General features: G+C 42.5%; 1 protein-coding gene across 1 annotated transcript; it reads left to right on the plus strand.

The window, feature by feature from the left end:
* Positions 1-32,244: 32,244 nt before the first annotated feature.
* Positions 32,245-116,121, plus strand: UBE2L3 (ubiquitin conjugating enzyme E2 L3). The gene is made up of 4 exons (XM_044068734.1): positions 32,245-32,383; positions 65,516-65,611; positions 78,298-78,484; positions 115,373-116,121. The coding sequence occupies exons 1-4, from the start codon at positions 32,357-32,359 to the stop codon at positions 115,525-115,527; spliced, it is 465 nt and encodes a 154-aa protein (XP_043924669.1). The 5' UTR covers positions 32,245-32,356; the 3' UTR covers positions 115,528-116,121.
* Positions 116,122-144,179: the final 28,058 nt, after the last annotated feature.

The following is a 144,179-nucleotide window of genomic DNA, read 5'->3' on the forward strand; positions in this document are numbered from 1 at the left end:
AGAGAGGCACTTATATAGCCAAACTGGAAGCAAAGCTCTCTTCACCCAAGACTGGACTACACAGTCAAGGGGAGAAGGTAAACACGTGCACCACACCACACTCATCACATAGTCCCTCAAAACCTACACCACCAAAACACACACCTACATTCGTGGAGGCTCTCAATAAAAATCTGCTCAAGAAACAGACACCTCCAAAGCAGAAACACATGCAACCTCCACCCCCCAACACAACCCAAATGACGCATAGCCCTCAAACTCAGTGTGCCACTCAACCACAGCCCATAAGGCATAACAACATACCCAACACTCTAGTCATAGGTGACTCTACAGTCAGGCATACTGATGTTCCACTCACCAGGCTAAACAAGGAGAAAGTTACTGTCAGCTGCCTGTCGGGTGCCAGGATCCGCCACATAACGCACGCACTCAGGTCACTCTACAAGTACAAATATGACTCTGTCATTGTCCATGTTGGTGTGAATGACCTGAGACATACCTCCCTGGACTACATGAAAAGAGACATGGAGGAGCTCGCCAATTTTGTAGCCCATGTAGGTATGACCCTAGCCCTGGGTAGCATCCTGCCATCACCCAGAATAATACCACAGTACAAGGACAAAATGATTGACATCAACAACTGGCTAACCTTCTGGTGTCATTCTAAGGGGATCCAGTATCTGTCTGCCTGGAATGACATGATCGACAAACCACAATGCTTTGCTAGAGAGATGGCCTGCAGCTGTCGCCCTTGGCATTCCGGATACTGGCTAAGGCTCTTGCCACCCCTATAGTGCCTTTTTTAGACAAGGTTCAAATGACAAATTCACCACTGTAAAAGGTACAAGCAAGCAAAATCTGAGGGTAATGCTACTCAATGCTAGAAGTCTAAACCTCAAAATGCATTCACTTGAGGCACTCCTTAAAATGGAGAACATAGACATCTGTGCAATGACAGAGACCTGCTTCAAGGCTCCAGAGAGCACCCCTGCATTACCAGGCTATAATTCATACCACACCTTTCGGCCACCTAACCTGGACCAAAACACTAAAGGTGGAGGCGTGTCCATATTCATTAAGGATATCCACATCTCCAGGTTAGTTGCTCAGCATAATGCATCCGAGATTATCCAAGTGCAACTAACTCTGGGCAAGACCGCAATCCAAATTGTAACTTGCTACAGATCCCCCACCATGCCCCAGGATTCCCACTCCTCATTTCTTGATACACTGGAAAATATTAGGGTACAACCCAACACCCTAATAAGGGGAGATTTCAACCACCCCACCATTAACTGGGAAAACTACTCATGTACCAACTCTTTTGCGCAACGTTTTCTGGAATTCATAAATTCCAATGCCTTGGATCAACTTATCCATACCCCCACCAGGGGCAGCAATATCCTAGACCTGGTCATTACCAACATGGGTTACCGGTGTTCCACACCAAAGGTCAATTCCTCATTGGTCAGATCTGACCACAAGCTAATCAGCCTAGACATCCACATCCCACCCCCACCCCCCACCCCCATTAGGGAAACTACCATAAAAAATTTCTCGAAAGCCAACTTCACACTTCTTAAGACAGAAGTGGGAAACTTCACAACTCCCATCCAGACAGACAGTAGAGGTACGACTGCTAAATCCTACACAAATGCACTTTATAAGCACTTACATGAGTGCATGGACCGTGCTATCCCTAACAGAACCAAGACGCTATCCTCCAAAAAAAGGAAGCCAATCTGGTGGTCCCCTGCCATAAACAAACTCTACAACAGAAGAAAGAAACAGTTGCAAAAAAGAGTAAAATCCCATGACTGGAAGAACTCCCTGTTCAGCCTCAGTAAGAAGCTGAGATCCCTCATAAAATCCTCCAAAGCTAGTTATTAAAACAAAATTGCCACTGATTCTAAAGACAACCACAAAGCATTCTATAGCTATATCAAGAATCTCAACGGCAACACTCAGATCTGCTCTGAGTTACAGCACAATGGCACTAAATATACAGAACCAACTGATATTGCCAACATCCTGGCAGATAGGTTCAGTGCTAACTTTACTACCCCCTCACCCCCTAAAGGGCCCATCTCTATACCGGAAGAATGCAAAGTTCCTGTAATCACAGCTGCACAGGTAAAAAACAAACTCTCCAAAGCCAAGAACACAGCATCCATGGGACCTGGCAAAATCCCAGGCTGCGTTCTGCATGAACTGCAGAATGAACTGGCACCTCACCTAAGCACCATGTTCAATCATAGCCTTACCTCAGGCTTTGTGCCCACTGAATGGCACACAGCAATGGTTATCCCACTCCACAAAAGGGGAGCCACCCCGGACCCCGGGAACTACTGCCCCAGTAGCATAACGAGCCTGGTCTGCATGGCTATGGAATGTATCATCATGGGACTTATAAACAAAGACATTGGGAATCTCCAAACTCTGGACCCCACCCAGTTTAGGTTTGTAAAAGGCAGATCATGTCTCCTAAACCTGATAGACTTCTTTGAAGCAGTCACCAAAGCCGTAGATGAGGGTAAGGTGGGTCACACAGCCTATCTAGATCTCGCCAAGGCTTTTGACACCATCCCCCACTCTGAAATTATAGATAAACTCACTAAACTATGTATAAATCCCTATGTCACAAGATGTGTTGCCAACTGGCTCACTGACAGAACCCACACTGTGAAAGTAGCAGACTCCAAATCCGACTTCAGACCTGTGACAAGTGGAGTACCACGGGGCTCATTCCTCAGTCCTCTCCTGTTTGGTATCTACTTTTCTGAAGTACAGGCTAACACAGAAGGTCCTTAGCTAATGAAGTTTGCAGATGACTGCAAACTAAGAGCCATAACTGAAACTCCCAACGATTTGGACATCCTACAAAAGGGCCTCACTGAGACAGATGCCTGGTGTCAAAGCCATGGCCTCAAGTTCAATGGCAAAAAGTGCACTCATCCCCTTTGGTAAAAACTCTGTACCCATGAGCTACCACATAGGTGGTAGTGTACTTAACACCGAAAGTGTGATAAGAGACTTTGGGACACAGGTGGATAGTAGTCTCTCCTTTGATAACCACATTGCCACAGTAGTCAGGAAATCCTTCTATGTGGCACACCTCATCACAAAAGTTTCTCATCCAGGAAAAAAGAGGTCATTGTTCCCCTCTACTCGTCACACATTAGACCCATTCTACAGTACAACGCCCCTTTTGGTATGTACCTCACAAGACATCTACAACAACTGGAAAGGCCGCAGAAATACCTCACAAAGAGGATTATCAGCCTCAAACAGATGCCCTACACAGACTGCCTCAAAAAACTCCAGCTTTACTCCATTGCATATCGCCTACTCAGAAGCGATCTCTGCCTAACATACAAAGCTATGTCAAACCCAGAGCTGTTGGACATGCTCCACTTAAAGAAATCCCAATCTCTCTGAGCTACATGTTCTAGGGACCTAAACCTTGTCACCACAATAAACAGAACATGCTGGAGGGACAGATTCCTGTCCCAGAGACTTCTCATACTCTGGAACAAACTACCTATCTATATCAAACAAAGCTCCTCATTAGCACTCTTCAAGAAAATCTTGATGATTGGATGGGAAATTGGAAATTCAGGGATCACCTCTGTGGCTCTGTTCAACAGGGGCACAGGAAAATAATTTTCTTGGGTGGCGAAAGCCAGTGTACCTTTTTGGCTAGGCTTGTATAGGCCCTAGGGCTGATAGGTTCATAGTTTCATAGGTAGGTACTAGGCTATTACTCCTATCATTTGCTATACCATTGCAATACTGCATGGATGGGCCAGATTCATGAGCGCCTACACTATGTGTACACCAGTCTGAGTGAATAGACAATTTAAGCATAACTCCCACCTTCTGTCCTCCTAATTTCATTTTTCCTACTGATTTTCTTACAACCTTAAATATCTAGGGGGATTAATAAATGTTAACACAATGTGTAGACTATATGTACACTTAGTGTAATCTTCCTGTAAGTGGTTCATCTCCCAGGCCCATGCTTATACTTATCAAGTGTATCGAAACTTGTCAGAGATTTAGGATGCATGGCTAGGCTTAAAAAGGCCCTTGTGGTCATTAGCCTAATAAACATCTATGAACCTTGTGTTTACTATAACTATGATATTATACAGGCATAAAAACGCAGTGAAGAGCTTTTGACTGAGCAACATAAGGTATGGTTATGCAACTCCATATGATAAGAGCATTGAGGGTAAAAGTTAACATAATAACTTTAAAAAAGACTTATGGTTTTGTTCACAATTACATTAAAATCAAAAAGCAGGAAGTAAATAAATTCAGGATTATTCTCAGTTAGTTAGGGTTGCCACCTTTTCAAATGCCCAAATTGGGACATTTTTTTGTAGAAATTTGAAATTTTGTAGTACAACACATATCCACAGCCAATGTAAAGGACAGAATTTCACTTTTTTGCCAAAATAAAAACTTATTTGTGTAGTATTTAAGTTGCTTACACTATTTCTTATAGCATTTAGGTGTTTCAAATACAAAACGACTGATTTATGCAACTATTAAAGAAAACTTAGGAAATATGTTTTGTCCTAAAATCTCAGGACATTTGCCATTTTTTAGTTTTTTTTTTTTTTTTTTTTAGCAGGACACAACTGCCCAAACAGGGAATGTCCCTCGCAAAGAGGGACAGTTGGTAACCCTACAGTTAATGAAGATGCCTAGTTTAATTAAAGATGGAGGAGCAAGTGGGATTCAAAAAAGTGCAAGTCATGTTGTTAAAAAGTTAGTCTGACATGGTAGACATTTATAATATGCAGTGTGTGTAGATCCTCAGTATTTTGAAGTGGAATTCAGAATTTTGTCTATGCTCTTGGCACTGATAATGTAACAAACATAATTTATTCTTCAAGGGCAGCAGGCACTGAATTTATGGATGAAACACTGAAATATAAAGTTGTTTGTTAGCAGTAACCTTTTCATTAGTTACAGATCTCTTTAATGTGGAATTATTTAGATGACTTTTACTTCTGCAAAGATTGTGCATATTGACTAATTTGAAAACATCCCAAAGGTAAACTTAATCTGCCACTGGCCAGATGCATTTTCTTTGAATGTGCGTTTCAATGCTGTTTAAATGAATGTGAGTTTCAAAGACAAAGAAGTTTTAATGCTGTCTGTTTTCATTGTGAGACTGTATTGCTTTGTTTAGCAAATATCTATTTGTATTTGTGCTATAATATTTTAAATTAAAGTTTTAAATTAATTCCAAATATTTGTAGTCATTGTAGAAGTAAACAGTATGCACACGGAAGGTTTTGAACAGTGTTATGGCAACTGGGGAGAAATGAGGAAATAACTAAGTAATCCGACAATGGAATGGCTGGGGGGGGGGGCAAAATTACACACAGTTTACTTTCATGTATACGTCTAGAATTTTTGACATAAAAAGTTGAGAACCCTTGTTTTTCCCGATCTTGTTAACGTACATTAATTTTTATCATTTAAATTTAATATTAAAATTAATTTCTTAATTCATTTATTACCAGATATTCTGATATGGACAACTGGCTGAGACCTGGCACAAGAAAAGAGTTGAAGCATGATATGGAAAGTGATCACTTGCCAAGTATTTCTCGAGACACTTCTAACATTTTGGTGCAAAACCCTAAACAGGCACAGTCCTTAGTTTCTCAAAGAGGGAAAAAGAGAAAATACTGTGATGAATACATGAAATATGGATTTTCATATGTGAGAAAAGAAGACTGTCCTAAACCCCAATGTGTGGTGTGTGGAGAAGTGCTGTCACATAGCAGCATGAAACCTTCCGTACTTATACAACATTTAGAAATGAAACATGCTAATTATAAAAACAAGGAATATAGTTTATTCAAACGCTTAGAGGAAAATAAAGATCAAATTCGACATTGTACATCCTGTTAAGTAACAAAGATTACGAAAATGAGTTAGAAGCTAGTTACCATATTAGTTACTGTATTGCTAAATTTGGTAAAAATCATATTATAGCTAAGAATTTAATATCTCCCTGTATAACAGATTCTGTTCAATGTATGCTTGGAGAAGAACATGTGCAGAAAATGAACACCATCCCTCTTGAACAATACAATATCTTGAAGAATTGAAGATATGTCTGGTAATGTTGACATGACAGTAATAGGTAGAAGTAAAAAAATAGTACAATTTTCATTATTCAAGTTGATGAAAGCACAGATGTTGCTAATTGTGCTATTTTACTTGTTATTGCAAGGTATTTGAAAGATAATAAAACTGAAGGAAACCTTTTGCTTTGTCATCCTCTGTCAGAATGCACAAGAGGTGAGGATATATTTAATGTTATTGATTGTTATTTTAAAAAAAAAGAAGAAGACATTAACTGGTCTAATTGTTGTGGATTACCAATGGCAACAAGTCTATGTCAGGTATTTACTGCGGTCTTATCGTGACCAATATAAGTTGGAACCGCTGATGCTTTTCCACAGACAAAGTCTGGCATGTAAGAACCTGCTTGGTGAATTAAAACTCATTTTGGATGAAGCTATAAAAGTGGTGAATTTTCTAAAGTCAAAGTTCACAAACTCAAGAATTTTCAAAGCTCTGCTCCTTCATATAGAATAAGGTGGCTTTCTTGTGGTGAAGTACTTACCCGGCTGTTTGAAATTAGACATGCAGTCCAGGTGTTTTTTGAAGATCATCCTTTCCTCCTTGTTTCCAAGTTACACGACTGTAACTGGCTTCAGGCACTTGCGTATTTATCAGATATTTTCCAAAATATAAAAAATTAAATTTGACAACAGAATAGCTCAATAATGATCTTCAGTGTCTCAGCCAAAACTGAATCTATGATTAAAAAATAGATTTTTGGAGTTCATGTCTTTAAAATGGACAACCTGAGGTATTTGAAGCTCTGCATAATTTCTTATCTGAAAACAAGCTTCATCTCTCGTGGGATATAAGTGAGAAAATAACTGAACACTTGAAAGGGCTAAAATCAGATATCAAGAAGTACTTCCCCAAACCTGAAGAAGAAAACTACTGGATTTCAAATCTTTTTGAAGAACAATACATCTGGGCAGCTAAATTATCAGTCAAGGAGAAAGACAAGTTGATTGAACTTTCAACTGATAACAATTTCTTATTAACTTTTGTGCAAACATCAGCAGAGAATACAAGCAGCTTTCTGACAAGGCTCTTAAGTTTCTGTTGCCGTTTATAAGTACAGAGCTGGTGTAGAGAGCTTTATCTTCTTATATCTTTATTAAAAACAAATATCATAAGCTGAATGCAGTTCCAGATTTAGTTTGAAATGTTTAATATGTTTGAAATGTTTAATTTTATGATAATGTTATAGCTTATTGATATTTATCTTTTGAGTTTTAGAAATACACACACACACACACATATATATATATATATATATATATATATATATATATATATATATATATATACACACACACACATACACACACACGCACCCACACACACACACACACACACACACACACACACACACACACACACACACACACACACACACACACACACACACACACACACACACACACACACACACACACTCTCTCTGTTCACTTTATTAGATTGTGTTTTAATATTTATTATGTACAACACATACATTGGACATAACAGCAACTATATAAATTACAAAAATATGAGGGGTAGAGTTTAGGGAAATGGACTGCCAAGGGGTATGTAAGTCAAAAAAGGTTGGAAACTGCTGCTGTATGTGAATAATTCATCTGCATTCATTTTTGCACCATTTATAATATTGTAAAAAAACTCTTTTGTATGTAAAATGAATTCTAGTTGCTCTCTTCAAGTACAGTCAGGGCTAAAAGGAAACAGCTAATCCATCTACCCATTTAACAAATTAGGTAGATAAGTAAGCAAATAAACCTAGTAAGTAAATAAATAAATAAAATACAAATAATGACACCAGGTTGTTTTTCTCTATATTTGCTCATTATGACAATCAGATAACCTTTGTCATTTAAAATTCTCATTCCTGGAAGTAATTTTTTTCATTTCCTGCGATTTATCTTTAACCACCAAATCCAAAGGTGCAGTATACCTCAAAAGATGTCTCTTGAGTGTTGTATCCAAATTTTTGACATCCTTGTAAATACATGGTTTGATGGATGTAGGTGAAATCCCAAGGTCAAAATACTTTTAGACGCTGGTAAAATCCTATGGCAAAGTCTCCATTTTTCCCATCTGTTATTAAATTACTAACTCACTACATGCCATCAACAAACGTACTGTCTGCAAAACAACCCAGTACATGATCATTTCAAATTCAACCAGCCCTCATCTCTGCACTATACCATTCACATTCCTGCTGTCATTTTATTCCACTTCTCTCCTGTGCCACTGCCAAAAGACTGGCATGCAAGAGAGGACTTCTGGTATGGCACTAAGGATAAATGTGTCCCTCAGGTTGCTTCCATAAAAGGTTTGAGCAGACTGGCTACAAGCTGTTTACATCACAGAAATCAATGGAACAGTTTCTGAACAGTAACTTACTTGGCATACATGAAAATAAGCAAAATAAAGGGGGGGGTGGCAAGTAATGTGACTGCAGGTTACAGAATTCTCAGGAATGGAGGTTAATCTCAAGGTGGATGGAGAAGAGTAAGCAGCTATCCTTGATGAAAGTTAGAGATTACTTGAGACCAGTGATGCTATAAAACTATCATTACAGACAATCTTACATGGAATTCCAAAGGTCAATAATGAACCAAATTATTTCATAGACAAAGCATTCAAACGAGACACTAAAGTTGGCAAGATGCTGAACTACTACTATGATGCCATTTGAGTTTTGCAGTAGGAGAATTAGACACTGAAATGGCAATTTTTTTTTTAATTTTTATTTGTTGTTGCCCCACTGTTTGCTTCCCATCAGCTGCCCATTATCTACTGGCCTATTTATTCCTCATGATGCAAGAATCCTTCCCAGCCCATTAATTCCGTGTCAGATGAGAACCAATCATGCAGCCTTTTAATTTGCTTACTGAACTCACATTGGACCATTTTATTTATGCAGTCTAACTTCATTCTTTATAGGTGATGTGGGCTCTGGATCATTGCAAAGGGACCTAATATACCCTTGATACATGTGTGCTTGCTCCATGACACACTCCCACAAAGGTTTCCATACTGGCTTGGGCAGATCCACCCGTCTCCCAACCAGACTACCTGCCACTCCCCTGCAATGCCAGGTCAACACAGGGAAAGGAGACTACAGCTCTCTGCCCCAGGTAAGTGTACTGACATAAGTCACTTATCTCTTATCCAACCCCCCCCCCCCCCCGCTCTTCCAGCTTCCTGAGCTACTAATCAATCTAGGGTCATCTGGGCAACACAGGACCAGGGCTAGCTATTTGCTAGTTTGGAAGTGAAGTTACAAATGCTTGAAAATAAACTAACCAAAAAGGGCAGAAATTATAAAAGACTGGCGTACTTGAGAAAAGGATGAACTGGGTTGCATTTATGTAGGATGAACTGGCAGTATGGACTAGTTTACAAGTAAAGTAAATTCATATTGAGAGAGCACATAAGATGCTCTGGCTACGGCTAGTGTTGGCAGCCAAAAACATATATTAGTGTGATTTAAGACTTTCTTTCTAAAGAACCAAACTTTTTTTTTCTCTGGAAGCCTGAAAAAATCTGCAAAATAAAAGGAAAAGCAGTCTTTTTTGGAACTGGCTTTTTGGATCATATCAAAAATGAGCTCATTTCTTGGTAGCTATGCACACATGGGAGATTAAGAAGCAGATACTCAGGATGATATAGCGATCTTCTTTCAAAATGTTCTTTCCCATGCAAGCTAAAATCTTTACTAGCATGTAAGAAGCCTTAAACTGTGGGCAGGAGTATAAGTTAAAGGAGTTGAGTAGAGAACATGTCAGTGAGTCTGAAAAGGTAAATACTGGTGATGTGCAGGAGTCTGAAGAAGTCGAAGGTGACTCTGTGTATGAGTCTGAGGAGGTCAATAGTGGCCCTGTGCATAGTCTGAGGAGGTCAATGGTGGCTCTGTGTATGACTCTGAAGAGTTCAATGATGGCTCTTTGCATGAGTTTGAGGAGATGAATATCATCTCTGTGCATGAATCTGAAGAGGTTGATGGTGGCACTGTGCATGAGTCTGAGGTTGATGGTGGCACTGTACATGAGTCTGAGGAGGTTGATGGTGGCTCTGTGCATGAGTCTGAAGAGGATAATGGTGGCTCTGTGCATGCATCTGAAGAGGTCAATGGTAAATCTGTACATGAGTCTAAAGAGGTCGATGGTGGTTATGTGCATAAGTCTGAGGAGGCCAATGGTGACTCTGTGCAAGAGTCTGAGGAAGTCAATGATGGCTCTATGCATGAGTCTGAAGAGGTCGATGGTGGCTCTGTGTATGCTTCTGAGGAGGTCAATGGTGGCTCTGTGCATGAGTTGAGGAGATGAATATCATTTCTGTGCATGAGTCTATGGAGGTCAATGGTGGCTCTGTGCACGAGTTTGAGGAGATGAATATCATTTCTGTGCATGAGACTGAGGATGTCAATAGTGGCTCTGTGCATGAGTTTGAGGAGATGAATATCATATCTGTGCACGAGTCTGAAGAGGTCAATGGTGGCTCTGTGCATGTGTCTGAAGAGGTCGATGGTGGATCTATAGACAAGTCTAAGGAGGTCAATGGTGGCTCTGTGCATGAGTCTGAGGAGGTCAATGATGGCTCTGTGCATGAGTTTGAGGAGATGAATATCATCTCTGTGCATAAGTCTTGAGAATGTCAATGGTGGCTCTATGCACCAGGCTGAGGGGCTGAATAATGTCCTTGTGTATGAATGTGTGAAGGTGAATCATGAGATGATAATACAAAATAATCAAAATGCTGTGTATGATAAAAAATAAACAGAAAAAAAAACACAGAGAAGGTTGGCAGGGCCAAAAAAAATAAAAGTTTGTCATCTCTAAATATAGAACACAAGAAAGGTAGAAGGGAGGTCTAGTAACAGAAAAATGTTGAGTCTTTAATTTAGGACTAAAGTTTACATTCTTTATGTATTATGCCTTTTAGGAAACAAAGCATCATGTCTTTCTTTTTATTTTTTTACATCTTGCTGACCAGGGTGGAGCACTGCTCACAGCAAAACACCTTACAGGCTCATTCTGTTTGCTTAAGCTATACGATAATACAGAATTCTATAAGTGACACGGATGCAGCAGAAGGCTATAGATGTTTTTATTTACTTATTGCACCACCTCAATTTTTCTTTTCTTTTTTTTTTTTTACTTTAGGGATCATATATGCAGGTCTGATGCAAGATAATGGGGGGGGGTGAAAGTAAAGTAGGATAAGGCTGCTTAAAAGTTATAAGCAATGGTACATTGTGTAATAAGCTGCCCAAATGGGGAGTCACTGCAAGTGGAGTTAATCCTTTGGGGAGGGGGCATATGACCAATTACACTTATGAAGATGCATGTACTGAGGACATGTGATAATTATGCTTATTGTATAGTTAATACATGTGTGACAAAAGGAGGTACTGCCAGCATAGCTAGCTGAAATTTTGTAAGTAATCATATGTCATTTGTGAATATCAACATGATTCATATGATTCTGTTATAAATGTATTAGAACTGTATGTTATCTGTATATCAAACTGCTGGTACAGAAGTGTGTATTAAAAGGGTATGTAGAGTACTAAGCTTAAAGATGTATCCATATTGTACCCTACAACATATATACACTACTGTAACTGTATAACTGTAAATGTTTTAACAATAGAAACTGGAACATAGAAGACTAACTTGCAAAATTTCAGAAAAATGGTTGAAATTAAATTATTTTATAACTGTGCCATAAAAGATGGTTTCAATACAGCAAGGAGACAGTATGCCTAAAACTAGGGAGCGTTCTGCATTGTCTTTTAAGTGTTTTATTGTTTTATGTCTTCCAGCAGCTACAAAGATCTAAGGGCTATATATTTTTCACAAGTAGATGTTAAAGGCTGGCAGTTTCTAGCAATGGGGTTTAGCTTGGGAACTAAAGTCAGATGACAAGAAGTGATGTCATCCTGCAAGCTAACCCAGCAGTAATATTTGAGATATTAATTTGAGGAGTCCCTGAGAGAGACAAAGTATTTTGTATTTTGTCTGACCTGGCAGCATCAGCTGGTAAACCCACTCACCACATCTGCCTTGCTTTGCTCTGGAATAAGTTAACTAGGGTACTGTAATTTCTCTTAGATTCAGACAGGAATACAGTGAAGTACAGCCTAGATGTTTTCTTTATTTATGTGAGACTGTTTTGCAATGTTGTTTAAATATTTTCTGTGATTTTGAACTCTGATGTAACTGTGATTATTCACTATTTTCTTGTTCTTTTATTATTAAATATATTTAAACATTTCATTGTGGCTGATATTTCTGAGATATATTTAAGCTTTGGGAGTATTTGCATATTTATTTGATGACACTGTGGTCCACTCCTAATAGTCTTACTCTTGGTCAAACTACCATTTGGATTAATAGTAACATTATACATTAAGATTGGACACCCTTTGTTAAGGGTCTTAAAGTAGTAGATAAAGAGTTGGCTGGTGGCAGTAATAACTACCTTATAGTCTGGGCAAAAGGGTCATATGAGTAAATCTGTGCCAGCCTTTCCCAGGAGTGAGTGTGTGTGTGTGTGTGTGTGTGTGTGTGTGTGTGTGTGTGTGTGTGTGTGTGTGTGTGTGTGTGTGTGTGAATCAAATCTCAAAAAGTGTGTGTGTGTCAGCTACTTATGCAGGGACATGAAGCACTGGTTGGACATAGAGGGGGCTGGAGGTCTTGGCTTGGCCACTCATCTGAGATCTCAACTCTATAGCTGTGCCAGTGGAAGGTCTTACTGGGGATCTGGAAAAAGAGGGAGAATCCAGCCCCAAACTGACTGTGGTCTCTGTGTGCTCTTAAGCAAAATTGCACTTGATGCAGAGAGCTGCATCTGGAAATACTGTGTGTGGAACTTGCCATCCTCCCAGTGTGCACATCCCCCACTGTTGCCAGTGGTGAGGATTGAGGCTCATTGATTACTGGGTCAGTGGTAGGGCATCACATATTACTTAGTTGGCAGTGGTGGGATATCCACATATTAAGATTCAGTATTGTGGATACTGAACTCCTGTAGCCTGTAAACAGTGGCAAGGAAGGTGTTTGTGCTCTCAATCTGCCACACAGCGAACATTCAGAGTTTTATATCACAATAGTTTTATTTATTTTTTGTTAGCTTAGTCAGGGAGTGCAAGCAAGGATATTAGCAGAGGAGTATGGCAAGCTGACAAGGAGCCAGTTGTCTGAGATGTGCCAGGCCAAAGGACTGGTGCATGCCAACCTGATTAAAGCAGAAATTATTGCATCCTTGGGCACAGCTGTATCACATACCAGCAACCAGGAGGACAATCAGGCCAGCCTTGGAGATGTACAACTCTCACAAAATGGACAGTTTAACCTTTCCACAGAGGACTTAAACATCCGTCTAGAGTTAAAGAGACTTGAACTGGAGGACAAATGTTTGGAAATAGAAGCAGCACAGAGACGAGACATTGGAAGGCTGAGGAAAATGAGAAACTGTGACATTTGGAAGCTCAGGAGAATGAGAGGCAGAGGCAACCTGAGAAGGAGATGCTGACTCTTTGCCAAGGTCATGGAGTAATGGGGAACAGAGCAACTAAACCCCAGAAGCAACAAAGGTCAGTACATTTCTTTCACAATTTACAGAGGTGAACAATGTTGATAGTTTCATTCATATGTTTGAAAGGGTATGTAAACAGTATAATGTTGACCAAGGGCTCTGGGTATGGTTCTTGACCCCCTTACTCCATAGTAAAGCTGTGACTGCTATTTCTAAATTGTCTCATACTGATTGCTTAAATTATAATATCGTTACGAATTGTCTGTTAGAGTGTTTTAAGCTAACACCTGAAGCTTACAGGAAAACGTTTTATGAGCATAGATGCAAGGCAGATGTAAGTGTGTGTGAATATATTGCTGAGTTAAGCACTCATTTTCACAGGTGGGTGAGTGGGTGTCAGGTCACCACTTCTGAAGGGCTGTCAGACCTTTTGGTGAGGGAACAAGCCTTTAGAACTTTGCCTGATGACATGAGAATCTGGTTAGCAGATAGGGAATGAAATACAGCAAAGGAGTTGGGGAAAAAGGGAGACCTATACCTAGCAAGCAGGGCATCATTACACAGGAAAGGGATACCCAGTGATGTACATGGGTCTAAAGAAACCTATCGTGGGCAGCCTAAACTACCCCCAACAGAGTCTGCAAGTAGCATGGGAAGCCACTAGTCCAGGTACACGTCCAGGACCAAGGGTTAAATGTTTTAAATGCAACCAGTGGGGCCATGTAGTATAGAGATGTCCACAGAGGCAAGGTGGGGAACAAAAGGTGGGAGAGCCAGTAAGTGGGAATGACAGAATGCCAGCAGTACATGATCTGGAGATGACAAGGGTACCAAACTACCACAAGAGGTTATATCCTATCTTAGTAAATAGGAAACAGGCCACTGCTGAGACAGACACAGTCTCTGACCTAACCATTGTGAAGCCTGCAATAGTTAAAGAGGAGCACTACTTGCTTGGGCAGTCTACTCCAGTCAGAGCTTTACATACATACATACATACGTTTCAAGCATGGGCATTAATGCCCTTCTAGCTTGCCATTATACCAAAACACTTGTTCTCATAATAAATGTCCAGGCTGTTCTTAAAAATATCTAAACTAGTACTTAGTTTAATGTAATTTGGTAGTTTGTTCCAAGCATCATCTACTCTGTCAGAGAACCAATTAGTACACTTCTCATTCCTACAGAATCTTCTACATAGGTTATCTGATGATTCTCTAGTACTTTTTGATAACCCCAAACATTCCCAGAGGTAGTTGTCCCTAAATGCCCTTTATACCTGAATAAGATCTCCTCTTAAATATCTGTAAGAGACACTGTACAAATTCAGATATTTTAGTCTTTCATAATAATTTAAATTTTCACATCCATGGATGCCCTTGCTATATTTCCGCTGTACTCTTTCCAGTTTATTCATGCTTGCTTTCCTATAAGGTTTCCATATTGTTATTCCATACTCAAGTTTGGGTCTAATGTAACTAACAAACAATGACTTCATTATTTTTGATTTCCTAGACTTTATAAATCTTTTTATACAACCTATAGTTCTATAACTATGATTAGCCAATTGGTTGATATGATTAAAAAAACTCATAGCTGAATCTACCCATATACCCAGGTCCTTAAATGAGTCTACAGTTTCAATCACCATGTGCTGTATTAAATATTCACCTTTCAGTTTATGTCTCCCAAATCTCATATGCTTAGTTTTTGATGTATTTATCAACATATTATTCTCCTGTGCCCAAATAGTCAATTTAGTCAAATTATTTTGCAGACATGCCTTATCTGTAACATGTGTAATCAGTTTACCCAAATTCGGGTCATCAGCATATAGACTGTAGATCACCTCAGATGAAAACATAAGGTCCGAAAGACACAATCTAAACAAGTAAGGGCCTAGGACAGAGCCCTGTGGGACACCTTGACTGTAACCAAGGATTTCACCTGTCCAGTTGGTGTGTGATACTTGCCATGTCCTATTTGTAAGCCATGCAGCTATCCATCTTATCAACAGTACGGCAATACCTAGTTGTACTAATTTATTGATTAGTGTTCTGTGTGTGACTCTGTGAAATGCTGAAATTAAATCTATATAAATCACATCACAGCATAATTGTTCATTCATAGCTGTTATTATATTGCTACAGAACATCATGTTACAGATGATAATCGATCTATTTTTAACATATGCATGCTGATATATGGCTTCAAGTTCCAGCCTATCCGCTTCTGACAATAACTTACCCAGTATTATCTTCTCCATTATTTTTCCTCAACATGAAAGTAGACTTAAGGGTCTAAGTGATTCTGGGTTTGTCCTACTCGACTTTTCCTTAAAGACAGGTTTAATAAGTGCATGCTGAAGTATTCTCAGATCAGTGTTACTTATTCCGTCTCCTCCCTGTGCTTTGTTTGGCTCCAGTTTGCACAGTTCTTTTTCAATATAATCTAATTTGATTCCAGTATCTGGGGTTACCTGGATGTCACTAGGACAACTTACTACCCCTTTTGTGGAGCCAAACTGTTTTGCATAAGATTTTGTAAAAATATCTATAATCTGTTGCATCTGAGAATAAATTTTAGAATCTGCACACAGTTCAATTTGTGTAGCTTTACTCCTTCCACATCTTATATATCTATAATAAGGTTTCCTATTATGCTCAATATCTTTATATAAATTTTCTTCAATTTTTTCTTGATCTTTGATCTTGTCTAACACTATGCTTGATATGTTTGTCCAGCTTATTTATTTCAGTTTTCAAATTTGTAGTTCGACCTCTCTTCCATTTCTTATATTTTTTGTCTCTCACCTTAATCGGGTATCTTGTTCTTATGGAAATATACCCCCCTGATGTTGCGTGGCTAGATCCTGACGTTAAACATTTTTTTTTATTTTTTGCACTCAAACAATTTCTCTTAGAAAACTTTCCACATTCCATCTGCAGTTTTGCCACTGAATACCTCACTCCAGTTAGTTTTATATAGTAACTGTTTTGCTTCCCTATAATCTGTAATTAACCTACTGTGCATTGACTTTAGATTTTAGTTTAGCAGAATTGTCTAGCAACAAATTAACCTTAATAACCCCATGATCACTGCACATCAATGGTGGTAAAACTTGACTTGAAGTCACAGTAATTTCTTTGGGAACACAAACAATATGTAGTATATTCCGTCCTCTGGTAGTTTTTTTACAATCTGAAGCATTTGTTGTTCCTGAATATACTCTGTGAATAATTTCTTTACTAACATTGTTGAATCAATATTATTCCAGTCCGTTTCTGGTAAATTTAAGTCCCCAGCAAAAATTATTCTTCTCTCCTGTGTTTCATGTAAGAAATGTATGAATTCCTCTAGGTCATCTGCACTTGACTTTGGTGGTCTATACACTGCAACAATTGTTATATGTTCCAGGGTTGTCTTTATTGTCACAGTTACATAGTGTGTAGTATTGGTGATATAATTGAACATGTAATAATTACAGGTCTCATAGCTATCTTTAATCCCTATCATAACACCTCCACCTGATTTTTTTGTTAGAATGTCTGTTACAGTAAAAACATTCATACCCTGTCAGAATTAGTTTCCAGTCATTGTTCTTTAACCATGCTTCACAAACAATAACATCAATCTTGTGGGAACGTAGCAAATTTTCTAATAAAAAAACTTTATTATTAATGCTCCTAGCATTAACAACCATCAGAGATGCATCAAATGTTGCTATCTGTGAAATGTTACATTTTTGACATGGCAAAAATCCTGGCTAGTGTTTGTCACATATTGCAAAATATCTGCTGCAAAACTATCTTCCCTGATCTAGACAAATGCGCACCACCCTGTCTGAACACGTGTGCCCAAAAGAAGGCTTGGATGCTCTACACATTTCCATTTTTTAAAACAGGACATTTTTTCCATGTAGGTGTTTATCCAAAAAAATATTTTCATTCACAGTGACCTAACTATCCTTTCTATAGGTTGTTGTTGTTGTTGTGTCTTTCGGCTTAACCCGGTTAGGGGTCGCCACAGCGGAACTCCGGTCAGCTAATGTTTGGTAGTGGATTTTTACATGCCGAGTTACCAGCCCTGACGCACAACCTTCAACGAAGGCACGCCCATTCACGCATGCCTCCACACAGAAGACGCTCTAGCTGAGAATCGAATGGGACAACGTCTTGCTGTGAGGCGACAATGCTACCGCAGCACCACTACCGCGTGTAACTATCCTTTCTATAGGTGATTTGTGAAAAATATGTCCTAACACCAGTACAAGCTATACTATGTAGGAGGGCTGTTAGTTCCCAACTAACAGTCAGAGAATCTTTGTTGGTAACAGCATTTGTTTGTACCAACATGAATAAAAACAGATCCATAGTTCCTTACATTAAGGCGTTCCAAGGCTTGTTTTACATCTTCTATTTTTGCTCATGGCAAGCATAACACTACTCGATGTTCATTATAATCTCTGCAAATATAAGTATCAGTTCCTCTAATAACTGAATCTCCAATTACAAGAATATCTTTGCTGACCATCTCTGAAGAATCTTCAGCTTCTAATACAGTCATTTCTGCTCTATCAATTGTTATAAAGGATAGATCTTCATCACCATTAGTCTTATTAATCCCACTGTTTTCATTGTGTATTAAATTCTCATCCAGCTGGCATTGTACATCCACAGCTTGAGCCATGTAGTCAACATACATCTTTCTCTTCTTTTTTCTTACAGTAATGTTCATCAGTCCTCCCATGTTCAGTTTTGATTTCTTTCTTTTCACCTGCCCATTGTCTCTTTTTTCTACCTTTTCCATTGGAAAGGTGATGCCTTTTTCTGTAGACTGAGGGTTTTCTGATAGACAGATATCTTCATTCCCTGTCACCAGTGTGTTACATAAAGCAGAATCCTTTTTACTACGTATTCTCTTTCCTTTACAGTCGTCAGTTTATTTTTCTACCTTATTTGTTGAGAACTTCTTCCTTTCTTTCTTTTTTGTTTCCTTCTAAACAAACTGGATCCTCAGATTGCTGAGTACTTGCATCCACAATTCCATAGTTCTCAGGGGCATCATCATGTTTCATAGGGGTTGAATGTTCTTTGCAGAAAATAGATGCATCATTTCCTAAATCCATTCTATTTGTTCTGTGCCTAACATTATTTAGTTCAACAGTCCAGTCGTCAATATATGATACAACAGTTTTCTAAGCCATGCCAATTGCACATGTGCAATCACCAAGTCGAGATTTGCTTCTAACAATGGTAAGCAAATCATCCAACTTTTGACACGAGGAACAAAGATCACCAGCGTTATCAGCTGTTACCTTTAAATATGCATAGCATTTATTACACTGTACAAGATACCTGTGCATTAGCAAATCATTAATTGCATACTCATTTAAAGAATCCATATTCAGCTTTAAATGAATAAAATATTGCAAAGGAAAAAAATTACACAAAGTCAGTAGCAAAGAATTCAAAGGAACTTAAATCAACTTCTATGACAAAAATTAGACCAGCAATATCCAACTAAATAATAAAACACAATAAAGTTGTTTTGACCATACAAGTTCTACCAGCCAGACAGAAGTTGTAATTTCTTTATGTCACATGCTCACTATAGAGTGCAGTTGCACCTCCTTTTAACAGTAAAAATAAATAAAACTTCTCTTACCAGTCAACTCCACAACAAATCACAAACCAAGACAGGATTGTGTAGATATTCTCAGAATTTTCCTCTCTGTAGTCTGTGTAACTTTATAGCTGTCTAGGCCCCTTGGGGTGGCTAGAGCTTGCCTGTCTAAAACCCATCACATTCTCACAAACAGCAGCGAAACTAAAGGTAAAAAAACAAAATATGAATCAAAGTTTTAGGAGGGCCCCATTCCAAATATCTTTTGCTAGGGTTCACCTGAGAGGGTGGAAAAGCAAGCCAGCAAGTAGATGTGTTTGACGATATCCCTGCAGATGTCCTGATAGGGAATGATTTTGATAATGCAGTACGTTGTGTGCATGCACAGTGACATGCGGTCAGGCACGGAGACAAGCATGTGGGTCTGTTAGCCTGGGGGGGACCCAGACAGACCACAGACTTGAAGCCAGGACTGGTGTGTTGGTTACTTCAGGAAGGCAGCTACCCTATAGCAATGAAACTGAAGGTGAGCCACAGCTGCTTGTTTTTACTGATGTTCCTTTGGACAGAGTGACTGCAAGGGCAGAGGTGAGTAGTAGTACCCAGGCTGACAGTAAGGCACCTCTGTCAGAGGATACCAGACTTCCTGTAGAAGGGGAGCTGGGAAGGGTTACAAAGAGAGAGTTGAGGCAGGCTCAGCTCTCAGACCCTACATTACAAGGCCTGAGGGAGGAAGCCAGTGAGACACCGGATTCTCAAGGGAAGGGGGAATCGGTACGCTGGGATAAAGGATTACTGTATAGTGAGTGGACCCCTGAGGGAGGGCTGGAGGATGAGAGAATACAGCAGTTGGTAATGCCCACAGCCTACCATCTGGCACTGTTAGCCATAGCCCATGACATTCCCTTTGTGGGTCATATGGGAATAAAGCATACAAACAGATGTATTATGCAGAACTTTTATTGGCCTGGGATTTCCAGAGATGCAGCAGGGTACTGCAGAACCTATGAGCAGTGCCAAAAAGTAGGCAAGGCAGGGGATAAGATCAAAGCTCCTTTGATGCCTATGCCTGTGATTGAGGAGCCATTTCAGAGCATAGCTGTGGATATTGTGGGGCCTCTGAATACCCCATGTTCCACAGGGAAGAAGTATATCCTAGTGGTAGTAGATTATGCTACTGGATACCCTGAGACAGTGGCACTGTCCTCCATTGAGGTAGAAAAGATGACAAATGTTTTGTCAAAGATTTTCAGCAGGGTGGGTTTCCCAAAAGAAATATTGACTGACAGAGGTGCCAATTTGATGTCAGACCTGCTGGCTTGTCTGTGGAAGCACTGTGAGGTGAAGCACCAAAAAGCCACCCCCTATCATCCCCAGACTAATGGTCTTGTTGAGAGGTTAAACTCTACACTGAAGATGATGCTACGGGCATTTGCAGACCAGTTTAAGAGGGAGTGGGACAAATATTTTCCCCATCTGTTGTTTGCTTACAAGGAGGTGCTCCAGGAATCCACAGTTTTTTCACCCTTTGAGTTACCCTATGGGCACAGGGTAAGGGGACCTCTAGATTTGATTCGAGATGAGTGGGAGGGTGAGTGCGAATCCCACAAGGACTCTGTCATGGCATATGTCCTATATCTCAGGACAAGGTTCAGGGAACTCATTGGCTTGGCCCAAGAGAACCTGGCAGAAGCCCAATAGCAGAAAAAGGTCTGGTATGACAGGAATGCTTACACTAGAGAGTATGCTGTAGGGCAGCAGCTAATGGTTCTCATTCCTGTCAGACACAACAAGCTGTGGGCAGCTTAGGAGGGACCATTCAAAGTGGTAAGGAAAGTCAGTGATGTTAACTACATGGTAGAACTGCTAGGCAGGAAGCAGGGGCACAAATTGTACCATGTTAACCTAATGAAACATTACCATGACAGGGAGATCCTTCTGCTAAGTACTGGCAATAGGAGACAGGAGGAGTCTGAAGGGGGATCTTTGGCTACAGGGAGCTAGCCAGCCAAATCACAAATTACTATGGTGGAACCTAGAGTTGCAGGCATATGATGGGACAGTGCAGCACTGTACTGGGGTCAGCAATGCCAAGGCAGCTGGAATCTCAAGACAGGGAATGGGGTAATGTATTCCAAGATAATCATCCCTCTAAAGCAGCGTTTCTCAAGGGTCACTTGAAAAAACTAGCTTGAGTCTTTGAGGGGGCGAATAGTATGACAAAATGAGCTACTGCCAGCACAGCTAGCAGGAATTTTGTAAATAATCATATGTCATTTGTGATTGTGAATATCAACACAATTCATATGCTTGTATTACAAATGTATTAGAACTGTATGTGTTGAAAGGGTTTGTAAAGTACTAAGTTTAAAGATGCATCCACAGTGCACCCTACTGGAAAAGAACAGAAATGTATTTACACTATCATAACTGTGTAAATGTATATATTTTAAGAGTAGAAACTGGAATATAGAATGTTAACTTGCAAAACTTCAGAGAAATAGTTGAAATTAAATTATTTTATAACTGCGCCATAAAAGATGGTTTCAATGCAGCAAGGAGACGAGATGTCTAAAACTAGGAAGCCTTCTGCATTGTCTTGTGTTTTATGTCTTCCAGCAGCTGCAAATATCTAAGGGCTATGTATTTTTCACAAGTAGATGCTAAAGGCTGGCAGTTTCTGGCAATGGGGGTTTAGCTTGGGAACTAATGTCAGATGACAAGAAGTGATGTCATCCTGCAAGCTAACCCAGCAGTAATATTTGAGATATTAATTTGAGAAGTTTCTGAGAGACACAGATTTGCTTTGTTCTGGAAGTAAGTTAACTGGGGTACTGTAATTTATCTTAGATTCAGACAGGAATATAGTGAAGTATAACCTAGATGTTTTATTTATTTATTTGATACTGTCCTGCAATATTGTTTTAAATATTTCCTGTGATTTTGAACTCTGGTGTAACTGTGATTATTTACTGAGTAGTTTCTTTTTCTTTTTTTATTTATTATTAAATGTATTTAAACCTTTCTTTGTGGCTGATATTTGTGAGACATATTTAAGCTCTGAGAATACTTGCATATTCATCTGATGACACTGTGGGCCACTCTTAATAGCCTTGCTCTTGGTCAAACTACCACTTGGATTAATAGTAACATTACACAGTAAGATTGGACACCCTTTGCTAAGGGCCTTAAAGCAGCTGATAAAGAGTTGGCTGGTGGCAGTAATAACTACCTTATACTCTGGGCAGTAGGGGGGCATAGCTAGTAAACCTGTGCCAGCCTTTCCCAGGAGTGAGTGAGTGAGTGAGTGAGTGTGTGTGTGTGTGTGTGTGTGTGTGTGTGTGTGTGTGTGTGTGTGTGTGTGTGTGAGTGTGTGTGTGTGTAAATCAAATCTCAAAGAGTGTGTGTCTCAGCTACTTGGGCAGGGACACGAAGAACTGGTTGGACAGAGAGGGTGCTGGTGGTCTTGGCTTTTCCACTCAGCTGAGATCTCAACTCTATAGCTGTACCAGTGGGGAGTCTTATTGGGAATCTGGTGAAAGAGGGAGAAACTAGCCCCAGATTGACTATGATCTATGTCTGCTCTTGACGGAAATTGCAGTTGATGCAGAGAGCTGCACCTGGAAACACTGTGTTTGTAACTTGTCATCCTCCCAGTGTGTACATCTCCCACTGTTGCCAGTGGTGAGGATTGAGGCTCACTGATTACTGAGCCAGTAGTGGGGTGTCACAACATGGTTCTATATTAGCCATCTTTTGGAACAATTTAAAAAAAATTGTATGTCATAAAAAACGTCTGTGTTGCACAGTTGTTGGCAATGTTGTACAGTTACCCAGGACCACAAGTAATTAAATTGCTCCAGACAGTAAGGAGTTTCAAAGAAAGATTCATAGAGAAATATACATGGGTGCCTCCTACTAGTTATGGCCCTTTGTTTCAGGTGTGTATGGCTTCCCATTGGTACTATAAGGAACACTCTGTAACTAATACAAAAATCAAGAGCTAGCAACATTACAGCTCAGGAGAATCATCACAGTCTGGGAAGAAACACAGAAAAAGTAGTAGAATGTCAGCATTTTTCTTTCATTTTCTCTCTCTCGCTATACTTTCCTGAGATTTCTTCAGAAATGAAAAACTTGTGCAAATCCAGAACCCATAGAGCTATATGAAACATGAAATCTATTTATTTTGTGTATGAATAAACCAATATGGGCTTCCTAACTCTGCAAATAAATTGGAAAGATGTAAAAGTAGAATTGTTTTAGTTGTCAACAACTTATCTTCTTATTGGTCTACTGGAGCCAACATAACCTCCTTCAGGCTCAACCTGACTCACACCCGGGGCCAGTGAGGATTCCAGTGCAGCATCATACTGCTGCCAAGATGTGAGGCCTTGAATTCTGCCAACCTGCAGCAGCTTTGTGGGCTCTGCAACCCCTGACTTCAGAGCTGCATGTAAGCTTCCACACATGCTCCTCCTGATGACCGTGTCAATGAGATGGTTAAAAATATTTACTGACTAAAACCAAGATACTTTGGCCCAACTTATACAACAGATAAATACAAAGATGAAAATGAAGACAAAAGTTGTACTTTCCATGAATCATTTAAAAGGAATTTGTTCTGCTGTGACATGACTGAAAAGAAATAAGTTCTAAGAAAAGTGAGTTAAATGCACTTAGTCAGGATCTGGAAGAAAAATGTAAAATGAATGAATGACGTACAGGAGGAAAAGAAATGACGTCATGCAGGATGGATGAACTGACCACTAAGCACTCAGCCTCTGACTTTTACAAGGGAATCAGAGTTCTCAAGAAACATTAGCCCAGCTAGTCAGTGAAGCAGTGAGAGAGAAGAGGAAAGTAAGAAAAATACCAAGTTTCTCTCCAACTAGATGACCGCTGATATAAAGAACAGCAGAAACAGTCATGGTGCACTTAAATGCAATAAAAAAGCTGAACGGGACAATACCATGATACCAAATGATGAATCCAATGTCAGTATGGAAAGAACACCTCACTTATAGTTCCTGAAGCTGCAGAAATAGACTGCAGACCTTTTCAGCTGAGCAGAACTTCCAAATCTCAGAGAACCACATATGCACCTAATGTTGAACCTAGTTTGGTCATCACAGGACTAACACTGGATGCATGATCATTTCATTTTAGAAGAGTTTACAGGCCATGAAATACAAAAATAGTATTACTCAATTAAAAATACTCAAAGGAACACAAAGTCAAAGGACTGTCATTGTTGCACCCGTTTGCAAGAGGTACAAAAGACTTTGTCTGTGAAAGAAATGTCAGTAAGTACGCCCGAAGCTGAAAAAGACTTGGCTGAGGTGCCACCTGGAAGGAAAGGTGAACATCAGTTCAAAACAAACTATCTACTCTACACCCAGCTCACATTAAACATACAGACAGTGCTAACGTTTTGCACTCCACTGAAGGAAATCTAAAGTTCAATTCCGAACTGAACAGTGAAAAGCCAAACGTGACCTACTTTACGGAGGCACAGTAGACTAATCTATTAGGGAGGCAGAAGCCAAATACACTCTGGCTAGGCTTATAAATGCCCTAGGGCAGATAGCCTAGTATCTACCTATGAACTGGCCAGGGTATCCCCAACTTGATACCTGCTGAGGGCCTCCTGAAATGCTAACACTGGCCCTGATTAACCTATAGTTTTATGAACATTTCATCCACAGATATATTATAAAAACGTTCTGATTATGAAGTAAATTAGTTATGGGAACCATCTTCAGCTGTAACAGGGCTGCATATAGGAAAGAGTTTCTTAACTACTGAACGATGAACAACGGTTTCAGTACGGCTGCTGTTTTGTATCGAAGTTTGGCTTTCTTATTAGTCATTAAATCTTTTTTTTTTACAATCTCTGGATTTTCTAGCAGTATATAAACTGCAGTAACATGCACATTAAAAGGTATAGAAAAGAAATCTGACAGAGAGCTCAGTCCAACCGAGTCATACACATGCATGAAAACGAAGGAGGCATCAGAGAACAAAACCTGCTACTGTAGGCATGTCGCAAAAGGAGCAACATGAACATTTTCTTTTCCCAAGACAAGTAGGATCAAGACATTTCTAATGACCATTAGATGAATAAACAAACAACACAGCAATTTGGTAAATTTGAAACATAGACAATCTGTGCTGAGAATGAACTTCACCAAGATACACTTTCTCTAACACAGAAACAAGAACCAGAAAGCATTATCAACAAGGGTGAAGTTCAAATCATATGGGTTCATCCAGTACCAAGAGTTAGGAATACATATGCAAGAAAACCAAATATTGTGTCCAAGAAAAAAGCCAAATGAAGCATTAGTCACTGAAATAGCTATACCCAGTGATTATAATTTATGTATTGAGAGACACAAAGTTTTAAAGTACCGGGATTTGCAAGCAGAATCTAGGGCAGTGTGGAAGAAAGAGACAGTTTAAATAGTATTAGGAGCAGTCTTACTTATAAAAAGAATGTTCAAGCATACTTAAATATGCTACCAATGCATATACCCTCAAACTGCAGAAGGAAGCAATTCAGAGCACATTACAGGTGTAATTTCACAAATGTTAATTGTAACCTGACTCAGGAATGGAATTCATTCTGTCATGGTATTAGAAACCATTTATTTATTTATTTATTTTGAAAGTGATCAAAGAAATCATAGCCCATGATGGCTAGAAAATGTGTTGCTGTCAGAGAAAGACCAAACGAGTGGCCGTATTGTTCAAGTATCACTGCAAGACAACTTAAATATTCAGAACGATAAAATGCTGCTGGGCCACTCTGGTAGAAGCCAAGAATAAGGAAATTAACAAAGAAAGGCCAGTCTATTGAGACAACTACAGCAGGTGTTTGCTGGTACTTTTAAGATACTTTTAATACATAGTGACCTAGATGAAGAAAAGATGCACCTGCAAATGAAAGGCAGCAGAAAATGCAGAAACTGGAGGCCATAGTTAAAGATTATGAACAGCAGTTGTCACCTTGTCCTCAAAAAACGATTTTAATTGGGAGGAGGATGAAATAATCAAACATGTGAAACAGAAAGAAACTTTTAGACAGGAGAAAGATGAATTGAACAAAGTTGTGAAACAGAAAAAAAAGCTGTAAAGGAAGAGAATGTTAAGTAAACTTCTTATTTGTAGGAGGCTTATGAAAAGGTCACAAAGGACAGAAAATACAGCGTACAGCAGTCTTATGAGTTTGAGAGAAGCAAAGTGAGTTAAAGGCACCAAGTGAACAAATCAACATGATGAAAGATGATATCGGCACTAATAGCTCTGCTTACACATCAGTGTAGAAGGATTTTTTTCCACCATGGAAAGAGTGGCTATACCTGGACTTCTTGGGCTTGACAGAACACATGCAAACATCAAAAAAGGATTTGCAGTCATGTCATTTCAACAAAACTTTGAAATGCAAACAATGATGAATGAAGGATGTGTGATGACAGTAGAGCTGTCACATGGCATATCAGAAAAGGAAAGTGAAGTGAATATTTCAAGGAGGGATAGTAAATATATATATAATATATATATATATATATATATATATATATATATATATATATATATATATATATTTTTTTTTTTTTTTTTGCGGGGGGGGTGTATAACTTAGAAGCAGTTATATAAAAACTATAAAGACTATGCAAAAGAATGGCCTGTTCATAAACTAGACTGTCAAAATTGTTGTCAGCTTGGGCATCTAGCTCAAAGCTGTCCTACATGACCTGTATCTATTTTCAACTTAAGATTTCTGTTCTGCAAGGTAAAGTATGTGATACTGTTAACAGAAAGTTTCAGTCTGTGCTCAGCAGTGTTGTAGATTTAACCTATGATAATTCTATGTACAAGGACAGGCAACAGGGATTCTACAGGGGAAGAAAGAAAAAGTAGCTAAAAATTTTAACAGAACTCAATTGAAAAGACAGAACAGCAGATTCATAAAGGATAAACAGACTGTGTTAAGGCAAAGCTCCTCGCTAACACTCTTCAAAAGAAACCTTGACGAGTGGATGGGAAACAGAAAGTTTACCCCAGGGATCACTTCAGTGGCTCTGCTGGACAGAGGCACAGGGAACTAATCTAAGAGTGCGGCGAAAGCCAACACATTCTGGCTAGGCTTATAAATGCCTTCGGACAGATAGCCTAGTACCTACCTATGAACCTATGAACCAAAACACATAGGGTTACATCTCATGAAAATAGGGTTTCCAACTAATTTGGCTGCATGGCCAGAGGGTTCCAAGGGTTCATATCAGTTCAGATATCTGGATTCATGAAGATGCCATAAGTGTAATTGTGATTCTGTACGCACAAGGGATTACAGTAAACTTTGAGATATCTATTTACGCATCCAGATGAACAGAGATTGTTACAAGATTGGTTAGGAATATAATAGATCTAGGTGCTCTGTGGATGACCTTTCCAAAGACCAGACATAAGGTAACTGACTGTAGGACGGAAAGAACCAGCCAGTATTTATTTTGTAGAGGAAGTAGATGGAGAAAGGTCTTTGGTATAAATAAGATAGAGCCTAGGCGTTAGGTCCAAAAAAAGATGCCCATAGACATGCCCATTGTGGTAGACTGGCCAGACCTGGTGGGGAGGCTTTGGCCAGTTATTTCTCTCAGCCTCAGCTACATATGTGTGTGTCAAGGGATCATGCAGTGAGGTAACTGAACTTGAAACTGAAAAGATTAATGAGAAAAGTCAGTTCTGCAGGTAGCAGGCTTTATGATCATAAGAGATTACTAGACTAGCGACCCATAAGTAATTTTAAGCCTAGCCGTTTTATCCCAATGTAATAAAATGATAGTCAATACCCAAGACTACATTTAGTGATGACTGCTCATGTCCAGGATGGTTGTGGGTGCTATCCATGGTAAGAATTTATGGTGCCCCATCCACTCATCCAGGTTCCTCTTGAACAGTGTCATAGAGGTGCTTTGCTTCACATGAATTGGTAGCCTGTTCCAAAGATATGGCAGTCACTGGGAGATATATCTGTCCCTCCAGCATGTCCTGTTTAAGTCACATGCCATATTTAGGACCCTGGAACGAATATCCCTAGTCCTGTTTGATTTAGTGATATGCAGCAAGTTCCTTAGGTTTGGGTCTTGGATTGCTCTGTAGGCCAGGCATAAGTCTCCCCTAATAAGTCTATATGATACAGAGTATAGTGACAGGGACTTTAGTCAGTCTGTGTAACGCACGCGTTGGAGTCCCTTGATCTTCTTTGTTAGAAACCTCTGAGGTCTCTCCAGTTGCTGCAGGTGCTTTGTAGGGTACATGCTGAATAGGGCATTCAAGAATTCTGGTGAGCCATATTGGAGGGCTGTGTTACCCCCTCTCAAACTGTTTTGGCACAAATGTTGAGGTAAGGGGGCCACTGGTACATGTTGGGAGGGGCAGGGTCTGCTGTAAAGTTAAGCCTTTGGGGCTAAAAGAGATTAAAGTTTTGTTTCTTCTACTGGTATTAAACTAGATCGTGACACAATTATTTTGCTTTATATTTCTACTGATCAAGCACTCCATTTAAAGAGAGGAAGTTCCACCACCCCGGCTATAAATTGGTTATTTCTGGACATCTGGAATCATGGTAAAGGTCAATGACTTTCCACTGACAAAGTGGCAGTTTTCAGACTATCTTAATTTTGAAAATACTGCAATATGAAGGCCACTGTGGAAGGGGTAAAATTAGGGTAGGGTATTTCAATTATATTTACATCTGCATGTTTAGGTGATATCTGGATTATGATTTCACATCTGGTCATGTTGACTTGTATTAAAAATAAAGATGATTAAATAGTTTCTCTTTTTTTTATCTATGCTCATATTTACTTGCATTAAAAACAAATAAATATGATAAATAAGACAAGAAAAATAACAGTAAAGTTGTATGAGGAACTCGTTGTTTGTTTATTTATCCTTTGCTGACCAGGTTAGTTCCAGTAGGCTAGCAGCCTCTTTTCAGGGGAGATCCTAAGTGGTATTTGTAGTGCTAGGGGAAATTTGGCCTGGGCATAGCAGAACTGCCCTTACTGTTTGACAGGTGCCATGGGATTTTTTTTACATCCAGCGTAGCTACCGCCAACTCAAAACAAATGAGGCATTGGTTTAACATCTCATTGAAAGGCTGGCACATGCAGGAGTGCAGCCCCCCCCCCCCTTATGATGTACTTTAGTGGCAGCAGCTGATCTACTTGATGTAGGAATAGAATTCACAACCTTCTGCACCACAGGCAAGTGTGTTACCCCTGTTGCAACACTGACACTTCATCTCTGTAACAGTTGATGACTGAACCACCCTTATCCTCACAATCTATAAACCTCATACAACTCCTCATTATTACAGGTTAGATTTGCAAGATTTTAGTATTCCTGTTGTTGCCTTCTAACATTATGCTGCAGTGTATATGCTTGTTTTGTTGCTTGAATGATGGCCAAAACCACTGTTAGCCCTGAGCAGACTGCTGTATAGTGTTTAGCTAAGACTATCATATTAATATATTTAAAAGCTGCAGCGACTGCACTTGTATCCTACATGGCTGCTCAAAAGTGACTACTAAATCATTAAATAAAACTAAATTTGTTTATATGCCCTTTTGGCACATGTGATCCTCATAAAAAATTGTTTTTTTTTTTTTGCCAAATCCCTGAGGATCAAAGTCACTAAATAATAACATACATTTGGGTTTAAGAATTCAAAGTCCTCAGAATATGCATGCCAACACAAATACTGTTATTCTAGCTACTTACTAAGTTTATAAGAGGAATATTTAAATCAAAATCATTCCCAAGTTTATCAGAGCAATATTTAAATCAAAATCATTACCAAGAAGAGCAATATTTAAAATCTATCCCTATTTTGGGGCCTTTGCCACCCCCCCCCCATTATTTTATTCTTTGCTCAGATTTTTTGCACTAAGAGGCTGAGAAGTAAGCTTTACATACTACTCCTCAAACGCAGTATGCTAAAATGTTATTTAGAAGAGATGGCAATGACAGGGTAATATTTAGTCTGGAATATCACATACCCCTATATCACAAGATGGGTTGCAAACTGGCTCAGAATCGCAGGTGCCATGTCCGAATCCAAACCAGTTACAAGTGGCGTCCCACAGGGCTCAGTTCTGGGACCTCTATTGTTCGGTATATACTTCTCTGAGGTTCAGGCTAACACTGAGGGATTATGGCTGACAAAGTTCGCAGATGACTGCAAACTGGGGGCCATAATCAAATCTCCAGCTGACACAAGCATCCTCCAAAAGGGTCTCACAGAGACAGATGCTTGGTGCCAGAGCCACAGCCTCAAGCTAAATGCTAAAAAGTGCATAGTCATCCCCTTTGGGAAAAACAAGGTACCCACAAATTAGCCACATAGGTGGTAATCCATTAACTACGGAAGAAGTAATTAGAGATTTGGGGACCAACGTAGATAGTAATCTCTCCTTTGATAATCACGTTGCCAAAGTGGTTAGAAAGACCTTCTATATAGCCCACCTTATCACGAAACGGTTCGCATCTAGATCAAGAGAGGTCATTGTGCCCCTCTACTCGTCACTCATCAGGCCCATAATTGAATACAATGCCCCTTTTGGGATGTACCTTACCCGACACCTGCAGCAACTGGAGAGACCCCAAAAGTACCTCACCAACAGGATCATGGGCTACAAACAGATGTCCTATGCAACTCAACTAAAGAAACTCCAGCTCTACTCAGTTGCTTACCGCCTACTCAGAGGCGATCTATGCCTGACGTACAAAGCCATGTCAAACCCAGAATTAATGGACATGCTCCACCTCAAAAAATCCAAGTCCCTTAGAGCTACACGCTCCAGGGACCTACACCTCAGCACAAAAATAAATAGGACATGCTGGAGGGACAGATTCATTTCCCAGAAGCTCCCCTCACTCTGGAATAGAATCCCAATTCATGTTAGACATAGCCCCTTGCTGACCCTCTTCAAGCTAAATCTGGACGCGTGGATGGGAAATCGCAAATTCACCCCTGGGATCTCTTCTGTGGGCCTGCTAGACAGAGGCACAGTAAACTAATCTTAAAAGGGTACCTTCTGTGACCTACTTTACGGAGGCACAGTAGGCTAATCTAATAGGGAGGCAGAAGTCAAATACGCTCTAGCTAGGCTTATAAATGCCCTAGGGCAGATAGCCTAGTATCTACCTATGAACTGGTCAGGGTATCCCCAACTTGATACTTGCTGAGGGCCTCCTGAAATGCTAACACTGGCCCTGATTAACCTATAGTTTTATGAACATTTCATCCACAGATATATTATAAAAACGTTCTGATTATGAAGTAAATTAGTTATGGGAACCATCTTCAGCTGTAACAGGGCTGCATCTAGGAAAGAGTTTCTTAACTACTGAACGATGAACAACGGTTTCAGTACGGCTGCTGTTTTGTATCTAAGTTTGGCTTTCTTATTAAAGTCATTAAATCTTTTTTTTTTACAATCTCTGGATTTTCTAGCAGCATATAAACTGCAGTAACATGCACATTAAAAGGCATAGAAAAGCCCCGCCGTTGTTCAGTGAGCAAAGTTTGTACACAATCACTAACGTATATATAAAGGTTAATCATGGTTACACATTAGTACCGTAAAAACAAAGTAGCAAGCCAGACGCATAAAAGTCAACGACATTCACCAAGAAAACACAAGACGATAATACACCTGTTTTACAAAACAGATTATGGAAATCTTGGATTAAACGTCTCTTAGGATCTATACAATACATCATTGCAAACTAAAAAGATTTAATACGCAACACAGTATATACTGACAGAATAAATGGGCGTGAACTGTGCTAGTAGATGACTTACAGATCACGCCCTCTTATTTGCCTGAACCACACCTTCTGTTAGCAAGTTCATTCTGTTCGCTTCTCGCTGATCCTTTTCTCTCCATCCCCTCACCAGGAAGTGCAGCAGCTTTAGCCGCCCTGCTGGCCGCTGAGTATTCTGGGAGTTCTGCAGATCAAGATGGCGGCCAGCAGGAGGCTGATGAAGGTAAATTCTTTCTCTCATTTAGATTGAGTTTTGCAGGCGTAAGAAAATGGTCCACCTGAGTACTTAATATATTTTGAGTCCGTTTAGTCCATGCTTTCTTGTGGCTTGGTGGTAGTTTTTTTCACCGTTAATTGTGTTGACAGGGCTCACCGGACACTTTCTCCAGTGAGCTTGTCGGTACTGATTTTTGCCGGCATCTAGGCCCAGATTTTTTCACAAGCTCATTGGTTTGGCGCACGCCGATCGCCAAGTAGCACATTTAGTGGGGATTGTACTTGTGTATTGCCGGGGAAGTGTTTGGACTTTAAACGGAAAGTATGAACTGGTGGTTGTGTGGATGTAGTGCCTCAGTTGTACAGGCAAATGTTCTGTCGCTTGTATAAGTCTGTCGTAGTATGATGTTTTATTGCTTGATATATTTAATGTTTGTTTTTGAACAGTGCTGCTTGAATTTTGAAGTTATCTAAACTGTATGGTGGTTGTAGCCCGGGGATCCGTTAGGGCGGATTGTGATTTACCTGTATTCTGGTGTACTTCACGGATTTGGGAGTTACAGCAGTCATTTAATCTTTATTTCCACTGAAAAGTGTGTTGAATTTCCGTAGTGGTTGGTATTTGTTCCGTATCCCCTGTTTTCGTAAACATAGACACTTCAGACTTCACAGCATGTGACGGGGACTTTGGACTATATTCGGGAAGGTCTTCCGTGTTCTGTAGGTGTTTTGCTTTCCGTGCTGCGGAACCTTCACCCACCCCTCCCGATACTCTCTACTAATAAGAGTATAACGTAGCTGTGCGGGGTTCATTTCTAGATTGCGTGAAGGCTGGCAGTTGCACAACACACTTTCAGATGCGTTTCATGGATGTCTCGGATTGTGTTGCTTTAGATAACTTTATTTAATGTTATCGTTGGAAATATTTAAGTTGACAATGTAGAGAAGATGTCAGAACTGTTTAGTGTAGCCGGAATGCATTTGCCAACAAAGTAACTAGATATTCAGATTTGCAGGGTCATAAAAAAACCTTAGTCGGTGGTCTATATTGCTACATGCTATATTGCTACATGCTATATTGGAACAAAATTACCGTAATTAAAAAAGAAAATAGTTTGGTAGTTCTATTGAAGGTATAGACTTTAAAAATGGCAAAATGTCAGATCTAAAACACTGGGGCATTCCTAATTGTGTAGGTGTCCGTGGCGTGACTACATTGCGATTGTTCGGTGCTCTTTGATATAACTGAATTTGGTTGCCTTCTTGAGCGGACTAGTAAGTACTTCAGTGTCTTGTTCATATGATGTAAACATGGCTTACAGCTCATATAGCGCGGTATGTAAACACATGTAATGTCTTGCATAACAACCAAGTAATGTAAGCTTGTTGAAAAGGGAAACGTATCTTTACAGCAGTGGTATTGTTGCATTTTTCAAAGGCATCGAGATGCTAAAGATCTGTCCGTATAAATCCTTTAAAACGAGGAGTGGAGGGGTTTTGGTTTTGTGGCAATGGTGAAATGGTATTGAACAACGTTAGTATTTGTTTATGTATATTTTAGCACAAGTTTATTAGATACTCACTTTGGGGTTTCGCTTTTTTTTTTAGTTTTCTGCTACTTGTAGATTTGCAAGTGGGATTTACACCCCCGTGTTTGGGTAAGAACATATTTAACTAAAGTATATCTTTTTCTGGAAATGTCAGGCAGCCGCTGCCCCCCCCCAAAAAAAAAAAACAATCCCTTGAGTAAGTTTTGGAGCTTGGACACTGGTTATGTTGACATATTACAACCAATTGTTATTGGGCTGTGACTATTTGAGTAATTTTGCTATGTGAAGGATTTCCAAGAGTTGGCGATGCTTGAGTATACAACGGGTCAGAAGTTCAATTGTGTTAGAAATTATCTTAATATTTGAGATGGGGATAGGTGAGATTATTTGTACTGAGAGGCTTCATGGGAGCAGTAAATGAATTGGTGCATGTGTGCAAGGCCAGTTAATTTAGTATACACAACACAGCAGGGAATTGGCTGCGTTTTTCTATTGGAGAGGTGCTGAAGTCGGGCTAGTGCTGGGGGTCGGGACCTTTTAAAGTATAAGAATGGGTAACACTTGTAATTATTTTGGGTTTTTCTTTGAGAAAAGGTGTTACAGCATTGGTTATGTTGGTTACATTGATTAAATGAAAGCAACTGAATATTGGGAGAGCACATGCTTTAGAATATTTTAACATTGTGTTTCACAAATATAGATGCACAAATTGAGAGAAACTGGACTTTACGTTGTAGGAAGTGTCAGTATACTTGGTAATGGTTTATATAGGTTCATACTAGACTATCTGCCCTAGGGCATTTATAAGCCTAGCCAGAGTGTGTGTGGCTTTCGCCACCCATTTTAAATTAATTTTGCTATGCCCTTTTTCGAGGTTAGTATACTGTGCCTCCGTGTAACAGTGATACCCGGGGTAAACCTACGATCTCCCATCCACTCATCAAGATTCCTCTTGAAGACGGTCAATGAGGGACTCTTGTCTAACCTGGACTGGGATTTTATTCCAGAGTGAAGGGAGCCTCTGGGTTATGAATCTGTCCCTCTAGTATGTCCTGGACTGGGATTTTATTCCAGAGTGAAGGGAGCCTCTGGGTTATGAATCTGTCCCTCTAGTATGTCCTATTTATTTCAGTGCTGAGGTTCAAGTATCTCGAGCGCGTAACTCTATGGGGATTTGGATTTTCTGAGGTGCAGCATGTCCATTAATTCCGGGTTGGACGTGGCTTTATACATCAGGCACAGATCGCCTCTGAGCAGGCGGTATGCCACTGAGTAGAGCTGGAGTTTCTTTAACCGGGCAGCATATGGCATCTGTTGGAGCCCTTTGATTCTCTTGGTGAGGTACTTTTGGGGTCTTTCCAGTTGCTGCAGGTGTCTAGTAAGGTACATCCCAAAAGGGGCATTGTACTCAATTATGGGCCTGATGAGGGATGAGTAAAGAGGAATGATGACCTCCCCTGATCTAGATTTGAATCCCTTCATGATTAGGTGGGCTATATAAAATGTTCTTCTAACCACTTTGGCCACGTGGTTGTCAAATGAGAGATTGCTGTCAACTTGGGTCCCCATGTCCCTAATTACTTCTGTACTATGTGGTAATTTGTGGGCACTTTGTTTTTGCCAAAGGGGATGACTATACACTTTTTGGCGTTTTAGCCAGTTGTCTGTTTGAGGCCCTTTTGGAGGATGCTTGTGTCGGCTGGAGAGTCTATTATGGCACCCAGTTTGCAGTCATCTGTGAACTTGGTCAGCCACAGTCCTTCCGTGTTGGCCTGTACCTCCGAGAAATATATACCGAACAAGAGAGGGTCCCAGGACTGAGCCTTGTGGAACGCCACTTGTAACTGGTTTGGAGTCTGACATGGTTCCCGCAGTAACCATGTGGGTTCTGTCCTTGAGCCAGTTTGCAACCCATCTAGTGACATAAGGGTTTATATTTAAGTTGGTGAGCTTATCTATAATGCCCGAGTGGGGTATTGTATCGAAGGCTTTTGCGAGGTCCAGGTAGGTTGTGTGGACCACCTTCCCCTCGTCAATGGCCTTGGTGACTGTTTCAAAGAAATCAACCAGGTTTAAGAGGCAGGATCTGCCCTTAAAGCCGAACTGGGTAGGATCCAGTGTCTGTAGGTCCCCAATATCTTTATTATGAGGTCCATGATGATCCTTTCCATAGCTTTGCAGACCAAGCTAGTCAGGCTTTCCGTTGAAGCACCACCTTTGTGGAGAGGGACCACTGTTGCTGTACGCCACTCTTTGGGTACATATCCTGTAGTAAAGCTGAGATTGAACAGTAGTTTTATGTTTGGGTTTAGCTCTTCTTGGAGTTCATGTAGGACGCAGCCCGGGACACCATCTGGTCCCATTGATGCTGTGTTTTTTGCTTTGGAGAGGGCGGCTCTTACCTTAGCATCTGAGATGTCAGGGGGGCAGCACTCTGCTGGGAAAGATATTTGCCCTTTTGGTGGGGGGGGGGGGTTGCGCTGAACCTGTCTGCTAGGATGTTGGCAATGTCTGTGGGTTCGGTGTATATTTTTTTTTTGTCATCTCAGATTAATTCTGAGCATATCTGGGAATTCCCACCCAGGTTCCTAACATAACTAAAGAAAGCTTTGTGATTATCCTTAGTGTCCTGTGCAATTTTTCTCTCTAAGCTGGCCTTATCATGTAGTAGCTTCCTTCTTCTGTTGTGTAGGTTTATGGCTGGGGTCCACCAGACAGGACGTCTGTCTTTGGAGGGTTGGGTTTTGGTTTTATTTGGGATTGCATGATCCATGTATTCCTAAAGGTGTTCATAGTGTGTTTATAAAAGATTCTGCGGTCTGGGCCGTAACTTCCGGGGGCTTTAAAGGATTCCACCTCAGTTTTTGAGCAGTGTGAAATTTGCTTTAGAGAGGTTTTTCACTGTGGTTTTCTGGGCAGGGGGTGGGGTCGGGATGTGAATATCCAGTGAGATTTGTTTATGGTTTGATCTTACCAGTGAGGGATACACTTCTGGTCTGGAGCATAGAGTCCCCATGTTGGTGATCAGGTCCAGTATTTTTTCCCCTCTTGTGGGAGTGGTAACAGTTGTTCCATAACATTTGAGTTTATAAATTCTAGGAACCTTTGGGCTAGGGTGTTGGAGCTAGAGTAAAGCTCCCAGTCTGTTTGGGTAGTTGAAGTCGCCCAATATAATGGTGTTTGGAGAGACCTTCATATTTGCCAGTGTTCTCAGGAAGGCCGAGTGGGGTTCCTGGGTTTGGGAGGGTGGTCTGTAGCCGGCTATAAACTGGAAGGCAGTTTTACCCACTGTTTGTTGCACATGGATGGTCTCTGATGCTTCGTACTGTGCCACCAACCTGGAGGTGTGGGTATCTTTGACGAATATTGATACTCCCCCTCCTTTTGTGGTTCGGTCAAGTTTTGTGGCCAAAAAGCATGGTATGAGGTATAACCTGGTAGTGCTGGGGTGCTCTCGGGAGCCTTGAACCAGGTTTCTATTACTGCACAGATATCTATGTTCTCCATGCTAAGGAGAGTTTCAAGTGCGTGCATCTTTTGGCATTGAGTAGCATTACTCTTAGTTTCTTATCCCTTGTGATACCTATGGAGGTGGGTTTATCATTTGAGCCTTGCCTAAAAAAGGCACTATGGTGAGACTGGAATTGTAGTGAGTGTGGTTTCCTTCTCCTCCTGACTGGTTATGCCAGTACTGAGTTGAGAGAGCTTAGCCTCCAGTTTGGCTATATGGTTGCATCTCTCACATGGGTTGGAATTTGTTGGGAGGAGGAGAGGGTTGTCTGTGTACATGAGGCAGTTGTAACATTGCCTCAAGATTCCCAGATTCACCAGCTGGACCGGAGAGGAGATTGACAACTGACCTTTGGACATGCTAGAATAGTATTGGGAATTCATTTATAATTGAAAGAAAGGGGAACAAGGTACTCGAGGGGAGTTTGTGAGGGTGTAGTGCTTTTAATTTTTTAATGCTAACTTAGTGAGCAAGTGCCAGGTAACTTAAATGCAATGTGTTACAGGTAACTTAAATGCAAAAACGACCAACAGTAACTTTCTTTCAAGTGAAACGAGGGAATAAGTACGGTAAGCAATGCAGATATCACTAGGGATCCACAGAAGTTCTGAAAAGCCGCGTTTTAGGTGAATACCGTTGAAGCCGTGGTTAGGTTACTTTATTTTTTGGCTTTCTGCAGGGGGGATGGTGGTAGTCCAACTGCCTCCCCAGGTGCTAGAATCCCATCATCTAGGCTATTGGATCCTCACCCCCAAGCAAGAGTACAGATTGGTCATTACACATGTGGGACTTTACTTTCACTCCTGCTTGGATGTGATGAAAAGCAAGATATGGCTGAGACAGTGGTAATGAAGAACACTGGACTGCACTAGTACATTTGCTTATTGTTTAGAATGGCATACAGTTGTACACTGCTGCATTGAACATTCTGTGCCTTTATTAGAGGTGCAGTGTGGTGCTTGGGAGTCTTATGCCGCTGTACTGGAATATGTAAATTTACAGCAGTGCTAGAGTGTGGTAACAATAGAACCCCCACCCCACCCCAGTAAATGATTTAATGCCAGTTTCTGCTGTGAAGCCTTTAATGTGTAGTGATCAAGTGAAACTGGTAACTATTCTTGACCGTGTGTTAAGCAAGGACCATTGTTCTCCATACCACCACTGACTGTTGATCATTTAGTCTGGAGAAAGTAATTTTGTATTGTGTGATGCCACAATGAGATCAAATTCTAAAATATTTGACTAGTGTAGTAAGTGCCGTGGAGATGGATTCAGATGTCACCTTGGATGGGATGTGGTTGAATATCCTACCTGCTTATCTAGGAATGACTTGTAGTTCCATCTCCTGGGCTCTTATACCCTGGCGAAGATGTCTTCTGCCCCATGGTGTTTTGTTAGTCTGCTAGTAACAGTTTCAGATAAGGCCTATGTTGAGGCACTTCATGGTGCTATACGCTTGCTTGTCAGAGGTCATCTTAACAAGAACGCAATAGTTTTCTGTCAGTTTCAACGCTAATTTAACAAGTTGGTGCCATCCCTTATTTGGGACTTTAAAAACTGGTAAACTGACCCCTCAGTCAGGGTCCCCTCCTAAGATCCCTTTTAAGTACAATCAAAAGATAATTTATTGCATAGGTGGGTCCAGAGAGTATCCCTGGAGGCATCATGCATAGCATGAAGAACTATTTAGCCACCCCTTAACATTGTTCAACCTCAGCCTCCATTGCAGGTTTTGTACCAACGAATGTAGGGCATCTGCACGTATTCCTCTGCATAAGGGGGGACCTTCCACAAGTATGATCAGCCCTCTTGTACAGAGTCCTGGAGAGACTTGTCACAGTTATGGAACTAGTTTTTAAAGATGAGGAATTTCTGGACACTTGACCCTTCTCACTTCAAGGGCAGGGCATGCGTACTCAGCTTGGTGGACCTCGCAAAAGAAAATTGTCACCAAAGCAATGCGGGCAAAGGTAAAATTGTACACAACATGAACCTTGAACCATCAAATCTTTGATACTTTCAGACACATTAGAAAACCTCTGTGAACTAATGAATCTCTACGGTAGCTGCAAGCTTGCCAACTGGCTTACTGGGTGTAAATGAGAATAGGGGAAGCTGGCTCCACAGACTCCATTCCCCAGTGGAGTCTACCAGAGCTCAGTGCCAAGATCTCATCTTCTACTCTGGTGTGGGGTCTGAGGGGGCTCTGGCTGTTCAAATGCAGATTACTTCTACTAGGAGTATTCATACCCAAGGTTTGTCCCAAACAATTTACTGGTGCCAAAATCAAGCATTGAATTTTTAAATGCATTATTATTTAACTTGGGAAGTCATCTGCCCTGGAAAACCCACATTGATAATACACATCCAAGAGCTGCCCCAGTTTTTTGTGATTTGGGTGCTTATGTGGGCAGTGACTTTTGACTGATTTGGCCACTATCCTAAAAGTACTAGCTTGCATAGTTTTAAGTAAAGGGATTGTCTACATTTAAGATATGTTGTGGGTCGTGCCCCCCCCAATTATTTGGCCTTCATTAGGCCAGTCCTGGAGTATCCTGTCTCCTTTGCCATGCATCTGTCTAGACACATGCAGCAATTTTTAAGACCCACTGAGGTACTTTACTAAAAGATTACATGCCATAAATGTCTTCCAACACAGACCAAATAAAAGCCATATAGCTACACTTGGTATCCCACAGATTACGATGTGACCTGTGTCTGACATAAGGCATGCTTTGACTCAGTAGTGGTGGACCTACTGCACATAGTTAAATGGCGTCGGAAATGCTTGGATTAGGGAACTAAGCCTTTTTTGTAACCTCAACAAAACAGTTTGGAGATGTGTGTGTACTTTGTATAGGATGCAGTAACACTGCTGTAGAGCAGACTAGACCCACGTGTGAAAAGAAATTTCATTTCTGTAAGTTCAAGCACAACTTGGGAGTTATTGACCATGGGATAAGTAATTCCAAGCCAGCCCAAGTTGGAATTTACCCAGAAATTACTTATCTTGCATAGCTTAGATATTCAGTAGTTCAGTGGCTGATTTTTAATTTTTCATTTCTGTAAATGTTGCATGCATCAGGCTCTGTGGAAGTGTGTATATGTAAATAAACGGACATCTGTATTTGTAACCTGTGTATGCGAGGTCCTTGGATGGTTAGAAGTTGCATCTTTGTAATGCAAGTTTGTATGGTGATACAAAATAATTGTGCCGTATACACATACATTTTTTATTTAACTGGGCAAGTCCGACTTGGAACGAAGCCAGTTTTCAGCAGAGGCCCGCAGAGAGGCTCCAGATCATGCATAGTTAATTGCTGTTATGGTCTCTGTTGTAACCGGAAAGGGTTTGTAGACATGCCCAACTGCGAGGTAAGCAAATGGAAAAGGATAAAGAAAAATGTTGCGCTCCAGCTTTTCTCTGATCTGCATCCACCTCTTCAGTTTTTGGTTCTTAAAGTTTTACATACACATGCAACTGAAATTGACCACCCAAAAACCTTTAAAATAGCTCTAAAAATATGTTGCCTAAATAGTCCTGCACCTGCCTCAAACAGACCTCCTTTTAAAAAGCATTTACCATTCATTTGGGTTGGCATATCTGTGTAAACTCAGTCTTTTTAATAATAACTTTTGTATATTTGTCTCCATACAGTATACTATATTCTTAACATAGAAGCAAATTTGTTACTTGCGGTGTGCTTTTTCTCTTGTGAAGACTTGTAGACATTTCTCTGAATTATTTTTTTTTTTACATGCAATACTTTTCTGTCAAACTTATCACTTTAATGTATTGTGGAGTTTTTCTCCCCGGGCCTCCACTGAAAATGGGTTTCTGACCCAGTGGACTTTCCCAGTCAGCAAATGTTAATTGTGTGTGAGGATCATAGGGGGTTAACTAGGCTAATGGCCCCAAGTCCCTTCTAACTCTAGCCAAGAGTTTATCCCCAAAAAAGAAACCACTCAGCACCTGTCTACCCTTTCAGTGAGGGACACGGGAGGAACCCCTGGTACAAATTTGTGGTTTCCTATCCACTCGTCAAGGTTGAACTTGAGGGTTGGCAAGCTGCTCTGTTTGACGTGTATGGGAAGTCTATTCCAGAGACTGGGCAGCCTGTGGGAGACTAACCTGTCTCTCCAGCAGATTTTGTTGATGTCTCCTACTAGATGTAGGCCTTTTGAGAGGGTAATGCGCAAGGAGTTAGACTTGCGGATATGGAGCATCTCCAGTAGGGCATGGTCAGAAATTTCCTTGTAGGTGAGAGACTGATCACTCTAGGTGATGGTGATTGAGCTTGTCTGCATAGGACAAGTGCTGGAGGTGATGGTGCTTGAGCTTGTCTGCATAGGACAAGTGTTGGAGGCCATGGATTCTCTTTGTAGGGTGTTTCTGTGGCTTTAACAGTTGGTGCAGATGTTTGGAGAGGTACATATCAAATGGGGTGTTGTACTCCATTGTTGGTCTAATGAGGGAGGAGTACAGAAAGGTCCCCCCCCCTTGGGTGCAGTCCCTCTACTTATGAGATGTAAAAGGCTTTTCTGACCACATTACTTTTGTGCACAGTACATTTTTTCAGGTGTTCTGTATCCTGCCTCCTTCATTTAGTAGTTGGTTACTAATGCAGACAGTATACAACTCCTACTAACACCATTCTTCATTTGTACCTCTTGGCTTAACCAGCTGATTTCAAGTGCTGTGGGTGGTTGATGGTTTTTCACTTTCTGTTCATATCAACAATTTCTCTCATTCTTGCCAACTCTTCTGCTTTATTCTCTGTATGGTGTATTCTATAGTCTTTCTATTTTAGTTTCAAATGTTTTGTATTTTCATAGATATTACTTAGTGCTATTGGTCTTCAGTTTTTGTTTTCTAACTTCCTTATGAATTTAAGTATTCACTCCATAATTTATTCATACATAAAACCCTCATTTATCCATTCATTTAGATTTTTTTGCCGATCCTTTTTAAAATTGTTTGTCAATCTTTACTTGACCTACTCATTTAGCGATGTTCTTTTCCAACATTTCTTGTACATATTGTACTATACTATATTCTTTTCTGAGTAGTTTCTCTCTCCTTTACTTGTTTTTTCCTCCACTCTACATATTTTCTTTTTAAAAGGGTATATATTTGTTGTGTAATTGTATTTGTATTTTTCATATAATTTGTCATGGTCAAAGTATTTTGCACCATGTTCTAAACCTTCCTATGCATCGTATATAATTTTTTTTCTCTACTTTCATCTGCAAAAAATTATATATATATATATATATATATATATATATATATATATATATATATATATATATATATATTATCCACAATTCAGACCACATTTAATAAAATGTTCACATAGTATGATTTTTCTGTAACTCAATCTTTCCTTTGTCAGTCCATGCTTTATTTATCCATATTTCTTTATCGCTGGCAGTGTTGCAAGATTATCAGGAACTTGTTTCGGCTACCTTGCCGTCTCGTATAACTAAATCTTCTGATTCTATTAAACATGAACTTTTGTAAGGCCATGAATTTTTTTCACACACTTAACTTGCCACATTTTATAACTTGTTTTTTTTTTTTTTTTCTTGTAGCGTTTTGTTTATTACTACATGCTGTAAACATGTTTATGCTTTATTCTGATTGTATACAAATGTTAGAATTGTAGGTACAGGGCCTTTTTTCTATTTTATAATTACAGTGGTTAACTTTCCATTTTGTCAAATTATCCTTTTCCCCAAATAAAAGGTTTTGGGTTTTCCCCAATATATTTTACAGCACACCCTATTCCCATCTACATTTATCATGCTTTGTGTATTATATATATTTTTTTCCTGTTTAACACTGAATTCTAAAAATTATTGCAGTTGCAGTTCCAGCCATTATTCATAAACTTTTGCAGTGTCCAGTATTTAGTTTTCAAATGCCCTTTTCAAAGTCAGTCCCTCTCTCTCAATCACAGTTTGAAATTGTACATGGAAGTGTTTAAATGCTTTTATCACACATTCCATAGGATGCACTCTTAAAAAGTTGTAAATATAAAATCACAATGTCTGCTAATATGAAAAAATATCTTGCCACGTGCCCTTGCACCCAAAGGAGCTATTAAATTATACTTTTCCACTTGTTTGTTTTTTACTTTACCATGTACTTTCATTCATTTTCTTCTACTTTTCTGTTACTCCCTTTCCATATCGCCACTATTTAGGATTCTCTGCCGGCTCCTTTTGTATTTTCTTCATAATGTTCCCCCAGGAAACTTCTCCTTCATTTTGTGACTCCCTTTGAACTACCATTTCAAATGTATTGTCCCGTAACCCTCTCTGTTTGGGGGTTGTAATTGTACATCCATCAGTTCTTGACTCATTTCCACCAGTTTTCTTTGGAACATTTCCTCAGAATCCTGTGCACTTTCTCCATTTCTTTCACCACTGCATTTCTTTCTCAATCTGGCTCACTTTCTCCAGGTTGCTTCTGTGCCTGGAATGAAAACAAAGTGCTCCTCTAAAATGGGTACTACTGACCCCTGTGAGGAAGCTCCATTTTTGCCCTAGCCAAGTGTCCTGTAATCTCAGGTCGTGCCATAAGACTGCTGGTCTATTGGGACTAACCTGGCCAGCAGTATTTGAGAATTCTCTTGGTGAGACGGAGCATTCTGGTTTGGACCTTACAATTAGAAGATCCATTCACCACATCTGCCTTGCTGTATTAGCAATTTCTTAGTTTATAGTAATTCTCTTCGCAATATAGTGACATTTTTTAGGTATTTTTCTTGCAAAGTTCAATTTCCTGTGGTATTGAACTCTGTCGGTGTTGTACGTGAAGTATTCTTTATTAATATTCTCTATTTTATGATTTGTGTTAGAGTACTTGCGTATTTAATTGCCAATGTGTGGGCCACTCCTAATACCCTTGCTGTTGGTCAAACTGCAGTATGTGTGTAAATCAAAGCTCTGTGCGTTGGCTACTTGGGCAGGGACATGAAGCACTGCTTGGACAGAGTGTGTTTGGGGTCTTGTCTTGGTCACTCAGCTGCTGTGATATCAACTGTTTAGCTGTGCCAATGAGGGTTTCTTACTGGGGAACTGGAGGAAGTGAGAAACCATCCCCAGACTCGCAGTGGTCTCTGTGCTCTTGAGGGAAATTTCACTTGATCCAGAGCGCTGCATCTGGAAATACTGTCTACTACTCATCCTCTCAGTGAACGTCCCCCACTGTTGCCTGTGGTGAGGACTGGGGTATATGTCAATCATTTGAACAGGTTTTTAAAAAGGGTCTTCAGAGCAACATCTGCCTTACAAGCAGGTGTTACTTGTTTAGTAAGAACAATGCAGTAGATGTGCCACAAAAATGATGGGTGGAACTCCTTGGTGTCCCCCTGTTTGGACTTCTGCAGGCCTGTGATTCATTGATGTCCCATATTACAAACTGTTTGCCTGTAATTTGCATTCCTGGCTCCTTGCCTTTATTTACAAAAACTGATTGCATGAGTATTGCCATTTGGGGTATATACAAAGTAGTGTTGGAGATACGAGACTGGCGTGATCTCTGTGCACACAAGAAAAAAACTATTTCTGAAGTCCCATAATGCAACACTATTTATTAGATGTTTGAGCATCTTGCACATGTGTATCGCTGCACACTTCTCTTTGAAGGTACTTTTTGTTTTTGCCCATGGTTTTCCTAGAAGTCGGTTATTTTGTTCTCTATCTTTGGTGCTCAAGAGTTTCATTGATGAAACATGGATGTGCACTGACTGATGGTAGTGGTTCCATTGCCATTCAGCATACCACTCATTTTAACATCAAGTGGGTTTACCTAGCTTTTCCTTTCAGAGGCAACCCAGGATCATAGTCTTAAGTCACTTGCTCAAAGCTGCACAGTAGGTATATGGGGTGGGAGGAATCTAACCCAGTATGCTTGGCTAAAGGAAGTTGCTTATTATTGGCTCCAAGCCATTTTGATGGGGAAGTGGATCTTTGGTGGGAAGTGCTTGGAAATGTAATAAGGTACTGTATGTGGCTTTGCTTTTATGCACTTGTGTACAGATAGACATTTCTTTTTTTACAGTAACCTGCATCATAGTCCCCTTAAGTCTTAAAGGTGAATGTTGTGTCAGGGCTGGCACGTCCTAATCTTGAATGTGCATTTGCAAGCACCACCCCTTCTCACCCATTCAATGAGGGGAGCTCCAACAAAACACCCAGGAAGGGAAACTGCTTGCAGAGCTGGTACTGAGAACCACACCAGCAGACAGAAAAGGGTTTTACATGTGTTGGTTTCCTGCATTTTAACACATTTTTTTGACTCCTTTTTAAATGTAATTCCAGAGTCTGCCCACATGGCATCCAGATATCTTGATTTAAGTTTACTCTAGGTATCCCACATTGCAATGTTTGGCTTTAAAATTATAGCATCGTAGCCCCTGAGCTGATGTCAGTGCATTGACTTTGCATGTGTTTTCACATATACTCTGCTTTCTTTGTCAGGTTTAATTGCCGTTTTCACACATTCTCAGTGCCTGAGTTTTTTGTTTTTTTTTTTTTTTCCTAAAGTGGACACTTTTTTTTTTTTTTTTTTTTTTGTTAATGCCTGAATTGTAGCGTTTAAACTCCTCTTCCTTCACTCTAAACACCTCCACTTTGTATCTGTCAAAGTGGCAAATTTGAGCTGGCTGCTGTGATGGTTAACAGCAGCAGATGGAGCTCATTTACTGAGAATACTGTTCTGTGTGATTATCTGTTTAAGTACTCTTTGAATACCCTACCCAGAAAGGGTAATTGAACCTGATTTTACTAAAAGCAGGGTATATGTGAAAATGCATGTAAAGTTAATGCATTGACAGGAGCTTGGGGGCTATGATGTATTTTAAAGCCAAACGCTGCATTGTGGTCTGCCTAGAGGTACACTAAAAACGAATCAATATGCTGGACCCGATATGGGCAGACTTTGGAATTGCTTTTAAAAATGTAAAAAGTCTAAAAATAGTGTTAAAATGTAGGAAATGTCACGACTTGATGAAAATGCATTTCTCCGAGGAAAGGAGCGTCTTGTGTCTAGTCCTGACTCCTTATCTGCCTTGGCCTTTGGCTTCAGCAAAGTTTCATGTCCTACAAGTTCTTGATCTGTTCATCCAGTTTCTCTTTACTCTTTTGTTTCTCTAAGTTGCCAAGAGCACCACATTCTGAAAAAGCCACTTGTAGGCCTGCATCGACAAGGGGAGAACCACTTTTGCTATGACTGGAGTGGGGGGCTGTTAAACCCTGCAGAACAGGACTGGAATAGGATTCTCAAGGAAGTGTCCTGATATTGGAGCTCTTTCTATAGAGAAGTTCTGGAAAGGGATAGTTCTACTTTTCACCCATTGTCTTTTACAGTTGTCTAAAGAAAAGCTTCCCTAGCCCCTTCAGATTCAGAATCTGATGTGCTGTATGTAGACTTGTTTCAGTTTGATGACCGAGGGGCTCCACTGGGTTCAGCCCATTTTCAGTGGAGGCCCGGTGACAAAAGCTCCACATTACATAGTAAACATTAAATTTTTCAGATTATAGTTACAATTCAAGATGCAGATACACTACGATAAGCAAGTTGATATTAAGGATGCGGGTACATTATAAAAACACATGAACTGGTACATTGGTTACTTAGCATATGAGCCATGTTGAGATGAATTTTTCAGTGGTTACAAAGAATGAGTCTTGGCAGTTATGGCAGAGCAAGTACAAATTATAGGGAGGTGGAAAGGGAGAGCAAACTATTTACGGTATATAAATGTTGTTGTCTTCGGCTTTTCCCGGTTAGGGGTCGCCACAACAGAACTCCGGTCCGCTAATGATTGGCAGTTGATTTTTACTTGCAGAGTTGCCAGCCCTGACGCACAATCTTCAATGAAGGTACGCCCTTTCACACATCTCCACGCAGAAGACGCTCTAGCTGAGAATCAAACTGGACAGCGTCTTACTGTGAGGCAAAAACGCTACCGCGGCACCACCACTGCTGACTTTACGGTATATAAATAATGTACACAGTATAAACTCTGAAGAATGAGTGAGTCGTTTCCAGGGGAGTTGAGTAGTAAGGAAAATACAATTGAGTGGAGAGAGAGAGGTGCACTTCATTTAGAGAAAAAGTAGGAATGGAGATGAGTTTAGAGAAAAAGTAGGAATGGAGATGAGTTTTGAAGTTATTTTTTTATAGCTCGTAGATAAGGAAGGGGAGTTCCATTCTTTTTTTTTTTTTTTTTTCGCTAAGGAAAAGAACAAGGTACTGCCCAGCAGGGCGGTATAGTTTGTAGACTGATTAGGTTTAGGTGAGCAGATCTAAGTGGCCTGTTAGGAGTGTATGGTTGTAGGACATTGGAAAGAGCAGGGCATATAGTGGGGTTAAATAGCCTATGGGGAGTAGTAAGTTGGAGGTAGTAGAGATGGTTGGAAAGTTCTAGCCAGTTAAGTGGAGGGCAGAGCAATGGTGGGAGGGATATTTGACTTATGGCAAATTTAGGGGTTTTATTGTCACTGCTTTACATTTTTGGGGCACCATACAATAGAGGGATTTGCCTAGTAGGGGAGAGTGTGGATGTTTCTGTCTAGCCGGTCAAGTTTTTGATTGATTTTTTTTTTCTTGATGCATATGGGTGTCAAATTTTGGGTGTTCATCTATGGTAACCCCAAGTAGTTTGGCATAGGGAACAGTCTCTATAGCAGAATTGTGACTTCTAATTTTGTATCGAGGGGAGAATTTTGAGCGTGGGAAGAGTAGTATTTTGGATTTGTTAGCATTTAGGGAGACATTTATTTTGGCGCATCCAGTTCTCAGTGGTGGAGAAGGCAGTTTGAAGTTCTGGGAGGTTGGTGGCACAACAGATTAAAGTGGAGTAGTCAGCATATTGTACTTTTTGAAAGTGCCTTTCCTCCATTTTACAGCTTGAGATCTGTCTGATGGGTAACTTGAAAACCAGGACAGGGTGTTGTGAGAAAGATTAACAAGGTGGCTGAGGAGATGGGATTTGTATCGAAAGCCTTGGAGATGTCTAATAGAACTGTAGAAACTATTTTTCCAGAGTCATGGCCGTGGTTGACTATATCTAGGAAAGAGAGAAGGGCAGTCTTAGTGCTATGGCCAGGGCAGAAGCCATGTTGGTGGAATGTGACTGGTTGGGTAACTGGATTTAGGATACTACCTCTTGTGATGTAAGTAGGATAAGTGAAATTTTATGGGGAGTTTTTGACATCTAGTGGCAGAAATGGGGTAGTAGCTCGTTGCTGAAAAGTGGAATACACCTGTGGGATACAGGGAGCTTTACAGGAGGGGAGCAAGGGATAAATAGTTGCGGAAGGCTGCAAGCACACACTGGAGGTCAGGTTTTCAAGGAGACAACTGTCACAGTTCTAGGTTTATTTAATCTACCTACACAGTGGATTGCTGACTTGAGTTTCCAAAAGCCAGGTAGGTCACAGTATAACAAAACGAGCAGTTCAGGGTGGCCTTTTGGAGATGGCAGGAGAACTTAGTTTGCAGTTTAGTAGCAGAGAGGGGCACCTAAGGAGAATGGCTGTAATTAGAGAGAATAATTCTCACCAGTGTTGGTGAGATTGAAACCACTGCAGTAATGTCCAGGTAAGCTTTCTTGGGACTGTCATATGCTTTCTCCAAGTCTGGGAATGCCCAGCTGGACACTGTCCTTATATCTACAGTGACTATAAAAAGTTTACACACCCCTGTTAAAATGCCAGTTTTTTGTGATATAAGAGAGAGACCACAATGAATCCTTTCAAAACTTTCCCACCTTTAATGTGACCTGTAACCTGTACAATTCAATTGAAAAATATAAAAAACAAGACCTACAATACTGGTTGCATAAGTGTGCACACCCGTTAATACTTTGAAGCACCTTTTGATTTAATTACAGCATTCCGTCATCTTGGGTATACGCCTGCCAGCAGTTAAACAGACTGGTTAACCTCAAAGTTCAGATGTCCTAGTAGGAGTTTCCTGACATTTACTCAGTTGCCTGCAACACCAAAGGCCATGGTTCGCAGAGACCTTACAAACCATCAAAGGGATCTCATTGTTGAATGGTATCAGTCAGGAGAAGGGTACAAAAAAATTTCCACAGTATTGACTATACCATGGAACATAGTGGAGAAAATATGGGACAACTGTGACATTGCAAAGAACTGGACATCCTCCAACATTGGTGAAAAGACTAGACAAAAACTGGTCATGGAGGCTGCCAAGAGACCTATAGCAAAACTGAAGGAGCTGCAGGAATTTCTGGGAAGTATTGATTGTGTACTACGTGACAAGTCTCCCATATTCTCCATATGTCTGTGCTATGATGTAGGTTTGCAAGATGGAAGCAAAAGCATGTGGGAAAATTATTTCTGGTCTGAGACCCAGGTTGAACTTTTTGACCACAATTCCAAAAGGTACGTTTGGCACAAAAACCAAAAGTACACCACCCCCACTGTGAAGCATGGTGGTGGCACTGTCATGCCTTTGGGGTTGCTTTTTCAGCTGGAACTGGGGCTTAGTCAAGGTGGCGGGAATTATGAACAGTTCCAAGTCGGTCACTTTATGCCCAAAACCTTCTGGCGTCTGTTAGAAAGCTGAAGAGGAATTTCACCTTTCAAAAAGATAATGACCCCAAACATACACACGTGCTATATTCTGGTTCATTTGTTAGTAAATGGGTTGGTATAGGAAGTAGAAGTCAAATGGCCGGTTGTGTGTGGTGGTGGTCTAATCCTGGGTTAAACTGTTTTAATACTGGTGGAGATTTGAGTATTAGTACTGTCTCCTTTTTGCAACCTGACAGAAGGAGCCATCACCCACTTAGTCTTGCTTTGCTTTCTGTACCAAGTAATCCGGGTATAAGTTTAGGTCCGTGAGAAAAAACATACTTAACTAATCCTCACTATCTGTGCTAATCTATTGATCAGTGTTTTTAATATTTCCTGTGATTGAAGTTCTGCTGTTTTATTGTAAATATATATTTAGTATGTTTTAATTATTTAAATGTATTTAAACGTTTTATTGTGGCTGGTCCTTTTGGAGAATATTTTAATTTGACACTGCCCCCTCCTGAAAGCCTTACTGTATTGGTCAAAACACTATTTGTATTTAATTCCACTCGTTATAATTTGGTATCCTTGTTAAGGGCCTTAGAATAGCTGGTTTTGGAGTGTCTGGTGGCAGTAGCTGCCTTCTAGTCTGGGCAGAGGGGCATAGCTAGTAAATCTGTGTCTGCCTTCCCCAGGTCTATGTGTGTACCAGCTACTTGAGTAGGGACATGGAGCACTGGATTCACAAGTGTTGGAGGACTTGTTGGAAACGGTGCTAAGGACTCAAAACGCTACAGCTGTGCCAGTGGTGCCTTTGCACCCTGTGTCCTGAATGGGGATCACCTATGTGATGTGTGGTGCATACAAGATTTTTGGTATACTGGCCAGACATTGACCTATTGACAGGAGATCCCAAAGGTGAATAATGCAGCAGTGATAATGGGACATCTTCAAAAGTTTTTCCAATTTCAGCCAAATTCTTTGGCTGTCTAGCCTCTACAATGTTTCTTGAAGTGGATGAGAGCTATGTAGGTAGTCTGTCTCTATTGGATTCCTCTGCCAGGACCACAGTGTGCCATCCAACAGCCCCTAAGGCAAGACAATGTACCAAACACTTTAGTCATAGGTGACTCTATAGTCAGGCACACTGATGTCCCACTCACCAGGCTGAACAAGGAGGTTAGTCGGCTGCCTGTCAGGTGCCAGGATCTGTCACAACGCATGCACTCGGGTCACTGCAAGTACAAATATGACTGTCATTGTCCATGTTGGAGTGTGACTTGAGACGTACCTCCCCGGACTATATGAAGAGGCGTGGAAGAGCTCTTGGATCATGTGGCCCAGACAAGTATGATCCTAGCCCTGAGTAGCATCCTGCCTTCGCCCAGAATAACACAGTACAAGGACAAAATGATTGACTTCAACAATTGGCTAAGCTTCTGGTGTCATTCACAGGGGATCCCGGTATCTGGCTGCCTGGGAAGACATGATCGACAAACCACTATCCTTTGGCAGAGGTGGTCTGCACTGGTCACCCCTGGGATTCAGGTTACTGGCTAAAGCTCTTGCCACCCCTATAGTGCCTTTTTTAGGCAAGGTTCAAAGGACAAAACCATCACTGTAACAGATACAAGCATGCAAAATCTGAAGGTAATGCTAGAAGTCTAAACCTCAGAATTCACTCTCTCGAGGCACTCCTACAAATGGAGAACATCGACATCTGTGCAGTAACCTAGGCCTGGTTCAAGGCTCCAGAGAGCACCCCTGCAATACCAGGCTACAACTCTTGCCACCAAACCAAGACCAAAACACTAAAGGTGGAGTGTCCATATTCACACCTCCAGGCTAGTTGCCCCACACAATGCATCTGAAATTCTCCAGGTGCAAATTTAACACTAGGTAAGACTGCAATCCAAATTGTAACTTGCTACAGATCCCCCACCCTGCCCCAAGATTCTTGCTACACCTTTCTAAACATACTGGAAAATATACTAAGATACAAACACCCCTAATACTGGGTGATTTTTCAACTACCCTGCTATTAACTGGGAAAACTACTTGGGTACCAACACCTTTTCCCAACGGTTCTTGGAATTCATAAATTCCAACACCCTGGATCAACTAATCCATTGTCCCACGAGGGGCTCCAATATCCTAGACCTGGTCATTACCAGCATGCGAGATAGATGCTCCACACTAGTGGTCACACCCTTATTGGTCAGGTTTGACCATAAGCAAATCACCCTTGACATCCACATCCCACCCCTAGTAAGGAAACCTCTGTAAAACTTCTCCAAAGCCAACTTCATGCTACTCAAGTTAAGTGACAAACGTCATGGCACCCATGCAGACGGGATCGGAAAGTTCGACTGCTGAATCCTACACCGACACACTGCGAGCACATCCACTTGTGCATGAGTTTGTGGCATCCAAAATAGAACCAAAATGCTCTCTCCCAAAAAAGGAAGCTAATCTGGTGGTCCCCTGCCATAAACTATACAACAGAAGGAAGAAAGAGCTGCAGAAAAGAGGAAAATCCCAGGATTCAAAACCTCCATAAGAAGCTGCGATCCCCTCTCAAAATCCTCAAAAGCTAGTTAACGAAAGTAAAATTGCCAAAGATTCCAAAAACAACCACAAGGCATTCTATAGTTATGTCAAGAATCTAAATGGCAATGCTCAGATATGCTTTGAGCTACAACAGAATGGCATTAAATATACTGATCCCAAGGATATTGCCAATATCCTGGCAGATAAATTTAGTGCCAACCTCACCCCCTAAAGAGCCCATCTCAATACCAAAAGATTGCCAAATTCCGGTCATCACAGCCACACACACACTGCACTTTCCAAAGCTAAGAATACAGCATCCATGGGACCAGATGACATCCCGGGCTGTGTACTACATGAACTACAAAATGAACTGGCATCTCACCTGAGTATGTTTAATCATAGCCTCACCTCAGGCTTCGTGCCCACTGAGCGGCACACTGCTACAGTTATGCCACTCCACAAGGGGGGATCCACAGTGGATCCCAGGAACTACCGTCCCATCAGTCTGAGGAGCTGATCTGCAAGGACATGGAATGCATTATCATGGAACTTGTAAGCAAAGACATTGGCAACCTTCAAACACTGGACCCAACCTAGTTTGGATTCATGAAGGGCCGATCTTGTCTTCTGAACCTGAGTGACTTCTTCGAATCTGTCTCCAGTGCTGTGGACTAGGGTAAGGCAGTCCACGCAGTCTTATCTGGGCCTCGCCACGGCCTTCGACACTGTCCCCCACTCTGGAATCCTAGATAAACTTATTAAGCTGGGCATAAATCCCTACATCACTCGATGGGTTACTTGACAGAACCCAGACTGTAAAAGTAGCAGACTCCAAATCCAGCTCTAGGCAAGTGGAGTACCTCTGGGTTCAGTCCTGGGACAGCTCTTGTTTGGCATCTACTTCTCTGAAGTACATGTCAACACTAAGAGACTCAGGCTAACTAAGTTTGCAGATGATTGCAAACTGGGAGCCATTATTGAATCCCCAAATGATGTGGATATTCTACAAAAGGGCCTTACAGAAACAGATGCTTGCTGCCAGAGCCATGGGCTCAAGCTTAATGCCAAGAAATGTATAGTTATCCCCTTTGGGGAAAAAACATGTACCCATGAATTACCACAAGTGGCCGTACACTGAACACGGTGTGATGAGACTTGTGGACAATGGTCTCACCTTCGTGATGAGACTTGTGGACAATGGTCTCACCTTCGATAACCACATCGCCACAACAGTCAGGAAATCCAATGTGGCACCATCACCAAGGGCTTTTCATCCAGAGAAAAGGTCATTGTCCCACTGTACTCGTCCCTCATTAGACCAGTTAGTGTAATGCCCTGTTTGGTATGTACCTCACAAGACATCTGCAACAGCTGGAAAGGCCGCAGAAATACCTCGCTAAAAGAATCGCAGGCCTAAAGCAGATGCCATATGCTGACCATCAAACTCCTCCAGCTGTACTATGGCATATCTTCTACTCTGAGGCGATCTCTCTGCTTAACATACAAGGCCATGTCAAACCCTGAGCTGTTGGACATGCTCCACTTAAATCCCAATCCCTCCGAGCCACACACTCCAGGGATCTAAACCTTATCACAATGAACAATACATGCTGGAGGGATAGGTTCCTGACCCAGAGACTCCCCATACTCTAGAATAGACTGCCCATACATGTCAAGCAGAGCACCTCCTTGGCCATCTTCAAAAGGAAACTTGATTGGTGGGAGATAGGAAATTCACCCCAGGGATCATGTCAGTCACCCTGCTAGACAGGGGTCCAGGGAAGTAAATATTGTGGGAAGAAATATCCAGGCAATTGTTATGGCTAGGCTTGTATAGGCCCTAGGGCCTAATACCAACATATGAAACCTGTAGGGCCTGGTTTTCCAAATCGCACACTTTTTCCATAGGACCTGGTTTTCCTTGGCCGCACACTGGACACAGTGCATGTCTTCAGTTTCTACAAAGTTTTCTCCTCTACACCATGTTGCTCAGCAAGGGACATATGGGAGATAAGAACTTTGTACTTCATGGCTGCCACCATCACTAAGCTTCTGCCTCTGAGGTGTGAGCCATGAACAGGATCCCACCAAATGCAGGGTAGATGAGAACCTGTGTTCCTTCAGTAACTGAAAGCTAAAGGGAATGAGGGCCCATTGCAAGCACTACAGACCTTCCAGCTGTAGAAACTCAGAGCAATCTTAATGTATATGTGGTACATAAACAGGGAGGCACCAGTTCAGTTGTGCATTTCAGCATAGAACTCGGCCACCCAGATGTAAATCACCCTCGCAGCGACATTACTTCTCAAGACAGTGTGCTGGCAGACTCTCAAGATCCTCTTTGAAGGGCAATGGACATTAAACAAACAAGTAGGTTTTCCAGGCAGTAGGGCACTTAGAACTCTGCATCACAAACGTTATCAGCTCCCCCAATTCTGCACCAGGGAATTTTGTCCCACACCAAACCAGTCAGTTCAATGAACCAGGATAATGCATATACAACTACAGAAAAACTAGCAAAATCCACAGGATTATTGACAAATGTTTTTTCTAGCGCCAAGGAGTTGTCCCACAGTCTGGTAGTAGTTTCTTCTCCTTCCAGTGCACTGGGGAGTTTTACTCTTTACTTTTTTCTCCACTGCCTCTTCCTTTTGTGCTTTCAGGGCACCCTTTTGGGTAAGGCAAATTGGTTCCCCCTTGCTGTTTCACCTGATCAGGTCTGGTTGCAGAAGTATTTTCTTGCAATTTCCCCTGATCACTCTACAAGAAGTCTCCCCCTCTCAGCTTGACCCTATGGGTGATAAGATTTTAACCCCTTGGATACCTTTTTTTCTGAATAGGTTGTTAAAGTCCAAGCCTGGAGACGCCATTTATCTGTGTTTTCTAGTAGTGGAAGTTTTTCATGTTGCCACAATTGGAACCCACTTATCACAGGTCCCTGCTATACTGCAATACGTTTGAACTACCTGAAGCCTCTTCTTATTACTAGAATGGACGTTAAGCTTTTCCTCTGGAAGCTCTGTATCTTAACCCACCAAGGAAACGAGTCTGTTCACCCTTTGGGATCTCAAGTTTTGTTAGAAAATCTCACATTTCCCTGTCTTTCAACCAGCATCTTTTGCTTCTTTAAAGTTCTGCCCTTGGGAAGACTATCCTACTCTTCATCTCCCTCTCCCCTCCACAAAAACAGGTGGTTTTCAGGGCTAATCCATCTTTTATGCCTAAGGTAGTGAACAAGCTGTCCCTCAGTGTAATGACCCACCCATTTTCCTTCCCAATCCCCTGACCCACCCATTTTCCTTCCCAATCCCCAAAATAGAGGAAAACTTGCATTCTGAGAACATTCACATGCAACTCATTTTTATCTAGACAAAACCAAATCCTGCAGAAGATGGGCCAGCTGTTTGGCAGACCCAACTTGGTGTCAAGATGCAGTCTTCATACACAGCTTGGATCTCTGAATGCTACCTCGTTGTACTCCTCATGCTGTGGTAAGCCCTTGGCTAAAATCTTGTTCCATTAGGGCAGTAGCTTCCGCAGGGGGTTTCTACAAGGGAGTAGATGCCAGGTCTGTCTTGGAAGCTAAAATTGATGCCTTCTCCAGGTTTATGGCTGCCTTTGCTGGATAAGTTCTGGACTACTAGATAACTCGTTTACTCAGTGGCCAACCCCCTTCTGTCTACTTCAGCTCTGGGAATCTTCCGTATGTCAGAGTAGTGCAACAGTGATTTTGAGGCAAGACATGGTACAGCTGTGTAAGAACTTAATAGGTGTTCTACTGATCACTTGCAGTACTCCCTCCCACCCTCCATCTACTCTGCTCTAGCTTGCTTCAGCCTTCTTTCTGCTTTTAAGCCATGCTTTTTCCCCCCATTTGAACAGGTGAGTTTAGTTATCTGTTCAAGCTACACCTCTCAGCTGACCAGTCTCCCTGTCTGTCTTCAGGCCGCTGACTTGGAGGTAGTGTGAGGATCCATGCTCATATGTCATGCCTACTTTTTTTTTTTTCTCCAGCTGGGGTCTAGGGTGAACATGTGACCATGGGAAGGCAAAGCTTGGTTACCTAGCCGGACATCTGTGCTGATAACCCATGTCAAAAATATTGCAGCTGATCAGTAGGACATTTATTAAGGTAGATTTGTTTTTGGAAGGTAATGGGGGGGGGGGGGTCTGAAGTGTTGCCACACAGTTGTGGACTCCACTTGTCTTTAATACCAAAATGCTGCTAATGGAGGGAAAACCCAGGCATTACTGGATGTTTAATGAAAATATTCCATGAGGGTGCCTTCCTATGAAATGTGAATCACAAGGAGCTGGGTGTGTATGTGGGGGGAGTGGTACAGTTTCTTGTGGAATGCAGCATGTTCTCATGGGGTGGGGTATATAGTTCTAGAGATCCCGCAAGTGTTAGACACTTGTAAATGGCAAGTAGCCTTTACTGTAGTTGTACTCCGTCAGTTCTAATGTATTTTGTAAACCATGGTTTATCTCTCTGGCCATTCAAGCAACGCGTACTGCCAACAGCATTTTCTTCATTCCTCCATGAGCTATTATACGAGGCTGAGCGGTGCTGTCATGATTTTGAGATATGAAAATTATTACAGTACTAGTCAGTGGACTGCACTAGACATGTCAGTACAGTTTGGTATCCTGAAAGCATTAATATGACGTCTAATTGTTGCAGGGGTTTGGAATTAATGTAAAGTGAACAAGCAATATTTGATGCCCAGCGGTGTCGTACAGTAGCTGCAGAAAGGTCTGCATATGATAAAATGTCTGGCTTCTAAATGTAACTGTAGTGTGGCATCCTCATGGATGCAGCGGTTTAAGTGGTTTAGAGATTCTGGACTTTACTTCCTTGCTGAAATTGAAGACAAATGGAGACTATATATAGATGCTTGGTAGATTAGACAGCAAAGCAACATGACTGGGTAATGGTGTAAGAGTGTGTGTGAAGGTAAGGGAAAGCGAGGGGGAAGCTTAGGAGATGTCCTATCTGAAAGTTATGCAAGTGACCTTGCAGAACAGACTGCCAAAAATGAACCCTAGCTGCTTACTTGCCCAGGTCAGCACTGGTGCTCAGGCTTGGCACAGAGCAAGGGACAAACCTGGAATCTCTCTGCACATCTATCTACAAGCTCAGAGCAAGGGGTCTGTCACCCATTCCAGTCCGAATTCGCAAGCCTGATGGCTGATTTTTCAGAAACAAGCATTTGTATTGAGATTGCATTACAGTGGGGATCAGGGAATTTACCCCACTGTGTGATCTGAGTTGATGGATATGATTAATGTGGGGGAGCCAAACCACTACAAAAAAATGGATTTAGACCCCTACAAAACATCTTTTTTGTTAGCGGTCTGAAACTGACATGTAGTCTACCATGTGAAGCTTGAGTTTCCGAGAACTTTATCTGACATAAATCTGATAGCTTGAAGGATTGATTTCAATTCTAGCCCGGCAGTCCTCTTCACAAGATGTGCTAGTCATACCTAGATAAGTGAAGATCTCTGGTGCCACAAAGTGTAACCTGCCCACACAAGCTTATCTTGGCACATATATTAGAATACTTAATTGTATTACAAAACAAAGGATGTTATGTGATCCTATCTCGCCTACATTCTGAATGATGGGTTCGGAGCCGATCCATGCCAAAGAGAAGTCTCTTATTGGCTGAGCTTACTATATCCCAGGATGCACCACTACCAGTCCCCAGATCTCGTTTGCCGCTTCCGGTCTCGAGCTGGCTGGGCTGAGTAGTTTTATTAACTAACTTTTCTGTCAGTTTTTGCTGTTTTGCGCTGTTTTAACGGCTATCGCTAACTTTGTGTACGATTTGGATGTAAAATTGATTGTTGTGTGTGATTGGGTTGAGTTTGTTTTATCTCCATCCAGGGCCTTCCCGGACTATCAACCTTAATTACTTACAGGGTCTCTAGTAAATTTATAGTTGGTTTAGAGTTCCCTGTTCTTTTTTTTTTACAGGAAGTGTGTGCATTAAGCTATTACTGTAAGCTTAGCTTTATCATCAGTAAGACTTTAGTGATTTACTTTCCTGTCAGTGACTAAATTTGTGTAACATCATGTCTCAAACCCCTAGGCCTTCGGGCTTTAAAAAATGTTAAATGCGGTTTAAAATGTCTATCACAGACGATCATTCGCTCTGTGTATATTGTCTCGGGGCAAAGCACTTGCAGGAGTCATGCAGTGTATGTCACGCTTTTTCCTCAAGGGTCCTCCAGGAGAGGAAAAATAAATTGATTCTTAAGGGGTTAGTTAAACCTTCCTTTGAAGAAGCCTTGGCATCCTCTCCTGCTCCGGCCAAGAAGAAAGTTCCGACCAGTCCGTCGGATCCGACTGCCAAGAAACTTAGGCAGGCCTCTCCTTCGGCTCCAAAGACTTGAGCCGAGGTTCTGCCTCGATGCCACCAGTATCGACTCCTCTGGCTTCGAGCCGATGGCTGGGGCATCGAGGCGGGTCACCTTCGGCTCCACTGCTCTCGGAGCTGACAAGGGTCGCCCGCTCAGACACTTCCTCCCACCGATGGAATCTGCTGTGAGTATTCCTCGGGCGCCGAGAGTCGCCGGTCCCCTAGCCCTTTGGGGCCGATGGAGAGGCCTTCAACTTCTGTTTCGAGGATGTCGGATTCTGATATAGACAGGGTGCTCCAAAGACTGTTCCAGTCCCCAGTCTTCAAAATTTGTTTGGTTCCGACCCAGCTGGTTTCGGAGCCGATGACCTTGGCCCACCCATTGCCATTCCTCCTCGAGCAGGTGCTGTTGGAGCCGGTGGAGATCTCAGGGTCGGCTCCGACCCTTACTCCAACCCGAGCCTTCGGGTCGGACTTCTTCGGCTGGACCCGGGGTGATGTTTGGGACCTATGCTTTGGTTCTGAGCCTCCCCTCGGTGGGACTTCCGTCGGCTATCACGGCTCGAGTCCGGACACTCCCAGGATTCTGGGGTCCGGCTTTCAGGGCCATGAGGAGTGCCTTGGCCAAGTCCTCTTCGCCATCTCTCCGGTTTTACCAGCACCTTCCTGGGCGTGGAGACTGGGTCTTTGGCAGTTCCCCTGTCCGTAGCCAGCGGAGCCCGAGGCCTGAGGTTACCCCAGTGGGGTTCCCTCCTCCTGAGGGTTCTTCGGAGTTGTCTTCAGAGGAACCCCAAGGAAGAGATCCAAGAGGAAGCACGTGGACTCCCAGTCTATTACATCGGACACTGATATGGATGATGCAGAGGGGTCCGTCGCCCTCGGATGATGTCTCATTTGCAGACATCTTAGAGATCCTCAAACAGGCTGGATATCCAAACCCCCTCTGCTGACGAGTCAGTGCTCCTCAAGGCCTTTGGGGCTCAGCCCTCCGCCTCCTGGGTGTCTCGAGCTTCTGGATTTAGTTTGGGAACATCCAGATACCATGGAACCAGTCCCTTCTCGTCCAAATAAATTTTATCTGCTCCCCGAAGGAGTTCCTTACTAAAGGCGTGGGTGTAGATGCCATGGTGGTGGCATCTGCTACACAACAGGACGTGGCAGAGGCTTCAACGTCCATCCATCCTCCTAATAAGGAGTCTAGGAGTATGGATAGGTGCGGAAGCGCACCCTGACTTCAGCGGCCTTTACCTTAAGGTCTCTGAATTATTTGGCACATTTTACCAGGCTTCAGAGGGATCTGGTCAAGGAGTTGTCAGATTCGCCTCGGTAACCTACCTGAGCAGCTAGCCCAGTCCGTTAGCTCTCAGTTGGCTATCCTTCGTCAATTTCTAACTCGTCCATGAGGCTCATTGGTAGAGCGGCAGGCACAGGCGTGGCTCGACAAGCCTGGCTCCGCTTGTGTCAGTTCGGAGGCCTTCAAGTCTTCCTTTTGATGGGTCCTCATTGTTTGGACCCAAGGTGAAAGAGCAAGAGGGAAAAACTTTATCTGCGTAGGTGCCCGTTATTCCACTCCCTTCGGCCTTATCCCAAGGCTAAAGGAGGGGAAAATGAGTTTTTCTCCCAACAGCAGGAAGATTCGCCGTCCAGAGGCAGAGGACGGGAAATTTTTCAGGCTGGAGACCGCGAGTCCTTTCGTGGCTCTTCAGCCTCCCACACATCATGAGGGATTGCCCGGCTGTGCTGCTCGAGCCAGTCGGGTGTCGCTTGCCAAGCACCTAAAAGCCTGGGAGTCAATCACTCAGGACAGATGGGTGCCGGATCATTGCCGGAGGTTACACCATCCCATTCACATACTCACCCCACCGTCCAAGAGAATCCCGGACCCACCACCCAGTCAAAGGGAAATAGCAGCCGCAGAAGCTTTAAAGCTACTAGAAAAGGAGTCATCCAACCGGTCCCCACAGACCAGATCGGATCAGGAAATTACTCCAGGTTCTTTTAGTGCCAAAAGACAGGGGACCTGAGGCCAATATTGGATCTCAGCAGACTGAACCAATCACGAAATCCAAATTCGGAATGGTGACGTTACAATCCATTCTCCCGTTGTTGGAGAAGGATGTTTGGATGTGCTCCATAGACCTCAAGGGCGCCTATTATCACATACCGATACATCAGGCGTCCAGAAGGTATCTGCGCTTCAGCCTGGGAGTCGGTCATTACCAATTTTGTGCTCTGCCCTTTGGTCTCACCACAGCCCCCAGGGTGTTCACCAAGTGTTTGGCAGTAGTGACGGCTCACCTGAGAAGTCTTGGATTCCAAGTGTTTCCCTATCTCGACGACTGGCTCCTGACTGCCACCACCAGGCATCTACTAATGGACAACCTCAAAGCCACCATCTCCCTGGGTGTTTCCCTAGGGATTACATTCAATTGGTCAAAGTCTGTCTTGCTGCCCTCTCAACGCATAAAGTTTATAGGAGCAGAGATAGACTCAAGATTGACTTTCTTCCTTCGATCCGAACTTTACAGGGCCAAGTTCAAGCTCTAATCTCGAGATCCAAAGCCCCAGCCAGGATGGTCCTACAGGTTTTAGGCTCAATGTCTGCCACGGTTCTTTTAGTTCCTCTAGCAAGATTACACATGAGGATTCTTCAGTGGCTCTTGTCAACTCAATGGTCCTTTCAGGATCTTCCCTCAATCATCACATCATGATTACGGAAATATGCAAAAGGGACCTTCGCTGGTGGCTTCAGACATCCAACTTGGATCAGGGAAAACCCTTTGTTCTCCTCCAGTGGTTACCCTGACGACAGATGCCTCCCAGATAGGGTGGGGGCATTGGCTGGGCAGGCTAGTTCACGCCTCCTGGCTTCCGGAGGTCTTCTCCACATCAACGTGTTGGAGATGAGGGCTGTGCTTCTATCCCTACAGGCCTTACACAAGTTTATTCCTCAGGGCATCATCGCCATCCACACAGACAACATGTCGGTGGTTTGGTATCTGAACAAACAAGGAGGGACCAGATCGTATCCCTTTGCAGAGAGGCCATGAGAGTGTGGGAATGGGCTGTAGCTACCAACCGCTTCTTGGTAGCGACCCACATCCCGGGAAAGTCAAATGTATTGGCGGACAAATTAAGCAGGACAATTCTCTCTCCTCACGAATGGTCTCTAAACCGCACAGTAGCAGCCCAGGTTTTCAAGAGATGGGGACCTATTTGCAACTCCACAAAACGCCAAGTGCCAGAGGTTCTTCTCCTTGATTCCACATCAGGAAGTACCAGCCATGGATGCTCTAGCACAACCTTGGCCAACAGGGCTACTTTATGCCTTTCCTCCAATTCCACTCCTTCCCAAAGTTATTCAAAAGCTTCTCAACTGGGGTCTTCAATGATTCTGATTGCCCCATACTGGCAGATATGGTTTCCTTACCTGAAAAAGCATGCAGTGGACGATCCGTGGACCTTAGACCTGATCCCGGATTTGCTAATCCATCAGTCGGGACATTGGCATCAGTCCCTTCAATCTCTAAAATTGACAGCTTGGCTCCTCCACTTCCAACTTTAGTTAGAAGACACACACTAGACCCGGAAGTTGTTCACATTTTATCTTCGCCCACAAACCCACCACTAACAAATTGTACCTCAGTAAGTGGAAGAGGTTTGCTATCTGGGCTCAACTCAAGGGCTTAGACCCTATCACTGCTCCTGTCCCAGAGGTTTTGAAATCTTAACATCCCTGTTTAATCAGGGATCTTCTGTCTCGACTATTAAAGTCCAACTAGCTGCTATCTCTAAATTCCATGAATCCACGGATCCTCCTTTGATGAGCAGCAGACTATGCAAAACGCTCATTAAAGGTGCCAGTCTGTTAAGACCACCAGTTTTTCATCCGGCACCTCATCTTGATTTGGTTAACATCTCCCCTTTGAACACATGTGAATTAAAATATCTGTCTTCATTCTTAGTGGCTATTACCTCTGCAAGAAGAGTCTCAGAGCTCCAAGCCCTATCTATTAAACCACCGTACTTGATTTTCCACAAGGATAGAGTATCACTTAGGCCTAATCCATCCTTTGTCCCAAAAGTCTGTTCTAGTTTCTGTCTTCAACAATCTCTAGAGCTACCAGTTTTCTTTCCAAAATTCTCTAATGAAGCAGAATACACTCTCCATAAATTGGATGTTCACAGGCAATTACGCTTCTATTTAGACAGGACTCGTCAGACCAGTTGTTTGTGTCCTTCTCAGATAAATTGGGCCAAACCATCACAAAAGCTACAATCTCAAAATGGATCAGAGATTGCATAATTCAGGCCTATTCTTCTTCGAATAAACAACTTACATCATCTATCAAAGCTCATTCTACCAGAGCTATGGCTACTTCTATAGCCTTTCATTCTGCTATGCTACTTGGTCCAACCCGCACACTTTCATTTCCCACTACAAATTGGATGTGGCATCTAAAGGACGAGCATCATTTGGTTCCACGGTACTCAGGAGTGTTTTCCAGTGAGCCACCCAGGATTCAGGTGCTAGGACGCTGTCCCATAGATAGGATCACATAACATCTTTTAGTTATGTACTCACCATAACTTCAGATGTTTGGGATCCATCCCACCCTCCTTCCCCTGCCTTGCAGATCAGAAGAGATTGAACGGTTTTGAGCTCAACTGTTTTTATCTTGTTTCATCTGACGATGTTATATAAGCAGGGTATGCGTGTGTGCATGTATGCGGACAAACTAGATCTGGGGGACTGGTAGTGGTGCATCCTGGGATATAGTAAGCTCAGCCAATAAGAGACTTGGCATAAACCCATCATTCAGAATGTAGGCGAGATGGATCCCAAACATCTGAAGTTATGGTGAGTACATAACTAAAAGTTATTCTACTCCAGTCTGAAGGTATATGCCTTCCTATGCCTGTCCAATCCCACTTTGTGCTTCATTGGTTGACTACCAGTTTTCGCCTCTTGCAGACAAATTTGTGATCCTGTCCCAAGTGGGATTTAAACTGCTTGGGGAAAAACTAACACAATATTGACCAAACTGTTTCTGCCCATTAAACGTATTTCTTGGAAAACAGCTCTATTGGCCGTTCCAGCTAGATGTCTTGCATAGCTGTAGATCATGTCAAAATAACCTTTTCTAGTGTTTTTCATAGGGTTTAGAGCCACCCTCAGAAGTTACCCTTCATGCATAAGGTAGCATCAGATGTCTGTGAACCAGGCTGTCAATTGCAATGTTTTTTCTCAACTGCAGAACAAGGGAGGCAAGATCCAAGTTGTGCATTCTCAGACGAGTTTTTACTTGGGTAGGACCAACTTTCCCAACACATTGGATAATGATGGTGGCATTTGCTTAGTGCAAGCAAAGGAGACAAATGGGCAAATGGACCATTTCTAAGTGGATTGCTAACTATGAATGTCTATCATATGAAACTGGTCCCTGCTAAAGTCAGAACACACCATGAGCTAAGGTTGCTAAAACAACCTTAAAAGGAATCCCCACTCAAACTATTTTACAGGCTACCGTTTAGTCCCCTGTCATCAAGCTGGGTTCCTCAGCCATCCTGCAAAGCCTCCTGTCTTTGCAACACAATTCAACTGATAGTCTGCTTTGGTAATCTTGCCAAGAATAACTACTACAACATAGATGCTGATGACAGTAGTAGGTAAACACTTCCCTTCCTCCCCTTCTACTTGCCTAGGGTTGTGTTCATGTGCCATACTGCAGTCCACCCAACTCTCTAGGATATGGTGGTGGTGGTCTTGGTGCAAGTCAATTGAGTGAGTTGTGCTTTACCTGCAGGAGTGTTTTTCCAGGCTCTGACCAACGCATCTCTTGCTCCCAGCCAGGCGTCTGCACTAAGGTATGTTAGCTGGCTAGGAGAGGAAAAGGGTTATGGTGTTTTGGCTGTCCACTGGCTTCTGCATTGCAGGAAGTTCAAAAATCAGTACTGCAACATCAAACATCTACAATTTTATGGTAAGTTTTCTGCACAACTCTACTTTTGGTTATAACACTGTTGCCAAATTGCTGTGACTTGAACTTTTCATTTGCATTGTTTGAAGCATCTCTGCCCATGCTGCTGTCTGATCAGATGTTTAGTCTTAGAATAATTTTGGTGCCTAGAAATGAACACTCCTATTTTAATGTTTGCTACAAAGGCTGCATATGTAATCTAGCATTCCAGGATTGTGATAAATCGGCCCACCTTTGGAGAGTAGCGACTATGATGCTAATGAAATGATTGGGGATCTTCAGTTTTATAAGTAGGTCAGTAGGAATAGATGACATTGAACTGGAGTTGAGCTTGCCAACAATACTGTTGTATGTTTATTTATTTTTTTTTATTTTTTTCCACACAGAATTTGCCTTAGTTTTTATCTGCTTTGATTTTCAGCAGCATTTTTTAAGGCCATGTGCAAACTTCTGTTTGGGTGATCAGAGCTGCATCCCCTGGAAATTGAGTTGCACATAGTTCTGCTCCTCTGGTTTGAACATGTGCTATTGTAGCTTGGCTTGCACTTTTTGTCATGGGGCTAATTTGTGTGAATTTTAGGAACATTTGTGACTTTTTTTTTTTTTTTTCAGGAGCTTGAGGAAATCCGTAAATGTGGCATGAAGAATTTCCGTAATATACAGGTCGATGAAGCAAATCTGTTGACATGGCAAGGACTTATTGTTCCAGTAAGTGCAAGGCATTTGAAAGTTGCCATTATGACCTGGGTTTAATGTTTTACTTTTCTGTTCTCTCTGCTGCAGTTTGCACTCACAGGGCTTATGAACACCAAATCATTGCAAAGCAGTTTTCTCAGAACTCTAATTGTGAAGCTTAAAAGTAATTTCCTTTGGTATGTGAATATACCAGTCTTGCCACTTAATGGTGTAGAGAGAAGGAAGCAAATGAAGCAGATATTGGTTTTCTTGCTTGTATACTTGTGCATTTGGAGCTTGATATCATTGTCTGTTAACATCCATTTTCAGATTCAGTCTCTGCTGTAAAATTCCTCCACCCTTTGTGTGAAGAGAATCTCTGGAAGACACCTGCCTTTAAAATTTATTGGGGAACTTTTTTTGTTTGGGTAGAGAGGAGGAGGTTGGAAATGCTGCCTATTGCACTTTAACTGAATCACTCTGTCCTTTACATGTTTATCTGCCTTGATTTTCAGCAGCATTGTAAAAAATGGGCCACATGCAAACTTCTGCTTGGGTGCAGAGCTGCATCCCTGGAGGTTGCTTGATTGGCAAATGGTTGTGCTCTTCTTTTTTAGAGATGTGCTGTTTAGCTTAGTTTGCTGTTTTTTTGTTATGGGACAAATTTGTTCATGTCAGTAGTCTGGCTGTAATTTGATGTAATAAATTGAGGAACCTGGTATTTAGAGTGCAGGAAAGCTCTGTTTGGGGGCATCCTTCTACATGTACTTGTGGCAGTCCATGTTTACAATTTTTTTTTTTTTATCCTTAATCTGTTCAGAATGTCTAGTGCCCAGACTTCCTAACAGGGCAGTGAGGCTCTGTTCTTCCCTTATTATATTCCTTTTTTTTTGTCTGGGCATTTTGGTTACTGACAAGTGTCCGTAACTAAAGATGCATAGAAGACATCTCCTTTCCTCTCCTTCCAGAAGGCTACAGGTCTGCTACTTGTGCCACAGATCTAGGGGAACATAAAATTATGCTTGTGGGAACCCACAGAACAGCTTAGTAAAGAACTTTTCTTGAAATGCCATTCTGTAGTCATTTGAAAGCAAAAATAAAACTAACTTCATACGAGTACTCACTCTACAGCAGTACCAAATACCTAGAGATCCCGTATATTTCTTGGGTGATGTATAATCCCAGTGATGCATTTTGTGGTGGTACTTTCTACAGAAGTAATAGTCGGGCTTCAGATTTCAGAAAAAAAACAGCTTTTTGTTTATCAAAAATGAATTGCAGTTGGATTTCACTTGGGACATGCTATCTATTCTTTTCGTAATAATAGTAGCTAATCATAGGAACCATGATGTGCCTAACTATATATACTTTTAGAGATTTTGCTACACTTACAAGCACTTGATACTCTCCTTAAAAGTCTAGCAGTACAGCACATAACCTGGGTGTAATTTTATTCCTTCTTTAAACACTACCCCTAAAGGCAGAGTATTTGACCTGTAGCGGTAACTTATTTCATGGGCTTCTACTTTAAGATATTGCCAGCTCACTCCTTCAACGAGTTTTGCTTTTGTATAAATTTAGGACCGTAGTATGGGGTATTTGTAGAGCTCGATTTGTAGAGCTCTTGGTTTGCAAAGAAGTAGTCTGTCGTAGTAGTTGGTCCTTCATGGCTCAGTGAGAGTGGTCACACGTGGGGATCTGGCCGGCTACCAAGTATTGCTACTGGGAATAGCCAACTAATTTAAGGCGTTTACTCAAATGTACAAGTCCCAATGATCAGCTAAAACTGTAATTTGTATGTACCTAGGGGATATTGTTTTTCAGTTCTGATAATGAGAAGGTTGCAGTTAAGATGCCAAGGGAATATCTTAAGGATGCAGTAGTAAATTAATTGGGCCGCATAACAAAATTTCTTGACTGGTGGAAACGTGACTGAGAGCTGTCTACTAAAGTATCCAGATCTCTCATGATGGTATCTGTTTAAAGAGAGTGCCAGTAGAAATGTGAGCAACCTTTTTTTTTGCTAGATGCTACTGTGCTGCACTCTTCAGTGTTTAACTTGAGTCCATTTATGTGGTGTGTGCATAGTTCAGCCTTAATCGGAGCAAATCAGTATGTGTGGATTAGTGAACAAGTGCCTAGATCAGTCGTAAGCAATCTTTGTCAACCATTGGCTTGAATGTCTGCAAAGTAAGTTCCACACAGGAGAGGGCTCACCACTGATCCCTGTGGTACCCACCAATTGTAAATTCATATTCCTTCCTACTCTAAGGGGTTTACCTTAGCGGATGACGCAGTGGTGTAGCAGTTTGCATTGTCACCTCACAGCAAGAGTTTCTCTGGTTCAGTTCTCGGCTGGGGTACCTTCTCTGTGGGGTCTGCATGTCCTCTCTGCATTCGGGTGTTTTTCCTCCGGGTGCTCTGATTTCTTCCCACATTGCAAAAGACCTGCGTCTGGAGGGTTTCTCCCTAGGCCTCCATTGAAAATTGGCTCGTTGCAAGTCAGAATTCTTGGTAAACAAATCTTACATAAATTTAAAGAAGGCACTTGAAACTGTTACTACTTGTCAAATGGATTGCAGACTTTCAATCTAACATACCAACTTAGGAATTTACATTAAGTTTTTGTAACTTTCAGGAGTCTAAGTATGGGAGATGGTGTTAAAACCTTGGTCAGATCAGGATAAGCAGTGTGCACAGTGACCACTGTTCACAGGCTGTAGTCTCTTCAAAGAAGCTTACTAGGTTCAGGAGGCAGTCTTGGTTTTGTGGAAGGCAATTCCAGAGTAGGGTTTAAGTCAATGAAGTTGCACGAGTGAGATTTACTCCATGGCTGATGGGCCTGAGAGACAACCCTTGTGGAGAGGAGTCAAAATAGCCATGTCCAGCATGTCTGTTTATTGTGGTGACAAGGTTTAGGTCCTTAGAGTGTGTAGCTTGGCGGGATTGGGATTTCTTTAGGCTTAGCATGTCCAGCAACTCTGGGTTTGACATAGCTTTATATGTTGGGTAGAGCACCTTGGAGTAGGTGATATGCTACAGAGTAAAGCTGGAGTTTTTTGAGGCGGTCAGTGTAGGGCATTTGTTTGAGGCCAGTAATCTTCTTTGTGAGGTACTTCTGTGGCCTTTCCAGCTGCTGCAGATGTCTTGAGGTACATTCCAAAAGGGGCGTTTTTACTCTAATGGGTCTGAGTGTCAGAGGGGAACAATGATCTTTTTTTCCTGGATGAGAACCCTTTTATGATGTGCCACGTAGAACTTCCTGACTACTGTGGCAATGTGACTGTCCAAGGAGAGACTACTGTCCACCTGGGTCCCAAGGTCTCATAACACCTTTGGTGTTAAGTAGATTGCTGCCTATGTGGTAGTTCATGGGTACAGAGTTTTTACCAAAGGGGATGACCCTGCACTTTTTGGCATTGAGCTTGAGGCCGTGGCTCTTGACACCAGGCATCTGTCTCGGCGAGGCCCTTCTGTAGGATGTCCACATTATTTGGGGACTTGACTATGGCTCTTGGTTTGCAGTCATTTGCGAACTTGGGTTAGCCAGAGGCCTTCTGTGTTGGCCTGTACTTCAGAGAAGTAGATGCCAAAACAGGAGAGGTCCCAGGACGGAACCCTGTGGTACTCCACTTGTCACTGCTTTGAGGTCCGATTTGGAGTCTGCAACCAGTTGTCAACCAGTCTAGTGAAGTAGGAATTTATACCTAGTTTAGCTAAAATTCCAGAATGGGGGATGGTGTCAAGCATTGGCGAGGTCAAGATAGGCTATGTGAACCACCTTACCCTCATTTACGGCTTTGGTGACTGCCTCAAAGAAGTCTATCAGGTTCAGGAGGCATGATCTGCCTTTCACAAACCTGAACTGGGTGGGATCCAGAGTTTGGAGGTTACCAGTGTCAGAGTTCCATGATATGTTCCGTGGCCTTGCAGACCATGCTCGTCAGGCTAATAGGTAGGTCCCAGGATCAGTGGTGGCTCCACCTTTTGTGGAGTGGGATAACTGTTGCTGTGCGCCATTCAGTGGGCACAAAGCCCAATGCAAGGCTATTATTGAACATGGTGCTTAAGTGGAGAGCCAGTTCATTCTGAAGTTTGTATAAAATGCAGCCTGGGATGTTGGATGCTGTGTTTTTGGTAGAGAGCGCAGCTTTAACCTGCGTAGTTGTGATTACAGGGACTCTGCATTCTTCCTGTATAGATATGGACCCTTTAGGGGGGTGAGGGGGGATAGGTTCACTGCTAACTTATCTGAAAATACCCTGAACCAATCTGACCATTATCTTTCCAACTTTCAAAATAAAGCAAAGTATGCTTTGCACCTCCTAGATGTTCGTAGGCACTTGTGTTTTTATTTACACAGAACCTCTGAAATCAGACCAACTTTTGTCATTCTGATGCAAGGAAAGGTTATCCATTTCCAAAAGTCACATTATCCAAATGGCTTTCCATGCATATGCCAAATTTACAATTCTAAAAACAAAGCCCTTCCAAATGGTGCTAAAGCTCATTCTAGATCTCTGGCCACGTCTGCTGCTTTCCAGGCTAGACTGCCGTTGGATAATGTCTGTGCAGCAGATACTTGGGCAAGTCCTCACTTCATTACAAAGTGGATTTGGCTTCCAGGAGTAGAGCATCCTTTGGTTCTATGGATGTTCGTGTTTCACTGTTGCAGTCATTACACTTGGGTTGTCCTGCTGGCAGGCTCCCCGCAGTCTGCCTGAATTACAAAGTCTTGGTCCGGCGTCTTTCTTGCTGCGCGGTGCCCGAAGTAAAAGCAGTTTTTAAGGGCCGGCCAACTCCTGAGATTTTCATGTTTGAATTTCGGATCCGAAGTCTTCATTTTAAAGCTAAGTACCCCGTTGGGGAAACTTTTTTTTTTCTTCTTTCTCCAGACCGATGTCAAAGTTAATTGTATTTCTTGTGGGAAGCAAATACCTCATAAGGACTTCAGGGGTAGGCCCTGATCACGAAATTGCTAATTGCAGGTTTTGTGCTAAATTTAACCAACGTACTAAGCGTCTGCCCGATTTTGCTTTTCATTACTTTGGCCGAAGATTTAATTACACTATTTTGTCGGATCGCCATCTGACTACTGCAATTCACAAAAACCGCAAGGAAAAGGACCGGCATCAGAGGTCCAAAACTTGACTAGGCTTATTCTAAGCCAGTCGCCAGTTCTCAGTGAGGCGCTTTTGCAGCCCCTGACGCCCACTACCTCAGCCGCAGGCTGCTGCAGACTCCCACGTGGAGCAGACAGGCCGCTGGAAACTCAAGGTACTGGACACTTGGAAAATATTCACTCATGCCTACACCGTTTGTATATAAAGCAGACTACAGCTTCAAAGGCAAAGACTAAAGCACCACTAAATGCTCAAAATGGCAGAAGACCTTTATTACTGGGGTTCCCATCCTCTTCCAGATAAAAGGCCTGGGCAAAAGACAGAACATGAATCTTCAGATCAGGTTTCCATTTCCTCTGACTCCTCTTCTGAACAAGAATACTCCCTCCCTCCCTGTGAGTATTCTGATGCTGAAGAATCTATCCCTTCAGCCTCTCCTCCCGAGGATTATTCTTTTGGGGAAACTCTGCATACCATGAGGGAGCACTTTCACTGGGAGAGCCAAGATTACTCAATCTAAGAAAAGGCTCAGACTTCTTTTACTACCCCAGCACAGGCCTTTTGCTATTCCCCCTGTTATAGACATTGTAGATGTATTTTCAGAGTCCGGCCTGACTCTACCTCCTGCACCTGTTAAACCAGACCGATACAGCAGGGTTCCAGAGTCTCCTAAATTTCTTTATAAAAACCCTGCTGCTGACCCAGAAACTATATCTGATGGTCCCAAAGGGGTAAAGGCTTCCACTGCAAAAAAACCCCTGTCCCCTCTGATAGGGACTCGTGGGGTCTGGACAGATGGGGGGGGGGTTTACACTTCTGCTACCTTGGCTGTAGGGGCTTTAAATTGTCAGTTTCATATGCTTAAATATCAGCAATACTTAATGTCACTGCTAAAACAGAAAATGTTGACAAATTCTGAATGTGCAGAAAACAAGGAAATGCAGGATTTATTTCATGCAACTGAACAAGTGGGAAAGCATACTTTGCAATGTGGTTTTGATTCTCTGGAGGCCTCTTGCAGGGCCACTGTTACGGGTTCTGTCATTAGGAGGCATGCTTGGTTAAAGGAACGGAATCTGCCTGATCATGTTAAAGCAAAATTATTGGATGCTCCATTACAGCATGATACTTTGGTGTTAAAGCAGAAGAGGTGTTGAAGAAAATGGAGGATAAAGCGAAATCTATGCATACAGTTAAGGATTTCTTACAGGTACAGCCATCCACATTTTAGCAGGAACTGGCAGACAAAGAATTGGTCCTTTCCAGTGTCAGGCCACAAAGAGGTAGATACAAATGCCCCAGAGGCAGATCCCAGCCCCAAGGCTCGTACAGGCCTAAACAATGGGGTGCTTCTACCTCCAAAAGCAGAGAAGACAAATCACAGCCATACAGGAAACCATCCCAATGACTTTCCTCTGCCAGCAGCAAGCACTTATCTTTTGTCAGCCCCCTTAGGGGGAAAACTTAGCACGTTTTTTTCACAAAATTGGCACATGATCACCCAGGACAAATGGGTCTTGAATATAGTGTCTCAGGGCTACAGGTTCCACTTTCACACCCTGCCAAGGGCAAAAGGTATGCCAGACCTGCCACACAATGGGCAGAGGCAGAAAAACAAGTTTTATCCCTCATGGACATGAGGGCCATTCTCAGCTAGTACCACAGCAAGAGCAGGGACAAGGATTTTACTCAAGACTTTTTTTTTTCTTGGTACCCAGAAAGGACAAAGCCTTGAAACCAATACTGGGCCTGTCTTTTCTAAACACATTTCTGGATATTCCAAAATTCAAAATGTTGACTCTGCAGCAGCTTCTGCCCATGCTGGGCAAGAAGGCTTAGCTTGCAACTTTGGACCTAAAAAGAGGCATACCTGCATGTCCCAATCTTGCAGAAGATGCCTCTGATTCATAGCTGGCTCAATGCACTACCAATTCTCTGCACTGCCCTTTGGCTTATCTACTGCGCCCAGGGTCTTCACAAAATGTCTGGCACCAGTAATTGCTTTTTGCAGACAGAGGAATTCAAGTATATCCTTGGACGACTGCCTTATTCAAGCAGAGAACCAGGACATTCTACTAAAGCATCTGGCATTTGTAAAAAGATTGCTAGTTTGCCTAGGGTACACAGTAAACTAAAAGAAATCAAAACTAGTATCCTCGAGATGATATTCCTGGGTGCAAGCTTAAATACAACCGCCCAGATGGCTATCTCACCAGACAAAGGCAACTGACTTATTACTTCAGAATGTTGGCAACAAAGACTCCGTTAACAAAGACTCTGTTATCTGCAAGAGAAGTTCTGCAGGCTTTGGGCTTCATGGCATCCTGCATTCTGCTAATTCATATGCAAGACTGCATATGAAGAAACTACAATGGTATCTAAAAAGTGTTTGGACTAAACATTGCCAAAGCCTGGAAACATTAATTACCCTCATTCCCTGCCTGCAACAGGAATTTCAATGGGCACAGGCCTGTCACCACAAGGGACAGCCATTCACTTTACCAACAGCCAGGCAGACACTAACAGATGCATCAGACTATGCCTGGGGGGGCCACATGGCAGGAAAATGTATTCAGGGCACATGGCCCCCAAGCCAAATGCATCTTCATATCAATCAAAAAGAGATGCTAGCTGTTCAGAATGCTCTGACAGCCTTCAAGGATCTACTTCATCCAGGACAGCTTCTGATTTATTATAAGCAGGGAGGCACACATTCCTACCCCCTCTGCAGACAAGCCATGACTCTGTGGGAGACAGCATTGACATGTACACCTGCAAGCACAATTCTTGCCAGGAAAGACAAATACTCTGGCAGACTAAGCAGGAACCTCAATGGATCCTCACGAGTGTAAACTGGATCCACAAATCTTCAGCATAACAAGGAAATGGGGATGCCCAGACATAGATCCATTTGCCTCCCAATGGGGATGTCCAGACATAGATCCATTTGCCTCCCCTCACAACTGCCAACTACAGAGATTCTGCACAAGGACTTACCACAAGCAAGCATGGAAAGTGGATGCTCTATCATTCAGCTGGGAAAACCTTACAGTATATGCCTTTCCTCCACTGCCTGTCCTCCCAAAGGTACTCCTAAAGGTCAGACAAGCCAAAAATGATACTGATTGCCCCAGACTGGCCCCGCCAGCACTGGTACCCAATCCTAAAGAGCTTGTCTCAAGGCCTAGCTGGACATTGAATTCCTCACTTTCTGACCCAACAAAACTATCAGATCCTGCACAGCCAGCTTAGAACCCTAAGTCTGGCAGCATGGCAGATAATGTAACCATTCAGAACACGCCTCTCTCTAGCAGTTATGGGTGTTATTTTGGAGGCCAGGAGGCCCAGCACCAGGAAATCTTAACGCAGAAAATGGAAGATTCTGTGCTAGGAACCAGGCACAAGGAATCGACACGCTTTTACCAAATATCCCTCAGATTTTACAATATCTGAGATGCTGGACAAAGGCCTATCCTTTTCAATTAAGATCCATGCCTCTGCCATTTCAGCTCATTACATTACAATATGGACCCACCTATTTTTTCACATCCACTGCTAAGGCAGTATCTCAGAGGGCCCAAAAACATAAGACCTCCAAGGAGAGCGCCAGTACCTGCATGGGACCTCAATTATGTCTTGGAAAAACTCACACTGCCTCCTTTTGAGCCAGCCAATACAGCAGAGATAAAATTCTTATGGAAAACAGCTCTGCTCCTAGCAAAAACCCCGGCAAAAAGTCAGTTACAGGCACTAATGGCTGTGGAACCTTTCATAATTTTCCATCCAGACAGGGTTTCTCGGAGGACAAACCCAACATTTATGCCCAAGGTAGTGTCCAGTGTGGCCCTTAACCAAAACCATTCACTTGCCTACCTTTTATCCAAACCCATAGAATAAGGGGGGAGAGACTTCTGCCATTCTTTGGACATGCACAGGCAGCTACGCTTCTACTTGGACAGAACTAAAGCTTTCAGAAAGACTGAGCAGCTCTTAGTGGCATGTGCTGCAGGATCACAAGGAAAGGCCATCTCAAAGCAGACTATTTCAAAATTTATAGGCCACTGCATTCGTTTCTGTTCATAACATGGCAAATCAGTGCCTAAGGGCATTAAGCCACATTCAACCAGAGCAGCAGCCACTTCAGCCTTCCCCAGAGGAGTACCAACCAAAGACATTTTAGAAGCTGCAACTTGGACTTCAGTGCACACCTTTACAAAGCACTACCCCTTACGTCTACTCTAAATCCAGAGCAGGCTTTGCCACTGCAGTTCTGCAGGGCCTCATAGCCACTCCTAATTCTATTTAGACCCAGCCACCCAACCTCTGCTTTGGGATTCAGCCCAAGTGTAATGACTGCAACAGTGAAACACGAACATAGTACAGTTGTGTACCATGTTGGTGCATTCACTGTTGCAGTCCAGGTTACCCACCCACCATCCCCCTTTCTTTGCTGGAACTTATCTGTACTTCTACAAACAAATACACCACATAGGTTGTATAGAATAGAGATGAAGGTAATGCTTATTTTAGTGCATGCTTTTTTTATTGGCATAATTTTTAGCCTGCTCTTTTGGGGGCATCTGGGGCAAGAAAAACTGAAGAAAATGACGTCTGCTGCATCTTTTATACCCCTGGCGCACTGACGTCGGGGAAGAGGCGACAGCAACAGACGCCGGACCAAGACTTTGGAATTCAGGCCGACTGCAGGTAGCCTGCCAGCAGGATAACCCAAGTGTAATGAGTGTAACAGTGAATCCACTCTAACATCTACATTTATGGTAGGTACACAACTGTATTTCCTCAGGAATATTCTCCCTTGAGCCACCCAAGAGTTCCGTTGCTTGGGACGCAGTCCCACAAGTGAGAATAAAGGATAGATTGACAACATCACATGCATTGTGTTCTTACCATAACTTTTCCATGTGTGTTCATCTCATCAGTTCAGCCCTCCCTCCTCCCCTTGGCTAACTCCTGTTAGACTAGTTAAGAAAATAGTGTTACATCAGGGCTGTGTAGCCTCAGAATATTCTTTCAGTTTGTTCCCAATTTCATGGGAGCAGGTATATACATAGTTTATGTATCTACAAATTTTTACCATGTAACCATTTATGCACTGGTGGGGGCAAACCAGCTCTGAGGTAACCAGAGAGGCGTTATGGGTAAAGAATGGAGCCCACAAGCTGGAATATTGGCAGAGACTGATGTGACATCAGATCCAACCCGCAAGTGAGAATAAAGGACAAGATGGACAACACACCTGGAACGTTATGGCAAGACCATAACAATTTTTCTTTTTCTTTTAACCTCTCCTTTACTACTTTTGCTCCGTCTTTTTGCATTGTAAAGTTTTCCATGTCCGGATTCCTTTGCCTGTATTTTTCTTCAGATATCTTTGGGTCTGCCGCCTTTGTTTAATGTGGCTTTCACTTTTGCATAAATATTGCACCATAACCATATCAAATCTTTCCCATGTCCATCTTTTATACTTTTCAAAAAATATCTAGGTATGTCTTTTTTGCACTTCCATTTAGAAAAAGAAATCGGGATCAAACGTTTTTTGGTCTGTATAGTCACAAATCTGTTAATGACCACAGATTTTTATTTGAAGCTTCTGACAGTTTTTTTTTTCTTGTGGAAGCAATTTTCTTTCCTCGTTTTTTTTTCAGTTGTTTTGTATATCTTGTCTGGGAATTCTGGGCTTTTTGCATGATAGTAACTAAGTGCTTTATCCTCAGTAGTCGTCTCTGTGGCTGTCTTTCCTATCAATTTTTGTGATGTGTGGACTGCTCCTTCCTTCTACAACAGGGTGGCCATCCTCGCCCTGGGCCTGGTCCCATTATAGGAATGTTTCTGTATTTTGAACATTCTATTTTTTTCTAGCCCTGGCATTGTTGTGCCTACCAGGATTGGGTAGTCTTTTTGTCATTGGTCTTGTGAACCCAGCTTTTTTTTTTTTATTTATTGACCTGTCCATGATCTACACATCAGTCGCCTTGGTGAGGTTTTGTGGAAAAAAATGGGGTCCACCTTATGAAGGTTCTCTCCAAGACTTGTGGACAAATTCAGTGTTTGCTTGCTGACTTGTGTCTCCAATTGGACTAGGGTGCTACTTGAGTGGCTAATCAGATGTGTTCATAGGGGGTCTTTTAGCTGCCATGTTTACTTATGGATCCTCCCCTTATTTGGTAAAACAGTTTATGAAAGGAGTATTGCATACAAGACCCACACTCAAGCAAATTTTGTGGGAGCTAAATTGTTCTTGAATTTACCTTGCCACATTTTGATATAGCAGCTAATACTAATCTCAAGTTCTTAATGTGGAGTTTTGCTTAATGCTGTAGGTGAGTTTGAGCTATAAGCTCTTACTGTGACAACCTTGATTTTTTTCCATGGAGATGAGGTTGTGTTATGCACTAGTCTCTGAATTCTGTCTAATCTGTGTTCTTTCTAGAACCAAAGAGTAGGGGAGAGGAGATACTTCAATCAGTTGCCTGTGCATATCAAACATGTGAATAAAGCACTGTAGGAAGACAAATGCTCATTTGTTTTTCTGGGGGAAGAAAGTTCATCCTGTCTCTAAACAATCCACTGCACTTTGGTTGTCCTGTGGTATTTTGTTACTCCCACCATGGAAAGGTGAATTTTGGGCAAGGTAAAGGCACATTCCACCAAGGCCTTCAGATTTGTGGCATATTTGAAAGGAATGGACAGAGCAGTACCTTACTCTGTACCTTCACAAAGCACTACAAACGTCTGCTTTTTCTAGATCCAGAGCAGACTTTTAGTACTGTTCTCTAGGGGTTCCTGGGCCCTTATCCTTACCCAGCCTGGGTGGGTATCTAGCCATATGCCATTAAGGCAGTGTTTCTGATCATTGTACAGTTGTGCAGATTCCACTTGGCTGAAACAGTATGTTCATGCTGCCTTATTTGGCAGTACCCTCCTACAACCCCCCTTTAGGTGTATATAGTTGCTGGAGAACTGCTGCAGTTGTGGTTCAGCAACTGTGCATTGGCTAGGAACCATAGGTGTTCTCAGTTTTCAATCTGCTGTTGTGGTAGACCCTAGAAAACAAAGGGCTCCTTCTGCAAGGGTGAAGGGCTGTCCTGGTTCTAACAGGTTATTGGCTTACCCCTCACAGATGGACAGTAGTAAAGAGTTCTGAACTGACTGCCAGAAGGAAGGTATCAGGGCAGTACTACCCATGCCAGTAAGCCATTTTATTTGACAAACTACTGTCCCAACTAAGTGTGACTTTGCCAAGTGTACTTTGTAGTCTTGCTTAAGAAAGGGGACAGTGGTGATGCAGGGGACAGTGGTGATGCTTTGGAGAAAATAGTGTTCAGAGTGGGGGGCAAGTACAGCCTTAAAGGTTCTGCAACAAGAGTTTGTGTAATAACTTAATTTGATTTTTGAATGTGTCCTTTAATTTGCAATATCGGATGCTAAACTTGTTCTAAAATGTGTTTTAAACACTGTGTATGTAAATAAATGAAAGCCTGTATGTAGATCTGCTAATCTTTATCTGTAGTCTGTATTAAAATATTTGAATGCATGAAGTGGACTTCATTTATTTTGTTTTTCCTGCTTTTCAAGGATAATCCACCATATGACAAGGGAGCTTTCAGGATCGAGATAAATTTTCCAGCAGAATATCCATTCAAACCTCCGAAGATTACATTTAAAACAAAGATCTATCATCCTAATGTCGATGAAAAGGGACAGGTGTGTTTGCCTGTAATTAGTGCTGAAAACTGGAAGCCAGCAACCAAAACCGATCAAGGTGAGTAATTTTGATCCATTGATTCCTTGAAAGTTGTGGTCTACTCTACCCAATGTAGGACAGGGACTCTGGACATGGGGAAATAGTAATGGTTGACTAGGTATGGGCTTTCTTTTCCTAGATGACCTTCAGGAGTGGAGCAGACTGGCATCTGTATAGAGAAGGGTTTGAGCATCCAGTACTGGTTGTCCTATTTTGGGTAAGGTGGCATAGACTACAGACCTGGCAAGGAACAGCCTGCCATACATCCATAGAGTTAGATGTTCGTAGCCTTATGTTTCACTATGCAGGCAATTCTAGGAATGAAGAGTACAGGCCACTTTTTCCTTTGTCTAGTTTGCCTTGCCCTGTTTTAATGTCCTAGTTGGCTTGTATATGTGCGTATACATGTACCTACTTTATTTTTTATATATACATACCGACACCACAGTTGGTCAGTTATTGCAGGAATGTTTGTTCTACTGGGGTAACTGGTATACATTTGTGGAGCTGAGACATTGTGATGTCCATTAATTCCTTCTATCTGCAACCCTTTTCCCATTTTTGCAGATGGGGTTGGGTGTCCCTATTAAGTCTAGGGCCAGTGTTCACATAGTCAGGTGGTTAGCCGTTATTTAAAATAGTTTGAGCTTCTGTTTTAATAATGTTTTGCACCTGTGAGGTGTAAACTCAGCCAGTAGTGGGAGTGATCTGAATTAGTAGTCCTTGCCTCTAATGTAAGTGAAGTTTGCAGCAGTTCAACTGTGATTGTGGTTTTATTATGGGAATATATTTGTATACTGGTGTTCTTCGTGTTTCACTGTTCTAGTCATTATATTTGGGTAATCTGCTGGTGGTAGGTTGGCCTGAATATCAAAGTCTTTGGTCCTGCGTCTGTTGCTGTTTCTTCTTCCATGAAGTCAGGTCGTCAGGGGTATAAAACAGGCAGCTGATTCCATTTTCTTCAGTCTTTCTTGCTGCGCGGTGTCCGAAGCAGAAGCAGTTCAAGTGCCGGTCTGCCAATGACTGAAACTTTCGCATTCCCAAGTACCCCGTTGGGGAAACTGTTGTGTTTTTTTTTTTCTTGCTCCATACTGATGTCAGTAAAAGTTAATTGCATTACTTGTGGGAAGCAAATACCTCCTAAGAATTTCCCTTTGTACTGTATTCCTTGCCTAGGCCCAGATCATAACGTGCCTTGCTGTCTGTTTTGTGCTAGATTCAACTGCATTACTTGTGGGAAGCAAATACCTCCTAAGAATTTCCCTTTGTACTGTATTCCTTGCCTAGGCCCAGATCATAACGTGCCTTGCTGTCTGTTTTGTGCTAGATTCAACCAACGCACTAAGCGTCTGTGTAACTTTGCTCCAAAATATTTTGGAAACTGATTTAACTACCCTGAAATGTCATCTGATAGCAGTCAGACTACCTGAGTTCACAAACAACGCAAAGTAAAGGACAGACAGACCGAGGTCCAAAACCGAAGCTTCTCTTAAGCCAGTCGCCGGTACTCAGTGAGGTGCTTTCGCAGCTCCTGATACCAGCTACTTTCGAGTCGCAGGGTGTTTTCAAGCCTCAGCATTTCTATATTAAACCACTAGCTTCAAAAGCAGATGAAAGCAACTCTAAGGCCAAAAAATTGACGCATGAGCCACGTGCTCAGCCCTGAATGCCGAAGAAACAGATTATCAAAATAGCTGAAGACTTAATTACCTTGAACAGGGGTTCCCAACCCACGATAGAGGCCTAGGCAAGACGCTGATTATGAATCTTCAGATCAGGTTTCTATTTCTTCCGATTCTTCCTCTGATCAGGAATTTTCTATACCACCCTATGAGGATTCAGTTGCGGAGGAATCCATTCCATCTGAATCTCCTCCTGAAGATTATTCTTTTGGTGAAACCTTGCATACTTTGAGGGAACATTTTCATTTGAGGAAGCATTTTCATTGGGGGAGTCAAGATTTCTCAATCAAAAAAGAGGCTTGGGGATTTCCTTCTCCCTCAGCATAGGCCTTTGGCCATACCTCCTGTTTTTAGACATTTGTTGTGTTTTCGGAATCTAGCATGGCTCCAGATTCCCTACCACCAGCTCTGCAAGCCTGACCGATATTACAGGGTTCCTGACTCCCACAAATTTTTATTCAAAATCCTGCTGCTGACCCTGAAACCATCTCACAGGGTCCCAAAGGTGTAAAGGCCTCAACAGCTAAGAATCCTATCCCCTCTGATGGAGATTCCAGGGTACTGGATAGATGGGGAAAGAAGGTTTTATGTCTGCAACTTTGGCAGTTAGGGCCTTAAACTGCCAGTTTCATATGCTTAAATATCGACAGCATGTTATGGATTATTGAAACAGAAAATTATCTTTATTTCTGAATGTGTGGAAAATAAGAATTACAGAAGTTATTGCATTCAGCAGAACAGGTTGGAAAGCCTACTTTGCAATGTGGTTTTGATTCCTTGGAGACCTCCTGCAGGGCTGCAGTTACTAGATCTGCGATTAGAAGGCATGCCTGGCTCAGAGCAGAAATCTGCCTGATAATGTTAAAGCTAAATTGTTGATGCACCTTTACAGCATGATACTCTGTTAATAAGGCAGAAGTTTTAAAGAAAATGGATGACAAAGCTAAGTCTATGCAAACTGCAAGACTTCTTAAAAGTGCATCCACCAAGATTCAGTAGACAGTGCATCCACCAAGATTCAGTAGACACTGGCCTACAACAGAGCCTCACGGGGCAAATCCAGGCGCTCAAAAGGCTCTAGATGCCAATCCTAGGGTTCCTACAGGTCAAAGCAATGGGGTGCGCCTACCTCCAAATCTGGGGGAAACAAAGCACAACCCTACAGTAAGACGTCTCTAGGACTTGCCATCACCAAGCACTTATTTTGGCAGCCCCCTTAGGGGGAAAACTAGCACTTCATGTACAAAATTGGTAGTTAATAACCAAGGACAAGTGGGTATTAAACATAATATCCCAGGGATGTTTCATTTCATGCCAATTCCAAATGGTTGGCCAGATCTGCCACAATCAGTGGGCAGAGGCAAAGAAACATTACGTCCCTCATGGATATGGGGGGCTATTCAGCCAGTACCAGAACTAGGAAAAGGACAAGGGATTTACTCAGACTGTTAAGACAATGCCTGGTGCCCAATACTGGATTTTTGATTTTTGAACACATTCTTGGACATCCCAAAAGTCAAAATGTTGACTTTGCAACAGCTTCTGCCCATGCTGGGCAAGAACGCTTGGCTAGTGACACTAGACTTAAAAGATGCATACCTGCATATCCCATTAAGGGAATCCTGCAGAAGATACCTCCACTTCAAAGCTGGTTTTATGCATTACCAATTCTCTGCACTGCCCTTTGGCTTATCTATGTGCCCAGGGTCTTCACAAAGTGCCTGGCACCAGTAATTGCATTTTGCAGACAAAAGCATTCAAATCTATTCATACTTGGACTACTGTCTCATTCAGGCAGAAAACAAGGGCATTCTACTTCAACATCTGGCATTTGTAAAAAGGCTTCTAACATGCCTAGGATGCACACTAACACAAGTGGTACCCTCTCAAAAAATTACATTCCTGGGTGCAAGCTTGAATACAACTGCCCAGATGGCTTACCTTATGACTGACAAAAAAGGCAGCTGACTATTTATTTACTTCAAACAGATGGCAACAAAAACCCAGTTATCTGCAAGACAAATTCTGCAGGCTTTGGGGTTCATGGCATCCTGCATTCTACTAATTCCATATGCAAGACTGCATATGAGGAAACTACAATGGTACCTATATGGAGTCAACATTGTCTGGAAACTGATTCCTCTCATTCCCTGCCTACAGCAGGAGTTTCTTTGGGCAGAGACATGTCACCAGAACATGGGACGGTCTTTCACTCTACCCCCTGCCAACCAAACCCTAACTACAGATGCATCAGACTGCTTGGGAGGCCCACCTGGCGGGGAGATGCATTCAGGGCATATGGAGCCCAAAACAAATGCATCTGCATATCAGCCAGAAAGATATGTTAGCGGTTCAGAATGCCCTGACAGCCTTCAAGGATTTGCTTCATCCAGGACAACTACCGATAGACAACACCACTGTTATGTGGTACATAAGCAGGGGGCACACATTCCCACCCCCTTTGCAGACTAGCCATGGTATTGTGGGACACAAGTAAACAACAATGGAGGCTAGCACAAGTCACAACTAAAACAAAAAGTACCAGTGGAGTAAACAGACACGGCTCCTCTTTTCACAGTTTTAATGACGACAACACCACAGAACTACACTAAGCACGAAAATCCACAACAGCTCCAGTAACAAAAAACATAAACGCTATGTCTCCACACCTGCGTTTTCGTTTGAACTCACTTCCTCAGATGCAAATGAATAATACATGCTCTTCCCTTTCGACTTAAATACATTTGCTAATTGAATAATTAGAGCTCATAAGTACAATGTAAAGTCATCATTAACTCCTTATTAAAATTATCCCATTTAACTACTGCCTTTATCAACGTGCTTTTTTATTATAAAAACAAATCCTTGCTAAAACATAATTATAGGCATGAATTGTAGTAGGAAATTAATTCATAAGTTAAGAACTTTTAAAACTCATTAAAACATATAAAATACATACATAAATCCATTTCATCACTCCCTCTAGTGTACAAATACCCAAATTGCATTCAAATACTGTTAAGTGCTTGGAAAAATACTTTTAAAAACTTTTTTCAAGTTAATAAAAAATCTCATTCAAAAACCTGATACTAATACATGCACAAGGAATGATTTGATACATAATGTGCCCAATTATACTTCTAAAATGATATATGCTTTTGTTATATTTATAAATTTTTAGACAATAGGCTTTCCATTCCCATGTCAAAGCTTCGCTGCCCTAATTTTTAATACTGGGGCTAGTGACACATAATTAAGTCCTGGTGGGTTATAGGCCTCCAATTGGAGTTGCCAAAGCAACTCCTTATATTCGATAGTTTCTTCCCAGGGCCCCCTCCCGGACATCCTTGTTCACAACTTCCAGCACAAAAAAGGAATAATCAGCCTCTTCACATTTAATTTTGTGTTTGTAAAGGGCATTGTTTTAATTTCATAAATGTGCTCGTAAATTCTATTTCTTAGTCTTCTTTCGGATTTCCCAACATAAAATGCGTCATTTTTTGCATATACTCAAATTATACCTATGGTCTGACAATTGGCATATTGTTTACTCTGAACTAGAATATCTCTACTCTTTATATATACAGTGTCCTTGTTGCAAATAAATGAACACTGGGAGCACCTCCCACATTTAAAAGTGCCCTTTCTCTCCCTGGTAGTTCTAGTGTCCTTCATTTTTCTTTCAAAGAAATTTTTCAAAATTTTTCAAATTTTTTCCTTTTCTATATGTGCATTTGAGAGGCTGTGTAAACAGAATTCCCAGGTCAGAAAATTCACTAAACTTAGCCCATTCCTCTTCCATCGTTCTTCTAATAACTCTTGCCTGCCCACTATAGTCCAACAAAGTTGTTTTTCGCCTCAAAAGTATCCTTCTTAATTTCATCCACCTCCTTAGTTACTTCATCCTTCCCCAAAATAGGCTGATGTTTATCCCATCTTCCTTTTCTGACTTCATTTTCTATCTCCCCAACTAAACTGCTCTGATAACCTCTATCCATAAACATTTCATGCAATTTGTTACATTCTTCCTCAAAGTCAATGTCTCTTGAGGACATTCGACTGCCTCGAACAAACTGTCCTTTAATTATTCCCTTTTTATGATGATGAGGATGTGCACTCTCATACGCTAAGGAGTTAAAATAATTATCCTTTCTAAATACCTTTGAGTAAAATTCACCTTCTCCTTTCCCCACAAAAATATCCAGATATTTTAAACAATCTACCCTCTTGGAATAAGTAAATGAAAGGAAGGTTGTGGTTTGGGAAATATACTGGTAAAAAGCCTCACTCTGAATCCGAACCTACTACCCATAATATACAAATGTCGTCCAAGAACAGTTTGTACATTTTCCAGCAGTTTTTGAACTGGGAATTTAAAAAGCTTCTGTTCCCAGGCTGCCAGAATTATATTAGCATATATGGGTGCACAACATGCACCCATAGCGATTCCTTTTGTCTGCTTAAAAAATTCCCCTTCAAAATGTAAGTAGCTACTTTCCAGTACAATATCCATTAATGTTAATATTAGGCAAAATTCATTGTGTAAATTTCCCATAATTAATTAATTAATTGCCTCCTCAAACCATTCTAAACCTTCCTTATATGGAATGGATGAAGGTCCGCTATATCCAAGGTTATAAAAATTAAATCTTCATCAAAAAATTCCTTCTTAATATTCCGAAGTCCCATGAGTCCTTGACAACACCTGTCCCTTCCTTTACTACTCCCTTTAACTTACAATCTAACCATTTGGCTATGGGAGCTGTAACAGATCCTTCTGAAGAGACTATAGGTCTCATGGGTGGATTCGTCTCATCTTTATGGACCTTGGGTACTCCAAATATATTAGGGACCTTAGGTTTTTCCACATTTAGAAATCTAAATGTACACAAATCTATTGCCCCTTCTAGTAATAGATCATACAGTTTTACATATACTTTCCTGTTCGCAATATTAATTTCATTTATGGAGGATCTCGCATATCGCTCTTCGTTGCCTAATAATTCTAACATTTTGGCCTCATAAGACATTTGGTCCATAATTATGGTCCCCCCTCCTTTATCAGGCTTGAGTATTCTTAGCGTGGGGTCTCTAGAAAGCTGTACTAATAACTCATTCTCTTCCTTTGTTATATTATATCCTACCCTATTGTCCATAAGCACTTTCCTTAATTTCTTCTCCATCACTATTTCGAAATTCCTAAGTTGCTGATTTAAGGGTGGATTTAAATATGCTTCTTTTCCTCAGGTTCCCCTGCACCTTGTTATCCTTTTGTTCATGGAACATCAACTCGAGATTTTTCTTCCTTGTAAACATTTTAAGATCAATTAATACTTTATTCAGATCTGCCTTCCTATTAGGCACAAATTTCATTCCCTTTGTAAATGATTGAAAATATACATCTGTAATTTCTAAACCACTATAATTATAAATATTCTAGTTCTCCGATTTCCATACAATTCCCTCTTTTACTATTTGTCTTGCCCTATGGGAAACCTCACCACACCCGTTTTGAACACTACCATTCTCTTTAAGGCCTGCTCTTGTTCTGATACCTTTGGTGTTGTGCCCCCCCCCCTGAAAGTTTTTTTGAGGGTTCTTCTGGTAATAGTTTTTAATTCTTTCAGATCTTCTCAAGTCCGGATATTCTTTTTCTTCCCTGTTAACATCACTCTCCCCACTTTCTACATATTCCTCATCATCCAAATTTTCGTGATTATGGACAATATTATATTTTTGTGGAAAAAAGTCCCTAGGTTTGGGGTAGTTAATCTTTTCTTTGTATTTCATCATGTCCCTATCCAGTTTTTTACATTTCCTCTCAAAAATATTGTTCATACTTTTCTCAATATTTCTCAATGTGTTTTGATATTTCATCTGGTTGTCTTCTACTGAAAATAAATCCTTAGTAATACATTCATTCACCTCTCCTCAAGAGACATTGACTTTGAGGAAGAATGTAATAAATTGCATGAAATGTTTATGGATAGAGGTTATCCGAGCAGTTTAGTTGGGGAGATAGAAAATGAAGTCAGAAAAGGAAGATGGGATAAATATCAGCCTATTTTGGGGAAGGATGAAGTAACTAAGGAGGTGGATGAAATTAAGAAGGATACTTTTGAGGCGAAAAACAGCTTTATGTTGGACTATAGTGGGCAGGCAAGAGTTTAAGGACTATGGAAGAGGAATGGGCTAAGTTTAGTGAATTTTCTGACCTGGGAATTCTGTTTACACAGCCTCTCAAATGCACATATAGAAAAGGAAAAAATTTGAAAAATTTCTTTGAAAGAAAAATGAAGGACAATAGAACTACCAGGGAGAGAGGGCACTTTTAAATGTGGGAGGTGCTCCCAGTGTTCATTTATTTGCAACAAGGACACTGTATATATAAAGAGTAGAGATATTCTAGTTCAGAGTAAACAATATGCCAATTGTCAGACCATAGGTATAATTTATTTGAGTATATGCAAGAAATGTGACACATTTTATGTTGGGAAATCCGAAAAGACTAAAATAGAATTTACGAGCACATTTATGAAATTAAAACAAAATGTATGAGCAATGCCCTTTACAAACAAAATTAAATGTGAAGAGGCTGATTATACCTTTTTTGTGCTGGAAGTTGTGAACAAGGATGTCCGGGGGGGCCCTGGGAAGAAACTATCGAATATAAGGCGTTGCTTTGGCAACTCCAATTGGGAGGCCTATAACCCACCAGGACTTAATAATTATGTGTTACTAGCCCCAGTATTAAAAATTAGGGCAGCGAAGCTTTGACATGGGAATGGAAAGCCTATTGTCTAAAAATTTATAAATATAACAAAAGAAGCATATATCATTTTAGAAGTATAATTGGGCACATTGTGTATCAAATCATTCCTTGTGCATGTATTAGTATCAGGTTTTTGAATATGAGATTTTTTATTAACTTGAAAAAAGTTTAAAGTATTTTTCCAAGCACTTTAAAACAGTATTTGAATGCAATTTGGGTATTTGTACACTAGAGGGAGTGATGAAATGGATTTATTTATGTATGTATTTTATGTTTTAATTGAGTTTTAAACAAAAGTTTTTAACTTATGAATTAATTATAGGCATGAATTGTAGTAGGAAATGATGTTTTAGCAAGGATTTAAAATAAAGCTTGTTTTTATAATAAAAAAGCACGTTGATAAAGGCAGTAGTTAAATGGGATAATTTTAATAAGGAGTTAATGATGACTTTACATTGTACTTATGAGCTCTAATTATTCAATTAGCAAATGTATTTAAGTCGAAAGGGAAGAGCATGTATTCATTTGCATCTGAGGAAGTGAGTTCAAATGAAAACGCAGGTGTGGAGACCTAGCGTTTGTTTTTTGTTACTGGAGCTGTTCTGTGGATTTTCGTGCTTATTGTGTAGTTCTGTGGTGGTGTCGTCATTAAAACTGTGAAAAGAAGAGGAGCAGTGTCTGTTTACTCCACTGGTACTTTTTATTGTTGGACACAGCTTTGACTTGCCAAGTACATCTTCAAGCTCAATTTCTGCTAGGAAAACAAACTGGCAGACTACCTAAGCAGAAATCTTATGGACCCTCATGAGTGGAAACTGGGTCCACAAGTCTTAAACATAAACAGAGAAATGGGGGAGCCCGGACATAGATCTCCCTGGAACAATCAACTGGACAAATTCTGCACAGAGACTTATCACAGACAAGCATGGAAAGTGGATGCCTTATCCTTCAGTTGGAAAAACATCAGTCTACGCCTTTCCTCTTCTGCCTCTTCTTCCCAAGGTCCTACTAAAGGTCAGACAGGAAAAAACAAAAATGATACTAATTGCCCCGGACTGGCCTCGCCAGCACTGGTACCCAATTCCTAAGGAATGTCTCAACTCCCTCCTTGGTACTTGCCTCAAATACCTCAACTGTCTCAGCAGAACAATCAAATTCTGTGCAATCTCTCCAAACACTGAATCTGGCAGCATGGCTGATCATGTAATTATTCAAACACCACCTCTCAGTAAATTTTTGGACGCCAGAAGGCCTAGTACTAGAAAATCATATGCTGATAAATGGAAGAGATTCTGTGCTTGGTACCAAGCACAAGGGACTGACACAGCCAAGCCAAATATTCCTCGGATTTTACAATACTTGACTGAGATGCTTGACTAGGGCCTATCTGTCCATGCCTCTGCCATCTCGGCTCATTACAACACAGAGCCTCCCATCTTTTCTCATCCTCTGCTAAAACAGTATCTAAGAGGGGCCAAAAATTGAGGCCTCCCAGATCACCAACTCCTGCATGGGACCTCAATTTTCTGCTGGAAAAGCTCACTCTGTCTCCATTTGAACCAGCAACTACTGCAGCTATAAAGTTTTTATCTTTGAAACTGCTTTCCTTCTGGCAATCACTTCAGCAAGAGGGGTTTCAGAACTACAGGCCCTCATGGCTGTGATCCTTTTATATTTTACCCAGACAGTGTATCCCTCGGGACCAATCTTTCCTTTATGCCTAAGGTGGTATCCAGTGTGGTTCTTTACCAAGCCATTCACCTGTCAACTTTATACCCCCCAAATCCACAGAACAAGGGGGAGCAGATTCTGCATTCCTTGGACATGTACACAGACAACTAAGATTCTATTTAAACAGGGCCAAATCTCTTGCGTCTGATCGGTGGCATTTGCTGCAGGATCAAAGGGAAAGGAAAGGCTATTTCAAAGCAAACTTTCAAAGTGGATAAGCCACTGCATTAGTTTCCGTTTGCATCATGGTGAAACGGTGCCCAAGGGAATCTGGTCACATTTCCACCAGGGTTGCATCTACCTCAGTGGCTTTCCTCAGAGGGGTACCAACCAAAGACATTCTAGAAGCTGCTACTTGAAGCTCTGTTCATACATTTACAAAGCATTATCATTTGCCTCTCTAAGTCCAGGGCAGGCTTTGCCACTGCAGTTCTGCAGGGCCTTAAAGCCGCTCCTAATGCTATTTAGTTCCAGCTTCCCATCCGTAGCTTTGGGATTCTACCCAAATGTAATGAGTGCAAAAGTGAAACACTAAGAACCTAGTACAGTTTGTGTACACTTACCGTAAATGTAGATGTTGGTGTATTCATTGTTGCAGTCTGGGTTACCCACCCATACCCCTTTATTCTGGAGCTTCTCTTTCCTTCCCTATATTCTGCAGCCTTTGTGGTCTATTTGCTTTTAGATGAAGGTTAAGTTTGTTACAATTTGTGTGTGTGTGTACACACACAATATATGGTTTACTATTGAAATGTCGAACGGCACTACATAGACTGTACTATAGTCTAACACGGAAGTTCGAAAATAATCTAGGAATGGTTTAACATGGGTCGAGGTAGGTATTCAGTACTATTCAGAACTACAAACATCTCCCCTACCTCGACCCATGGTAACAGTCCTAGATTGTTTTTTTGTAGTCAACATTACTATTTTCGAGCTTCGTGTTAGGCTATAATAAAGTCGATGTAGTGCCGTTAGCCATATATTTTGCTCCCCATTTGGGGGGCACACTCTGGGGCAAGAAAATGGTGTCTGTTTTATACCCCTGACGTCATGGAAGAAGAGAGCAACCGACGCAGGACCCAAGACATTGATATTCAGGCCGACTGAGGGCAACCTGCCAGCAGATTACCCAAATTTAATGACTGCAACAGTGAATACAAATGTCTACATTTATGGTAAGTGTACACAACTTTACTTTGCAGCAACCCTTCAAGACCGGTAACATGAATTCTGCTGTAATGCATTACTTAATGGTAGGTCTATTAATCTGAATTGAAAAGGATTAGTAGTAGTGTGTGTGAAGCTGTTAACTGCTGCTTGCCCCACTGCGCCCTGAAACTGGGTACCAAAAATCTGTAACTGGCTTTTTGTTTGAATCCTGTAGTGTTCAGTTATGCAGCAATGCCAGTTTTCAGGGTCCTTAACAGGAGTGTTTCTTTTTCCTGTAATTCTGAAAGGGTTTGTTCCAGTCATGTAACAAATGGGTAGCTTCATCCTTTGAAGATGATCCTGGCTAGCTTGTGGTAGCAGAAAATTATACAAGAAATGCTACTTGCACAGTGTCTTCATTCGGAAAGATGCTGAAAAGGCATGTAAAAGTCAGCTCACCTAGAGCCTCAACTGCCAGTGCAGCATTCCTCAGAAGGGTCATCACCATTTCAGTTTTGGAGGTGGCCATTTGATCCTTTGGCAATACCTTCTTAAAGTTTGGGTTTGTTTGCCCTTTTTTGCAGGGTCTGCTTTGTAACTTTGATATACAACTTAAGAAATTTCAATGTACCGCTTACATCACCCTGGCCTTACCATCCCTTTCATCATGACTGCAACAAAGAATGTAGTACAGAGTATGGTACAGCTATGTTAAGAACATGCAATAATTGTAGGTATTAGTGCTTTCACATTTGCATTCCAGCACCCCCCCCCCCACCCCGCTGCTACTTTATACTAAGAGTACAGTTTTGCACCAGGTAAGTGAACAGTCTGATCTTTACAGGACTATAGTCTTATCTCTCAAGAATGCTTTTTATATTCCACTGGACCTGGACTGTTGTATATCTCCCTATTTACAGGGCTATCGTGCAGTTTCTCAACTTTAAGTTGAGGAATTTGTATCACCAGCTTTAGCATTTGGCTTTTCTGCTGTGTGAAGGGTGTTCAATAAGTGCTTGACTCAATTTTACACCACCTAAGGCTGAAAGACTGCCTCTGTTAACCTTATGGATGAATTCTTGAACCAGTCTTAATGCTATAACTCACCCAGAGGGATATTCAGATATGATGGAACTTGCTTTGCTTATTACTTACAGGAAAGGGATTGACACAGTATCTTACCTTCACCTAGAATGATGCCTGTATGCCAAGACAACCTAACAGTTGGCTTAAATAGTCAGTGTTCTATGGGGATCTAGGATGTCTCCCCAGGATGGGATGATAGAGAATTCTGTTTTGCCTTGGATGACTTGTGCACCTCATGCCAGTGCTTCTGTGTACTTGGCTGCCCCCATAATGCTTTTTTTTTTTTTTTTTAAGGAAGCTTTGTTGGAATTTGCAATTAAACAATTTCCATAGTCCACTTGGACAACCTTCTGGAATAACTCCGTGGTAGGAGTCTAAATAGAAAGATGCCTAAATTCCAAGCCCCTACTGCAGTTGAAATACATTAGGATGTGGTTAGTTATGGTTTTGGTGCAGGGAGGGCATGCCCTGTCAGGGTTTAACCATGTGTCTTCTTCAGGTCCTTGGACAGCGGTGGGCGACTGTAGTTGTCAGAAATACCATCTTGTCAAATTACTCGCATCTCTGCCTTCGAGCTCCTGGACATTCATATCCCAATTAATACTAGTGCTCACTGCAGATCCCTAAATACCTCCCCATATATTTTGGAAATTACCTTGACAGCTTTGAGGGGTTGAATGTCTAACAAAATGCCTTCTTGCTAGGGGGATTTCAATTATGAAGCTTTAATGGGCAAACTTTAAGAGATGTTCTGTTTCTTGGACACTAATGCCAGTGTTTTGGAGCAGCCTAGCCACTAAAGGATCTTGATATTCTTGACCTGCTTCTTACTAACTTATCCCCTGCATATATGCCATCCGTCATCCCTAGTTTGACAAGTCCATCATCTGTGTAAATTGTAGTAATACTACCTCATTACCAAACCAGTCTTTAGGGGTATTAACCAGGACAAACCTTATAGAAGACCTAAGCAAAATTACCAGTAATACTGCAAATGGACCCGGCTGAAATGGCTGCCACATTCACCTTTAACTTACAGCACCTAAACAACTACATAGAGAAGTGGTAGCTGACTTTCCTACATATAGAAGTAAATGTCTGGAATCACCATATTAATAAACTGCAAGAAAAGACTGAAAATGGTTGTAAAAAAAAACAAAAAACTTTATACACATGTACGTGTTTATATTTATTTATTCATATTTATTTATTTATATATATATGTATGTATCCCCCCCCCCCTTTACAGGACTATGCAAGCATGTCAGCTGAGTACTTATCTGCCCTAGGGCCTATACAAGCCTAGCTATGACAATTTCCTGGATATTTACTTCCCTAGATGCCTATCTAGCAGAGTGACTGACGTGATCCCAGAGGTGAATTTCCTATCTCCCATCCAATTGTCAAGGTTCTTAGTTATAAAATGTAAAGCAGAGTATGAGATTAAGGCTGCTATGGATATCAAAGGAAACTATGAATCTTCTCTTGTCAGGAAATTAGAGTAATGTCCAGAAATGTACTGAGCCTTTCTATTATCGTATTGCAATCCTAAGGATATAGCCAGTGTATTAACAGACCAATTTAGTGCTGAATTTACCCCACGTACCTACTTTGTCCCTAGTATCCCTGAAAATGTTTTTCTTCTGAAATGAAGTGTTGCAGTTCCTGTCGGACTAAAAATAACTTTTTCATGTTACCAGACAACATGCTGGGCTGCAGTTTTGTGTCTGTTTACTGCATGAGCCTCTGTTTTAAACTGTTTAACCTCAGCCTGTCCTCAGATCTGTGCCTAATGCTTGAACAGCCACTGTGACTCCTGTACTAGAGTGGGCCCTATACAGGCTGCTCAAGGCAACCTGTCTTGTTTTTTTTTTTTTTTTTTTCCTTTACATGAAACGTGCTATTATACCTTATTTGCAATACTAGTGGCTCTTCAAATACTCAGAGATCTAAATGTACGCACATGCAAATAAAACTGAATGAGCTGGATAGACGTTCCTATTTCAACATATTCCTGGCCTACAGAATAAGTTACCACTCCAGGTCGAAGTACTTTGATAGCATTGACTATCAGATGGGTAGACATTACGTCAAGATTTTTTGTCATGTACAGCCCTGTTGCATTTGAAAGAGTCACTATTAAGCTCTTGAAAAAGGAGGCATGAACTTTAGTCTTTTACTTGGCTAGGCGTCTTGCAGTCTGTCATTTTCATAGTATTTTCAACGTGCTCATTTCAGGCTGTGAAGCGAATAGTGCAGTATTTATAGAACCTGGAGGTTTTGCTGAGTGGAATGAAATCCCTAGTGTAACCTTCAGAAGTTATCAAGCTGTCCAGGAACTGTAACCTGTTCCTAGGATAGCAGAGCTCATGGACGTCTTGCAAGTTTTTTCCAGCTTGAGAGGAAACCATCTCAAAGCAGGGACCTTTCTCCTCCAATTTAGGCTGTCATACTCTGTGTAGTCACTTGTGCTAGAGTATGCTTGAGGGAGGGTAATACTTTATTTTTGGAGCTGTAGCATTCAACCTGTGGAGCATTACTGTTTGCTGTACTGTGACAGCAAGGGTCAGCGAGCCATTGTACATCTGGTTCCTCTTTTCACATAGGGCGACAGCAAATGCAGCTGTTTGAAGAGCACCCAACTTTTCCGCACCTCCAAAGTCAAGATTACTATTCAAGAAGAGATGACATATAGCCTGAAAGTGATGACTGCCCAGTGTACAGATACCCAAGGCAGTGCAGGTGGAGAAGGGCCACGTCAGCAGAGAAGGGGTAGTTCAGTGATGCAGGCTTAGCATCATGATAAATGGCATTATACATAGAACCTAAACTTTGTATTGTACACTTCCATGCAGCAGAGCACTGTGGCAGTTTTTTGACCAGGGAGATGACTTCTTCCCCCTTTCCAAAAAAGTGCATGTTGTGCAGATGAATCTTTTCGGTACTGTAAAATTTTCGGTCTACCCATGGATGGTTGTCTTTGCATTTGAGTAAATTGCTGCCTCAGTTCCACAGCAGAACGCAATAGAAGGCAATACTTGCAGTAAATGCTTTTACACCTGTACCTTGACTCCAAATTCAAAACTTCTCATTCCAGAAGCCTTTGTTAAAAACAGGCAGAATAAACCCTTGCCTTTGATTGCCCAAGGCAAAACTGATTCAGGTGACCAGAATAGTTAGTGGTTTACTGTTCAAGTTCCTAGAATGTATTTCTTCATACTTGGATTTAAAGTTTCAGTTTGAAAAGGGTTTCCAGCTTGCATCCCGCTGTTAATCTTGCGTGCTTTAGACAAAGTATGGCTTGGCCTGTCTCATTAAAACACATTTACTAGCTACTAGCACAACAGTGGTCAACCATTGCCTCCACGACCACTTAATACAGTTGCAGATCCTCTATTTTTGGTCACCCACCTACCCAAACCCCATTAGAGGGATATGTAGTGGTGCATGGGCATATACCCCTTTTCATTACATGTGCACTGCTATGTTTTCAGTGTTCCATAAGTGTGGCTGCAGCAGCATGCAGGATTAGTTTGTGCTGCAGCATGCTTCTGCATGTAGTAATTACACGTGCTGTACACACAGCAGAATGCTTTTTTAAATTTGAGTGGTGAGCATGGTGCTTTGTGAATGTTCTTGGTGTTTCACTGTTGCAGTCATTACATTTGGGTCAGCTGCTTAGATGGCCCTCAGACGGCCTGGCCTGATTGTCAGTCTTGGGTCCTATGTCAGTTGCTGTCTCTTCCGTGTCGTCAGGGGTATAAAACATGCAGCAGATGCCATTGGGGTATAAAACATGAAGCAGACGCCATTACATCAGTCTTTCTTGCCATGCGGTGCCCAAAGCAGAAGCAGTTCGCAAGTGCCAGTTGGCAGACTCCTGAAATTTTAATTTTCGTTTTCGAGTTTCACAACCTAAGTCTTCAGCTAAAGGCTAAGTATCCCGTTGGGGAAACTTTTTTTCTTGCTCTTAACCGATGTCAGTAAAAGTAAATAATTGCATTACTTGTGGAAAGCAAATAACTCTCAGATTTTCATTCGTACTGTATTCCTTGCCTAGGCCCTGACATTGATGTACCTTGCTGCCAGTTTTGTGCCTTATTTAAACCACGAACTATCCGGCGTCATATTTACGCTTCTAAATGTTTTGGTGCTAGGTTCATTTATCCTGATAGGTCTTCTGTCAGCCATCCAACTACAGACATTCCGAAAAAACGCAAAGAAAGACTGGTCTAGGTCCAAAGCTGCCGACGACGCTTCTAAGCCAGTCGCCAGTTTGCAGGTACTCTGTGAGGTGCTTTTGCAGCCCCTGATGCCCACTACTGATTCGCAGGCCTCTGAGACCCATTCAGAGCCCCGTATACCGCGAGACGTTTCAACTGTGAACCTGCAGATGTCTCTACCTCTGATGGGTCCAGAGCCGCTGTGCAGGCACCTGCTTCTGAGTGTAGTCGGGCCTACTGACTTGCGTATTAAACAGATGCCATCTTCAAGGCCTAAATCTCGAACCATGCCTAAAAAACTGTCCACACCGCATGGTCAGGCCTCTGCCTAAAAAACAGATGAGAATGGCTGAAGACCTTATTACTTTAATCAGGGGAAGCCAGCCTTCCCCTCTAAGAGACCTAGGACTGAGTTTTACTTTCGACCAGGATTCTGAATTTTCTGTTTCCTCTGATTACCAGGATTTTCCCTTTACCTATGAGGATTCTGATGCTGAGGACTCCCATTCCCTCTGCTTCCACCCCCAGAGGAGGTGAAACCTTGCATACACTCGGAGCATTTTTGTAGGGAAAGTCAGGATTTCTCTGATTCTAAAAAGAGGCTTGGGGATTTCTTACTCCTGCCCCAGCACCTTTAGCCATACCTCCCGTACTAGACATTGTTTGTGTTTGCAGAATCTAGCTTGGCCCCTGACTCCTGCTCCCAGGAAATCTGATTGATATTACAGGGTCCCTGACTCTCAAGTTCCTTTTCAAAAGTCCTACTGTGGATCCTGAGACAATTTCACAGGGGCCCAAGGGCATTAAAGCTACTACTGCCAAAAATCCTACCCCCTCTGATAGAGATTCCAGTGCCCTGGATAGATGGGATAAGAAGGTATACACTTCTGCAACTTTGGCCTTTAGGGCCTTAAACTGCCAAGTATCAGCAGCATATTATTGGCTTGCTTAAACGGAAAATGAGGTTTCCTGATTGTGCTGAGAATAAGGATTTACAGGATTTATTGCATTCAACTGAGCAGGTTGGGAAACGTACTTTGCAGTGTGGTTTTGAGAGACTAGAGGCATCTTGCAGGGCTGGTGTAACGGAGTCTGTACTTAAAAGGCATGCTTGGCTTAAGGAGCAATCCCTACCGGATCATGTTAGAGCAAATTTACTGGATGTTCCCCTAAACCAGGACCACCTGTTTGGCAACAAGGCAGTAGTAGTTCTTAAGATGGAAGAAAAAGCTAAATCTATGCAAACTGTTAAAAGATTTTTTACAAGTACAACCTCCAAGATTTAGTACGCATTGGCCTTCCAAGAATTGGTCCTTTCCTGCCTCTTCCATGACCTTCTCAATCCAAGCCCAGATCCAGCAGAGCTCCCAGGCTGCAGTCCCAGGGTACGCACAGGACTAAGCAGTGGGGGGCCTCCACTTGTTAATCTGTGAGTAATGACACTCCCATGGGGTAGACTGTCTCGGACTTCCTTTTTAAAATTTCCAAGCGCTTATCAACTGACCACTTTTTGTGGCCTATGCGGTAGGAGCTCAATTGAATCTCAAAATGGATAGCCCACTGCATACGCTTTTGCTATTCCTTTCATGGCAAAACTGTACCTACAGGCATTAGAACTCATTCCACCAGGGCCACAGCCACCTCTGCAGCCTTCCTCAGAGGAGTTCCTACCAAGGATATTTTAGAAGCAGCCACTTGGAGTTCTGTGCATACCTTCTCTAAGCACTACAACCTACCATTATACTCCAAGTCTAGAGCAGGCTTTGCCACTGCAGTCTTGCAGGGCATTTTGGCTCCACCTAGTGCCTACCACCCCTTTCTTAGCTTTGGGATTCTACCCATCTGTTATGACTGCAGCTGTGTGCACGATGAACAGTACAGTTTTGTACCTACCATAAATGTAGATAGAGTGCTAATACAGCTGCAGTCCGGGTTTCCCTCCCACCTTCCCTTCTAGGGGTATTCTTTTATGGTGTATTTGCTTGCAACTACTGTTTTTTGATTATATTGCATTGCATTATTACATTATTTTATGCATTGCCTTCCTTCTGGAGGCACCTGACATCTGGGGCAAGAAAGACTGAAGAAAATGGCGTCGGCTGGTTCTTTTATACCCCTGTCGCACTGACGGGGAAGAATCGACAACCGACGCCGGACCTAGACTTTGGAATTCGGCCGACCGAGGACCCGCCTGATGGCAGGAGAACCCATCTGTTATGACTGCAGCTGTATTAGCACTCGTAACATCTACATTTATGGTAGGTACAAAACTGTACTTTCTAATTTGTCTGGGGTATACCATAAATGAAAAGAAATCGCACCTTTTACCGTGTCAACAAATTCTATTCCTGGGAGCAAGCTTGAATACAACTTACCAGATGGCTTCCCTCACACCAGAGAAACCAATTCATTTGACAGCCTACTTGGCCACAAAAACCCTATTATCTGCAAGACTAATACTGCAATCCTTGGGGTTTATGGCCTCCTATATTCTAATTCCATATGCAAGACTACATATGAGGAAACTACAGTGGTATCTAAACTATATGGTGTAAACATTCTCAGGATCTAGAAGCAATGATTCCTATCATACCTAGCCTACACCGAGAGTTCCTTTGGTGGGCAGAGGCCTGCCACCAAAACAAGGGACTACCTTTCACACCACCCCCTGCCACCCAAACCTTAGACTCCTCAGACTGTGCATGGGGGGGCGCTCACCTGTCAGGAAGTGCATTTGGGGCAAATGGAACCCAAGTTAAATGCACCTGCATATCAATCAAAAAAAGGTTAGCTGTACAGAATGCTCAGACAGCCTTCAAGGACCACATTCTTCCAGGACAACTAATGGTTAGACAGACCACACCACTGTTGTGGTACATAAGCGGGGGGGGGTACACATTTTTACCCCGTCTGCAGACTAAGCCATGGCATTGTGGAACACAGCCTTGAGCTACCAAGTGCACCTACAAGCTCAATTCCGGTCAGGAAAATTAAATGCACTGGCAGACTGACTAAGCAGAAACCTCCTGGTCCCACACGAGTGGAAACTGGTACCAAAGGATTTTCAACATGTTGACAAATGGAGGAGCCCAGATATAGACCGGTTTGCCTCTTCCCCAGAACTACCAGTTGGACAAATTTTGCACAAGGGCTCCCCACAAACAAGCCTGGAAAGTGTATGTTCTGTCCTTCAGCTGGAAAAAACGGTTAGTCTATGCCTTCCCCCCTCTACTCAACAAAGTACTACTAAAAATCAAAACAGGACAAGCAAAGGATGATTTTGATTGCACCAGACTGGCCATGCCAACACTGGTACCCCCTCCTGCGCAGTGCCGCTCCTTCCTTGTCTCTGCAGGGAACCAGATTCTGCACCCTCAGCTTCTAACACTGAACCTAGCAGCCTGGCTAATTACCTAATCTCTCCTTTACCATCCCTCAGTAAATCTGTGATGGATATTTTAGAGGCAAGGAGGGCCTAGTACTAGAAAGTCTTATGCTGAAAAATGGAAAAGATTCTGTGCCTGGAACTCATCTCTAGGGATGAGCACAGCAGTGCCCAATTTACCTCCGATTTTACAATACTTAAGATGCTTCACAAGGGCTTGTCTTTTTCCTCCAAAATTCACGCTTCAGCCATTTTAGCTAATCATAACAGAACCTTCCCTCTTCTCTCATCCACTGCTCAAATTTGAGACCACCCAGGAGAGCTCCAACCCCAGCCTGGGACCTTAACTTTGTTTTGGAGAAACTCGCTCTACCTCCTTTCGAGCCAGCTGCTACTGCAGACTTAGTTTATTTTTTGGAAAACCGCTTTCCTTTTAGCAATCACTTCAGCAAGAAGGGTATTTGAATTATTGGCATTGGAGCCTTTCATAATCTTTCATGTGGACAGGGTGTCCCTCAACAGATCCATCCTTCATGTCCAAGGTGGTATCCAGTGTGGCTCTTAATCAGTCCATTTATTTGCCAGCCTTCTTCCCCAATCCACAGAACAAAAGGGAATGGATACTGCATTCCTTGAATGTGCGCAGACTACTTAAATTCTACTTCGGCAGGACTAAACCTCAAAGGTAATCTGAATAAAAGCTGGTGGCATTTGCTGCAGGGGCAGAGGAAGGCCATTTCAAAAGCAAACCATTTCTAAATGGGTGGGCCATTGTATTTATTTCTGCTATAAGCACCATGGAAATCCTATCCCACAGGATATTAGACCTCACTCCAGGGCTGCATCTACCTCCTGCAGCTTTTCTGAGGCGTCCCTACCAGGGACATCCTAGAAGCTGCTACTGGGAGTTCTGTACATATTTTCACAAAGCATCATCATTTGCCAATTTTCTCTAAATACAGAGCTGGCTTTGCCACTGCAGTCTTGCAGGGCCTTATAGCTGGTCCTAATGCTATCTGAATTCCTCCCTACCATAGCTTTGGGAATCTACCCAAATGTAAAGACTGCAACAGTGAAACATTAAGAACATAGTACAGTTGTGTACACTTACCATAAATGTAGATGTTAGTGTATTCACTGTTGCAGTCCTGTTTACCCTCCATCCAGCCCCCTAACTTTTGGCTATACCTCTACTTTCCTTTACTATGCTTAAAGGCTTTTTGGTGTATTTGCCTTTTTGTTGGAGGGGTATCATTGTATTTCCATATTTAATTGCTTCCAATTAAGGGGGCACCTGACATCCGGGGCAAGAAAAACTAATGTAATGGTGTCTGCTGCATGTTTTATACCCCTGTCAACCTGACATCATGGAAGAGATGGCAACTGATGCAGGACCCAAGACTTTGATTAATCAGGCCGGCTGAGAGTTGCCTGCAAGCAGGTAACCCAAATGTAATGACTGCAACAGTGAATACACACTAACATCTACATTTATGGTAAGTGTACACAACTGTACTCGTCCCCCCCCCCCCCAGTGAATTTGCAACCCTTCTATGTAACTGAATTTCACTTCAGCCATGTTGTCCCCCAGTCAAATGCAAGAGAAATGCATCACTGCTAGATCCCATTCCCCACTGCCTGTGGGCTTAACCTGTCAAATTAAAATGTGTATAGTTGTGTCCCCTTGGTTTGTCCTCCATTGCCACTTCCTAAGACCGGGAAGGTTTAATTAGTGATGTTATGTGGTCCTATCTCACCTACATTCCTTACTCACTGGTTTGGAGCAGAGAATCTGCTCAGACTCTACCAAATTTCTGTAGCACAAAGTCTCTAATTGGCTGGGCTAACCCAGTATCCCAGGATGCACCTCGCCCTAGCCCCAGATCTCGTTTGCCACTCGTAGAGTTAGGACGTGGTCTCGCTTGGCTGTGGCCAAATACCCTTTTTAAAATACTTTTAGTATTTTAGCAGTCTTTTAACAAAAGCTACTTTGATAGCTATCTTTGTACGTGAATAGTTGTTACGTGAGGTTTTGAGAGTTTAGTTTTTTGTGGTATCCCTACTGTTTTCACGGGCTAGGCCCGTTTAAGTTAGAGGGCCTAGTCCTCTCCAGTGTGTTCTGTTGTGTTGTGCTGTTGTGTTAGTGGTGAACTCCCTTTTAGGAAGCGTTTAAGTTATTTCCTTGTCCATTTAAGTGCTTGTTGGTCTTCCCACCCTCCTTTTGTGTTTGACTCTGTCAGTTGTGTGTGGCGCAGTTGCTTGCCATGTCGAAAGAACTGAAGGAACATAAACCCTCTGGGTTTAAGAAGTGTACAAAATGTGGCTAAAATGTCCATTACATGGCACTATCTTGGTGCTATTCACTTGCAAAAGTCCTGCAGTTTGTCATGTTTTTAGCCCTAGAGTACTGCAGGAACGTAAAAATTGATTTTGAAGGGTCTGATCAAGCCCTCTTTTGAGGAGGCCTTGGAGTAGTCTCCGCCTTTTAGTACAAAGTCTAAGCCTCCTAAGGCCAAGAAAAGATCTGTCTGCTTCTTCGGAGCCATTGGAGAAGGTTTGCAAATTGGATACTTCCTCCTCTGCTCCACTGTCCTCTGGTCCGAAGGAGAAGGACTCTGAAATGGATACTACCTCCTTGGCTCCATTGTCCTCGGGGCCGCAGGAGAGGTATCTGTTGTACTACAGTCTACCTCTGCTCGGATACTATTGGAACCTCTTCGGAGCGGGTTACCCAGTGTCGGGCATGAGTCTCCGTCGGGAGATCTAGATCTCCTATTTCTTCCAAATCCTCTAGGCTGTCTGATTTGGATGTGGATAGGGTGGTCCAGAGGCTCCTACAGTCGCTGGTGTTGGCAAAACTGTTTTCAGCCCCAAACCAGTCTGCTCTGGAGCCAGTTCCCATTCTTGTACTGATGATTCCTCCTCCGAACACCCATGTGTCGTCAGAGCCGGAGTGCTCCGTGCTGAGTGGTGTTCTGGTGTCTGCTCCGACTCATCTATCGGAGCCGACTTTGGCTCCAACTGGTCGGCTCCATCCTCCGGTTTCGACACTCTGGTTTCCTCTGAACCAGAGGGGGATACCTCTGGACTCCGGTTCCGAGCCTCCCTCTTGGTGCTTCGGCTCTGGGAATCTCTACTCTGATCGTGGTCTCTGAGACTGGTCGGTCCTTGGATTTGGGGGACCGGCCGAGGCCATGAGGAGTGCCCTGGCCAGGTCGTCTGGTACATCACATCGGTCACTCCATCCCCTTATACCCCGGCTAGAGCCTCTGACACCCCCCTCCATGGACGTCTGAGCCTGAAGGTCTGGGGATACCCTCTTGTGCAGTTCCCTACTTTGAGGGACCCTCAGTCTGTGCCTGAGGAGCCTCCCAGTAAGAAGTTGTGCAAGAGGAAGCACACAGACTCCCCATGACGAGTCACTCACTTCAGATACCAACCTCGAGGAATCAGAGGGGTCCCCCAAGTCATCCTCTGTCTTTCTCCGACATACTGGAGATTTTGAGACTGAGAGGTGACTGGCCCTCTAAGACCCCCTCTGAGGAGTCTGTATTCCTCAAGGCCTTCGGAGCTCAACCCTCCACCTCCTGGGTGTCTCCACCCTTCGAACTCCTTGACTTTATTCGTCGAAGGGTGTGGGAGAACCCGGATTTCGTGGAACCGGTGCCCAGATGTCCACGTTCCCATCTGCTCCCCTGGGCAAAGTTTCTTACCAAAGGGGTTTTGGTAGATGCCTTGGTGGTGGCGGCAGCCACACAGCAGGAAGTTGCAGTGGCTTCTTCAGTCCACCCTCCTAACAAGGAGTCTAGTATGGACCGGTATGGGAAGCTTACCCTGTCTTCGACCTTTACCTTACGGTTGTTGAATTACCTCTTGTCATTTCACTCTGCTCCAAAGAGATCTCTTGAAGGAGCTAGGAGATACTATGACTGGTAACATGCCTGAGGCAGTAGCGTATACTAGACGCCCAGTTGTCTACCCTAGGGTCCATTGTCAACTCTTCCTTGAGGCTCATATCTTATGCAGCCGAAGGGGCGAGTAGGGCAGCTAGCTCAGGTGTAACTCTCAGGCAAGCCTGGATGTGCCTGTCATTTCGGAGGCCTTTAAGTCTTCCTTCACTGACGCCCCCTTTGATGGGTCCTCTCTCTTCGGACCCAAAGGGAAAGACCCTATCTGCCGTATGGGCCTGTTTTTCTCTTCCTTCTAGGCCTTATCCCAAGGCTCAGAGGAGGGAAAATGTGGTTCAAAAGTCAGAGGTCCTTTCCTGCAGAGGGGGGAGGATTATTCAGGAAGACGCCGTCCTAGAGGCAGAGGAGGCCCCCGCAACTCGTGAGACCGCGATTCTTTTCAGCATTCCTGAGGTGTTGCCCGACTCTACTATTCCAGAGCCAGTCGGTGGCTGAATTTCGTTGCATCCAGAGGCCTGGGAAAGCATCACCCAGGGTGTTCTGAATAGTTACCGGAGGTTAACACTATTCCCTTTGCGTCGACACCCACTCCAGTCAAAGATCCCAGACATCCCACCCAGTTAACTGGATCAAGCAGCACTAGAAGTTGCAAAGCTGCTAGAAAAGTCCTCCAACCAGTTCCCTCAGACCATGTCTGATCAGGAACTTGCTCATGACTCTTTTTGGTGCCAAAAAGGACAGGGGACCAGAGACCCATTCTGGATTTCTGTCGACTGAATCGCTACGTTCCGAATGGTCACTCCAGTCCATTTTTCCACTGCTGGAGATAGGAGTATGGATGTGCTCAGTCGATCTCAAGGATGCCTACTACTACATCAAAATGGAGAAGGCATCCAGGAGTCCTTGACGCTTCCGGCTAGGAGCCAGTCACTTCCAGTTTCGTGCCCTGCCCTTTGGTCTCACCACAGCCCCCAGGGTGTTTTACCAAGTGTTTGGCAGTGGTGACAGCTCACCTGAGATGTCTAAGATTCCAGGTGTTTCCGTATCTGGACTGGCTTCTTGCCACCCCACCAGGCATCTGCTCATTCAAGCCAGGGAGACTACCATCTCACTTTGCCAATGTCTAGGAATTACTTTGAACTGGGAAAAGTCTGCCTTGCAGCCCTCACAGCGTGTTTTTATAGGCGCAGAGCTAGACTATTCAAATGCGCACCTTTCTGCCACAGGACAGGATAAGTGTTGCAGTCTCAGATCCACGCACTGTTGCCCCTCAGAAAAGTTCAGGCCAGGTTAGTTCTTCAGCTCTTGGGATCCATGGCCTCCACCATCATGCTGGTGCCTCTGGCCAGGTTACACATGCGGATCCTACAGTGGCTCCCGTCGGTTCAATGGTTCTTTCAAGAGCTTCCTCTTTCCCACTTTATACTTCTCACGGAGCGATGCAAACAGGACCTCTGTTGGCTACGCTCCTCCAATCTGGACAGAGGAAGGAGCTTAGTTCCTGTGTCTCCAGTGGACACTGACACGGATGCCTCCCAGATGGGGTGGCATTATCTAGGCAGGATGGTCCAAGGCACCTGGCAAGATCACTAGGTACACTTGCACATCAGTGTTCTGGAGATGAACGGTGTTTCTGGTGTTGCGAGCACTCCAGGACTCTCTACCTCTGGGAATGATTGCAATTCACTTGGACAACATGTCCGTAGTGTGGTACCTGAACAAGCAGGGGGAACAAAATCTTATCCCCTCTGCAGAGAGGCCATGCGAGTGTGGCGGTGGGCAGCGTCTTCCCAACGGTTTCTAGTGGCAACGCACATTCCAGGGAAGTCCATAGCGGACAGGCTAAGCAGAGCTATTCTGATGCCTCACGAGTGGTCCCTGAAAAACTGAGTGGTGGTTCAGATCTTCAAAAGGTGGGGTCAGCCTTGCTGCGATCTCTGTGCCAGCCCCCCACAGGGGGGAATCACCCAGGGACCCTCTAGCTCATGATTGGTCCCCCGGTCTGGTCTACGCTTTCCCTCAGTTTCCTCTGTTACCAAGAGATGCAGAAAGCCATTTCCTTGGGAAGCAGGATGATCCTTATTGCTCCACACTGGCCTCTACAAGTATGGTTCCCTTTTCAACTGTACGCACTGGACGGTCTGTGGACTCTGGACCCAGTGCCGGACCTCCTGATTCGTATGTCAGGACAACTTAATCCCTGTGAACTCTCAGGTTTGACAGCCTGGCTGCTCCACTTCTGTCGCTAGTCAGGCGACATTCCTTTTCAACTGAAGTGATGCACATCTTGTCTTCTCATATTCCACCAGAAAGATTTATGCCAGCAAATGGAGGGGATTCTCCATTTGGGCTTGGGCCCAAGGTTTGGACCCCTTCACAGCCCCTATTCCATCAGTCTTAGATTTTTTAGCCATGTTATTCCGTCAGGGCTCCGTGCCCGCTACCATTAAAAGGACATTTGGCTGCAATTTCCAATTTTCACACATCTTATGAGCCCTCTATGGGCCACAAACTCTGTAAAGCCTTTCTAAAAGGCGCTTGGTTACTTCGTCCCCCAGTTTCTGAACCTTGTGCTACAAGCTATTACGTCACCACCCTTTGAACCGACTGCCACTTGCGACTTAAAATTCTTATCTTGGAAGACTGCTTTTCTGATGGCCATTACATCGGCCAGGAGGGTATCAGAACTTCAAGCATTGTCCATTAAACCTCTGTATTTGATCTTTCATAAGGACAGTTTCAGTCAGGCTTAACCTGTCCTTTCTTCCGAAGGTGTCATCTACTGTCAATCTCCAATCTATTGAGCTACCAGTGTTTTTTCCAAACTTTTCCAATAAAGCAGAGTTCAGGTTTCATCAGTTGGATGTGCACAGACAACTGAGATTTTATTTACCTAGAACTAAGCATGTTAGGAAATCTGAAACTGTCCTTTTTCCGAGAACAGAGCAGGTTGTCCTTTTTCCGAGAACAGAGCAGGTTGTCCTTTTTCCGAGAACAGAGCAGGTTGTCCTTTTTCCGAGAACAGAGCAGGTTGTCCTTTTTCCGAGAACAGAGCAGGTTGTCCTTTTTCCGAGAACAGAGCAGGTTGTCCTTTTTCCGAGAACAGAGCAGGTTGTCCTTTTTCCGAGAACAGAATTTCTAAATGGATCAAAGATTGTATTTCATTCATGTACTCCTCAGCAGACAACTTTACCCTTTCCCGTCAAGGCTCATTCTACTAGGGCTATGTGTACATCAGCTTTCCATGCTAGGCTTTCCTTGGATATTTGTGCTGCGGCCACTTGGGCTTCTCCCAAAACTTTTTACTCATTACAAGCTGGACGTGGCTTCTAGGGGCTGGGCTTTCTTTGGTTCCACGGTTCTCAGGAGTATTTTCTTATGAGCCTCCCAGGACGCTGTCCCATGAGTAAGGAATGTAGGCGAGATAGGACCACAATCGGTTAGTTATGTACTCACCATAATGTACTCACCATAACTATCGATGTATGTGGTCCATCTCGCCTACATTCCTATGTACCCTCCCACCTGCCCCCTTCCTAGAGGAATTTGAAGAATTTTGGCTCTGTGGACTCTTCAAGGTCAGTGATTTTTGTTCCCTTTATCTGGCATGGAATTTCTTCCAGTGTTTTGAGTATGGGTTATGAGTGTTATGATTGCAAACAAGATCTGGGGCTAGGGCGAGGTGCATCCTGGGATACCTGGTTAGCCCAGCCAATTGGAGACTTTGTGCTAGAGAAATTTGGCAGAGTTGGAGCAGATTCTCTGCTCCGAACCTGTGAGTAAGGAATATAGGCGAGATGGACCACATCGTTATGGTGAGTACATAACTGTTTCTTACTAAGGGATATTTGCAGGATGCTGTGGGGTATGTCTCCTGGAAATTCTGATTGCCTGCTCATTTGATTTAAGTGCCTTTCAGCATTGAGCCTTCTGTTTAGACGTTTATAGCTGTGGTAAACTGTCACTTCTACAAACCACTGCTTCCAATAAAGTTACCCTCTGAAGAACTTGGCTGCCTTAGTATTAACAGTGGATATAAAAAGTTTACACACCCCTGTTAAAATGCCAGGTTTTGTGTGAAGTAAAGAATCATTTCAAAACTTTTCCAACCTTTAATGTGACCTATAACCTGTACAATTCAATTGAAAAACCTGTTAGGGGGGAAAAATATTAAAGCTTGTTGCGCAAGTGTGCACACCCTTTAGCTAATACTTTGTTGAAGCACCTTTTGATTTAAAGCATTCAGTCCTCTTTGGTAGGAGTCTCAGCTTGGCACATTTTGGCTTGGCAATATTTGCCCAATCTTCCTTGTAAAAGTGCTCCAAATCTGTCAGCTTGTGAGGGCATCTCTTGTGCACAGCCCTCTTCAGTTCACCCCACATTTTCTATTGGATTTAGGTCTGGGCTCTGGCTAGGCCATTCCAAAACTTTAATTTTCTTTGACTTGGATGTATGCTTTGGGTCATTGTGTTGAAAGGTGAAATTCCTTTTCATCTTCTGCTTTCTAGCAGATGCCTGAAGGTTTGGGGCCAAAGGTGACTATTTCATACTGTTCATAATTCCCTCCACCTTTACTAAAAGCCCCAGTTCCAGCTGAAGAAAAGCAACACCAAAGCACGATACTGCCACCACCATGCTTCACCGCATCACCAAAAGAACACCAATCCCCACAGTGTTTTTGTGCCAAATATACCTTTTGGAATTGTGGTCTCATCAGATCCTAACACATTTTCCCACATGCTTTTGTTTGTAAATTTTAGCCAGGCCTGGATGTTTTTCTGTAAGAAAAGGCTTCAGTCTTGCAACCCTACCCTATACCCCAGACATATGGAGACTACAAGAGATTGTTGTCACATAGTACACAACCAGTACTTGCCAGAAATTCCTGCAGCTCCTTCATTGTTGCTGTAAGTCTATTGGCAGCCTCCCTGACCAGTTTTCTTGTCTCCATCAATTTTGGAGGGACGTCTAGGTCTTTGCAATGTCATTGTTGTCCCATATCCTTTTTGATAGTCTTCACTGTGTTCCATGGTATATCCAGTGCTGTGGAAACTTTTTTTGTACCCTCCTCCTGACTGGTACTTTTCAGCAATGCAAATCCTTTGCTTTGTAAGCTCTTGTGAACGGCTTTTGCAGTAGCAGGCAACTGAGTAAATGTCAGGAAAATCCTACTAGGACAGCTGAACTTTATTTGGGATTAATTGGAGTGTCTCTAATTGGCAGATGTGTACCCAAGAAGACAATGTTGTAATTGGGTCAAAAGGTGCTTCATTATTTAAGGGTGTGCACAGTTGCGCAGCCAGCTTATTGTACATTTTTTTTATTTTTTCCTCTTGACGGATTTGTTTTTCAATTGAATTGTACAGGTTATAGGTCACATTAAAGGTGGGAAACGTTTTGAAATGATTTATTGTGTTCTCATTTTTTATATTGCAAAAACCTGGCATTTTAACAGGAGTGTGTAAACTTTTTTTATGTTCACTGTTTTGCATCCTACTTTCATTATATATTCTGGAGTTTTATTTTTTTTTTATTCCAAACCCAAGTCCATAACATCATAAAGCAATGAAATCTTAGTTTTTTGGTCAAGTATCTTTCTTGTGGCAAGAGAACTTGACAAGTCTGTCTCTTGATCCGATTTCATTGAAATGTTTTGTTGCGTAATAGGCTAATTTTACCAGTGGAAGCCAGTTTGTATGCAGCTTCTGCCTCTACCTGTTCTTGAAATTAAACCTCCTGAACATATGTTCTTATCAGACAGTTGAGGTTTATGCTTTTAAACTTGGAGGCTTTAAGAAAAATTGAGGTTTTTTATATCTGCCATTCATTTTTTGTGTCAATTTGAATTTATAGGTTTCACTACTTAACCAGGCTGTTCATGTGCGGTTTCATTTTTTTCAAAATAGAGGGGGGGGACTACCTTGGTGGCATCTAGCACTTTTTTTTCCAGTTTTTGCTCCCTCCGGACTTGGGGGAAAATGGAGCTTTGAACTTTGATTATCTTTTATACTCCCAGGGTACATGTAGTTTAAGGTATTCATCTTGAATTCCCTCCCCTGGTATCTGATCATAGAAGCAAAGTGCCAATAAACAGACTTTAAATGAATATCCCCCTTTTATTGCCTTAAAACCTAAAATCTAGGAAAATGGATAGAGAATTATTCTGTTTCATTTGCTTGTCTTCACTGTTTCTAACTGGACAATTTTTCAGATGTTCTGTGCAGTAAGTAAATTATACAACAAAAGAAAAAAATTGCTTCCAATTGGGCATCTGCTCCTTCTTGGTCCTGGATAGTAATCTCCCCTTACCCTGAACAAGCAAATAGCACTATGAAATCCTCTAAAGCCAACTTGAGTCCAAATTGGCAGCATCTACTAGAGACTTGTCTTTTAAGGCCTTCACATATGTCTGAAATTTCAAAGGAAGCACCCAGATCTGTTCAGAACTGGTGGTCAAGGACACCATATATGCAAATGCTGTAGATATAGCCAATCTACTGGCTGGCAGATTCAGTGAAAACTTCTGTCCCCCCATCAGTAAATCAGGACATCCCCATTACCTGCCCCCCACCCCTTATATCTAGGGAACAGGTCATCATTGCTCTCACAAAGTTAAAAAAAATAAATAAAAAAAATAGCCTCCATGGGATCTGATAACTTCTTCCCTGTCTGCATCCTACATTAACTCAAGCATGAACTTGCAGCACCATTAGGCACCCTATTCAACTAAAGCCGAAGTACTGGCTTTGTCCCAGCCGAGTAGAGGACAGCCACTGTCATCCCTCTACACAAAGGTGGAGAGTCCACCGATCCTGGAAATTTTATAGACCCATCAGCCTAGTCTGATCTGCAAGGCCATGGAACAGATTATCATGGACCTCATTAACAGGGACATTGACAACCTCCAAACACTCGAACCCACACAGTTTGGCTTTGTCAAGGGGAGGTCATGTCTGTTAAATCTTATCAACTTTGAGACTGTCACCAAAGCCATGGACGACTCTGCACACCACCTATCTTGATCTGGCCAAAGCCTTCGACACTGTTCCTCACTCGGGCATAGTAGATATTCTCTCAGCTAGGCATCAGTCCATAAGTTACAAGATGGGTAGCAAATTGGCTCACTGAAACCCACCTAATCAAAATAGGGGAAGCCACCTCAAGCAGTTAAACCGTAATAAGCGGTGTACCCCAGGGATCAGTCTTGGAGTCTGTTTGGGATTTACTTCTCTGAGGTGCAGGCCAAAACCAGTGGGCTATGGCTGACCAAGTTTTCAGATGACTGCAATCTGGGTGCAGTTATAAATTCCCCAAGTGATGCAGATGCCCTCCAAGAAAGTCTCACCCAAACAAATGACTGGTGCCAGAAGCATGGCCTCAAGCTGAATGCCACAAAATGCATAATCATTCCCTTTTGAGAAGTGGCATCCTCACATCACATTGTGTACTTAGGACATTGTTATTAATCTGTATTGAGGGATTTGGGCACCCATGTTGATAGCAGCCTGACACCACCATGTTGCTTCTGTTGTACGGAAAGCTTTCTACATGGCCCACCTCATAAGTAAAGGTTTCTTGGGGACAAAGAGGTTATAACATCCCTATATTCTTCCCTTATAAGGCCAATTGAGTAAAACGCCCCCTTCGGCATGTACCTCGCAAAGCACATGCAGCAGCTGGAAAGACCACAGAGGCTCCTCACCAGGAGAATCCAGGGCCTCAAACATCTACCCTACACAGGCTAAAAGCCCTTTCCCTGTACCCTGCTTCATACAGACTCCTCAAGGGTGACCTCTGGCATATCGAGCACTCTCCCACTCTGCCTTGATGGGACTGCTGCATATCCACAAGTCCAGCTCCACTCTAGCAACTCGTATGTTACCTCAACCTGGTCTCTCAATGTGACTTGTTGGCGGTACAGATTTGTGTCCCAGAGACTTCCCATCTATGGAATAGACTCCCTCTCCACATTGGAGTACCTCATTATCCCTTTTTAAGCACAAACTGGATGGGAAACGAAAAATGCTCCCTGATGGACAGGGGCTTTGGGTGCGGACTTGTCTAAACATGGGCTAAACTCTTGATTAGGCTTATAAGGGCCTCTGGGCTCTGGGCCAATAGCCTAGTAACCTCCTATGTCTCATGCAGAAAACCTGCACACCAGTCCATGGGTTAAAGTGGATTTCTGTTCTGGATAACGGAAGCTGTCAATTTCTTCAGTTTTCGCAAACACTACACTAGAAGCCACTCTGAGTAAACATTGTTTGCATATCCTGTAGTGTCTCCACCACCCTGGAATTTGTTGCCTCCCAACCAATAAGTGCATTCACTAACTTTACTGCTACAGTAACCTCTGTCTTCCGTTCTAGATGCTGGATATTCTGTGCTCTACCCAAAGGGATGGGTTTCAAACTGTTATACACATTGATCTAAAGTTTGTTGTGCGCATAGTTTGTTCGTGTGTCACTGTCGTATGTGGTACTTTCTTTCACCCAGAACATTCAAAGTCCAGTCTGCCAGAACTGTGTGCTGTTTCTACTATTAGTTGGCTGCTGGCGTCCTTGATATTGGCACAGTCCTAGTTTTAAAGACTTGGTCATATCTTCATTTCTTGCTATAGTTGATTGCAGATGCACTACTGCAAGTGAAGTGAAGCAGTCTGGTGGCTTTGCCAGGGTGACCAGTGTGTGCAACTGAGCTTGCCATTGAGTTTTATCATTGCTGTGCATTGTGGGTGAAGAATGAGCAAGTGGGTACGTCATGGACAGCTGCTATAGAAAGATTTACATGCAGCCTTTGATGTCAGGCCATGACGTCACCTACAGTGTCTGCACTGGCATTTTTACACTGCAACCTAGGACACTGGTCTCCAGCTCATCAGGCTGTCTCTAGCCCTTAGTTATGGATATGCTTCTGCTTAAAATTTGTGTAGAGGTGCTCTGAGGGACAGGCAAAGGGACAACTCTGGTAGGACTTTTTCTTCGACTCTTGCAGCTAATGTCCCAGTGAAATGCTTTTACAGTCTACATCCCAGTACCTTCTTTCAAGCAAGGATAATTTGGTGGCTACCGCACTGTTGGATCCTTGCAGAAACTGAGCTGAAATATCCATATCTGGGTTATGTACACCTCTTCGGCCTGTGGGTCTGACCTGTGTAGAGATCTACAAGGGGAAGGTTGGGGGTTTCCACAGGGCATATTTGGGAAGAACTAGATACCATCTCAGAAGTGGCCATGTTAAAATCCTGGACCAAAGTCTGCAGACCCTAAGATGCCAGGGAGACTGACTAGTCCTTAGAATGCTCACTTCCGGGAGAACTAGAACTGTACCTGGGATCTATCCATTCTTGTTCTCCAAGCCTTTCACTGCTTCCCATGTTTGTATAGCCGTTTGGAAGGATCGTAGCCTTATTTGCATACAGTTGATAAAACAACCTAAGAATTTTTCTCCCCAGAAAGTGTTTGATATTGGCTTTAGTTTGAACAAAACCAAACTTTCAGGGTATACCCCAGTTCCAAACAATCAAATGCTTGACGCAGTGGCTCCTGGAGGAAGTCTTACTGCAGGCGAGCCTGAAAGATTTTACTTGGGCCTCTTCTACATTTAAAGAACTGTGTGGAGGACCATTTTTGTTCTTGAGACTGTATTCCAGATTGTAACCATGCCAAGCTGTTGACCTCTTGTCACCTCCAGCTCTGATGGTCACCCTGTATCTAAATCACGTTTCCATACACAGGGACTGCAGATGCTTTCTCAGGGTTGCGGCTAGGATAGGGGATGCCACATTCACCATATTTGTGCCCTTTGGTTTACCTGCAGCTGTTAGAGTACGTGAAGTAACAGGTTCCAGTAATTGTCTGAGGGGGGGTACTGAAACATCTGGATAACTTTTATTCAGATCTAGTCTCGAGCTAGAATAGATTCTGAATATTTCTCGAGTCTCTACCTGATTCTCCCCAAAGTCGAAATGTCTGCTTCCCCATTTCTTTTCCAGGGCATGGACTTCTAGCAGCATGTTCTTAAACTGCCTCAAGTATTCCGTTAGCCAGAAAACTTGCAGATCCTGTGCAACATGAGCTCCACCATTTTCATACCTTCCCTGTATGTAAAAGTCCAGTGGCATCTTGCGAGCCTCCGTGTCAACACAGTTGACTGCTACAAATTTCTCTCCTGCTGTGTTAATACGTCATGTGGGTCCTTCAAGCAGAACCAGTAACCAGACCGTGATCACAAATGCTGTGGACTTGCTTATGGAGCTTAACCCTGGTTGTTCGTAGCTTATAATAGGGTCATGGGAATTTTGGCTAGGCTCCTAGCTTATAATAGGGTCATGGGAATTTTGGCTAGGCTCTTTTAATGGTTTTACAGTCTGCAAGCCTAATAACTAGCCATTAGTCACTGTCTAGTGAATTGCTGAAAGGCACACTAAGCAAATAAGGGCTGAAGGCCTCAAACCCTGTACCAAAGGAACTAAAGCTCACAGCCTTTACCATCTGCGTCAACTGCCAGGATAAAAGTAGCAACAGGCCTGACTTGTCTAGTGGATTGGATGCTAGACCTTCCAGTCCTGCAGTTGGTCCAGAAATTGACCATTCAGCTTTTCCAGAAAATAGCTGAATTTTACTCCACAGCACTTTAGAGAAGCTTGGGAGTGGACGTCTGCTTTTATGCTGTCCCTGCAATCCCCTTTATCACTACATTAATTGGAATATAAAGGGGGGACTAAAGATGATGGCTCCCTTTTGGTTAATGCATCACTGGTTTTCCTATCTACTGGAATCTGAGGGATAAACTGTTTTCAGCAGGTGGCCCTCAACACAAGGTCTGGCAGTGTGGCTGATGACCTAGTTGTCCTTAAGGCACCTTTTCTTGGGGGTTGTTTTAATGAGGGAAGTTGGAAAACCTGCTCCTCTGAAATCCTACCTACATGGAAGGATTTCCCTGTGGTTCCACAGGCTCTGAACCCCACTTTAGGTATTGTATGATCGGAGGAAATCACTCCTATTAACTCTAGCAGGCATGTGCCTCTTTGAAAGGCATCTTTCAGTGCTCTCCCCCTCTTCCTGTGGATCCTCCTTGGTGCCTATGCTACTTGCCAGAGCATTTCTTCAAAGGTGATTTAACTTAGGAAAGATGTAAACCATGCAACCGTTATTTTGCTCCAGGGAAGCTGACCCAAGCCTCCTCTGAGCCAGTGACTGTAGCCCCCATCACATTCCTAAACTAGAAGACTGCCATATTGCATTGCAGTAACTGCAGCTGTAAGGGTTTTGAAGATCCAGTCCTTAAGCCTTTTTAGTTGTGTATAGACAGGGTCATTTTGAATGAACCCTAACCTTATGCCCACAGTGGTGACAGAGGTTTCACCGAATCAGTCTCTTCAGACACCAGTTTTCCTTCTGAATCCCCAAAATACTTGAAAGAATTGATATGCAACTGATGTACTACCTTGGGCAAGGCCAATACAAAATGTGCTGACAAAAGGAGAACCAGTTTCAAAGCATCTCATTTATTTGCTTTAGATATGCCATCCCTTTTAATAAAGGCAAATTAGTTCCTGTTCAACCTAGGGGTACCGTGACCTCCATAGTCTTTTTTAGGACTAAGATCAAGGGCTGTCATAGGGGGAATCTATTGATCAATCGTAGGCCTTTCCAGATGCTGAGAGGCTTTTCCAGATGCTGAGAGGCTTGCCATAGCTTTTAAGCAATGTGGCTTGCCCCTGGGCAGTTGACTCTCTCAAACTTTAAGCTCTGGAAATCTTTCAGTATGTAAGGAAGATGCAGCATTGCTCCATACAATGAGTATAATACATCTGTGTACTTGCATAATAGTGAGCGTCATGAGTGTTCTTTCAATCCTGTTCCCTTTTTTTTTTATACCTCTGCCATTCAGTGGTTTTCCTTAGCCCCTTCCTCCAAACCAAACCTGCTTAATTACTAGAAACTGTTGAAGAACCTAGCCCAGTTTCCCATTTGCCCCAGAGTATTGTCTGCTTAAGTGATTTTCTTAAGAGGTGAGGAAAGCAAACCCCAACTATAGGAAGCTTGTTGACTGATCATAACTGGAATTTTCAGTGCTAACTGCTAGTCTAGTTTCATAGTCTGGTACTCTTGGTAGAGCTTGTGAGCATGCAGATTATTTTCCTACAGTAACCGTGTGGTGTGTGGTGGTGGGGTGTTTGTGGGTTAACTTCATGTAACCATTTAGTTTTGATTTGGGGCCTCATGAGCTCTAGACAGTTATCCTGAGCAAGAAAAAACTGAAGATGCAGTGAGTAGATACCTTGGTTTTAAACCAGTAATATGCTAATGTCCTGAAAAATTACAACATCCAGCCAAGAGGGGGAAAGGTGCACAGCTGTAATAGTTGGACCAGATGTTGGTCCTAGTCAGACGTCCCAGATATAGTTGAGGGGGGAAAGGTGCACAGCTGTAATAGTTGGACTAGATGTTGGTCCTAGTCAGACGTCCCAGATAGTTTGCACCAGTGGTCATGCTTGCTCAGATATTTACATTAAATAGGTAATGGAATTGTACATTCTCCTACATTGCTCTTTCTGTTTGTATTGCTTAAGCTCCATTTATTTGGTTTACGAGCTTCCTGCATAGAAATTAAGATGGTGCCTGCCACTGCTGTTTTTATGAAGCTGCTTCCACGCATCACTAACAGATGTAGCTTGATGCTTATTTATTTGATCATGAGGCCAAGACGGTTTGAAAATCTGTCGGTAGGTGTACTGAAACTTACTGCACTGTGACTTCATTCTGAAATTTGATACAGTAAGCATGCTTGCATAAAAGTTCTGAAATAAAAATCTGAATGGGTATCCTATGGACATTTTGTTGTAGCGGCTAATGTAGCCATGTATGTAGATGTACTTAGTTGTACTTTAGTGGTGCAGAATTATTTTAGACATGTTACAATTGTCTTGAGTGTAACAGTTTTTTTTTCCCTTTTGCTGCAGTAATACAGTCTCTTATAGCACTGGTCAATGACCCACAGCCAGAGCATCCTCTGAGGGCTGATCTAGCAGAAGAATACTCTAAGGACCGTAAAAAATTCTTTAAGAATGCAGAGGAGTTTACAAAGAAATATGGTGAAAAACGACCAGTGGACTAAATAAACAAGCAAAGACGTAATGTCAAGGCACGCTAGAAGACCCAGAGCAGTGTATTTCAGACACAACACAGCAGGACTCGGTGGACCATAGAAGAGTGTCATCTCTCGCTGTTAACTTGTGGTTGTTACTAACTTTCTACAGTCTTTCTTAAAATCAGACATTTAGATAAGCCTGTATGACAGGATTTCAGAAATTAAAAACGGTATTCTAGTTCTGCTTTATTTGTTTAAAAATCACTGCTTCATTATAAAATGTTTTTTTCTGACAAGTTATCACCCTTCTTTAATGGATACTGTGCCCTTAAGATTCGATTGGTTGTGGTGGTTCTTTCCAGATTTCTTTGCCACTCCCACTGCCTTTTTTCTTTTTTTACCAATGTCTTGGTTAAGATGCACAGCCTTGAAGGAGAGTGGCTAAAATGGTAACTTATTTTTCTCTTTGTTGCACTGTGCTTTGCAGAGCTTGTTTGCAAGTTCTCAATGTCAGTTTGTAACGTATTTAAAAAAAACAAAAAAACAAAAACAAAGGTAGTCCCTGTACTTATGTAAATTTGGCTGTTACCTTGATGATGTTTATTAAATGGGGAAACTCAAGTTTGTGTTTGTCTGTATTTCAAAGAAATCTCCATATTTTAAATGGAGGCAGTATACAAGGTTTGTCATTCTTGTTTACGTCTGTGTTTGTGTATGTTTTTAGTTTAATGTGTAGGTACCCTTTGGGATCTTTTCTTTGAATATCTGACAACTAAGAAAGCTTGGTATGTTAAGGTTTGTGAACTTTGGCCTAGAGAGCACTTGCATACTTTGAGAGTAGTGTCGTATCTATATCTGATTATCTTTGGATGCTGTCCCAGCTCTGAGAAGCGACTTCAGTTAAAGGGTTCTGATTTGTAATTGGAATGTCATTTTGTGAAATTGTAATGTCATCAGCCCAGCAGCAAAACATTTATGTATGTAACCTGGAAAGGAACATCTGTGTTGTAAGCCCACAAAACTAAAAACAGATGGCCCATACCAGTTGGTTAGTGAAGCTTAAGACAGTGCAGACTGTGACCCTATTGCTAACCATGTGAAAACAGTGGACTGTCACTAGTAATTCATGGCAGTGAACAGTGCACTTCTAGTGATAGCTGTGGTGTTAGTGGATCGAAGGTGCAATTTGCATTCCAGTCACATTGTAGTGAAGACATGGAGGATTTTAGATTTTTTTTTCTTCACATAAGAGCATTTGCATAGTTTCTGGCTGCTGTCAGGATTATGAAAAGTAAAGTTTAGTTTGAGTTCAGAATCTGTATTAAATCTGGGCAGACATGGCATGTGCGGTGCTCCATTTCATTGCCCTAAAAGTATAATATGACCGTTCTCTGATTAGTGTGGAGCAGGAGTCTACAGACATGTCTGGAGGAAGAAATGCCTAGATCTAAGCAGGCAGTCTTCCATAACCTTCAGGACATAATCTTGCCTGTTGGCATTTCCACAGGCTACCCTTGCATCACCTCTTTAATACCTAGCATTATGTTCTTTATTGCTTTCTTGCCAGTGCTTGGCTCTGAAGTTCAGGTTCAGTTTGTTTGCTTTTGTAAGATTTTTATATACTTGGACCAGCAACCTTCTTTACCATGCCAGTCTAATATTGATTTGTTTTGGCAGTATTTTTTTTCTGTTTACCTGTGCACTTTGGAGGATGTCACCTTGTTGCTGAAGTTTCCCGTGGATTGTGTAAAAGATTTGACCGTTTTTGCTGTCATGCCTTTCTTCAAATATGATTGGTCGTAAGTGAGGATACCATTAGGAGGTAGAAAACACTTTTGTGCACAAGTCAGTGTGTTTTAAGAAAATGTGGTGTTGCCCATGTCTTGTTGCCCCCTTCTGTGGTTTTGGAGTTAAAACAGAATATTTCTGTCCCATGTAAGCATAAGACCATTCTTGCTAGGATTTTGAAAGCAATTGAACGCCATTTGAAGCTAAACAGTGTGTGTTTTAGATTAGTCTTGCATTCCTCTGGAGGCTCAGCAGTAGTGTGCACCATGGAAGATTCTCCACAAGGCTACATTACGGAGGTGGTCAGTTTTCATAATGTGACTAGGGGCACTTTTTTCCCCTTTCAGTCCAGTAGTCTTCCACTCTTGCATCCATTAACTGTGCAGAGCTGGCCAGTTATATTTCTGCTCCTCCACTTTCTCAGAACTTGAGGGTGGCTTATGTTAAGTGCTTGCTTTTTACAGGCCCTAAAGAAGTGAAGAATCTCCGCTTCAGGTACCAGAATGCCACCCCATAAACTTACTCTTTCAACAGCCTATCTGATGTTGACTGAGCCAGTTTGAGAATTTCGTACATGGAAGGACCACCTGAAGTTCCTTGCAAAAGGTCTAGGAAAAAAACGCATTAAACACATTAATCTCAGCTGGTGAGGGAGGCAGGTTCCATTTCTCATTCTCCCCTAGAGATTTGAAAGTTTATTTATAATCGCAGACTAAGAGCAGCTAGAAATCTTGAAAGCTCCTCTTTGTTGAGGCTTCTGGCAACCTGCAGAACATGTCAGATTTGGTGGTTATTTCATAGGCAGTAACATCCAGATTTGGTCTTCCCCGTAATGTGTGATATGAGTGAAGGTCCCTAAGCCAGGTGTAACTGAGGCTGTTTTGAGCCATATTTCTAATCATTCTTGGTCTTGGAATAGGGCCTTTGCATCCTCCATTTAGTTTGGACACTTGTTTTCGTATAGACAAACTGTATACTGTTGAGCTTGCCTGATCGACCTGCTGAAGAGGTTATTTTTCATCCTTTCAGTCTTCCGTGGCATTACAGTAGCTATTTGCAGTTCTTATACCTCCACAATGTTTTGTCTGAGGCATACTATTAATGCATTTAAGTGCAACATAAAAACAAGACCCTAGTATTGGATGAAGTTATACATGGCATACAAAAATACAGTTTAAGTGCAATAATTTAACTGTTTCTGTCCTGTGACATCCAGCTAAACCCTGTACAGAACACAGATGGAACAATATAGCAATCGCAAGGCTTAAAATGTGCCACATTTAATGCTAGAAGCTAGCTTATGCAGTCAAATCAGTGATCTCCACAGCTCAGTTGAATTTTGTAAACCGTACCTATTGATAAGGGGAAAATCAAAGCAGTGCCTTTTTAGAAGGGGAGGGGGGCAGATTTTTAAGCAGGCACATTATTTAATTGGTTGGCACTGCTGTCAGTCTTCCTAAGCAAAGCCCATTCTAATGCATGTTAATGAACACTTCAAGATCCACAGCAACCTCCACATATCCAGTCCATTTTAGAAGCAGCAGTTTGGTTCTTAGTACCTATCTTTTTGTAACAGTCTAGGCTTTGCAGAAGCCACTGTGGGAGGATATCAACCTTGGAAATTGAGCCATCTTACAAGTTAATATGTATTTACTAGGCCAGCTGCCCTTGCTGGTTATTTTAAGCCTAGCCAGATGTTTCATAGTGTTTCGCTGTTGCAGTCATTACACTTGGTTATCCTGCTGCAGTCCTTACACTTGGGTTATCCTGCTGGCAGGCTACCTGCAGTCAGCCTGAATTCCAAAGTCCTGGTCCGGCGTCAGATGCTGTTGCCTCTTACCTGACGTCTGTGCACCAGGGGTATACAAGATGCAGCCGACGCCATTTTCTTCAGTCTTTCTTGCGGTACCCGAAGCAAAAGCAGTTGGCAAGTGCCGGTCGGCAGACTCCTGAGATTTTCGAATTTCGGATCCGAAGTCTTCATTACAGATAAGTACCCCATTAGGGAACCTTTTTTTTTTTTTTTCTTGCTCCAGACCGATGTCAGAAAATTAATTGTATTTCTTGTGGGAAGCAAATACCTCAAGGATTTCCACTCTTACTGTATTTCTTGCCTAGGCCTTGACCACGACGTTGCTTGTCAGTTTTGTGCTAGATTTAACCAACGCACTAAGCGTAGGTATGATTTTGCCTTTCATTACTTTAAGCGTAGGTATGATTTTGCCTTTCATTACTTTGGCCGCAGATTCAATTATACAATGCTGGCAGAAGAGCAGACAGTCTATAAAAAAACGCAAGGATAAAGACAAGGACAGGCATCCGAGGTCCAAAACGGACTGAGGTTTCCTCTAAGTTAGTCGTCTGTTTGCCGGTTCTCAGAGAGGTGCTTTCACAGCCCCTGACACCCGCTACCTCAGAGCCACAGGCCACTTCCGACTCCCATGTGGAGCCGACTGGGCCTCTGGAAACTCTGGTATTGGATCCTCAAACTATTCCCTCAGTTGGGTCCGGAGCTGCTGTGCAGGCATCTGCTTCTGAGGGTGTTTTCAGACTGACAGTTGTATGTAAAGCCATCTTCATCCAGGACAGACTTCCATGCCTAAAAAACAGATGCTCAAAAGGGCCAAAGACCTTATTACTTTGATCCGGGGTTCCCAACCCCCTCCTGATAAGAGGCCTAGGCAAGAGACAGAATATGAATCTTCAGATTTCCATTTCTTGTGATTCCTCCTCTGATCAGAAATGCTCTCTTCCTCCTTATGAGGATTCTGATGCTGAAGAATCAATTCCTTCAGCTTCTCCTCATGAGGATTACTCTTTTGGGGAAACCCTGCATACTATGAGGGAGCACTTTCATTGGGAGAGCCAGGATTATTCATAATCCAAGAAAAAGCTGATTTTTTTTTTTTTATTTCCTCAGCACAGGCCCCTTGCTATTCCTCCTGTTCTGGCCATAGTAGGTGTGGAGTCCGGCCTGTCTCCAGACACTCTACCCCCTGCACCTGCCAGACAGGTACTACAGGGTTCCAGACTCTCAAATTTCTACATAAAAACCCTGCTGCTGACCCAGAAACTAAATCTCTGGGTCCCAAAGGGGTCAAGGCTTCCACTGCAAAAAACATGTTTCCTCTGATAGGGATTCTAGAGTACTGGACAGATGTGGGAAAAGTTTACACTTCTGCTACCTTGGCTGTAAGAGCTTTAAATTGTCAGTTTCATATGCTTAAATATCAGCAATACTTAATGTCACTGTTAAAACAGAAAATGTTGACAAATACTGAATGTGCTGAAAACCAGGAATTGCAGGATTTATTGCATGCAGCTGAACAGGTGGGAAAACTTACTTTGCAATGTGGTTTTGATTCTTTGGAGGCCTCTTGTAGGGCCACTAACGGGCTGTGTGATTAGGAGGCATGCTTGGTTAAGGTGTAGAAATGATGAACCAAACTCCAATCCAGGAATACACTTGAAACAAAAGAACGTCAACCACAGTGCAGTCGGAGTCAGCAGTAAGGCACAAACCAGAAACTGAGGCAAATAGATTTAATCCATAAAAACGAACAGACTGAGCGCTTTCACCAGTAAACTGGCTTCTTCAGAGTCATATACAACACCCAGCTGTATTCCTTTTAAATACCACATTCCCTGCTTCAATTATCCCATTATTCAATTACTTAACAATTCATGGTGTAACCATAAGGTTATACAAATATTTAAAATGTCCTATACTCAAAATAAATTAATCAAACACATTAATGTTACAAAAAATGTGTGTATGTGTGTATATATATATATATATATATATATATACATTAAAAATAAAAATGATAAAAAACTGAAAATAATGTCACTTGAAAAGTAAATATGTTTTTTATACACTTAAAAATACACTAATAAGTGTGTATATATAATGCTGACCACCCCAATGACCACAAATGTGGTACATATGTAATGTAATGAATCTACTCAATCCTAAATTAGAATATCACTAGAACTAAATCTAGTGAAATAAAATGGATGGAAACAAGTTCTGAAAGATCAAATAAAGTTGGCCCTGTACTTCAATAAAGGTTTTAATGAAATGCTTTCATTAAGCCCTGGAAATTTCGTGGCATTCAATCTGACCTGCCACTCCATTTCACGTAATGCTACAAAGTTGTTAATCACAATCATTGGATTTGGCTTTGTCAACTATAAAAAACAGAAATTTCTTAAATTCAATACAACCCCTCGAATGCAAATAAAGGGCATTATGTTCATCTTTCCTTTTGATAGAGCTACAATGCTCTCTAATCCTTTCTCTCAAACTCCTTGTAGTCATGCCAACATAAAATGCTTCGCATGACTTACAAGAAGCGATGTACACACAGTTCCTCGTACAACAATTGCATACCCCAGGGCATGCAATTGTACGCCTAAATCCAGATAGTCAGGTATGCACCCTCAGCTATGTACCTGCATCCTTTACAACAACCACATTTACCCATGAATGATCTCCTATATCCATGACTGGTCTTCTCTAGAATGTCCTTCAAGTTGTACCCCCTACTAAACACTGAGGATCATTACCCAAAATTATTCTAGTGTTTCTACTCAAAAAAAAATAGTCCCAGATACTCTTTAAACTTGCACAAATTTCAGGTGCTGTGTCATATTTCAAAATAAATGTTGGGGCAGTCATCAATCTTGTTACCTGATGTCTCGTTTTTGGCATTGGTAATTGATTGTGAGACGACCCTAGATCTCAAAATGGGTATACTTTTTGTTTCTTTTTTTATATACTTCCCTTTTAGTTTTGATTAATAATGCCAAAGGGTAACCCCTTTCAAGGAATAACCCAATAAGGGTATATATTTCTTTTTTAGAAGTCCCATCATCACTAATCAATCTAGATAAGCGGACCATCTGTCCCTTCACAACACCTTTCCTTTGGTGCATAGGGTGACAACTTGAATAATGCAACATAGAATTAGCATAACTAGGTTTCCTGTATATGGTACTGAAATTCCACCTCATTTTTTGAAATTTTAATGTCCAAATAGTTGGCAAAGTCATAACTCCAATTATACGTGAATTTGAAAGAACTGGAGCTTCCATTTAGATGAGCAACAAATTCTTCAACACTCTGTTCATCCCCCCTCCACACAATTAACAAATCATCAAGAAACCTGTTGTATGATAGCATTTTATCATGAAATCTAGATTTGAAAAAGTTTCCTTTTCCCACGCCAGGAGAACCAAATTTGCAAAAACTGGGGCACAGCGAGCCCCCATTGCTACCCCAGTTAATTGTTTGTACATCTCGCCTTCACATCTCGCCTTCAAAAAGTAAGAAGTTGTTATCCAAAACAAGCTCCATCAAACCATGGCACAGCTCAAGTTTTTCTAAATCAAAACTGGGGCTCGTTAGTAGACTGTCATAAAACAATTCAAGACCTTGTTGGTGTGGAATGACAGAGAATAAGTTTATTACATCAACTGTCAAAAAACCAAAGTTGTCTGAATTGAAACAGTCCACTAATCTTAATCTCTCCAAACAGTGCCTTGAATCTTTCAAGATGTGTTCTGCATCTAGTAGAGCTTTTTTGCAATATAAATCAATGTAGGCTGCCAATGGTTCAGTCTTTGAACCCTTGGCAGAAACAATCGGCCGAAACTGTAGATGTTCAGTACCCTTGTGTGTCTTGGGTATTCCAAACAGGTGTGACATTTTCGGGAATTTGTGCAACAGATAGAAAATTAAATTCTATCTCATTAATCACACCTTGGTAAAGGGCATCAAGTAAAAACAAATCAATTTTCCGATAAGCCAAATTGACCTCTTTGATAGAAACTCTATTATAGGTAAGGTCATCACTAAGAATTTTCATTTGACAACTGTAGTCAAAATTGTGCATGATGACCATTCCCCCACCTTTATCTGGCCTCATGCACCTATATTGCTTGGATGAAACAATTTCATTCAAAACTGATCTCTCATCTTTGGTCAGGTTGTCCACATTTCTAGTTTTCTGTGAACAAATTCTTCTGAACTCTTATTCAACCAGGTTTTCAAAAACGTTAAGCTCAACATTGGGGGGTGGCATGAATGTACTTTTCCTCTTGTGTCATACTTTCCTGCCTATTGTCTTGTAGAGTTCTGTCAACACTAGAAGATAAAAAATACAACTTCAAATTTAACTTTCTCACATATAGTTTTAAACTCAGTAACAACTTTGTAATATCAGTATTATAGTTGGGTACAAATTTATCACCCAAATTTGAAATGGGACTCATTAATATTGAGATCAGTGTAGTTATAGATGATAAACCCCATTTCTTTAATACTATGTTTCATCCCCACATTGGGAACAAAAATGTTATTGATAATTCCTTCTGTTTCCAAGTTGTGACCACCTTCTCCACTATCAGTAATACTCTGTGTGAAACAGTATGGTGTTTCATTGACTAAAACATTGTCGGTAACCCTGTCATCACAAAGTGGTGATACCGTGGTATCAACTGTGGCTGTAAAACTTTCATTCACCCCACCGGTCACAGAATCATCCTGAGTAACAACATTGTTGATACTTTCAGAGGCAAACAAAGAGTCAATATCTTTACAAACTTCAAAATTAACTACAACATCATTGAGTCCTATTGATGGTTCCTCCCTCTCCTCCTGGGACTCGTTGGTTGAGATCTGCCTTGTTGCTGCCCCTTGCTCTGAAGCCTCTCCGACCTGCGAGGTGGTGCAGGTTGGTCTAAAAAAATGTCATCCTTGTGCTCTGAGTTTAAACGGTCTCTAGTAGACATATTCGAGTCTACCCTTGTATGCTTTCTTACTGGAAAACCATAATTGCGCCCCGGGGGGTAGGCAACCTTGTTTTTATAGTCCGTACAGTCTCTTGCCAACTTTTTATTTTTAATACTGATATTCTTTTTAACATAAGCTTCAACATTTTTAATAACTATCATAGTGGTTCTTTTGTTGAAAAAACAAGTCCACCGTTATGCTAGAATCAAGTTTGGCTATCGCCTCACGTAAATGTTTAAGCTTAATGTCATTATTACGTAGAATGACATCAAGAAGTTCCATACCTGTTTTTTGAAAAAGTTCTATTAATTCCTGATAAGCCTCAGACTCAGGATCAATCCCCGTCGGTAATTTCCAGATACGAAGCCCCTTCAGTATCTGTTTCTTTTCTTTGGACTTTGATAAAAACAAACTATCGAGTTGGATAGCCCTGTATTTGGTGCACAGTTTTTCGTATTTGAAAATCATCTCCCTGAGTGTTAAAACCGGAAGATGAGCGTCGCTCCTCTGGTCTCATAGACGTGTCGAATTGCATGTCAAACTCAGGAGCCTCAAACCAGGATGTAAGATCTCGTCGCTGGGTTGCGTTGGTCATCAAACCTTCCAAAACAGTTTCTGTAACACCAGAAACCCCTACACCAGGGTTATTCCTTGCTACGGCACCACTGTAAGTGTGGAAATTATTAGTCCTTTGCCCTGGAGTTATATCATTGGGCGAGTGCATAATGTACAATTCCACCTGCGAATCAGTGGGACTGTTGACCAAAATATCCCCATTACCACTCGTCTCCTCCTCGTACACTCGAATTAGTTTGCCCAATACTGTTGTAAGTTCTTTTAAAATGCCTTCCATTACCAGGTCTCACCTAGCCGACACCACTAACCACTGGGTTGAACCTCACACAGCTGTAGAAATGAACCAAACTCCAATCCAGGAATACACTTGAAACAAAAAAAGAACGTCAACCACAGTGCAATCTGAGTCAGCAATAAGGCACAAAACAGAAACTGAGGCAAATAGATTTAATCCATAAAAATGCACCGACTGAGCGCTTTCACCAGTAAACTGGCTTCTTCAGAGTCATATACAACACACCCAGCTGTATTCATATTTACTTTTCAAGTGACATTTTCAGTTTTTTATCATTTTTATTTTTAATGTGTATATATATATACATTTTTTGTAATTATTAATGTGTTTGATTAATGTATTTTGAGTGATTTTAAATATTTGTATAACCTTATGGTTACGAAATGGTTACACCATGAATTGTTAAGTAATTGAATAATGGGATAATTGAAGCAGGGGATGTGGTGTTTAAAAGGAATACAGCTGGGTGTGTTGTATATGACTCTGAAGAAGCCAGTTTACTGGTGAAAGCACTCAGTCGGTACGTTTTTATGGATTAAATCTATTTGCCTAGGTTTCTGGTTTGTGCCTTATTGCCGACTCCAATTGCACTGTGGTTGACGTTCTTTTTTTTGTTTCAAATGCTTGGTTAAAGGAACAGAATCTGCCTGTTATTAGATGCTTCATTACAGCATGATACTTTGTTTGGTGTTAAAGCAGAAGAGGTAAGAAAATGGAGGATAAAGCAAAATCTATGCAGACAGTTAAGGATTTCTTACATGTACAGCCATCCAGATGTAGCAGAAACTGGCCTTCAAAGAAATTGGTCCTTTCCAGTGTCAGGCCACAGAGGCAGGTACAGGTGCCCTATAGGCAGATCCCAGCCCCAGGGCTCATACAGGCCTAAACAATGGGGTGCTACCTCCAAAAGCGGAGAAGACAAATCTCAACCTTATAGGAAACTGTCCCAATGACTTTCCTCTACGAGTTCCAAGCACTTATCTTTTGGACGCTCCCTTAGGGGGAAAACTAGCACTTTTTTCACAACTGGCACATGATCACCCAGGACAAATGGATCTTGAATATAATGTCTCAGGGTTACAGGTTCCACTTTCACACCTGGCAAAAGGCATGCCAGACCTGCCACACAATCAATGGGCGGAGGCACAAAAGCAAGTTTCATCCCTCATGCGCATGAGGGCCATTCAGCAAGTACCACTACAGGAGCAGGGACCAGGATTTTACTCGCGTCTCTTTTTCCTGGTACCCATAAAGGACAAACCCTGGCAACCAGTACTGGCCCTGTCTATTCTAAACATTTTTCTGGATGTTCCAAAGTTTAAAATGTTGACTGCAGCAGCTTCTGCCAATGCTGGGCAAGAAGGCTTGGCTTGTAACCTTGGACTTCAGAGGCATACCTGCACATCCCAATCAGGCAATCTTGCAGAAGCTACCTCAGATTCATAGCTGGCTCAATGCACTACCAATTCTCTGCACTGCCCTTTGGCTTAACTACTGCGCCCAGGGTCTTCACAAAATGCCTGGCACCTGTAATTGCTTTTTGCAGACTAAGAGGAATTCAAATATATCCCTATTTGGACGACTGCCTTATTCAAGCAGAGAACAAGGACATTCTACTAAAGCATCTGGTGTTTGTAAAAAGATCGCTAATTTGCCTAGGGTACACAGTAAATGAAAAATCAAAACTAGTACCCTCTCAAGAGAATATTCCTGGGTGCATGCTTAAATACAACTGCCCAGATGGCCTATCTCATGCCAGACAAAGGCAACTGACTTCTTACTTCGAAATGTTGGCAACAAAAACCCAGTTATCTGCAAGAAAGATTCTGCAGGCTTTGGGTTTCATGGCATCCTACATTCTGTTAATTCCATATGCAAGACTGCATATGAGGAAACTTCAATGGTATCTAAAAAGTGTTTGGACTCAACATTGCCACAGCCTGGAAAAACTTATTACCCTCATTCCCTGCCTGCAACAGGAGTTTCGATGGTGGGCACAAGCCTATCACCACAAGGGACACTACCCACTGCCAGGCAGACAATAACAGATGCATCCAATTATGCCTGGGGGGTCCACATGGCAGGAAAATGTATTCGGGGCACATGGCCCTCAAGCCAAATGCATCTTCATATCAATCTAAGAAAAGCTGGCTGTCCAGAATGCCGTGACAGCTTTCAAGGATCTACTTCATCCAGGACAACTGCTGATAAAGACTGACAATACTACAGTCATGTGGTACATAAAGCAGGGAGGCACGCATTCCTACCCCCTCTGCAGACAAGCCATGATTTTGTGGAACACAGCATTGACTTATCAAGTACACCTGCAAGCACAATTCCTGCCAGGAAAAACAAATACTCTGGCAGACGAACTAAGCAGAAACCTCGTGGATTCTTATGAGTGGAAACTAGATCCACAAATCTTCAGCATAATAAGGAAATGGGGATGCCCAGACGTAGATCTATTTGCCTCCCCTCACAACTGCCAACTACAGAGATTTTGTACAAGGACTTATCACAAGCTAGCATGGAAAGTGAATGCTCTATCGTTCAGCTGGAAAAGCCATAACAGTATATGCCTTTCCTCCACTGCCTCTCCTCCCCAAGGTAAGGTACTCCTCAAGGTCAGACAAGAGAAGCCAAAAATTATGCTAATTGCACCAGACTGGCACCCAATCCTAAAGAGCTTGTCTCGAGGCCCAGCCTGGAGATTACCTCAAATGTCTCCTTTACTGACCCAACAAAGCAATCTGATACTGCACAGCCAACTCAGAACCCTAAATCTGGCTGCATGGCGGATAATGTAACCATTCAGGACACGCCTCTCCAAAGCAGTTATGGATGTTATTCTGGAGGCCAGGGTGCCCAGCACCAGAAAATCATATGCAGAAAAATGGAAGCGATTCTGTGCTTGGAACCAGGCACAAGGAATTGACATGCTTGTACCAAATATTCCTCATTTTGCAATACCTAACTGAGATGTTGCACAAAGGCCTATCCTTTTCCTAGATTAAGATTCATGCCTCTGCCGTTTCAGCTAATTACAATACAGACCCACCTATTTTTTCACATCCATTACCAAGAGTGCTCTCCTCAGTGGGGCCAAAAACTTAAGACCCCCAATAAGAGCATCAATATCTGCATGGGACCTCAACTTTGTCTTGGAAAAAGCTCACACTGCCTCCTTTTGAGCCAACCAATACAGCAGAGATAAAATTCTTATGGAAAACAGCTCTGCTCCTAGCAATTTCAGCAAGAAGAGTCTGAGTTACTGGCATTAATGACTGTGGAACCTTTTTATCATTTTCCATCCGGGCAGGGTTTCTGTAAGGACAAACCCAACATTTATGCTTAAGGTAGTATCCAGTGTGGCTCTCAAGCTATTCATTTGCCTACATTTTATCCAAATCCCCAGAATAAAGCGGAGAGACTTCTGCATTATTTGGACATAGACAGTTACGCTTCTACTTGGGCAAAACTAAAGCTTTCAGAAAGACTGAACAACTGTTGGTGGCATATGCTGCAGGATGACAAGGAAAGGCCATCTCAGAGCAGACTATTTCAAAATGGATAGGACACTGTATTCGTTTCTGCTATTCATTTCTGCTATTTACAACATGGCAAATCAGTGCCTAAAGGCATTGGGCCACATTTGACCAGGGCAGCAGCCACCTCAGCAGCCTTCCTCTGAGTACCAACCAAAGATATTTTGGAGGCTGCTACATGGACTTCAGTGCGCACTTTTTTACCAAGCACTACCACTTAAGTCCAGAGCAGGCTTTGCCACTGCAGTTCTGCAGGGCCTCATAGCCACTCCTAATTCTGTTTAGACCCAAACACCCAACCTCAGCTTTGGGATTCGACCCAAGTGTAATGACTGCAACAGTGAAACACTATGAACCTAGTACAATTGTGTACCTACCCTAAATGTAGATGTTAGTGTATTCACTGTTGCAGTCCAGGTTACCCACCCACCATCCCCCTTTCTTTGCTGGGACTTATCTGAACTTCTCTATTCTATACAACCTATGTGGTGTATTTGCTTGTAGATGAAGGTAATGTTTGTTTTAGTGCATGCTTTTTATAAGCAATGTGTTTAGCCTACCCTTTTGGGGGCAAGAAAAACTGAAGAAAATGGCATCTGCTGCATCTTGTATACCCCTGGCGCACTGAAGTCGGGGAAGAGGCGACAGCAACCAATGTCAGACCATGACTTTGGAATTCAGGCCAACTGCGGGTAGCCTGCCAGCAGGATAACCCAAGTGTAATGACTGCAACAGTGAATGCACTCTTAACATCTGCATTTATGGTAGGTACACAACTGTACTTTTCTCATTTTGTACTTAAAAATTGACCTTATCCCATTTGGCGTTACATTAATCCACCATGGGATGGTAAAGCCAATTGTATTACTCTGTGCCATAGATAATTTGAGGGGACCCAGACATAGGATAAAACATGAGTTGCTTCTGTCCATTAGTAACACAGGAAGCAGTCCTGGGGTAAAAGTTTGTTTCCCAGCCATCTATCCAAGTTGTGCTTGAATATGGACAAGGATGAGCTTTGTTCTACATGGATAGGGAGTATGTTCAAGAGCAGTGATATTCTGAGAAAACCCATCCCTCCAAACCATTATGTTGCAAAGAGTTTTAGATCCCACCTAGCTGAAGTATTTCTGATGACCTTTGACTTGCAGATGTGAAGTAAAGCCATCAGTATTGGGACAAAAGATACATTTATGCCAGACACGGTCACTTCTTGGCGGTCTGTAGGATACAGAATATAATGACCGGGCTTTCAGTTGGTCCATGTGGAGCATTGTTTAGACCATGTATCCATTTTGTAAGGTATTCCTGTAGGTGTTTGGATGTGGCTTGACAGATGCATGCCAAAGGGGGAGCATTTTACTTGACTGGCCTAATGAGTGCCAAGTAAAGGGGGTCAGTGACATCCCTATTTGTAGACAATCCCTGTGTGTAGAAGTTGTGTAATATTGAAGTACTTGATTACAACAATGGACATATTCTGGTCAAAAGTTAGATCACTGTCCAAGTTCCCACATCCTAAACAACTGGATATCCCATCTTAGGGGCTTGTCGGTGTGGTAGTTCATTGTGGTAGATGCCTTGCCAAAAGATAAGGCAGTGATTTTTCTGGGCTTTTTAGTTTCAGTCCATATTTTTTGTACCAGTTATTTGGGACACACCATCCTACAGGATGGCTGTTTTGTTTTGGAAATCTGCAAACGGTCTGCCAGAGCCTTTCGGTATTAACTTCTACTTCAGAGAGGTTGATGCCAGACTGGAGATATCCCAGCAGAGAACATTGGGGGACTCCACTGGTGACCGGTCTCTTTGTAGAGGTAACTTCTATGTTTTTATGTCCTGTGAGCCAGTTCGAAATCCAGTGTGTGAATTGGTAAATGTTTATATTATGCTTGAGTGGGGAGCCTTGTCAGAAGCTTTGGTCAGGTTGTAGTATGTGGTGTGTAACATTTTACCTTCATCCATTGCTTTGGTGTCCTTTCTCAAAACTCTACCAGGGTGAGTAAGCATGACCTGCTTTTGACTGGGTCAAACTGAGGTGGGCCCAGTGTTTGGAGGCTTCCTTATATTCAGATTTAATTTCATAAGTCTTTCTATGGCTTTGCATGTGAGGCTGGTCAGACTTGTAGATCTGTGAAAGGTATTCCCTTATGCAAAATGACTATTCTTTCACTTGGTACAAAACCTTGTATGGAGGGTGAGGTTGAACAGTGTTAAGTGGGTGGCTAAGTCCTGATTTGCTGTTTAAGGTACATCTTGGGATACTGTTGGGACCCATTAATTTCCATATGTTTAGCTTTTGATAGCACTGTTTAGGACTTGTGTGATAGCTGGAGGCTGGCTAGATGTCCTTCAAGGATGCATCTGCAGTCATCACATATGGGTTGTCCTGCCTCAGACAGCCCTTCCGTCGGCCGGATTCCAAAGTCTGGGTCTGGCCTCGGCTGATGTCGCACTTTCCCCGATGTCAGAGCATCTGGGGTATAAAAGCATCAGCCAATGCCATTTTCCTCAGTCTTTCTTGCCGCGTGGTGCCCGAAGCAGAAGCAGTTCGCAAGTGCCGGTCGGCCAGCTCCTGTGATTCAGCTACCGAAGACTTCGAAAAAGCTAAGTACCCTGTTGGGGACTCTCTCTTGCCTCAGCCGATGTCAGATAAAATTAATAATTGTTTAACTTGTGGGAAACAAATACCTCCTAAGGATTTCCTCTCTTACTGCCTCCCCTGCCTAGGCCCAGACCACGACGTCTCGGCCTGTTCAGCCTGTGCTTCCTTCAACCGACGAACTCTTAGACGTCGGTCGGAGTTTGCAGAGGAATTCTTTGGGGCTAGTTTTGCTTACAAGATGCCGTCGGAGACTCCGACTTCGCATTTAGTTAAACGGAAGGACAAGGACCGACACACGGGCCGCGGTTTCGGCTGAAACCACGGTCAGGCCTACCAAGAGTGTCTCTGTCTCGGCTGAAACAGTCCTTGTTACTTCCGATTACCGAAACCGCACAACCGACTACCTCGGCCCCGGAGGCCCCAGCCGAGTCGGTTATCGAATTACCTACTGAAACTGGTGTCCAGGAACCTTCCGACACCATTCCTTTAGACAAATCTACTCCTGCACGTGGTGCAGCCAGACCTCCTGCATCCATGTCCATTAAGGCTTTCTCTAGGGCTAAAGCTGCTAAGCTTTCTAAAGCTTTGCCTCCCAAGGTTACCTCTGAGACCCTCTACTGGCTCACAGATTCTTAGCTTAGCAGAGGATCTTATCTCCTTAATTAGAGGTTCTCAACCTCATGCGGACAGGGTCTCGCAACCACCTCCAGACAAAAGGCCCAGGGTTGAGCCCTCTGACCCTCACTCCTCAGATGAGTCCTCTGATGGCTCTACTCTGTCAGACCACCAGGAGGAGGCTTATTCGGCCTACGAGGATTCTGATGCTGAAGAAATCTATTCCCTCGGCCTCCCCTCCTGAGGAGTTTTCCTTTGGAGAGACATTACACTCTGAGAGAACATTTTCAATGGCAGGGTCAGGAATTCTCTGATTCTAGAAAGAGATTAAGGACTTTTTACATTTACCTCAGCATAGGCTTTTAGCTATACCTCCTGTTTTGAATGTCATTGATGTGCACTCTGATGCTAGTACAACCCCTGACTCTCCCTCCGGCTCCTGCCAAGCCTGATAGGTACTACAGGGTCCCGGACTCACATCTGCACTTGTACAAGGCCCACTCTGCTGATCCAGAAACTATTTCCCAGGGCCCAAAAGGGGTTGCAGCTTCCACTGCTAGAAATCCTCTACCCTCTGAAAGAGAGTCCAGAGCTTTAGAGAGATGGGGTAAAAAAGTGTATACTTCTCCAACTCTTTCCATGAGGGCATTAAATTGTCAATTTCATATGATACAGTACCAAGAGTATTTGTTAGATGAATTGCATAAGAAGCTGTCTTCTTCTGAACCCCTTGATCACAAATCCCTTCAGGATCTGGTACATAACTCCCAACAGGTTAGTAACCATTTCCTGCAGTGTGGTTATGCATTGGAAGCTTCATGTAGGTCAGCTATGACAGGTGCAGTCATACGTAGGCATGCCTGGCTGAAGGAACAATCTCTGCCAGACCATGTTAAAGCTAAGCTTTTGGATGCTCCTATGGAAAAGCAAAAAATATTTGGTTCCACAGCTCAAGAGGTCTTAAAGAAATTTGAAGAAAAGGCAAAATCTGTGCAAACAAAGATTTTCTGCAAGTCCAACCACTGAGATTCAGCAGAAATTGGCCTACTAAGAATTGGTCCTTTCCAGACTCAGATCTCAGAGAGGCAGGAATAGGCGTGCCAGAGGTAGAGGGCAAGCTAGAGGCTCCTACAGAGGCCGTCAATGGCAGCCTCCCAACCAGAGGTAGTGCAGGAACTACAACTGCTACACCAGGACAGACTCAATGACTTTGTTTTGACTCTGCCGACCAGGGCTCAGTTAGAAGCACCTTTGGGCGGAAAGCTTTCTTTATTTTCAAACAATTGGCACAGCATTACAAGGGGCACGTGGACACTGCAAATAATAGGCAAAGGATACAGGTTCCATTTCCACACATTGCCAGAAAGAAAAGGCATGTCAGACCTGCCACCAAATCAGAGGGCAGAGGCTTTGAAACAAATTTCAAACTTAATACAAATGAAAGCTATAGAAAAGGTACCTCTTTCAGAACAAGGCCAAGGATTTTACTCCAGATTATTCCTTGTTCCAAGAAAAGAAAATCAATGGAGGCCTATTCTCGACTTGTCCGCACTGAATACTTACCTCATTGTGCCAAAATTCAAAATGCTGACTCTACAGCAACTCCTTCCTATGCTGGGCAAAGGGTCTTGGCTGGTGATTCTAGACCTCAAGGAGGCATACCTGCATGTCCCTATCAGACAAAGTTGCAGAAGACACCTCAGATTTCTTGCAGGGTCAGAGCATTATCAATTCTCAGCATTGCCCTTTGGCTTATCTGCTGCGCCCAGAGTATTCACGAAATGCTTGGCATCAGTAATTGCACACTGCAGACTTCAGGGGATTCAAATTTACCCATATCTGGACGACTGCCTTATACAAGCGGACAGCAAGCAAACTTTGTTAAAGGACTTGGATTATGCCATCCACCTACTGCAGGCCTTGGGATATACAGTCAACATCCACAAATCAAGACTTGTTCCATCCCAAAGAATAACTTTTCTGGGTGCGGATCTAGACACAACCACCCAAATGGCCTTTCTCACATAAAAACAAAAGCAACTACCGGATTACTTCAAGAATCTGACAAGACAAACTCAGTTGACTGCAAGGAAAATCCTGCAGGCCCTGGGTTACATGGCATCTTGCATTCTTCTGATTCCACAAGCAAGGCTGCATATGAGAAAATTACAATGGTACCTAAGGAGTTTATGGACTCAGCACAGTCACAGTTTAGAAGCTTTGATCCCACTCATTCCATGCCTTCAAAAGGAATTTCTGTGGTGGGCTCAAGCCTGCCATTCTAACAGTGGGTTGCCCTTCAGCAAGCCAAGAGCCAACCAAACCATCACTACGGACGCTTCAGACCAAGGTTGGGGAGCACACATGGAGGGCAGATGTATCCAAGGGCTATGGTCATAAAGAGAGCTGCGCATGCACATAAACCAAAAGGAAATGCTGGCAGTGATGCACGCAATCGAGGCCTTCAAACATTTTCTTCAAGGCCACCTACTCATAAGGACAGACAACACCACAGTTATGTGGTACATAAGCAAGGAGGCACCCATTCCTACTCTCTTTGCAGACTGGCAATGACTCTATGGGAACTTTCCTTGAAACTCAACATACAGCTGCAGTCCCAGTTCGTGCCAGGGAAAGACAACATACTGGCAGACAGCTTAAGCAGAAATACCATGGATACACACAAATGGATGCTACACCCAGACATCATCTTACTTATAACACAGTCATGGGGAAGGCCGGAAATAGATCTGTTCGCCTCCCCCAGAATCATCAACTGAAGAAATTCTGCTCAAGGACATACCACCCACAAGCATGGAAAGTGGACGCTCTCTCTTTCAGCTGGAAAGCTCTAACAGTGTATGCTTTTCCACCTCTCCCATTAATTACCAAGGTCTTACTGAAGATCAGAACAGAGCAGCCCAGAGTGATTCTGATGGCTCCAAACTGGCCAAGACAGCACTGGTACCCACTGTTAAAGAGCATGTCACAGATGAAACCGTGGCCTCTCCCCCTATGGCCACTTCTACTGACACAGCACAATTTCAAGACTCTGCATTCCAACCTGAAAACCTTGCAGCTAACTGCCTGGAAAATACCATGACTCCTCCTCAGGATAAGCTATCCCAGAGAGTGAAGGATATTATGGAAGCTCGCCGGCCTTCCACAAGGAAGGCATATTCAGCAAAATGGAAAAGATTTCACACTTGGAACACAACAAAGGGCCTAGATGCGACAGTGATGAGCATGGCACATATACTGGAATATTTGGCAGAATTGTTCCACAACGGCCTGTCTTACTCTTCCATTAAGATACATGCCTCAGCAATTTCAGCAGAATAAAATGTTGATCCACCTGTCTTCTCTCATCCTCTCCTGAGACAGTTTCTAAGAGGAATCAAAAACATCAATCCTCCAAGGAAACCACCTCTACCTGCTTGGGACCTAAACTTCGTGTTGGAAAAGCTAACACTTTCCTCCCTTTGAACCAGCAGCATCTGCAGATTTACAGTTTCTGTCTTGGAAAACTGCCTTCCTTTTGGCCATAACCTCAGCAAGAAGAGTATCTGAGTTACAAGCTTTAATGGCAGTACAGCCATATCTTATCTTTCATCAGGACAGAGTTTCATTGAGAACCAATCCTACATTTATGCCAAAGGTGGTATCCAGGGTATCTTTGAACCAAGCTATTCACTCGCCTACATTCTTCCCACAACCACAAAATAAAGGGGAGAAACTTCTGCACACCCTGGACATACACAGACAGTTGCGCTACTACTTGGACAGAACTAAAAGTTACAGAAAGACTGACCAGCTGTTTGTAGCATATGCTGCTGGGGCACAAGGAAAAGCAATTTCCAAACAGACAATTTCAAAATGGATAGGAAATTGCATTCGTTTTTTTACTCCTTTCATGGAAAAACTGTGCCAGCTAACATTAGACCTCATTCCACAGAGCCACAGCCTTCCTAAGAGGGTGGCTACCAAGGACATTTTAGAAGCTGCTACATGGAGCTCCGTGCATACATTTGCCAAGCATTACAATTTACCTTTATACTCCAGATCCAGAGCAGGCTTTGCTACGGCAGTCCTGCAGGGTATTTTAGCTACACCATCCTTTACTTAGTACCTCCACCCCCAGATTGGCTATGGTATTCTACCCATATGTGATGACTGCAGATGCATCCTTGAAGGACATAGTACAGTTTTGTACCTGCCATAAATGTAGATGTCCGATAGGTATGCATCTGCAGTCAGGTTTACCCTCCCTCCTTCCCCTCTGTGGTACACTTCTTGGGTACTTACCCCTCTTATAGCTAGCTGGAGGGATCTTTTATGGTGTATTTGTTTTTATAGTACTGTGCATGTTTGGATTTGTTTTTAAAATGCATCTCTCCAAATTTTAGCCTTCCTTAGAGGGCACCTGGCATCTGGGGCAAGAAAAACTGAGGAAAATGGCGTTGGCTGATGCTTTTATACCCCAGACGCTCTGACGTCGGGGAAAGTGCGACATCAGCCGAGGCCAGACCCAGACTTTGGAATCTGGCCGACCGAAGGGCTGCCTGAGGCAGGACAACCCATATGTGATGACTGCAGATGCATACCTATCGGACATCTACATTTATGGTAGGTACAAAACTTTACTTTTCAGATGCATCTTGATGGACGTACTGGATTTCAGCTTTAACTTTACCCCTTTTCCTTTTATTGGAAAGTAGGTTGGATACTTCAGCCTGCCTATGTAGGTAACCCTGTGAATAGTCAGCTCGGAGTATTGCTGCTGCATTGTGCTTCGAGATTGATAACTGGAAAAAAAGCCTTGTTCTTTGAAGTGGGTAGCTATTTTAGCCTCGGACTTTGGGATTTTATTAAGCTGCTGAGATTTTTTCAGTGACTGAGTCTGTAAAATTTTGGGGTTTTATTTTGGACAATTTTCATTGTAAAGCTGCTTATGGTGCCCCCACGGGGGGTTGTTTCTGGGGTTTATCCTGCAATTTGTTGCAGAGTACGGCTGCATCTGTGCAGTTATACATGCATGTATAAATGTGGTGGTTCACATTTCCAGATATTCAGCAAAGCTAACTGGGTTTGGTGGTTTGCCAGTGTAACCCTTTGGATTAGGTAGTTTATCTTGGACACTTCTAAATACCTTGGGTGGAAGGGATCTCCTTTCTATTTTATTTCAAAGGAGACTTATGGTCAGACCCAAGAAGTGACTAAAGTATTCTGGTAGGCAATCCCATAGAGGAGAACTACAGCTGTGAATGCACTTGCACATTAACCATTATGGTAAGTTCCTGATAGCTGTATTTGCTAGCATAAAGGGCTGTCTTAACAGCAGAAACAAGCTGGGTCCCCCACTGTGTTTGGGGGGGAGTTGGTTCGGGTAGTAAATTGGCATAGAAGCTGGAGGTCTTTGACATTTTGTGGGAAGCGGTGGTCAACCCTGTTATGAATTTCAGCATATCTGGCTCATTCCTATTTGTGTAAAATATATATGTACATACGGGTGTATGTACATTGTCAGTAGCTCAACAGGTAGTGTGCCTTGAGTTTTTCTCTCCTACATTTTCCCCACTCCACCCCCCCCTTCCATATCCACCGTGGAATCTCAGGCTTCTTGCCATGATGCCTCCAGCCTCCTCCAGGGATACTTGCAGGATATTGCCTTAGAAACCCCACCAGCAATGGTTAACACCCATAATTCCTTGCTACTGTGCAGATCAGTGTGTCATAGTCTGGGCTTTATCCCCGTAGTCCACCAGAGCAGCTAGTAAAATTTCTTGATGCTAGGTCAGAAGGGCTTTGGGTTCTATTAGCACCAGGACTTAATACTGACACGATGGTGCAGCATAAGAGGGGGTACTTCAGTCATGAGTGTGCAGTCCTTTGAATGAGATGTTAAACCTGAGATTTCCATATGCCTTAATTGATAGGGTTTCAGGTGGATGTAAAATATTCCATCTTACTTGGTTAAGAGAAGAGGAAGAACTCTGATGCCCTGGCCAAACTTCCTCTATTCTGAATACCGCCTTGGTTCTCCCCTGAAAGAGGGTACTGGAGTAGTGAAACTAACCTGATCAGCAAGCTACAAATATATTTTAAAGCTGTTGGGAGGTTCTAACAACATGCTCCTTAACTCTGAATAACTACAGTGGTAGTAGCAAGGGAGATGGTGACATACCATCCAGTTTTTTTTTCTGGCCAAGGCAAAGATGGAACTAGCTGGTGGTCAGGCATGTTGGAGACTGTTTTTTTTAAAAAAAAAAAAAAAAAAGAGGGGCAATCAGAAGGAATGCAGTCCAGGATTAGTTACCTGATGAGAAAAAAAGGTATTCCCTCAGTCATTTCCGTTCACACTGAATTGTCTGCCGGTAAATCCAGGAGCATTAACATAAGCCATGTAAGTCATTCCTCTGTAAAGTAGCAAGATGGCGGTTCTTTCTGCTTTAATGGAAATCTCCATAGAAACAGGCCAACTTGTGCTAGGGACATCACCCTAGGGAACCGGAATCTCATTCCAGCTGGACAGATGAGCATTCCCTGTTTTCCAAGATTGGCTAGGTTCTCCCATGCCCACTAAGGATACTTCAACAGCTTAAGATATGTCCAGTCTATGATGGCTAAAGAAGACTACACCAGAGGCAACCAAGGAAGTTGTGATCTGAAGAACCAGGAATGGCTACTGCAGTCATCCATCTGCAGCTTAGGCAGCGTAATAGCCTGCTAGAGAGTAGGAATCTTTGTGGCTGGAAGGAAGAACAGGGGAGTTGGTCAAGTTCTGTGGCAGAACAGGGAGGGAAACCTAAAGTCTGGGTAAAACCGACAGCAGTAATAAAGTGGCTATCAAAATGGTAGTGTGCACACCTTAAACACTATGGCAAGCATTATGCAGACTTGTAAATGTTAATTACACAGTAATAGTTGTAAGGTTGTGGTTCTTAAGTGTCGTGACTGTCCAAACACCTGGTATAAGTATCGCAGTACTGTTGTAGTCAGAATTGATTAGTTAGTCCACCAGCTCCACCTTCAGATCCCAAGTCACTGGATCCAAAGCCGGATAGTTCCTACAGGAGTATTACACCTGAACATGGTTTAAAACTAATTCCCACTTTGGCTGCTCATCTTCTCCAAACTTCTAAGAAGTATTCCAGGTCCCCATCCACCACTTCCTCTAGGTCCTCCAGAAGCTTGGAAGCAGATATAGGTAGGATGATGTGAAAGTTTCTCAGAACTCTGATCCAGATTGGGGGGGGGGGCGGTTCTTACAAGCTCTAGCCCCTGTCAGATCCACAAGTATGCTGTCGATCGAAGACCAATTCTCCTCCTTCGGTCTGTCCAGTGGTTTTGGAGCCCCCAGGATCTGAAATCCCAAGAAGCTTGGCATTGGATCTGAGGAAGTTTCCTCCACTCTTTCTGCTCTGATACCCTCAGAGCAGGTCTCAGAGCCAAAGTGTGTCAGATCTGAGGTTTGGCTCTAGTTTTGTTGTATCCATTCCTTCCCCTTGGAGCTTCGGCCTTAGACAGTTTGGATCTAGTTGTACTCTCAGCTCTGATCTAGGGTTGCTTAGATCTACTGTTTTTGAAAGCTGTGCCTCCAGGGAGTGGATCAGCCTTCGAGGTGGTGGAAAGGGCTTTTTCTTCCCAAAGAGAACAATCTTCTCGTGTTTTGGATCCTACTCCTTTTCTCTAATCTGTTCCCAGCTCTTGTGTTGGTCAGACATATTTCACAGGGACAGCCAGTTCCAGAAGAGTAAACCCCCCCTCTTCCAGCACTTCTCCAGAACATCCCTCAGAAGGGGTGCCCTGGAAGAGATCACCTCATGGTGCCAGTCTGTTATGGAAGGTGCTGATTTTGATGGAGAGGGATACCCCAGATCACCACCAGATGATGTTTCCTTTAGAGAGATTCTAGAGATCCTCAAGCAAGAAGCAAATTGGTTGTCCAAGAATCTGTTCTTGGAGGCTTTTTGGCTCTGGCCTGTCTTGGGTTACCCCCTCAGCAGATGAACTTATTAATCTGGTTTCCCACCATGCATGAAAGGAGCTAGGTACTGTTGAGCCCATCCCCAAGTACTCTGGCAAGTTTATGGCACCACCTGTAGATGGACCACAGTAGAGCAAAGGAGTCACAGTTGATGCTGTGGTCGTGGCGGAAGCCACAAAGAGCTAGCAGAACAGAGCTGTTCTGTCCATCCGCTTAAGAGTCCACGGTGTTGGACAGATTTGGAAAGTGTTTGCCTCAGCTACTTTTGCTCTGAGGTTGCTTAATTACCTGGCACACTTTTTAGTAGGCTTCAGAGATGAAGCTGAGTTCATGTCTGTTGAGGAATTCAAAAGGATGACCTCTCAATTGCCACTCGTTTAACCTCAAAACATTTGAAATCTCTAAAGCAGCTGAAGGGACCCAACGAGCAGCTGGCTCAGGCATTGCCATAAGGAGACATGCCTGGATGTGGCCATGCAACTTTGCTGAGGCATTTAAGATGTCCTTTAATGCCTCCTTTGGCACTTCCTTGTTTGGGCCATCAGTGAAAGATGCACTTACCTGTAATGAACAAGCATGAAAGACACTACTATGGCAATAGTTTTCTATGCCTCGGACCTTCTCTAGGAATTGGAGAAGTAAGAAAATGTGGTTCTGTAAGGCTCTGGGATCTTCCAGAATTCATGTGGGGACAATTTATCCAGAGGGGGAAATTTTAATGGTAGACATCACCCAGAAGCAGAGATGTCCTGCAGAAACCAGGTCTTTAGAGATTTTTTTTCCAGACAGGCTATATTGGCACTGCTGAAGTGCTTCCTGACCAACTCGAGGCAGTCATCGGTCTTTACCCTAGACACCTGGATAGACATCACAAAGACTTATGGGTGCCAAGAATAATATCTGGATGTTTACCATCTTCCTTTATTCCTCTTTGCTAAAGGAAGAAACTTCCCAACGTTCCATCCAGTCAGAGAATGGCTGCAGCACAAATACAAAAGCTGCTAGAAGAAAGTAATCCAGGAGGGCCCACCCAGCCAGATAGGATTTGGAACTTATTCATGCTTTTTAGTGCCAAAAAAGGGGGACCTCAGACCCATTTTAGAAACTATGTAAAACGAGCGAAGTTCTGAATGGTCACTGTTCAGTCTATCCTACCTTTTCTGTGCAACAATGATTGGATGTGCTCTGTAGATCTTCAGGATGTGTACTGTCTCATCAAAGTAGACTATTTGTAAGACGCTTTGGCTTTTGTCTTCGATCCAGTCATCATTTAGAGCTCTGCCCTTTAGACTCACCAGAGCCCCCAGGGTGTTTACCAAATGCATGGCAGTTGCAGCTCACTTGAGACTGAAGGGATTTCAGGTTTTTCCATACCTAGATGACTGGCTCCTCACTGCCCCCTGCAAGCATAAACTACAACATACCAGGGACTATATGCTCCAGATTTGCAACAGTTTGAGCATTATGATACGTCTTGCCAAATCAAAACCAGTTCAGAGCCTGGAATCCATTGGGACAGTTTTGGATACAACAAAGATTGCATCTTTACCTCTCCACCTTGTTACTTCAAACTAGGTTCAGGATATTCTTTCCTCATCCATTTCCTCCAGCAAGATTAGTGCTTGAATCGGTCTGCTGCCATAATACTGCTCCCTCTTGCATGCTTCTTGGACTGTAGCTGTGCAATGGACCATTCTTTGTCAGTCTTTTCAAGTAAAACTTGCCCCAATTTGTAAGCAACACATTTGCTAGTGGATGCAATCTGACCATCTTTTTACTTGTGGGCAGACCCTTTGGTCTACCGAATCCAGTAGCCATGAATGCTCAATTGTGTTTTTGGGGGAGTGGGGGTTTCAACTCCAAGGCATGTGGGTCCCCCCCACAAGTGATCAACTTGCATATCCATGTCCTAGAGATGAGAGCAGTCCTTTTAGCACTGCAAGCATTTCATGATGCTGTTCCTTGGACTATTGCAATTCAGACAGACATCTAGTGTGATACAACAAGCAAGGGTGGAGCTCAGTCTTATCCACTTTGTAGAGAGGCCATAAGTGTTTGGGAAGGTGTTCTCATCAGGCAGTTCTTTAATTTTGATGCACATCCCTGGAAAACCAACATGCTTGTGGGCAAACTAAGATCCATTCTGATGCCTCGTGAGTGGTCTCTGTAGTAAATATGTTCTTCAGATGTTGGGGCCAACATTGCTGTGACCTGTTTGCCATCCCTGTCAAACAAGTGCAGCAAGTACTTCTCTCTGATTCCCCCTCAAGGGGAGTCACCGAGAGATGTTCTTCACGCTTGTCCCTTGTGTTTTCCTTTATGCTTATCCTCCTCTTCCCGATTCCAAGTTTTTTGCAGAAAGCAAGAAGGCTGAAGCACTTGCTAATCCTCATTGGCCCCTTCTGGCCTTGGCAAGTATGGTTCCCCTTTCTGTGGTCTCATCTTGGTTATCTTCCATGAATACTGGAGTCTACTTAGGATCTCCTTTCTCACCTGTCAGGGATTCAATACCCCAACATTCAGGCCCTCAAGCTGACCACATGGTTTCTCCACTTCCAATAATACAGTCCAGGCTCTCTTCCCCAGATGTTCATCATGCATACAGCTGCAGTCATAACAGATGGGTTATCCTGCCGTCAGGCGGGTCCTCGGTCAGCCGAATTCCAAAGTCTAGGTCCGGTGTCGGTTGTCGTCGCTTCTTCCCTGACGTCAGTGCGGCAGGGGTATATAAGAACCAGCTGACACCATCTTCTTCAGTCTTTCTTGCTGCGCGGTACCCGAAGCAGAAGCAGTTCGCAAGTGCCGGTCGGCCAGCTCCTGAGATTTACAAAATTATTTCAGCCGAAGTCTTCTTGAAAGCTAAGTACTCCGTTGGGGAAACTTTTCTTGCCTCAGACCGATGTCAGACAAAGTTAATAATTGCATTTCATGTGGGAAGCAAATACCGCATAAGGATTTCCATTCTTTCTGTATTCCTTGCTTAGGCCCAGACCACGACGTCTCGGCCTGCCGTTTTTGTGCTAGATTCAGCAAACGTGCTATTAAGCGTCGGGTGGAGTTTGCCCAACACTATTTTGGTAAAAAATTTAATTACATTATGTCGTCGGATACCCCGACTCCAGTTTTGATTTAACGACGCAAAGATAAGGACCAACATACAAGGTCCGCGACTTCTACCGACACCACGCTAAAGCCGACTACCGGTGCTCTGGTTCTCAGCGAGGCACCTACGCAGCCCCTGAGTACCGATGACGCTTCTTTAGCGGTGTCTTCTGTGCCTGAGGTCGCAGGCTCCTCGGCCCCCATTTCGACTATAAATACCGACGCCATTCTTGGTGGGGAAACTCAGTTTAGACAGGCCTGCCACCTCTCGAGGTGTCTTCAGGCCTCCCTCCTTTTTCCATTAAGGCTTTCACAAAATCTAAAGCAGCCATGAAAACTAAAAGACAAGGTCCACAGAGCCCCTCTCAAGGCCCCATGCCTAAAAAACAGATGCTCAAAATGGCTGAGGATTTGATTATTCTTATCAGGGGTTCTCAACCCCCCTCGGACAAAAGGCCCAGATTGGAGGAAGACTACCCTTCCTCAGATCAAGCCTCTATTACCTCAGAACATTATGAGGACCAGGAATATTCATATTCCCCTTTTGAAGACTCTAATGCTGAGGAGTCCATTCCCTCGGTCTCCCCCCCCTGAGGACTATTCCTTTGGGGAAACCTTACATACCTTGAGGGAACACTTTCACTGGGAAGGCCAAGATTACTCAGATTCCAAGAAAAGGCTCAGGGATTTTCTCTTGCTTCCCTAGCACAGGCCTCTGGCTATCCCCTCCTGTCTTGGATATATTAGATGATGTGTACACAGAAGCCAGCCTCAACCCAGATTCTTTACCTCCAGCTCCTGTTAAATCTGACGGGTATTACCGGGTTCCTGATTCACACCAATTCCTATACAAAAGCCATGCTGCTGACCCAGAAACTATTTCACAGGGTCCCAAGGGAATTAAGGCCTCTACTGCCAAAAACCCATTACCTTCAGAGAGAGATTCCAGAGCTTTAGAAAGATGGGGGGAAAAGGTGTACACATTGGCCACTTTAACCATGAGGGCATTAAACTGTCATTTCCATATGTTAAAGTATCAACAGTTTTTGTTATCTCAGTTGAAAAGCAAAATGACACAACCTGAGCAACCAGATTTAAAGGAGTTGCAGAATTTGTTGCATAGTGCAGAGCAAGTGGGTAAACATACCTTGCAGTGTGGTTTTAATGCTTTAGAGGCCTCATGTAGAGCTGCTGTTACAGGGTCTGTCATACGTAGACATGCTTGGCTCAAAGAGCAAACCTTACCAGATCATGTCAAAGCTAAATTACTAGATGCACCTCTTCAAAAAGATGTATTGTTTGGTGTTAAAGCTGAGGAGGTGCTAAAGAAAATGGAGGAAAAGGCAAGATCAACGCAAACAGTCAAAGAT

Source organism: Protopterus annectens, chromosome 4.part0, assembly GCF_019279795.1.
Source record: "Protopterus annectens isolate FY-2018-M chromosome 4.part0, PAN1.0, whole genome shotgun sequence".
Taxonomy (NCBI): domain Eukaryota; kingdom Metazoa; phylum Chordata; order Ceratodontiformes; family Protopteridae; genus Protopterus; species Protopterus annectens.

Bases quoted from the DNA above. Each gene is read 5' to 3' on its own strand.
- UBE2L3 (XM_044068734.1), top strand. From the start codon at position 32,357: ATGGCGGCCAGCAGGAGGCTGATGAAG. The intron at 32,384-65,515 runs GTAAATTCTTTC...TTTTTTTTTCAG, and splicing joins CCAGCAGGAGGCTGATGAAG to GAGCTTGAGGAAATCCGTAA. The intron at 65,612-78,297 runs GTAAGTGCAAGG...CTGCTTTTCAAG, and splicing joins GGCAAGGACTTATTGTTCCA to GATAATCCACCATATGACAA.